Below are 126,744 nucleotides of genomic sequence, written 5' to 3' on the forward strand. Positions count from 1 at the left end.
GGTGGGACTGGATGGGTTTGAGGTCCCTTCCAAGCCAAACCATTCTATGGTTCTATGAGAAGTGTCTCATTCCCATTTTCTGCCCATAACCAATTTATTCCCTTCTAAATTTAAACCATTTCAAGGAAACCGATCTCCTTTGGGTAAAGTGCTTTCCTTCAGCAGAGCTTCGCTTCTCTGCTGGTGGCTGATAAGGCCGGGCAGTGCCTGCTCCGTCCAGGAGCCTCGTGCTTGTCTCCATCCCTACAAGCCGATTCCCCAGCTCTGCTCCCTCAAAGGATGATTTGCCAGTGTTGCTGCCTGGGAGCCAACCCCTGGATTCAGAGGAAAGCACCAGCCTGGCAGCAGCACCTTCCCTGGAGCAGGATGAAGCTCCTGGGAGCTCCTTGGACCAGAGGTGACAGAGAAAGCGGCTGGATGGGGAGCACAGACCCCAGTCCCACGCACGGAGCTTCCCCAGGAGGAGCTTCCCCCCCTCCCCAACTCCATCCTTTCCCTGCACAGGAGCTGCTCCCGCAGGAACACTCCCAGACCCCTCAGCCCGGCTGCGGTCCCGGAGTGGGGATGCTCGGGAAGGCGATGGGCTGCATGGCCCTGCTGCTGCTACCGCACTGGCTGCCAGGCAATACAGGGGGGGGAAAAAGGTGAAAAATAAGAAAACTGACATTTAGAGCACCCAGGAGGTGCCTGTAACGCAAGAAGCTCCCTCACCCGACTGGAACAACTTGGCCCAGATTCCGTGCTTGGCACCAGCCAAATGCTGAGATGGAGTTTTCCGTCCTTGCCCAGCAGCAGCTGGTGCCTGCAGGGCTCCTGCGGGCAGGGGAAGGCAGGAATCCATACCTGGGCGCTGCTCGCCCTGCACCAGGGCACCACTCACCTTGCTTCCCACTGGCACTGCCGGAGAGCAGCCTGAGCCAGGGGACTACGTCACACGCCGTGCGTGGAGCAGCCGGCATCTCCTCGCTGTGAAACTGCAGCAAACCTGGTGCTTCTGCCAGCGCTGCTGCCCTCGGCTCTGCCAGCGCTGCACGGAGCCACTAAACCTCTCCCGGATGGGGCGCCGACGCTGTCAGATCGCTCGATGTTGGAGGCACAAAGGTTCTTGGTTACAAACCCCGCATCCTTCTTTTAGCCAAGACTTAAACCTGGCCCAATGTCGTGTGTTCGGTTAAATCTGATCTCCAGAGCTCACTCAAACCTGCCCCAGCCTCCTCCCTGCTCCTTCAGGACACCGAGGGCGCAGGGTGAGGTGATGCAGCTCCGGAATCTGCTCCGTGGGAGCGATCACTGCCCGGCATCTGCACAGAGACCCCTTGGTGGGCCAGCATCCCTGCATTTCCATCTCACCACTCGTGTCACTCCAACCCACGTCCAACCCCCTCTCTGAACCCTCTCCACCCTCAAACCCCATGGCCGGTTTCACTGCTGCAGGTGGGATATTATGCAGGGATTCAGGATGCTTGGCAGGATGAGCCTGGGCCCTGGATCTCAAAGAAAGCACAAACACTATCTTACAAAGGAGATTTATTTAATTTTATGAAGCCTATATTACATGCATCAACTGAAGGCGGTACAAAAGCAAACAGCAGGGCTGGGGTTTGTCCAGACTGCCCTTGGTGTTTCTGGGAGAAACCAGAACAAATCAAAGACTCCATTGCCCTTAGAAATCACAGTCATCGTACAAGGAATGTTTTTTTGTTTTCCCTTTAATTACTCCTCCCCTACTCCCTGCCCTCGAGCTGCGCGGAGCCAGTGCTCCGGCTTACCAAAAAAGGAGGCAGGAGAGGAAAACCTAACACACACACACACACTCCCCCCAGACACCCCTAATAAAGCACTGAGAGGAGAGGACTGGACCTAGCTCTACGCAGGGAAAAAGTACAAGCAGAATACCAGGAGTAAAGCTCGTCAAACAAATCAGGTGCAGGACCCTTTAATGATTTTACTAGATAAAAATGTTTTACACGTTGCTCAACGAGAAGCTACAATGTCCTTTTGATTTAGCTCCCTCTCAGTTTTATGGGTCTGAACGAGCAGCTGAATAGACTGAGATATTGGTTTCTAAAAATACAAATATTGCATTCTTGTCAGCGTCTGTTGGGTGTTCGCTCATACCCACCTGAGGAAGGCGTAGAGCGCACCAGAGGCCGCAGCTGACTGCAGGCTGGGTATCAGCACAGCGAGGCAGAAGCAGATGGATTGACCAGATCGGGCTGGTTCGGCAGGCGTCAGGCTGGTTTGCGTTCGTCTCCCTGCGGAGAGAGGGCCGGCTGCAGCGCTCACGCTCAGTCCCCGGCCACCTGCGCGGCCTGCCCGTCTGAGGTTTGGTTGGAGGACTGAATGAACATGGGTTGGGTGATGTCCTGGCCTGCAGGCATGGTCACTTGCTGGATCTGGTAGAGTTGCTGGCAGAGACGGAAGCAGGAGAAAGGAAACGGCTGTCAGTGCGTGTCTCACTCAGCCCCAGCTCCCTTGAAACACCGCGCTGTGCACTATAACCCTACCGGCAACTCTCAATCTGTCCCAAACCAGACCACGCGCTGCCACTAGACACTTGTTGCTAAACCATAACTAAAGAATTCTGTGAATTTCTGCTGCCCAAATCAAGCACAGGCTACCTACACATCAGGCACTAGCTAGATGTTGAGATCTTTATTCCTAAATTGGTTTGGACTAGAGTGCACCCCACCTAGAGCGCAAAGGACTGGATTCATTTGGAGTGAGCACAGCAGAACACAAGGAATTCACCTGAATTAAAAGCAGCACAACATCTGCTTATCCCGCTCCTGTGAGGGCTTGGTAGCAGCAGCTGTGTTTTATCAGGAGGAGCGGATCTCCTAGAACACGCAGGCTTTAGGAGGGTCTTTGCAGCCCTTGACTTCAAAGGGATCAAGGCCTTACCTGTCCATCTGTGAACTGGCTGAACTGCTGCTGTCCTTGCTGGACCTCTGTCTGCGTTATCTGCAAGGATAAGAGAAGGATGATCACCGACAGCACTTCAGAGAGGGTTAGCACCCCACTAACAAGATCCTGCTGCTGCCTTTCCAGAGCTTTTAGACTCTTTCACAGTTCATCACCCCACCACGTGGCAAGATCTGGCTGACGCTGCCAGCCTGCAGCATGCTGGTGCTAACCACGAGTCAGGAACAAAGGACGTGGGATTCAGCCACTCCAAACCAAACACAAGCACGTCCTCCCCGACTTCCACCAGGGGAACATGGTCTCCAGGATGACGGAAAAGCAGCAGCCTTCCCATCTTCTGAAGGCAGAGAAGAATCCCTTAGCGACCAGCCTCAACGAGAACATGAGACAACCTGCTGGCAGCAACGCTGGTCCTGATGCTTCTTCCCAAGAGGCTGCACGGCTGCTCCTCCCTCACCCCGCCAGAAGGAGCAGAAGTAAAGAGAAGGTTGATGAACTGAAGTTTTACCTGCAAGCAGCTCAGAAGCAGCATGAGCTTTATACAGCAAGACACACGCACGCACACACACATATACACGCATGCACCCTTCACGTACAGGGAAAGGAGAGTCCCGCTCTGCTCCTTGCTTTATTATTGCGATGAAAGGAACAGGAAGAAAAGAAACGCAGGAACCCTAGCCCAAGAGTTGGTAAATTTGACTGGAGTTTGCAGTTTCAGAGCTAGGGAACAACACTTTACCAGTCAATGTGAGCCCTGCTGGGTGAAGAGCGTACCTGCTGCGCATTGGTTGCAAGCGTCTGGATCTGCCCCTGGACTACCTGGGTGCCTGACACGGGTTGGGCTAAGCGGATATACTGCAGCTGGCCAGCATTCAACTGAACCTGGAGACAAGCGGAGGGGGCAGGGAAAGAGAATTAAACAAGGAACTCTGCAACCTCAAACACACAAATTTGCCTTCTCGTTTCCACAACAGAAGCCAGAGCAATAGATGGCACCGGGAAGCTCCAGCCGATCCCCGGTGGAGATGAGCAACTACCACAGACCCTGCCAAAGCAAGGATGAAATCCATGGACTCCTGCTGGATCCTGAAGCACAACCCCATCACTTCTTCCTCCAGAAGGGGAATGGTCAGTTAGTGGCTAAAGCACATTAACTGCTGAATCTCGAGGAGCTTTGGGAACAGGTAATTTTTCTTTGTGGTTCTGAGAATGGAGTCGCTCCTGTGATGCACCATGTCACAGGAGGACCGTTACGAGCCAGCTGCACATGGTGACACCGCTGTCATCTCCTGCCACAAATACTGAAGAATGTACGGGGATTTCCACAGAGACAGCAGTGACAACAAACCCCAGGAATACTGCCAGGTGATGCTGGGAAGCTTTTAAGGCACCTCTCTGCCGATCCGTGTCAGCACCCACCCAGCCAAGGCTGAGGCGCTCCGTGTCAATATTTTGTGTGCAACATTCAAATTCAGATCCTACAGCCCTGATCATGCAAGGCAAGGAGGGAGCAGGACATGAAGACGATGCCATCACGGTAACCTCAACTCTCACTTTGCATTTTCTGCAGTATCAACAGCTGATGCTGCGACCACAAACCTGAGGGGCAATAACACGGTCATGGTACGATCGATACGGCTGCTGAATGTTTCATTCAGTGTTATTTAACAGTAGAACATTGAGATTTGCAGCCTTAAGGTTAAATTATATAAAAACAATGTTTTGAGGTTGTTTCCTTTTTAAAAAGGGGAAAGAAGTACACATAAAATACTTGAAAACTGCTCACAGACCAAGGTTCAAGTGCCCAGAACACTGATTTGGCATTTACACAAACACTGCTGGCTACACCAGCTGTACCTAAAAGCTCCAACGTTATTTCAAGAGCAAATCTGCTCCACAGGAACATAAACCTCTCAGTAAAGAATTTGTTTCTGCACCCAGATGTGCCTGGAGATCCTGTTTTCCACCCTGCAGAAATTTTAACGACACAGCCCACTGATCGGGTGAAAGGGTTTTACAAAGAGCATTCTTCCAGAAACGAGAGTAAGCTCTGAAGAACCTGTCCAGTGACGTCTGGCTGAGACACAGATTAAGTTTAACAGAGAAGTAATGCAGATAAACAAATTATTACCATTTAATTGATACAACCCCTGTTTTTTTCCTCAGTTTTAAAAAATAACAGCCACCTTTCCACAGGTGACCCGTGGTCCTGGAGTAACCAGAAAATCACAGCAGAGGAGAGCACAGAGGATCAAGAGCACATGGAAAAATCACTAAAGAAAATGAGTAAGGCTCTCCCAACACCCCTGCAGTCACCAGAGACACTGCTGGTTTTACCAGTGTTTCAAACTATCGTACCTGCATTACAAAAGATGCTTTGCTGAACCTGAGCAGATACCAGAGTGAGAAGGTGCTGACAGAAGATAGCACTGACTATGCTGAGAGTAAGGAAACTCAAGGGGAAAACAAGACAAGCACAGTAGGATGAGAGCAGAAGGCAAGCTGCACCGCAGAGACCAAGGACTAGCTCTGTGAATCCAAACAAAAAGTGCTTTCCAGGTTAGGGCACTAAAAAGCTCTTGGAGCGAGCGCTTGGCTCCCTGTTCCATTTTACTCCACTTGCTGGAAGCGAGCAATGGGAAAGATGCTTCCTTCAGCACAAACCGTGACTCTTCAACATGCCGTGATTAAGAATCCTCCTCTTAATTACAGCCAAACCAGCATCTCTGCTAGGTAGAGAAGCACCAATCGTGACTGCTTCATTAAACCTCTGCTCCTAAGCTGCTCTGTTTGCAGACTTACAGCTGTTAGAGACCCAGGTGCTCCCGAAGACTAAAGACTCCTCACTCTGGCACTCGGCAATTTCTGTCTCACCTCTGCAGCACGAGAAGCTTGAGGCCCAGTCACAGCTCCCTGTCCTTCCAGGCTCCCAGGCAAGAGGAAGGTAGCAGCCAAGGCTTGGTCAAAACTAGACACCAAATTAAAACCCTCCAGTCTCACACTCCTAAAACAAGGGACCATCTGCAACAGGATCCTCCTACAAGGAGAAGAGTGCCTCCTGCAGAAGCTTATGGCCCCCTCATGGCTACTTTATAAAGAATTCCTTCTCCTAGAAGATCTCCAAGCTCCCTCCTCATAGGGAACTGTTCTTTTCTTGCTGAGCAAAAGGAGGACGCTGCAGCATTCAGCACTGTCGTAGTGGATTCACTGAGGCTGGAGGTGGAGATCTCCTCCCAAAAAGAACACAGATCTTGGAGAGTTTCATAAGGGAATGAAGAAAGAAAAAAAAAGAAAGTGGAAGAAAGGTAGTGGGGAGTGCAGAGAAGAAAAACGGTTGTTTGTAGTAAAATGCCATATTTGCCAAGCATTTCCCTTCTGCCTGACACCTGAAGCCAAGCAGTAGGAATCAGCTGAAGACTTGAGAGATGAAAAGAATTTGGAAGGGAATTGGAAGAATCTGGCAACGCCCACCATCTAAATGTTCTTCAAAATGCTGTGTTTAAGCCTGAACTTTTGCCAAAGGTACAGAGAGAAGCCTCGTGAGTCTCCAAGAGCAAAACTTGTGTGAAAGATCAGTTCTGCCACAGCTGTGGGCACAATTCTTGGTAACAGAGCTCAAAGTGCAACACGTCCCGGTCCCTGGGTGTGACTTTTCCACTGCAGGTTAAGTACACGGGACCAGATATGTTTCTTTTAAGAAGTGTGAAATCTTCCAGGTGGGAACCGAAAGCCCTGGCTTTGCTGTGAAGTTACAGAGAAAGGGGAAAACGTAACTTCTTTTGCCCCACGTGTTTACCTAGTACACATGCCAGAATGTTCCTGCTGATGCTGTAACTCCAAATCCCTTTCCAAGGCCACGTCAGGTCTGTATTGACGTGAAAGTGAGCAGAGATTTTCTGGTTCTGCAAAGCCATCCCTCCAACCAGTTCAAAGGATGATATGAAATATTTCTTATAATGTAAAAGTTTATTAATAACTCGCAGATGGCACCTTTCCCACTCAGCCTGCCAGGTCAGGACTTCAGAACCAATTAAAGGCAAAAGAAGTTCATTATGCTTTACTGAAACCGCGCCGGAGTAAAGACTGAGGTTTATCCAGCAAATATGCTATTTATTGCTTCCTAATGGTAACGATTTTCACTCAGGGGAAAGTGTTGTGGGTGTGCACTGAGTCTGTCCTAGACCAGTCAGATTTATTGCCCCCTTCACGTCCCCACCTGGTTAGTTTTCCTCTCTAAGCATAGGAAACACCACTCAATCCAAACTGCCCCTTCCAGTTAAAAAAAAAGCGTACATGTATGGTCTCATGCCAGAACTCCAGCAGCCAGTTTGCTCACAGACTGTTACACGTTTCTAGGGGCAAAGCCTTACCGGTATCTGCTGGATCTCTCCGGTGTTGGTGATGATCTGCTGCATGACCTGCATGGTCTGCCCAGTCCCACCCTGTGCCTGCTGGGTCTGTCCTTGCGGCTGGGCCTGCACTATCTGTACCTGCTGGCCTTCTCCGACCTGCATCGTCACGGGGGTGGTCTGCAGTCAAACGGGGACAAGGACCAAGCACGGACTCAACATGGGGGAAACAGCCACAAGATACAAAGACAGACAGACGGCTTCCTAGACCCGCTGTTACTTGTCGATGCTTACAAAGGGAACCCAGGACCAAGATCACCCTTGTTACTGAGGTGTCTGAGCACCTGGTACGACCAGAAAACGCGTTTCTGTGTTGTTATTGACTGTTCTGAGCTGTCACAGAACAGGGAACTGCGATACGCTACAGAGCGGCGAGTCGAGGGCTTCGCCGGCATCACTGACCCGCCAAGCGCGGCTGGTGGCTCACCTGCCCCTGCTGCGGCTGCGCGATGATGATCTGCCCCGGCTGGATCGTCGTCGTGGATGTGGTGGTTTGCTGGCCCTGCTGCTGCCCCTGGACCTGCACGGCCGCGGGCTGCTGGGCGAGCGTGAAATAGTACTGGACCGGCTCGGCTGGGGTCACAGCCTGACGCACCTCCTCCTGCGGCACCAAGAAACAACAGGTAAACCGGGAGGGAACGGATCAACACCCAAACACCCCAACATCCCCCCCATAAGCATGGTCCTGGGAAAGTATCTTCAATGCCTTGTTTGTGACAGATTCACTAAGTAAATCTGAAGTGGTAAATCAAAACAGGTTTCTGTATTTATTCAGCTGTGCGGAAATCAAAACCATTTCCATTACCCTACCCATAGCAATGCAGTCACCGATTTCATTACAACAAGCAAATACGTAAAATTACCACAGTTGAACACCACACAACTCATCAGTAAATTCCATCGTTGCCTGTTATCTTAACACAGACCAAACCGCAAGTGCACCAGGAAGACTCACGAAGCCCCAGCTGTCAGCAACCCCCTCTCCTTACCCTACGTGCCCAAGATAAATGTCAATCTAGCCCTGATGTTAAACCCCTGGGAATAAAACTCACAGACTTGATGTATACTGTTGTGCCTTTATTTATTGATTTAAACCCAGCTTTTCCCAAATTATAACAATTTCACCTGGTACTGCGGCTCAAATGCTTGATTCTGCTGGTAGCACAAATATCTTGGAGTGAAGAAACAAGAGGTTCTGCTCTAGCTCACCGTCAGCAGCACAGACTGCAATGCTGCTCTCGTTTGTTTTCTCTACACTTGTCTTTAGGAGAGAAAAGCCCCTTATTAACAGTATTTTAGGCAAAGCAGCAGCTTCTCAGAAATCAAGTGGCGAGTGTTTAACACTCCAGAACCAGAATTCTTAAACTCCCCACAGGAGCAGTCGGATCTTGCACCTTAGGGAAGACAGCTCACCAGACGTTCACTCCATGGCAGAAGGCGTAAACAATCCTCTCCCAGCCACCTCGAGTTCACAGCTGAGAGTGTAGGATGTTTACACGCGCTACAGCATGGCAGATTCCCACTTACACGCGGATGCTTGACTCCCCTGCACTGAATGAGGATGCTCATGGGCTGCTCAGCACCTCCAGCTGAACGGGAGAAGAAAAAAATCACATTAAACATGACCAGTGGATGTTGTCTCGATGGGCAAGAGAGCCCTTTCGCTCAGATGCCAGTCCCTCAGAGGGACAGCAACCAAGGAAATGACTTAGTACGGGACGTTTCTCAACAGCCGACTGCAAAAAAGAGGTGAAGCTGTGAACAAGAAGTGAGTCTAAGCCTGGCTCTGGGAGCAAACATGAGCACCATCCCACCACACCTCAAACCACTGCGTCAAACACTTACAAGGCTTTCTGCACACGGTAGGCCACTGATTATTCCTACTTGCCTCATCAAATCCTTTGGGAAGGGATTAATAACACATTTAAAATCTATATTCAACAGGACAGATCTTCAGTTAACCATAACTGTGGGCACTGAGCAGCCTGGACTAGTGGGAGGTGTCCTGCACATCGTGGGGGTTGGAACCAGGTGATCTTTAAGGTCTCTTCCAACCCAAACCATTCTACAATTCTATGATGCAATAAAAATCGCGTGCAGCTGTTTCTGTAAAGACCAGACCTTAGATAAGTTATTCCTAAAGCACTCCAATCCTGATTTCCTAGCTGGATCCTGAAACATTTGAGGCAACCGAGTACTTCTGCAAGTTGCCTTTGCTACAGGCAATAATGGCTTTAAACCCAAACCTGCTGGAACGAGGTTATTTCACAACTTCTGCCATCTTCTATTTTCAAGCCACAGCTTTAGTTACCAGAGCAACGTAACAGTCGTGGTTCCATTCCCAGCTCTTCCATGTAACGAATGCTGACTTGTCAAACAGCCTTTTCCACGGCAGAGAAAACAGATTGCACCCCCAGCCAAAAAGCACGGGCTGTCAGCTCACAAGCAGCCGCTTCCCAGCACCCTGGGATCAGAGGGATATTTTCCACCACAACCTCCTAACCAACATTCTTACCGGGCAGCTACTGCTCCATTAAACTCCTCTTGCCATGAGAAGTATTCCTAGTGATTCTGCAGTGCCAACACGGATGGATCTGCGAGAGATGGCTCTCTAAAGCCTATTTCAACCCCAAAACTGACAGTTTCATTGCAGATGCTGGTCAATCCAAGAGACACGGCTCTGGTGTGATGTATCATCATATTCACCTGGCAGTCTGCATGCACTATTAAATCCTCCAGGCGTTCATCTGATTTTAGAACTTGACTGTCCTGTAATCTCAGCATTCTGGTGTGGATCAAAAGGCTCCAGCAAGGAAAAGGTATGGGGAATGTTCTCCCTCCCAAACATGGAGCACTTCTAAAAATAGCACTGAGAAGCAGAATAACTGCATGAGGCACCTAAAGGATAAAGAAGGGAATTTGTGATGCCAGAATTAACCTGGGTTACTTCAGGCTGCAGCCAACTCTCTCCAGCTCATCAAGCTAAACAGATCAAAACGTGCGCTCTCCTTGCCCCGGTGAAACAAAACAGCGAGAGCAGCCGGGCATGCTGTGCTGTCTTTTTATTTAACACTGAACTAATGATCTTTGGATAAATCATCTCTGCTGCAGGGATAAAACGGGGAACGCGGTGAAGGGATGGAAGGAGCTGTGCCATGTTCCCATGTGTGATGTATGGAATGCAGAGCTTCCAGCACACCTGCAGGGAAGGCCTGGGGATGCTGCTCATTTTAACCACAGCTGGCAGCATCCTGGGACACGGAAAGGTATCGTTGTTTACTAGAGACTCGTGCTGCTTCTGGAAATCAGTAAGAGGTCAAACTCTACCCAGGACATCACCAGAAGGGATGAAGTGTGGATTTCCTCCCTGTGGCCACTGCTTCAGCAGCACCACAAAGGCTTCAAGACAGCAAGCAGAAGAGCAACCCCCCAAATCCAGGTCCCTGACGGAGCCGCCAGTCTCTACACTCGGAGCAGGCATCTTCGTGGGTGTTACCGGGATTTATATTGGAACACAAAAAAAAGCATCAAAGAAAAAACACCAAGTAAAACACTTGCCAGAAGGATGTTTCACAGTATCCCCACCTCTCTAGCAGCACTCACTAGGGAAGCTATTTTAAGGACCACCGTGGATCTTTCCAAAGGGTAGCATGCTGCAAACCTTCAAAAGTATCAGGAAACGGTTGAAGAAATTGTTATAGAACTATTGAAATTTACTGTTCAGAGCAGAAATCAGTCAGTTGAGCCCTGGGCAAGGATTCTAGAAGCCGCTGAAGAAGGCGCAGCACTGTCCAGACACAGTTCCCCAGAGGAGGTGTGCGCAGCCCAGCCAGTTTATCTCCTCAGCAACTTGTAACGGAGAGAGATGAGCAATCACTGAACTGGAAAACTTAGCAGCAGAACACGAAGCTTTTAGGTGAAGGAGATAAGTTCGTCTACATCTGTCTCTCTGTGCATTTGAAGCAGCAAGACTGAGCTTCCACCCCATCTCATTGCATTTTCAGCAGTCTCAAACACAGAGGGAAATGCAACCCTGTTGGGTTTCAGGCTTTGGCGCTTAGCTGCCCGCAGCAGCCTGCGGCTGTAAACATCCGACTGAAAGCTCCCTCTAACACCTCACAGCTTCCAGTCAAGGATGTTTACAGCAGCAACAACTGCCCCAACACATGCGGGATGTGGTACTTGTCAGCAAAGAAGTCTACAAGTCCAAGAATGTAGACCCAGCACGCTTTTTAAAGTTTTTTAAAGGCAACGTTTTGTTTCAGAGCTATTCAACAGGCTTTGTCACTTCAGTAAATGCCTAAGTCAGGCTCCTTAAAAATCTCCACTCAAGCTCTACTTCCATTAAAAAAATTCAGAACCTGAAATACACTGCAGATAAACACTTAAAAGCGTGGGGCACAAACCTCATGTTTAAATCTGATTCTGTATTGCTCTATCAACTCTCTCTTAATTAGAAGCTGAAATCACACCAAGGGAAGGGCAGACAACAAGGGAATTTCTGTGTCTCACCTGCCGCTTCGGAGGCTTCAGCTCGTCTCTCGGAACAATATCTATCAGAAAGTCAAACTGATCAAACTTTGTAATTGCCATGGCGATGTCATTCCTCTGCAACAACAAAAAGGGAAAACCACTCTTCAGCTTTATTTATCCACTGACAAACCAGACTTCTAAAATCAGAGCTTTCTCATGGTGTCAAAGTAGAGCGTGCTCTCCAGATCCCACATTAAGAAACAAGCATTTCAGTGGCACGGTTACACAGGGCCCTGTGTTTTGTACACAGGTTTCTAGTGACCAACACAGGTACTGAAGTTACTGTCTACAAAACACGTCTCATGTTATGGAAACAAAGAGCTGGAAGCGGTTCGTGAAGCAGCTGAAGGCTGGGTCAGAGCAGCCCCATTACCTGCAGAGTCCTGCGCTTGTTATCCTCCGTGTGTATCCACGCTCGCAGAGTCAATTCTGTTATGAATATCTGAGCTGCCTTGGCAAACAACACGGGAGCTTCTGCGCTGATCATCTGCAATTGAATGTACAATTTAAACATTATTTTTGTTAGGTTTGCCAGCAGTGTTCTCACTCAGAGCAACTGCATTGTGTCAGCTGAATCCGAGCAGCTGCATTAACAGGGAATTTCCACAGAAGATCTTGGCTTGGAGAGCCCGAAGAGTTAAACACAGCATGAAGAACATTGGGCGTCTAAAACTCATCTCAAATCCAGTTTCCTCCATGACAAGTCAAACATCAACTCCAGATCATGGCAGGCCAGTAAATGGCATCAGTGCACACTCACCGAGGGACTCAATCAGCAGCTTCTCCTAGTGGTGCTTTGGCACATGTGAGAACGATTCAGAAACTGAAGGGGATGGGCTGAGGGCTTGTTTTAAAACCTGGCCCTTACTTTATAGCTGTAACATTTGTATAATTCGAAACGAATGCTGAAATTGCACAGGAGGTTTGGAAGCCAGAGCAAAGGCTCTGCCTCACCAAATTCCTTTTCCTTAAAAAGTCTCCAGCTCAGTTTTACTCAAATTAAGTGCTTTTGTTATTAGCTGGCTAGCATTAACACTTACTCCCTAGTACAGCCTTCTTGTTAAAGAATCTGCCCCTCCATCCCTGCTCCGCCCTAAAACCTCATCCTGCCCTCAATCAGTGAAAATGCGACAATTTACTGAGTCTGGACACTGAACAGGGATCTTGGGGGCCTGGGTTTGTTCCCTGGATGGGCTGAGTGAAAATCTGCTTTGTCCAGAAGACACCACTCACCTTTGTCAGGGTTTCAGTTAACTGTTAAAGGCTGTCTGAACAGAATGATGGTGTCGTAGTGAGAAAAACAAGAAGGAAGCACAAACCATTCCCTTTTGTCTTAGGAGGTTCAGGGTCTGATAGCTTTCCACCTTAAAAACCAGGGAGGACTTGATTCATGTATTATCAGCTACACGTCAAAGGTTCAGCTCAAATACTGCATCGAATCCCTGTTATCCATCTAAATTATTGCTTATTTTCTCCATAAAGCTCCAAACAGCTCAGCACACGTTTCAGTGCCATCACTCCTTATACTGAACACCTCAGAGCTTTGTGAAAGGAAGAGTCAAGAGAAACAAGGAGGAACCCTGAAAAGAGACAGTTAAACTCTACAAAAACCAGGAGATACACAGAATTATACAACAGACTGGTATTCAGCAGAAGGAAGCAGAGCTGCAAAAGCCTTCAGCAAAGACCTCAAGTGACTTTGCTTTCCCAGCTCAGTTTAATTCTAGGAGGCAGGTAACGTTGCATTCAAGGCAGCTGTTAAGGCATGCTTTTAAAATAATAATAAATAATAAGTAGTAACGAATTGCAAGGAATTATAGCTACAATATCGACCAAAAGGATCATAAATCCTTAAGGAGAAACCCTACAAGCATACCTTCACATCTTCATCCAGCTTCATTATCTTCTTGATACGAGCCAGAGGGAGTTCTTGAACCCTGAAGTCTTTCTGCAGAGAGATCACATTTGAGAGAGTTTTTACTGACACTTAACTGGAAACAGAGGTAAGATAAGAAACGTTAAAGCAAGTCGTGCTGTCTGGAGCTAAACTGGCTAAAACCAGACTTACAAAAATAACATTTTCTTTGAGGTATGGCAGCCTCTCCTCTGGCCTCGGGATTCTCATCCGCTTCTCTGGATTTCATACTGATATAGTTCAACAGAACTCTCTGTCAGACACTTGTATCTGCCATCCCACCTCAACGCTGAAGTTGTTCTGCAGAAGAGAACGTCTCTAAAGTCACACATTTCTGCATCTATTTATATTTGAAGCGACTAATTTGATTAGGTGTCTCGGGACTCAGAAACCATTGGAATTTACAAAAAGAGTCACCAGAGAAAATGAAGGCAAACGAGAGCTCCGTGGGGCACAGGACAAACTCTCCTTTGCTTTATTTGTATGTCCCTGATGCTAGACACCAATTTTGGTGATAAAAAACCTTCCAAGAACCTTGTTAAAAAAACTCCTCTCTTCTATTCCTGCTTTTTTTGATGGAAAATAGGAAGAAATCCATCAAAGAGCACTGCTGGGATGCACCCGTCGGTAACAGCGGCAGAGACACCACCAAGGAGGCCCTGGGAGAGCTCATGGGTCAGAGAACCGCTGAGCTTTGCTACAGACACCAGGCTCCCCTCTCTGAAGGTAGAAAGGGGGATAATAAAACAATATTCCAGGAGCATCTTAAAAAGCATGCAAAGCTGGGGCTACATCCCGTGGCACTGGGAACGTAGAATCCCTACCCACAAAGGGCTTTGGAGAAAACATCTTCCCATTTTAAGAAAAATGCCGTAGAAAATATAAGGAAGATCATTTCTCCGGGGAAGAAAGCGCTGCAAGGCGCATTAGAGAAACAAAAGAGGGGAAGAATTGCTGAAAATGCTGTTTTCCAGGGAAGTAAAAAACCATGGAAGCTGCGTGGGGCCTAGCCACATGCCAGCAGGGGGCATAGCATGTGATTGATGCAGTAAAAATTCATGTATATATACATTATTTTACATGCACATATACATTAAAAAAGCATTCTGTGCCTTCATCCCAGAGAGAAATCTGAGTGACAGGTAACACACTGCAAATCCAAACTACGTTGTGGGGTGGGGGTGCTGAGGGCTGCTGCATTCCATGGTGAACACGGTGTTTTGGAAGGATTTGGGGACATGAGAAGTGGAAAACCAGGGCTGTGACCTGTGCTTGAACACACAGGGTGCTCGGAGGAGGCATTTTCAATCAGGAATCACCACATAATCACGTTAAGGGTGTGCTAGGGCTTGGAAAAAGATCCCAAAGTGGGTTTTTTGAGGGATTGTGTTGTTGGGTTTTCATTTTTATTAAAAACCTCTGTCTTTTTGAAGAGCCTCTGAGAGAAAGATGAGGACAGGATTTGTAATTTGTGAAGCTCCTACCAGTCTGAAGTACACTAACTTCTACCAACAGCAGAGCTGCAAGTAGGCAGGCACAGGTACAACGCTACTAAAGCCCATCCAGAAGGGATAAAACAGAGAAAAACCAAAGCTCCTTAAAGCTTTGCTTTAAGGCAGACAGGCAAATGTCACATAAATCAAAATGAATAGGCAAGCGCCCCGGTGAAGGGAAGCGTGACCAGCGCTGGCTCCCGCCCAGCAGAAAAACTTCAGGCACCAATTCTTCATCTTTTCTTTTTTCCAAATTAGGTCTCAACGTTTCACCGCCTCTTCTGACCCATTGTGGTGCCGAAATGAGAGTTCCAGCCTAGCCCCATTTCTTATTTCTCCAAGACCAGGCTACAGACCCTTCTGTAACCTCAGAGAGAGAAGAGGGATAGAGCAGGTCCCTTGATTTGACCCCTGAATTTTAGCTCCTGGTGGCTCGTTGCAAAGACACAGAAGCAAGCAGAGAGGCCCTGAGAGGAAGGCACCAAAGCTGCTCTGCCCTCTGCAGCAGCTTGAGGTTCACTCACATCCACAGGAACATTTTCCGTAAGGTGCACACTACACCTCAGGATCTGATTACGCAGGGAACAACTGCACAGGAATGTTTCACAGTTATTCCTTTTCCTCTCCAACTCCCCTTTTTCTGTCCTCAGTTCCATTTTCAATGACTTACAAGCTTGCAATCCAATAAATAGATTCACCCGACAGTTAAAAATTAAGCTGCCCATACTTGATAAGCTGTAGAATAAACCCCTTTCATGTGGAGATGAAGACAAACTACAGCTCTGGAACACGAGAATTTGCTGTGCTGAAAGAGGAAAGTAATTAATTCTGGTTATGCATACAAATTTCTACATCTGTTTCTTTAATCAGCGATCTGCACGCAGGCTGAAAAAAAGCAGCTTATCTTCAGGCTGCTGCATTGGGGGTTTCACTCTGAACAGCCCATCTTCAACCAAGTTCTTTTGTTTTCAGCTACATTAAATGCACAGGAGCGTGTTTGCAGCACCACTGTATCACATCTCTCTTGAAAAGTCATTTTTACCATACGCCCTTGTTCTCAGGCACATCTCTTTTGGGGATGGAAAAGAAATAGAAGCTTCTCATTCAGTCCATTTTTATTCTCGGCCTATACAGGATTTCTTTTAATCAAATATCTTTAGATTAATAAAGTGTGTGATAACACCCTTGGCAATCAAATGATTTTCAGAACTTGATGCTTGTCAAAGGAGCCCATTCTGAAGGCTCTGCACAGCAGCCTAAACCCAAAATCCATTCACAAAGTGCCTGCCAGTAGCCAGGGGCTGGAATTTATGAAGGAGGGGAAAGACTAAGGGTTGTATTCCAAACGGCAGCACCTTCCCAGTGTACTGGAGGGGCTCATCCTTCGGTGTGGGTAAGGGCTCCCTTTCACATTACAGAAGGCAAACAGCAGTTAAACAACCCACATAGTACAGCACGAGGTCATATCCCTCAGCCTTCTGTGAGCTGCAACACCTTACAGCAGCTACATGTACACCTGTAGCTATTTTAAATCACTTCTCCTTCCCGCCCTAGAGAAGATAATTCATTCAGCCTGCTAAAAGAACCTTTGAATCAATGCTGCCTTCTGGTTTAGTCCAGAAAGAGCTGAATGTCTGACGATGACATCTCGTTACACTATCAATCAGCTGCATTCTATTCCTATCTCGAGTTTTGGCAGCGGAGCAAACAGTCAAAACCCTGGCTGAATGATTGTTTATCCGCTCGTAAGGCCACCTTGCAGTGAGCAACCAGCTCTACTGGATCCCAGAAGCAGCAGGAATACGTTAGGCTGAGGTTTCTCCTGCTGCCACGCGCTTCCCACTGCGAGTTCTTCAGGAACAGCACAACTGGGTTGTGGGGTGTTTAGCCTGGAGAAGAGGAGGTTGAGGGGAGACCTCATTGCTCTCTACAACTCCCTGAGAGGAGGTTGTGGAGAGGAGGGAGCCGGGCTCTTCTCCCAAGTGACAGGGGACAGGACGAGAGGGAATGGCCTCAAGCTCTGCCAGGGGAGGTTCAGGCTGAACATTAGGAAAAAAATTTTTCACAGAAAGGGCAGTGGCAGAGGCTGCCCAGGGAGGGGGTTGAGTCCCCTTCCCTGGAGGGGTTTAAGGGACGGGTGGACGAGGCACTGAGGGACATGGTTTAGTGATTGATGGGAATGGTTGGACTCAATGATCCGGTGGGTCTCTTCCAACCTGGTATGATTCTATGACTCTAACTGCCGAGGCCACTCACCACTGTGAGGTTGCGGATCTCCTCCATGACTCGTGGCCAGAAGGACTGGAGGCTTTGCTGGGCATCGCTGTTGCCGGCTGTGCCGAAGCCCGCGTCTGTGGACATCCTGGGAGCTGGGAGAAACGTACAGAAGCATTAGTGATGACAGAGAGAGGCAGGAGCCAAGAGATCCCCTCCAAGCCCCAGAAATACTGGATGGGGCCAGCCTGGACAAATGCTCTGGAAAACTGGCAAAATAAGGTATGCCAGCCCAGGTACAACAACAACACAGAGACGCAGCCTCTAGAAGAGGGCTTTAACAATTTTATTTCTTTTTCCAAAGACAGAAGCAGTCTGGAAAATGCAGAATGCCTGGCTGTTATTTAAATCTACGCTGGACGCTGCCCACGCTTCCATCAAGCCTGGTGTCTCTGCAAACAGCTTTATTTACTGTAAGCAGCCTCCAGAAGTTACTAGGAGGGAACAACAGCGCAATACCTGTGTTCCAACTCTCCCTTAGAGCCAGGCGGTGCTGCGGGGAGGATGGGGAAGCGGTCAGGGCCCTCAGCACTGACCAACCTCACCCCTCATGGACCAAGACAGAACCAGCCTGTGGGGCACTATGTGCGCACATCTTGATTTCCAGCTGACACAATTCCTTTCCCCCATAAACTCTGAGATCAAGTCCTGCCTTTCTGACAAGGAACTCCTACGACAACTCTAGTTAATACTGAATGGGAGTAGCTGCACAACTTGGGGAATCCCTCGGAACACCAAGACCAGCCTTGCTGGCGTCCCACGTGTGACAGAAGCGTGTGGCTCCAGCAGGATTCCCAACTGGATCACAGCCTGGAAGGACCGGGCAGTCATGCCAAAACGCACATGCACATGTAGGATCTGCCGAGACACCAAGTCCTGTCCCACTGGGTTGTCCTTCCCATGCACTGGATGAATCCCAGTGGATGCTGGAGCCGTCACCGTTCACTTCTTGGGCAAGCAGAGCAAAGGAAGCCATTGAGTTAGATATTAAACACTCACGAGGGCACAAATACAGCTCCAAACTTTCCATGAATGACACACACACCCCCCATGTGAAAACAATGAGTCTCTGTGTCTCCCAGAACTCTCAGCAAGACAGAAATGGTGACGCGTTTTCTAGTGACAGACCTCAGGATACACAGATATTTGTGAATCTCCATATGATGGAGAAAGACACGTGAACAGATTTAGCTCTGACACAGACAGGCACAATCCCTGCTTCCCCTTCATCCAGAGGTTTATTGCAGCCCCTCCCCAAGTCAAAGGGAGGGACAGCAACCCTGTACAAGACACACACACTGGCAGGAGGCAGTCACCAATCACCAGTGCTCTCCAAATCTACTGTTCCAAAGCAACGACGATCCATAAAATCTTATTAACAGATCAAAGAGATGAACGCCAGACGATTAGTTCACTCCCTCCTGCAGCCCACGCTTGCCAGGGCAGACTCTGAGCAGTTGTATTTTCCTTTCATCAACCCGAGAGGAGGGCACGGGCAGCGTGGGAAGAGCTGAAGGCGATCTTGACAAGGACAGAAGATCCTATCTGCAGCCTCAAAGCAAAAGCTCAAGACCGGAGGAACTCCAGGTGTAGAACCTATGGAAATGAGTGACTGACAAGCTACCTGGTGACTCTTCAACAGCTATTTACATGATAATCCCATCCACCCACAAACTGAGATATTTCAAGTATTTATAAGAAAACAGAGAGATAAATATTCCAATGAGAGCGCTAAATTGGTATTTGATTCTTCCTGCTCCCCGATCTGCATTGTCAAACGTAGACAAAGAAATAGTTTAGGCACATAAATAAAAGTTAATCCTTGAAATCTGCTCGGTGCCAGCAATATTTCAACACCAAGACTAGACAGGGTCTTTTCTGCAACTGGAGACACAATTCATCTCAAAGATTAGCCAAATTGCTTTGTAAGACTTTATTGCCAAATAAAACCGAGTTGATACTCAACCTACTTAAACGCTGCGCTGGAACGTAATGCTCAGCATACTCCTACAGGTTAAAAAAGAGAGAAAAAAAGGTCATGAGACAAAGAGGAAGAAAATCCCACCGCCATTGAGGCTTTTACGTGCAGCTAGGGGTAAAGCAAATTTCTTCCATTCAATACCTGTCTCTGTGTTATCCATCCAGGTTTCAGGAAGAGCTAGGAATGGTTTACTCCAGGCATCTAGTGTTTAAAAAGTCCTGTCGATGAATACAAAAAGATTCCTGGCTTTAATGCAAACACAGGGCTGATTTTGGAATGCAAAATGAGCAGCCTGATGCTCAACCCATGGACAGTTGCCGCTTCATCTGACTTCAGAATAATTGGTAGGAAACTGAGCAAAAGTAGAAACAAGAGTCAGCAACAGGCTGATTTTCTGAAGAACCTATAGAATCCAATCACTATAAATGCTGAAATAAAAGCCAAAGTAGGTTAAAACTGCTCAGAATGTGACTGCAGTAATTACTTCCCGTTAAAATATGGATACACAAGTGGCACTGGAAGCGCCTACAAACAATAAAGGTGGATGATTAGGGAAAGAGAAATCCAAACTGCTCCACAACAGCCAATCCAGCCCACCCAGCCTGGACTACGCTCCACGAAGGCAAACAGTTTGCTTCCAGACGAAGGGAAAAAGAAACAGCAGGCCAAAAAGCTGGTCTACTGCCCCGAGGTGATTGCGGAGCAGATCAGCAAGCACATCTCGAGAACTACGCCATCAACACTTGGCAATTAAGAGTTTTGTGCTCGCAGGAGCAGAACACCTTTCACAAACACTGAACTTCCCAAACCCCGTGGCAGCTGACAAAGCCTTAAGAGCTTTACTTCACAGGAGCACAAAGCAAGCACAAAGACAACTTCAGCATCTGTGCTTGGGGATTTTTGTTGCCTGTTTGGTTTTTTTTCCTACACAGATGCCAGATTGTGCTCTGGCTTTAACGCCGTGGGAAGGCGGAAGCAGTCAGATGGAGCCGTCTCACCCTGGATGCCTACGATCTGCACGCTTGAGCAAGAACCTGCTACTGAAAACACAAGCTATGGTATAATCACACACAAAACGAAGATCTCCGATCTCGCAATCCCACCCAGAGCTCTTGAGCTGGAACCCCAAGAGCAAGGAAGAGCCCACCTGACTGAGGTCCCACCACAGCCACAGGACATTCCCAGGCATCCCCGGTGCCGCTCGCCAAGGCAGCCTGGGAACAGGAATCAGAGAACAACTTCCCCAGCCAGCAAGAGTCACAGCTCAGCTTCGGACGTGCCTGCTTTGAAGTTCCTGGCCTCGACTAAGAAGTCAACCAAACAAAACGAGCTGGGTGGAGAGCAGATCTAAATGACATTTATCCAAATATCCGAAGGGATATGCAAACAGCGAGTATCAGAGGGAAGCCTTGAGGCTCTCGATGAAGGAGGCAATAACTTAGCAACATCATCAAGTACTACAGGGCCTGGCGATAGCAGAAATGTTGGGTTCTTTGCATACGGCGCAGTCACATTCTCATGACTTGGGTTATGGGAAAAAGCCTCTTTTACACAGCGTTGTATGACGTGACAGAAGTATATTCCAGCCAAACATCCTCAGAAGGGAGATGAAGGCTAAAAAGAAATCAGACAGAAGCTCAGGCAAACGTTTTTCCTAAATAGTTTCCTGTGAGGGTGCAGAGGCCCTGGCCCAGGTTGCCCAGAGCAGGGGTGGCTGCCCCATCCCTGGAGGGGTTCAAGGCCAGGTTGGATGGGGCTTGGAGCCCCTGATCCAGTGGGAGGTGACCCTGCCCATGGCAGGGGTGGAACTGGATGGGCTTTAAGGTCCCTCCCAACCCAAACCATTCCAGGATTCTCTAATAAAACGATGAGATGTTGCCACAGCGCGGCGCAAAGCGCTACAGCAGGGAGCAGAACCGCTGTGATTTGTGGCCAGTCCTGCTGAAACAAAAGGGAAGACAAGTCAGAGTATGCAAGGCTGTGAGGTTATGACAGATGAGCCTTTGCTTCTTGACATTTTGAATGATTCCACAGGAAAAAAAAAAAAAAAATCAGTGAACACACAGCCTGGGAGTGGGGCTCAGAGAGCACCGGGCTGGCATGTGCTGCCACGGCTCGCGGGCCAAACACCTGCTGAAGGAGTCACCCCAACACACACATCCAGACGAGACTCATTCCCAGCTCCGATGTCAACACGATAGCACAAACAAGGCTTTGCCTATAAAACATCACCCAGCCGAGCGCCGGGGAGGAGAGCAGCACTGCATTAAAGGAGATTTATACAGTGGTTTCTTGGACCTGAGATCAGCTTTGAACAAAGCCCAACACTCCACATCAGAATAAAAAGGAAGGAGGAACACTTTAAAAATGCAACATAATTGACTGTACAATGCAGAGAGTTAAGCAGACAGCACAATTACTTCAGCCCACCACGGCAGCAGTGATGCTGTTATTAGTAAAGCATAAGAACCTCTGTATGAGTAAAGTTACAGCCAGACCATGAGCCAAAATCAGAAGTCTTAGACTCTAACACTAGATTTATTTATCTAATATATAAATCCGTAAGGCAGCTATAAATTTACAGCAGCCCTCTGGTCAGCGCAAAAAAGGCGATAACCACAAACTTGGAGAAGCCTGAAGCACTGCCCTTGCTGAAAACAGAACCTTTCAACTTCTTATAAGCAGTTTCAGGAGGGTTTCAGTAAAATGAAGATAATTCAAAACACAAGCACTTCCTTCCAATGCACCATTATAAGAAACTCTTGAAATTCCTCAGTTTTCTTTCTTTTATTGAGGTATTGCACACAGAGCCCTCCAAGCACTGAGCTGGCACCACGAGGGGCTGATTGCAGCCGACAGGAGAATCGGTCCAGGCTGGGTGTTTGCAGATTACTCTCGTTCAATACAATTAAAACTAAGCACAATGACCAGGCTCGTTAAGCGCTGCACAAAATCACCTTCGGAGGATATTGAGTACTTATAGCTAAAGGTTTTTAAGAGCAGATTGCAAAACCGTGTTGGAGTTGAGTTGAACTTGCCTTAGGGCAGAAAAAATAAACACGATGCTCTCCCTCTTCAGGTACCTTCTCACTATTTTTTTCTATGAATATTTAGCAGCAGATTATTCTCTTTTCAAAGCACTGCTGGAGCATCAGCTCCCTAATACCCCTAATGCATCCCTTCTGTTTGCACTCACGCGAGGTACAGCCTTTGATTTAAGCCCGAATCAGTTGCAAAGTCAGATCAAGGGATCGGGATTACCGCTTCCAACAACAGACAGCTCGTTAAACCAGGCAGGTTTGGCTCCAGCAGCCAGCGGGGCCAAGCCTGCTCCGCACCGCTCCCGGTGCCAACCCACGGCGAACAGCACTGCGGCTGGATCACACGCTCAGCCCTGCCTCCTGCTCTCCCTCTCTCCACACAGCACCTAGAGCAGGAATTCCTCTCCTCCCTTCTCTCGCAGACACTCGGCAGCTGGGGTAAAAGCTGCCTCTCCACTCAGCAGGGAGAGAGAGCAGCAGAGCTGACCCCGGCTCCTCTCGAGGGGAGGTGGCAGGGCCAGAGTAACCACCTCGGATTCATTCATGCAAAGCAGAAATTGGCCAGATAACCTTCGTGATACCGCGTTCATTATGCAATTACAGCCCTGGATCGTCATCCAATTGCAGGCAGCAGTATCCTTCGCTGGGATCTGAGCTGGGAATGGCACGTGCTCCACAGCCGGCACAAATGAGAACAGAAGCTCCAAAGCTGCTTTGGCTGCACAGGAGAAGGGAATATCCGACAGCACAAACAACGCACAGCAAAGGCGCTCACTGCATGGACACAGAAACCGTACAGAGTTCCACACCTCAGCACAGGCAGCAGCCAGTGCGGACAGTCCCACGCTGCAGCCCAGGCACGCGACTCCCTGCTGGCTTCACTCCTTGGGGAGGAAAAACATCAGGAATAACATCTCATACAGAAGCATCAAATCTCTTTTTGCAAGGTGCTAAGTACCTATAGTGCTGCCACAAGTCCTGTGTCCAGCAGCCCACACTGACTTGTGGCCAGGAGGACTGGAGGGACAGAAAGATCATGTTTAATGTCAGGCAGGGTTTGGGAGTGCACACGAATACATAGAAATTCAGCTCTGGAATCCCACCAGAAGCATAGAACCAGAAACCATCCTATAGAAGCGACCTCCCACAGCGCAGCACAGAGTCAAAAATGAGGCCACAAATATTGGAACGCCACAAAAACTAGCCCAGGCCTTGTTTTTTTTAAAAGGGAAAGCAAACACAATAATCTGAATTGCTGTTTGTTCGGGTTATTTTCCTTTCCTTTCTTCTTCGAATCAAAGAGCACAAGGGTCACACTCGATATTGGGCGTTTCAACAGTTAAACTTTACTGAACAGCAGCTCTTTGCAGTGCAAGTTTGGCAGGCGAGCAGGCATGGTAAGGAGCAGAAGAATAAACTTCCCAGACAAACAAGGACGAGTGTCTGAGATGAAACGCGCTGCCTCTCCAGCTCCTAAATTAAACACCCAGCAGAAAGGGAAAAACTCTTTCAAGTAAAGCATGGTCAAGTTAGTCAAGTCTCCTCCAGACGACAAAGCAGCTGGCACACTGCGGCAGTGCCTATCGTGTACTTCACCCTGTAAACTTTAATCTCAGCCAACTTAGCATAAAATCGACATTGTGTGCTGCAGCTTTCTGAATTTAAAAGAACTCAACAAGCTACGCGCCTCACAACGCATTTCCCAGTCCCACCATAGGCACGTTTCACTCACTTCCCTTCAACAGCGACCTCAGAGAGGACAACGAGAAGAAACGCGATGCCAAATTCACCTTCACAAAGTACTTGGCCTTGATCCTGAACGGTTGTGGGCTCTCACCTCTATAGCAAAAAAAAATCTAGCACAAAACATCAAGGCAGTGCCTGATGCCCAAAGCAGGAGGGTTCTCGACCAGAAGGGAACGGATTTCACAACTGCAGCAACATCAGGGACTCACAAAACCAAAGTCCTTGTCACCGACCCTGAATATATTCAATGTACACGGCACATGGCTTATTACTAAGTTGAAACCTGACAAAAAATAACCCCATTTCCAGGACCAGAGGTGCTATTTCGGCATCAGCTGCGCCACCTGAGCGCTGGGCTCTGTCTATTCAGAAAGTGCTTCCAATATTTCCAAACCCCACAGCAGTTTCCAGCTGCGGCAGCACTGGCTTGGAAACCCTCGGCACCCAGGCATCCGTGGCAGAGAGCACCCCAGCTGCTCCCAAAAGCCGGAGTGCTCCAAGCACCATTCCAGCTGGTTTGCCCATTTCTCTCATTGTGTGTTTTAGGCAGCAGAAGTTTTGATCATGCAACACCCACATTTACTGCTCTGGAGTACAAGCACAAGCAGAAATCCTGTTAAAACAGCACAGATTAAACACATTCAGCCCAGAGACTGTTTTTGAATTTGGTATTTTTGAATTATTTATAAATTATTCAGCATTAAATTCACAGTTTCTATATGAAAAGTCCTACAAGTGCTCCCTCATTTTCCCACCCTCCCAACAGCCACACAATTTCACTGCCTGAAAAAGCTGAACTGGGTGCTTTCTGCTAACCTCGTGGCGACACCGGCTCCCAGGCAGCAGCCGGAGCAGCCAGGACAGCCCTGAGGATCCTGCCACACGCTCAGGGCACAGTTACGCTTTGATTTGTACGTAGCCTTAAGTGTTTCGTGTTTCCTTGCTCTTCTGCTGCACTTTTAGGCTCAGTCACCACCGCGCTGCTAGAGAGGGAAGAGGGAAAGGCAAGAAGAATGATTCAAACCAGAGTAGACACAACCCAGAAAAGGCTGAACATGAAGCAGGAGTTACTGACAAGCCCTTGTGACTGTTTTGTCTTCTGAGAACGTGGGTACTCAGGGCAGAAAAGTGAAATAGAATTCCTTCTTTTGGGGGGCTGCAGGGTTTTCTATAGGGATTATTCCCAGATTCCACCTCCCTATTGCTTTCTTTGCTCACGTTTCTGAGTTACATCACCCCGTGGCACCTTGCAAAACTTAAATAGCATTATTGTCACACAAAAAAACACGAGCCCTTTGCCTCCCAAGATCAGCAGCCCTTGCTCAAATGAAGCACCACCTGCATTGCTCAGAAGCCAGCAGGCTCACCAGGCCTCCCTCCCTTTTCTAAACCAGCCGGTGTCACAAACATGCAAATCTCCACTGCTCTGGGTCACCTTCATTGACTGACAAAGAGACAAAAATCAAAACGGGTGGCTTTCGGTTATCAGGAAGTGACCTAACAGCAAGTTATAAACAGACAACGGAAGAAAACCCCCTCCAGGAGCAATCAGCACATATAAAAAACCCCAAAGTTTTAACAAACAAACCAAAACCCTTTCCTGTAGCTCCTGGGAAGCTTCAGCAGGCATTCGGAGGTTTGATCCTATTGACAATGTGTCTCGTAACACATTTTGTCCCTCCGAAACATAAGATAAACTGTAATCTTTATCAAAACACAATAATTAACGACTTTAAGTTAGCAACCATACAGATTCAATTCACTCACAACGCGGGCAGATCGCTAAGCCATGAAATTAAGAAAAGGCTTCCTGTGCCCACGCTATTAAAATACAGATGTCACGCCACGTTATATAAAAGCAAGATTCTAGTCCGATTAGAAAAAATAAACCCAACGAAACCCAAATCGGTGGGAAAGGTGACCTCCAGCATCCACCTCCCCTTCCCTGCAGACACCGAGGAGCCCAGCAACAGCAACTTCCCACCACAAACTGGTTCTTTAAACCCCCTCTCCTTGTGCTGCCAGTTACGTTCAGAGAAGAAACAAGTGTGGAAAAGTCCTGAAACCACAAAGACACCTTTTCTGCACCTCCATTTTCAACAACCAGGAAAGCCCAGGGCACCTTTGGGGCAAAAAGGACAAAACCACTTCCCCTGCACAGGCCAAACGGGGCGTGAGGACCTTCCTTTCCCTTGCGGCACCGCAAGAAGAGGTCAGGAACTGCTATAATTTGTTAATAAATCCCCTTACGGCGCTACCAAAAGCTTTCGGTTTCTCCTGCTGCTCTTGACCTAGAAAGGCTGAGCAGCACCTCTGCTCACACCACCACCTCTCATAACGAACTATGACGAGCACTGAGCATAATGAAGACTCCTTGGCCTCCTGCCCCACCTCAGGGGCACACAGAAGCTGAAAGCGCCCCCATTTCAAGGCAAAAAGTACTAAAATGCCTCATTTTTTGCTTACAGATGCTGCGGATGACCTTTGCGTGCCCAGCCAATCGCCTGATGCTGGCCGAGAGCCCGTTACAGAGGTCACTGCTGTTCCACTAATGAACCGGAGCGCCCACCATCGTTAACACACGGCGTACAGGGACGGTTCTTATTCTGCCCCTTCTCAGATTCGAACCCGTGTGACACGCCAGACGCTACAGAGAGGTGAATAAGCTTTGCCACCAGCCTTAAATTAAAATATTAAAGCAATATTTAGACGCTGTACCGATTCTGAGACTCCTCAGGCTGATGGCTGCTGTCCTTCCTCAGCCACTGGCACCGATGTATGGAGACCTCATTCTCTCCAACTACCTGAAAGGAGGTTGTGGACAGGAGGAGGGAGCTGGGCTCTTCTCCCAAGTGACAGGGGACAGGACGAGAGGGAATGGCCTCAAGCTCCACCAGGAGAGGTTTAGGCTGGACATTAGGAAAAAAAAATTTCATGGAAAGGGCCATTGGTCCCTGGCAGAGGCTGCCCAGGGAGGGGGTTGAGTCCCCTTCCCTGGAGGGGTTTAAGGGACGGGTGGACGAGGTGCTGAGGGACATGGGTTAGTGATTGATGGGAATGGTTGGACTCGATGATCCCGTGGGTCTCTTCCAACCTGGTGATTCTATGACTGGGTTCGGGTGCCAGGACCCGCTTTCTAACGTCCCTATAAAAATAAGTTGCGCGCTGTAATTACCTCTAATTCTCAACGCGGTACTTTTAAGGTCAACAATTAGCAATCAGGGGAAAATTAAAGAATAAGAGCAGGCCTGCGAGCAGCGGAGCTGGGTCACCCAGTTCACCCTGAGGAGGCAAGGGCAGCGGCATCGAGCATCTCCCGGCAGGAGCGGAGAAGAAGGAATGTCTGCAATGTGTCTCGACTCCTTGACGAAAACTAACTTTAATTCTAACCTACACCCTCTCCTCGGTGTCCCCGATGCCCTCGGCCGTGGGGAGCCGCTTCCTTTTTCCACTGCGATTCTTTTTTTTTTCCTGCGCAAAGTGCCGTAAACAAACTTTGTCCTTCATTCCCGAAACTCGGAGCAGCGGTATTTCAAGGTCACTGGTGCTGGCGGAGGGAGGCCTAGCTCCAGCACCCCCGGCTGCCGCCCCGCTGGGCCCCAGCCGCCCCGGTGCTCGGTTTCTCACCGGGAACACCGAGAGAATCCTCGATGCTGGAAAACTTCTCTCCTAAGCCGCTCTCTCCGGTCCCTCCGCCTGTCACCGCCGGTCTGGGGGGCTCCGATGACCTTCAGTGCTTGGTTGCAAAGGAAAAAAAGGGGAAACAAAGCGCTGCTTGGGGCTGCCCGGGGCTGGTGGGCGAAGGGCACCGGGGCTGGGGGCGCCGCGACCCCCCGAGCCCCCCCCCTCCCCGGCTCCCGCACCGCCCGCTCGGCCCCGCCAAGGGCAGTTGGGGGAGACCCCCCCGGCTGGGCGGCAGCGCCGGGGAGCGGGGTTAGGGATGTTGTTTTCCGCCCCTCTCGCTCAACACCCCCCACCCTCCCGGTTACCGGCCCCGGGGCGGCGCCCCCCACCCCCGGGGGGGCCCCGCGAAGCCCCCCGCCAGCCCCGGGGGGAGGAAAGGCCGCGGCCCCGAGCCACGACGGCTCCCCCCTCCCTGTTGCAGGAGCGGGCCGGGCCCCCCCAGGCCCTGCGGGCAGCCCCCGCCGCCAGGCCGCGTCCCCCGCGCCGTTCCCGGGTCGCCCCCCCCGAGGCCCCACCGGCCCCCAGCTTACCGGGGCGCCGCGGGCCGTGCCCGTGGGGCGGGGAGCGGCCCCGGGGGCGTCCGGCGGCGCTGGGGGGGGCCCGCCATGGCCTTTGTCTTTGAGCTGACCCCTGCCCGCCGGGACTCCGCGTCCCCGCCGCACCGGGCGCCGGCGCCTTTAACGGCGGCCGCTCAGCCGGCCCCGTGCGCGCGCCCGGCCCGCCCCGCGCCGCCCCATTGGCTGCGAAACGAGGAGGGGGGAGAGCGTCCTCGCACTCCCATTGGCTCAGCCGGGCGCGGAGGCGAACCCCGCGCTCCTATTGGCTGAGAGCGCGCAGGGGAGCGGATACAGCGCGCCCATTGGCTGCGTGATGCTGGGGGGGGGGGAGGGGGCGAATCCTGCACGCCCATTGGCTGCGCGGAGCGGGGAGCGCGAATCCCCGCGCGCCCATTGGCTGAACGGAGCGCGGAGAGCCAATCCCCGCGCGCCCATTGGCTGCGCGGACCCCGCCGTCCACTTCCGGTTTCGCGGTTACCTTGAGCGGCGCCGCAGGGGTCAGCGCGGCCGCCCCGGGACCCGCCGCGGAGCGGGCACCGAGCGGGGCTCCCCCGGCCCGAACCCCCCGGGAACGACCCCGGGACCGGGCACCGAATCGCGGAACGCCCGGTCGGAGGGGTCCGTGACACAAGAAGCGGTTGCTGTTGCAAAAAGTGCAGTATTTTTCGATTTAAAGACAAATATTTTTTATTTAAGCTAAATATCTTTTGATTCAAGCTAAATATCTTTTGATTCAAGCTATATACCTTCTGATTCAAGCCAAATATTTTTATTTAAGCCAAATAACTTACGATTCAAGCCAAATATCTTTTGATTCAGGGTAAAGATTTTTGATTCAAGCTCAATACCTTTTGATTCAAGCTAAATACCTTCTGATTCAAGTTATATATCTTCTGATTTAAGCCAAAGAGTTTTGATTTAAGCCAAATAACTTCTGATTTAAGCCAAACGTTTTTGATTTAAGCCAAATATCTCTTGATTCAGGCTAAAGATTTTTGATTCAAGCTCAACACCTTTTGATTCAAGCTCAAAACCTTTTAATTCAAACTAAATACCTTCTGATTCAAGCCAAATGTTTTTGATTTAAGCCAAATGTTTTTGATTCAAGCTATATATCTTTTGATTCAAGCTAAGTATCTTTTATTTCAAGCTGAATATTTTGATTTAAACTAAATATCTCTAATCTAAGCTAAAGCAGAATTAAGTTTCACCTAAGCAATTGTGTTTCTTTTGGGAAATTAGGCAGAATGTCCCTCTGAGAGCGCGTTATTCTTTCAGGCAGAGCTTTTCCAGACCCTGCTTGTTCTTTTGGAGGCGATAACGCCTCCTGCTCAGCCTGCTCAGAGCTGAACAGAGGGGTCTCCTCCAGCCACCTCTTTGCAGTCTCTCCCTGTTCCAAACGCAAGGTCAGACAGAGCGGGAGCCACAGCTCCAAATTAGCTGAGATTTGGCTGTCATGAAGTCCTTGGGATGTAATAGAATATGCATAAGATTTCTGGAAAAAAATTATAAACATACAAGTGGGAAATCTCTTCTGTCCCCAGCTCTGGCCTCGCCGCACGCGACCCACGCTCCAGGCTGGGGGAAGAGCTGCCTGGGGGGAAAGGACGTGGGGGTGCCGGTTGATGCTTTGGCCCAGGGGGCCAAAAAGGCCACCAGCACCTGGCTGGGATCAGCCACGGGGTGGCCAGGAGCAGGGGAGGGTTTGTCCCCCCGGACGAGGTGCTCGGAGGTGGGTTAGTAGTGGACAGGTACGGTTGGACTCAATGACCTCAAAGGTCTTTTCCAACCAAGCATTTCTATGATTCCCACCAGCTTCCCCTCCCTCTGGGTCTCGGAGCCTCCAAGAAGCTCTGGTGACGCCGAGATGGGACTGGAAGCTGGGAGCGGAGTGTTTGCGAAGCACGGGTATTTTAACCTCTGCAGACACACATCTTCGTCCAGTTCCCGACACCACCCAGACGGATTACAAGCTGCATTCCAAGACAGAATTTACTGCTTGGATCTCAGGCGCCTGCAGGATTCTGCACCGAGCAGCAACGGGAAGAACACCACGAAGCGCAGGCAACACTTTACTAGGGCTCAGATTAAATTAGTTCCAATCAGACAGCGAGGAGAGATTTATTTAGAGATAGATCTTCCTGATGATTTATTAAATATAATGGGTTAAAGTGTGTTTTAAAACCACCACTTTGTGGTGCTTTGTTCTCTCCCCGTGCCATTCCTCAGATAAGGCTGCGGCACGCTTGCTATGCGAGGCACTTGAGGTTGGAACGCGAACAGCCCCACACAGCCCAGCAGCCTCCCAGGTGTTTGGGGCTGGAATAAATACACAAGCGCATCCCCCTGTCATCCACAGACCCCCTGTCACCTGAGTGCACGATCCCACACGGCCACGGCACAACCACAGCTCTCCCAACCCTCGATAATTCCTCATGATAGGGAAAAAAAAACCCCTTGATTTTGGGAAGCCCTGCAGTAAAGGGTTTATTTTGATCATTGACACTGTTCCTGCTCTGAAATCAGGTGAGGCAGTTGAGCTAACACTCAGGAACTGCCAAAATCCCACTTGAAAAGATTTAACTGCAAAGCTCCAGGGAAGACCTAAGGAGAAAGGAGTGCTCTTACCCAGGAACCATCCTGTCGCTGTGGCCTGCAGGTTGTGCGCTCGTGAGGAAGCGTCCCTGCTCTTTATTCACAGCTAGTGTGAGAACGTGCACCAGGATGACTCGTCTTTACAAAGCACCAAACAGCGGGAGGGAAGGGGCTGGCTGTGCAGGAGAAACAGGCACCTCGAGGTCACCCCACGACCACAGCAACTGAGCACAGGTGGGAAGGACACGGACCTGCTGGAATGGGTCCAGAGACCATGGAGATAATCCGAGGGCTGGAGCATCTCCCATACCAGGACAGGCTGAGAGAGTTGGGAATGTTCAGCCTGGAGAAGAGAAGCTCCAGGGAGAACTTCGAGCAGCTTCCAGGGCTGAAAGGGGCTTCAGGAGAGCTGGGGAGGGGCTCTGGATCAGGGAGGGCAGGGACAGGACTAGAGGGAGAGGTTTGAGCCGAAAGAGGGGAGATTGAGATGAGATCTTACAACGAAATGTTTTGCTGTGAGGGTGGGGAGGCCCTGGCCCAGGTTGCCCAGAGCAGGGGTGGCTGCCCCATCCCTGGAGGGGTTCAAGGCCAGGCTGGATGGGGCTTGGAGCCCCTGATCCAGTGGGGGGTGTCCCTGCACATGGCAGAGGTGGGATTTGGTGGGCTTGGAGGTCCCTTCTGACCTAAAGGATTTTACAATCCTATGCTCTAACAGTACTGGGTGCAGTTCTTCCTCAGGAAAAAACCCGAATCTAGGGAGACCGTGTTTACGTGCAGGTGCTTTCAGAGCTCAGAGCGCCCTTGGCTTCCGAGCAGAGACCAACCAACCCCTCAGCGACCCACAGCTCATCCCCGACGGCGCCCCGGCTCCTTTCTGCTCCCGAGCAGGCCCCGGAGCCACCCCCTTTCGGTTTGTACAGCGAAAAAAAATCCCCAGAGACCGGTAAAACACGGCAACGCCTGAAACCGACCCCGGAGCGACGCGACCCCCCACCCCGGCTCCATCCCCTCCGCGCGGAGAAACGGCTCAGTCCACAGTCCTCACCGCGGTCCGCTCCCTTCCCGCCGGCGCGAGCCAATCAGCGGGCGAGCGGCTCAGCCAATCGGAGCGAAGCGAAGGGAACAACCCTCTCCGGCTCCCCCCCCTCCCTCCAGCCGCGCCGCGCGGGGAAACGGTTGGGGCTCCCTGTCCTCACTCCGGTCCGCTCCTCGCCAGCCAATCAGCGCGCGGCCGCTCGCGCCCGCCTCCCCGGCGAGAGCCAATCAGCGAGAGCGCGGCGAGCGGCTCCGCCAATCCGAGCGCGCCGGGGGAACAGCCCCGCCCCCTCGCCTCCCCTCCGGCCACCCCCGCCCCGCGCCCCCGCCCTCCTTTCCCCCCCACCTTCCCGCTCCCCCGCTCACTCACCGGCCCGGCCGGCGCCGCGACCTCCGCCTCCGTCACCCGGCGAACGCGCAGCTTCCGAGCCGACCCGTCGGGGAAGCGGGGAGGAAGGGGAAGGGGCGGTCGGAGCAGAGCGGAGCGCCCAGCGGACGAGAAACAAGATGGCGGCGGGCCCGTGAGGCGGCGGCGCGGAGGCCACGCCCCTTTCCCCTAAGCGGCCGCACGGAGCGCGCGCGTGACCCGCGGAGATCTCGCGAGACTTGGGCGGGGCCCCGGGGGGTGGTGGCCGGAAGTGGCGGGGCCGGCCGGAAGTGGCGGGGTCGGGTCAGGCCGCTGCCTCGAGGGGAGCAGCGGGGCCTGAGGCTGCGGGGCTGGGAGAGCTGGGGCTGCTCAGCCTGGGGAGGGGAGGGCTCCAGGCAGGCCTTAGAGCAGCTTCCAGCGCTGAAAGAGGCTCCAGGAAAGCTGGGGAGGGGCTCTTGGTCACGGGGTGGAAGGATAGGATGAGAGGGAATGGTTCTGAGCTGCAAGAGGGGAGGTTGAGGTGAGATCTTGGGGAGAAACGTTCTCCTGGGAGGGTGGGGAAGGCCCTGGCCCAGGCAGCCTAGAGCAGGGGGGGCTGCCCCATCCCTGGAGACGTTCAAGGCTAGGGTGGGCGGGCCCCTGAACAACCTGATCCAGTGGGAGGTGTCCCTGCCCATAGCAGGAGGTGGAACTGGACAGGCTTTGAGGTCCCTTTGTCCCACCACATTCCATGATTCCGTGACCCCCAGTAGCTGCAGGACTCAATGATCTTAAAGGTCTTTCCCAAACGAGTGATTCTAGGATTCTGCTCTGAAGTTTTGTACCACTGGTACGAATCAGTGGAGATTTGGCTGCTGTGAAGCTCATAATAATATTATAATTAATTCTGGAAAGTAATAGAATAGGCATGAGGTTTCTGGGCAATGTTATACACACACGTATATGGGAAATAGATTCTGTCCCCAGCTCTCATCTCGTTACACACGATTGGTGGAATTCTGCGCTGTGCATCCAGCACTGTAATAAAGAACGTTTGCTTTCCAAAACTCAAAAGTGAGTTCCAACTCAGGACATTCTATAACGCTTCCCACAGGCCTCTGATCCGTCATCGCAGGGTCTCTGCCTGCTACTACCCTGCCCGAGCTGGAGCCGGTTCAAGCAAAAGTCTGTGCCCCAGTTCAGCCAGTTATCTCCTTTCCCAGGCAGCGCTTCTCTGGCCCGGGGACACGTTGCACTGATGCGTGACACATGCTGCTCCAGTATTTTCCCATGAAAAAGGGCATCCTGAACAGCGACTCCATCTTTGCCTCCTCACAGTCTTTCTGGTGCCCAAACCCTTTGCATCCAGTTTACAACTGGAAAGAGGATTGGCCTCTTGCGCTTTAAAAGTCATTTTGAGACAGGACACTCGGGTCATGGGTGGCCGCTGCGCTCTCCTCGCCCTTTCCCTCAAGCTCCCAAAGTGGGTGACTGGTGAGGTTTCTGGATCGCAGGTTTCTCCCCATGCTGGAGAGGAGAAAATGTATCCTGTGAACACCCAGAGTTCGTATCTGTGGTTTCTGTTCCCTGACATTCACTCAAATGTAGGAAAAGGGACAATTTCTTCGCCCGCTCTGGTTTCAGAGCTCAGCTGCCCCGAAGGCTGCACGTTGGCACCAAAATGGGGGAGATCTCGCAGCGAATTCCTCCAGTTTTACTGAAAGTCTCGCAACTTCGTGATCTCAGGGCGCTTGCACGGCAGCCAAGAGAAATAAAAGTCGCGCTAGTTGGGTTTGCTTTTTAATTCTCACCATTTCTAAGCTCTCTTCCTCTTGCTGTAACGTCCAGGCTAATCCGTGATGCAGATCAAAATGACTCGTTTCTAAATCAATTAGCCGGCACTACTGATGACTTTGCTGCCAGGCTCAGCTGTCAACCCCCCGCAACTGCTTTTCCTGCCAGGGACCCGGCCCCGCTCGAGGGGTTTCTGCACAATCTCCAGCTCCTTTTCCAGCTGAATCCCTTTGTCTGCCACTGCGCTGCGCCTGGGATGCTCCGTTTCCTCCCCACCTGCTCTCCCAGCAGCAATGGATTCATTGTCTGGAGCTGCTTCCCTTCCCAAGAAGGATCGCAGCCATCTGCAAACACGGAGCTCGGTGTCAGCTGGCCTGAAACGCCGAGGAGCCAAGAAAAACAAGAAAAAAATAATAAATAAACCACCCAAGAAAGCGCTTTTCCTCTCTTTGCTTGCACAAGGCTGCTCGAGGCTTGCTGATTTTGCACTCACCCAGCATCTGGTACCTGCTCAGCCGAGTCCCTCCTGCTCCGGCACCGGGAGCCCGAGGAGCTGACGGCGCCCAGGAACACGGCTGGAAGGGTTGAAGTTGTTTGATACTTTGGAAAATCGGTTCTTGGAGCAGAGGGGACGTGCCTGGCCACCTCCTCGGCACAGCCCCCGCTGGGCTCACCCCGAGGAAGCTGCTTCTTTAGGGCAATCGTCCCCAGGTAAAGCGTAGAAAAGACAAACCTAAGTGTAAGCGATGGGTGTGGACAAGCTGCCTTAGATCTGAGAGAAAAAAGAGGCTATTTACTGCCAGATTTGGGGGTGCATTAGTCCTGCAGGGTCCCCTTTGTGTCCCAGCAGGGTTCACACCTGATGCCAGGCTCAAACCCGGCTTCTGACCCAGCTACACCTACATAATATTTAAGTATATTTAATTTAAGAGTATATATCAACACACCCGCAAATATACACACGTTTCACGTGGCAGGGGGTTGGAACTGGATGATCTTTAAGGTCCCTTCCAACCCTAACTGTTCTATGATTCCGAAGACCCCGTGGATCCGGATTGAGAGGAAACCCCAGAGAGATAATTTGACCCAGGAGAGGTGATGGTTTGGGTGCTGCCAAAGGATTCCACGGGAGACCAAGAGACCTGCGGGTCACTCTCGTGTCAGCCCCTGCTGAGCTGCAGCGCTGTGGGTCACCAGCAGCTTTTGGGGTGGAAATGGGTGGGCTTTAAGGTCCCTTCCCACTCAAACCATTCAACCATTCTGTGATTTCCACCCCCTCCTTTGTGTTTCCCACTGCCTGTTACATCCTCCTCTTGCTGGGATGAGCAGCAGCCGCACCAGGGGCAGGTCTCTGCCCTGCAGAGGAAGGGAAAAGGCATCCACGGGGTCTGTGGAATTGTGGGGTCACCCTCTTCCATGCTTTCCCACGGCCATCCCACGTTCCCCTGCACCTCACGCTGCCACAGCCCCTGCGGCACCGTAAAGCCGAGCCCCACGAATCCTCTTATGTGGGTTTTACCGGAGTAATCGCATTAAACCACCCCCTTGCACCGGCACAAACCCAAACCGTGAAGGAGAAGGTGGTGAGGAGCCGACAAACCGGAGAGCTGAGCTCCTTAACGCATTAAGAGGCATCAGAGATGGGAGAGCTCCGCGGGGATCCCAGCGCAAGACCCAGTCGAGGATTTTCACCTGTCCCACTCCGCAGAAACGCTTCCCAGGGATGGGCTGTGGGGCTGTTGGTGCCGCACACCCCGAGCACGCAGGGATCCTGGAGAGACCTGCCAAGGGAAGTAGAAAACCAGAGTAATTTGGAAAGTTTCCTACCAATCTAATCAAAACCTTTGCCGTTATTACTTTATCGTTGCCCTGGAACTTCATGTTTTATCACCAGAACGTGGCAGCTGAAAAACAACGCTAGCAGGAGAGGCTTTTCGTGGCCGAGGTACATGTTTCCACTCTCTCTTCCCTCGGAACGATGCGTTCCCAGGACTGATGCTGTCCCCACAAAGCTGGACGTTTGCTTTGATGAAAATCCCTTCCCTACCGAGATATTTTCAGCTAGTTTTTTCTAAATATTACTCATAAAGGCCCCCCCCAGACAACCTCTCTCCCTCCCCGAGTTTGTTTATATGCTTTGAATTCTGTTCGGAAACCATCTCCCTACTTCAGCGACGTTTTATCCAAGTTTCCATATTTAGTTCTTTCAGCTGTTCCTGCTCTGTTACCCATTTTCCCGTGCACAACGCCGGGACCCACCGCCCCCCGGCTCTCCCCGCTGGCCCCTTCTCCTCCAGCAGCCTCTCCAGGGGGATTTTCCCACCCTCCCTGCGGGATCGGGTGCCCTTTCCCCTCCCTGCTCGCCCTCCCGCTCCGGGAACGCGACCCCAAATCACCCCAAGGCCCTCATCCCGATGTAGGGAACGCGGCGAAGGCTTCGCCCGCGAGTACCAAGTGGTTCCCGCGGCGCGGATCCCGGCACGGCGAGGATGGGGACCCCGTCCAGCGGGAATTCCAAGCCTGGCATTATTTTAGGGAGAGACAGAGTTAAAGTTGGCAAAGGAGGGTTTGCTCGTGGCACGTGGTTCCATGTCAGCCGCGGTGCGCAGCCTGCAGAGGCAACGCAGGGAAAGCGCTGGAGGAATTCACCATGAGGGAAAAGAGTCGCTGCTCACGGAGAAATTAGAGTTAGCGTGCGGGGAGCCAAGGTGAGTCCAAGGGCAGCGCGGGAACTGGGGCTGCTGCTTCCTTCAAACTTTCTCCTTTGCAAGAAACCATGAGAGGTGTCCCCTTGGTCCCCCGTTGAGGGCCACACTCGCGCTCCAGCAGCAGCCGAAAGGGATCGGAGCTGGAATGGTTGTGTTCCCAAAAACACCGCGGCCACCGGGGCTGAACGGGGACCGGCTGGAGGCTCCTGATGGTCCGTGGGGCTGGTTGGGGGATGTGGGGTTCGGGTGGCATCTCCTGGGGTCCAGGTGGTGGGAGAAGGGTCAGGTTGGGAGCTCTCGGAGTCCTGCTGATGGTCGTAGGGTTTGGCTGGCGATTCTTGGTGTTTGGCTGGCAGGTGCAGGGTCCTTGAGGACTGGTTGATGGGTGAAGGGTCCAGCTGGTGGTTCTTGGGGTCCAGATGATGGGAGAACGATCAGGTTGGCAGCTCTTGGAGCCCCACTGATGGATGCAGGGTCCAGTTCATGGGTGTAGGGTCCCACTGGTGACTCTTAATGTCTGGCTGGAGGCTCTTGGGGTCCAGGTGGTGGGAGAGGGGTCAGGTTGGCAGCTCTTGGAGTCCCACTGATGGATGCAGGGTCCAGATGGTGAATCTTGGAGCCCACCTGATGGGTGCAGGGTCTAGCTGAAGACTTATAGGAGCTGGCTGATGGGTGTAGGGTGCAGCTGGAGGCTCTTGGGGTCTGATTGATGGGTGTAGGGTGCAGCTGGAGGCTCTGGGGTCCGGTTGATGGGTGCAGGGTCCGGTCGATGGGTGCAGCTGGAGGCTCTAGGGGTCCACGGGATGGGTGCAGGGTCCAGCTGGAGGCTCTCGGGGTGCAGGCGATGGGTGCAGGGTGCAGCTGGATGCTCACAGGGGTCCGGTCGATGGGTGCAGGACGCTCCCGTTGGGGTTCGGGATGCAGGCGGCAGCTGTCGGGGGGGCACCGGGCAGCATCTCCCCGTTCTCGGCGGTGGCCCCGGCCCCGGGGCTGCCCCCCCCCTGCTCCCAGCAGCCCGCCGGGGCCGGGGGGAGGAGCGGGACCGGGCGGCGGCGGCGGTGAGTGCGGGAGCATCCCCGGCCGGGAGGGATGCGGATGCTCGGGATGGGGAGGAGCGGGCTGGGCAGCCCCGGGAGGGGGGAGAATGGCGAGAGGGGAGGGGGAAGAAAGAGGGGAGGATGGGGAGGGGGAGAGGGGGATGTCCCGACCCCCGGTGCTCCCCCCGCGGCTGCCGCTGAGGAGCACCCGGCACCCCTAAAACCAACCCCGAGCTCTGAGCATCACTGTGAGCACCCCAAAAGCATCGCTCTGAGCACCCCAAAAGCATCTCTGCACCTAAAGCGTGGGGGATGCGGCCGTGGCCCCCATCCCGAGGGGTCCCCAGCCCCAGGTCCCGTTCACTGGGATCCCTTTGGCTTGGGATGGCGAGCAGCGTTTCCCAGCCAGCGTCTCGGGAACGGGAGCGCTTTCCCGTGCCATCCATCATCCCCGCTGAAAGCCCGTTGACGTCAACCCCGTCCCATGCACGCTTGGTCCCCAGCGCCGGGGAAATGGAACGGGGACCAGCGAACGCGCGGGTCCCACCTGGGGAGGGGTCGCCCTGCGGTGCCAACCGGGCACCGAGCAGCCCACAGACACCAGATCTCAGCGCTCTCCTGGCTTCCCAGCATCTCCAGCTTGGGCTTCCCATGTTGGTTTGGCTCTGCTGGATCCGGAGAGGGATCCGGGGGATTTGGAGCAGGTGCTGTGGCTGCTTCTGTACAGAAAACCTTTGGGAACTGGGGAGGCGAGAAACGATGCCCTGGGATGGGCAGGGGAACCCGAGCTGCTCCTTGCTCACAAACTGGGGTCGCAGAAAGTGGGGTGAAACCTGAGGGCATCGCTTATCCCCACAGTGGGGAAGCACCTGAACGGGCCTTTGGCTTGGCCGCTGCATCCATGGAGCTGCTCTGCACCCCAAAAGGGTCCCCAGAGCCAGGGCCACCACGAGGGTGCTTGCTCTGAGCTGCAGTGTTGTCCTCGCAGGAGGTGGTGGCCGTGCTGGGCTCTGCGACGGCTGCTGCCTGCCCCCGGGGGTCTGGGAAGCGCAGCGAGGGGATCTCTGGAGGCTGAGCAATTGCATCGCTCGGTGCGTGGGGAGCGTTGCGTGGGGGCTGGTTATTTCATTGGAGAGCAGGAGCCTGCGCATCCCCTCGGTCCCGCGGCGCAGAGGTGGGTTTCGCTTGCAGCGGCTTTGCCGCTCGGGATTGTCCCTCGGCCACAGGACCAGGCGCTGGCTGCCCAAACCAGCCCTGGCACGGCCGGCTGCATCGCTCGGCTCCTTCCCGGAGCCGTCAGGCGGCTGCTCCCGTGCTCTCACCTCCAGCCCTGGTTTAGACACGTGCCTGTTTATTCCTACATCAACACCTCTTGAAAACCCAGCCCTGATGCTGCACTTACGCGTCTCTCCCGAAGAGCGAGGTACCTGCTCCGGTATCTCTTTGCGAGGGCGAACTCCTGCCACCTCCCAGCGCTCCCGGGCTCTCGCTCCATCCCCATCCTCGCAGCACCGGTTGCCTTTGAGAGACCTGGATAGAGGAGGAGATGGTGGCATCTTAGTCTGCCCCTCACACCCCAAATTGGGAGTCAAATCCCACTGGTTCCCCTTGTCCCCCCAAATCTCCTGCTGCCCCAGGAGCTCAGCTGAGCTCCTTTTTGGGCTCACGCCTGCTCCTGCTGCGCCACAGCCCTGTGGGAATCATCGCAGCGATGCAAGGGGCATCAACAGCTGCGAAAACGCATGATTTCCCTGCTTATTAAAACCCAAGCCGCGTGGCACCATCTCCTCGCATCCATTTCAATGCTCTGCAAATGTTTTGCTACAGCGTCTCAAATAGCAGAGAAAAAGGCTCGTTTAGTGATTATTGTGGAGCGATTTAGTGTGGGATTGACAGCGCTGCTCGCACACCGCGCTTCGTGGGCCCCGTCTGCCCCGGGATGCTCTGGGGGGATCGTGGTGGGAGCCTCCTCGGGCTCCTCACCCTCCGTGCAGACAAAGCGGCTCCCGGAGCTGGAGGTCTCTCTGCCTGCAAAGAGCAAATAGCAGCTCTTTCCATTGTTGAGTGGTGGGATGATGCAAGACTGGCCTTCTCGTGCTCTCTGGAGAGCAGCATCTTCCTGGGAGCAGCTGCTCCAGGGTCCCACCAGCCCGTCCTCCGAGTCTGCTGGGCTTGTGGATCCCAGGAGAGCTGCCCAGGCTCCTCTTGTCACTCGGCACGGAGCGAGGGGTGTTTGTGTGGGCACTGCCAGCATCCCGCAGTCTCTTGGCATCGCTCCGGCTCACAGAAGTCTTCCTACGGCAATCAAGTTTTCTGCTGATCTCTTAAGAAGCTTTGCTATAATAGTGCAGTCTTAGCATTTAAAAAGCTACTTTTTTTTTTTTTTTTTCCTGCAAACAGCCTGTCCTCCCCCCTGGCTCCCGCTGGGGTCTGGAGCGAGCTGGGACCTGTGGGCTGGATGCAGATTGGACCCAGTCAGGTGTCAGGGGGCCAGGTTCACCGTCCTGCTGCTGGACACGGAGCCACAGCGAGGGTGGGTGGGTTTGGCTGCCCATCCTGGAGCTGCGGAATCGGTGGTTTGGTCCTGGGGAAGCCCCACGTGGAGCTGAAGCGTTGGGCACCTCTGCTGCGGGCAGGGTTAAGCATCCAGTGCAGAACACGGTCAGTGCTTTGGTTTGAACCCACAGGGACTTCAGAACTCACGGTCCACGCAGGGTGCGAGGCCCCCGAAAGGCAAAATGATGTTTGGTAATGCAGAAAGGAGAGGGAAAGCGGGACTGTTGGGCGCTGGCTGCTGGTGGAAGGAAATCAGATGTTCTCTGCAAGAGGAGGAGTGCTGGTAGGAGCAGCAGAAAGCCAGAGCTGATAACAGCCCTTCCCCTGGAGGAAGCGGCTCCATGAAATATTGATGGGATTCGCACACAGCAGATGAGTGGTGTGGGCTGCATTGCAGAGCTCGGAGCCTGCAGCCGGGAAGGCAGCGGCTGCTGGGTAACGGGAACAGCTCCTTCCCAGAGCCGGCGGAGACGGGGAACCAGCGAGCCCTCGGTGCCCGAGCACCAGGTGAAGGGTTGAGGTCGGAGCCCAGGGAACCTCGTCCCCATCCATCCAGGGGACACCAGAGGCCCTGGGCTGGTTCCCAGCGTCTCCGCTGCCTCCCCATGGAAGTGGCCGAGTTTCAGGGCTGCGTGGCTGCAGCATCGCGGTCCCCAAGGCTGTCGGTGGCCATGTGCCTGCTCAAGCGTGTCCCCAGCGAGGTCCTGCTCCCTCTGAGCTGCCCAGCACGGCCAAAACCCGCATCGTGGTGCACCGGGGTCTGCAGGATGAGCCTGGACCATCGGGGATGCTCCAGTGCCACCAGCTCTGGTCCACTGGGTCACTAACCACTAACTGGGTTCAGCGGGACCCGGCCAGTCCCCAGCCACAGCCCTGCTGGGTGGCTTTTACTCCTCCGATTCTTTAATGTTGCCTAGGAAACAACAGGATTCAACATAGATCTGATTTAACCGAGTGGCAGACGTCATGCAGGGACGTGGGGGAAAGGGGTGGCACTGTCAGGGCTCTGGCCTGGAGCTTCTGGCATCTCGGAAGGGGCTTTGCTCCAAGATGTGGCCACCAGGCAGGGGCAGGGATGTGTCCCCCCCACCCAGTGGCTGCAAGGTAGGTGTGGGAAGATGCTGTGTCCTGCTTGTCCCTCTGGAGACGGTTCCCCTGGTGCTCCTGGATGGATCCTGTCTGCCAGGAGCATCACTTCTGCTAGAGCTGTGGCCAGAGAGGGGCACGTGCTTTGCTGGAGGGGGTGGCGAGGACACCACCGTGGCTGGATACAGCAGGGACCAAGGAAGATGCACGTTCTAGCATGGGACACTCAGTCTCATGTGTCAGTGCTGTGGCTCTGGTGGTTACTCGCTCCCAGTCCATCCCAGCAGCAGCAGGGAGGAGATCACTCACAGCAGAAAGGCTGCTCAGACCCAACCTGCTCCCAGGCCTGAGGAAACTGCTTATCCCAGGAGGGATGTGATGCATCACTTGGGTCACGGTCTCCGTGAAGCCATCTCTCGGTGCATCAGGATGTCCCTAGGACACAGCGCTGGCCGCTGTCACCAGGGCTGCGTGAGCTGCTCGGGCTGCTTCCTAACCTGCCCGAGCACAGGGACGTGTAACCCCAGCAGCTGGAGTTACCTGCAAGTTCTCAGCTTGTGTGCACTGAATCACACCCCTTGCTGGGCAGTTAAATTGATATGAGCCTATCAGACCTGGAGCAATTCATTAGAATTAAGCACTTCTAGGGAAAATAAGCCCTTGCCTTACTTCCCAATAGAAGGAGGAGCATGTGTTTGCGAGCTGGGCTACTGCAGCTGCCCCAGCGTCTCGTGCCCTGCTCAGAACTGCCAGGGGCCTCGTAGCCACAGCTCCAGCAAGTTTTCTTTCCCCCAAAATGCTGATTTTAGGGCCTACCTGCTCCAGACATCAGCAGAGCTTCGGTGCTTTCCCTGCAGGCTGGAGGCAGCCTGGGGTTGAGAGGATCCACAGCCCCACTGCCAGGGCTTTCCAACCCCATCTCTCCCCAGTCACCCACCCTGGAGGGCGTCGGGGGAGCAGGCAGCCTCCAAAATCCTCCCTGCCCTCTTCCCCAATTTTCTCCATCAATATTTTGCCCCCCATTTCTATTTCAGTGGGATTTGGGGCCAGGGCTCCCTCGCAGCCCCTGGCACCCTCCGCACACTGGGATGCGGTGGGGCCGTACAGCTCTGTTGGCTCCCTGGGGTCACCTGCAGCCCCCCAGCTTTGCTCCCCGCTTTTCCCAGCTCCGGCATCCCCTGGCAGGGCGGTGACGCTTGTCTTGGGGGATCCAGGGGCTCGTTGGCGCATCCCACCCCGCTGGACCGCGCTGCCCCTGCTTGGGGCTGGGAGGAGAACTGGGTCAGCGATGTAACCATGGAGATGCTGAAGGAGATGCTGAAGCAGCGCCGGCACAGCCCCGCTCTCCAGAACCCTTTAAAGATTAACCAGACCCGTCACCCTCGTCTCCGGCCGGGGATGGGGCTGGGGGGCTGAGCAGAAGCTGCCCACTCCTCCTCCACCTGCGCAGGGCGGTAAGATGCCTCCATCTCCTCTTCTCCTTTGGGTCGCGAGTGCGGGGAGGGCTCAGCGAGGGCGATGGAAACGCAACGGGGAAGGCGTTATCATGCTCTCCGGCACGTTGTGCATCGGTGCTGGGCGCTGGCTGCGCCTCGGCCGAGCCGCGGAGCCGCCGGAGGGATGTTCCAGCCATGACACCTCCAGCCAACGCTCGGGGGCTCCGTGCAGCCCGCAAATCCTTGCTGGCTCCCTGGAAAACTTGCAGGTGCTTGCGGTGGTCGCTCCCCGCAGGGACGGTGCGCGTGGCGGTAAGGGGGTTGTGGTCGTGCAGGGGAGGAGGGGGCTCGCGTGCGACCCGTGGTTTGCTCCGCAAACCACGGGTCGCACGCGAGCCCCCTCCTCCCCTGCACGACCACAACCCCCTTACCGCCACCGCGCACCAGTCCCTGCGGGGAGCGCCCACCGCAAGACCTGCAGTTTTCCAGGGAGCCAGCCAAGGATTTGCGGCTGGGCACCGGGCACCTCCCCACCTGGCACCGGCTCCCTGCAGAGCCTGGAACCCGATCGTGAAAAGCAAGAAGGGGTAAAATTATGGGTAGGGTAAAGCAAACCCTTCCTCTGGGCTGAGGAGCGTGCGCGCCTCTTCTTTGCGGTGGATTATCCCGATGTGTGTTGCATTGGAAATGATCCCATTAGCGCTCTGCTCTCCTGATCTAATTTGCTTCCACCAGAGCCCCCTGCTTTCCCGGCAGCTGAAAAGCCGAGCGGGGAAAACAGCAGCAGGAGCCTTTTGTGTTTTCCTGAGCGTAGAAATAACGGGGCTCGGCGGTGGCACAGCTTTTCCTGCCTGTGACGCTGCGTGGAGAGGCCTGAGCTGCACCCGCCGAGCCCTCGCGCGAGGGGACCCATGTTTGTTTTGGCACAGCCTAACCTCAGTGGGGAAACTGAGGCACGGGGAAGGGATCGGTGCGTGATGGAGGCTGCGGTTGGGATCCATTCCTTTCAGTAGGTGCTTCCTAAGAGGAACGCCAGCCTTGGCAAGCGGTCACAGCGGGTTTGGAGCCTGGAGAGGGGTGGGTGGTGGTGGAAAATGCCCATCGTGTTGGTCCCAGGCTCAGCTCTGACCCTCTTGAGCAGACACCAAGCGTAGGGAGAGCGCTGCTGGCTGCTCTTGCGCATCCTGGTTGTGTCGGGGCGCCTCCAGAATGGATGCTTACCCCACACCCATGGCTTGATCGCGCTCAAGCCCTCGTGAAAGTGTTGTTCAGCAGCCAAGGCAGAAAATCCCACGTGTACACGAGGGGCAGGTTGTGCCGTGTGCCCGGCGCACCCCAAATCCTGCACAAAGCGGGTGCCGTGCCGGGGTCCCGCTCAGCACCGCTGGGTGCGAGGAGCCGGGGGACACCGCGGGTCACGGCCACGCCGAAAACACCAGCCAGAAGGGAAACACGGGGCAGCGGCTGCACCCTGGGAGCTCAGTAATGATATTAGTGACTAATCGCCCACTTGCCTCTGTTTGCATCCCTCCTGTAATTGATAAATCCATGATCGCAGCCGCGCCGGGGCCGAGCCCGCGGCTCCTACCAGGTCCCAGCCCAGCCGTGCCCCTGCGAAGCCGGCAGCGCCCATCTCTCTCTCTCTCTCTGGAAAGAGAAACATTTTTCCAGGCGCTGCCTCCATCCATTATCATAAAGTGGCTTCACTTGGCCCGGAGTTAATAACTCACCTTTCCCGGGAAGATGGATGCTCCCAGCCCACTGGAGTTTAAATATTCATGGGGAAGGGAAGGCAGCAAGCGCTGCCTGGCAGCCCTGGCACAGGCTCCGCTGCCGGTGAGCGGCCAGCTCCCCAGCACCCCGAGGACATCCCTGGGGACCCTCCGGGCACCGGCTGTGCCAGGGCTGCCCGGTGCATCCCAGCACGGCGTGGTTTGCTTGGCCAGGGCTGGATCCATCTCGTGGTGCAGCAGAGCACACAGGGATGCTGCAGCCGCCGTTTGGAGAAGGTGACGTGCGGGAGGAACGGTGCTGGCTGCAGTTTTGGACCCATCAGCGGGGCTGGATGGGGCTGGCCCCAAGTCTCAGAGTCCCCTCGTGCCCCGAGACCAGGCAGGGTGGTGACACCGAGCTCTGGTCGGTCCCTCCTGGACCTTTTCTCAGAAAGGGTCGCTGGGCACTGGCAGAGGCTGCCCAGGGAGGGGGTTGAGTCCCCTTCCCTGGAGGGGTTTAAGGGACGGGTGGATGAGGTGCTGAGGGACATGGGTTAGTGAATGATGGGAATGGTTGGACTCGATGATCCAGTGGGTCTCTTCCAACCTGGTGATTCCATGATTCTCTGAGGGGCTGCCTGGGTCCCTTGGGGCAGGGCTGGTGGTTCAATGCTTGTGGACCCTTCCCTGCGCCAGCCCCGGCCCCTGGGATTGGGGAAAAACAGTCCTGCTGGGATTTTATGGCTTTGCCAGCGCCTCAGGGTCCCCGTGGGGCGGCTCTGGTGGGGCCAGTGGTGCCACCACCCCGCGTTGCTGACCTTGACGTCTCCCCCGCAGCTGATCCCAGCCAGCAGCGCCGGGGCCGGCGAGCGCTGACCATGTTCAACGGCGATGCCGGCTCCTCGTCGGCCAGGAATGTCGTGCGCAGCTCCAGCATCAGCGGCGAGATGTACAACATCGAGAAGAGCGCGCGGGGCAGCGCCGACTCCGTCAGCATCACCGCCAGCAAGAAGAGACGCTCCAGCCTGGGCGCGAAGATGGTGGCCATCGTGGGGCTGTCCCAGTGGAGCAAGAGCACCCTGCAGCTCAACCAGAGCGGTGAGGCGCCCGCTGTCCGTCTTCGAGGAAGACACCTAAAAAACCCCTTGTAAATCCCCCCTCCTGGCACCTCTCCAGCTGCCAAAACCCGCGCTGGGGACGTTGCTGGAGCTCCTCAGTCCCGGCTGCAGGCAGGGAGGGAGCTTGGAGAGGGGACTTGTCAAACACTCTGGCTCTGGGGAATATTTAAATGCTTAAAATAACTTTTTGAAGGGCGGGGGAAGCAAAAAAGCTCATTTTAGTGCAGGCTTTTTTTCTCTAGCTATTGCTTTTTCGTTCTGGTTCTCGTTGGCATGGCGTGATTCAGGAGATGCTCCACAAGGAGAGGAGCTAATCGGGAGCCCTCCAGCCCTGCCCAGTCCAGGTGTTTCTGAAAGGGTAGGATTATCCCCAGAAGCCAAGGAAAAAGGTGCTGGAGCCGGGCAGGGCAGCGTTTGGGGGTGGCAGGACTGGGAGTGCCTGCTCCAGGGGGGCTGCCAGGATGGGGCAAACGCTTCCACGGGGACAACCCTGGCTTAGCAGGACAAACCCGACTCGCCAGGAGCAGCCGCGGCTCAGTGCCCACACGGCAGGAGCTGGGCTGCCGGCGGTGCCAGGGCTGGATGCTCGGGCCACGCTCCTCCTTCTGCCACCTGCCACCGCCTGGGACGGGGCAACCGCACCGAGAAAACGAGACCCTGCTGGTCAGTCTGTGTTGAGGCTCTTCAGCCTAGGGAAGAGAAGGCTGTGGGGAGACCTTGGAGCAGCTTCCAGCGCTGAAAGGGGCTCCAGGAAAGCTCGGGAGGGGCTCTGGATCAGGGAGCGCAGGGATGGGATGAAGGGGAATGGGTTTCAACTGAAAGAGGGGAGATTGAGATGAGATCTTAGGGAGAAATGTTTTGCACTGGCCCAGGCTGCCCAGAGCAGGGGTGGCTGCCCCATCCCTGGAGGGGTTCAAGGCCAGGTTGGATGGGGCTTGGAGCCCTTGATCCAGTGGGAGGTGTCCCTGCCCATGGCAGGGGTGCAAAGGTGCAAATCCTTCCAACCCAAACCATTCTACTATTCTATGACTCTCCCCCCTGGTTTGGTGCCCGTCCCGCAGGAGGGTCTGGGGGCAGCGGGTGCTTCTTGGACTCACCCCTGTCTCGGCTTCCAGAGGGCGGCCCCAAAAAGCTGCGCAGCAACATTCGGAGGAGCACGGAGACGGGCATCGCGGTGGAGATGAGGACCAGGGTCACCCGGCAGGGCAGCCGGGAGTCCACGGACGGCAGCACCAACAGCAACAGCTCCGACGGGACGTAAGGCAGCGCGGGGCGGCATGGGGGGCAGGGGCTGAGCACCCTCCCTGGGGGGACGCAGCATCCCGATGCTCCACAGAGAAGCCCTTTTGCTCTCCCTGCTGCAGGTTCATCTTCCCCACGACCCGGTTGGGCGCCGAGAGCCAGTTCAGCGATTTCCTCGACGGGCTGGGGCCGGGGCAGCTGGTGGGGCGGCAGACGCTGGCCACCCCGCCGATGGGTGAGTGCGGGGTCCCTGCCCGGGGAGCGGGGAGACATCCCCACCCTGCAGAGCATCGATGCTCGAGCGAGAGGGAAGGGGCTTCAAGGGGGGAAAGTGGCCGCGTGCTCCTCCCCAGGGCACCTGGCAGCATCCCTGGGTGCTCAGCATGTGCCGGGGGGTGCATGGCTTGCAGATGATGCTCTGGCTTGCAGATGATGCTCTGGCTCCCCAGCCGCTCCCCCTGCCAGCGTGGCCCTCGCGGGGCTCAGGGCAGGACATCTGCAGGACAAAGCAGCAGCTCTAGCTTTTCCTAAGGCTTCTTCCGCCCCTCCACTCTGCATCAGCTCCTCCGAGCATCCTGCTACAGAGGGGACTGACAAAAAAGTTTCTTCCCCTCCATTTTAACTTTTTAAATCCAAAATAGTTCGAGAAAGTGGTGTCTCGGGGTGTGAATTCCCATCCCTGGTGTTCCCAGGGGACACCAAGGTGCCTGCCCCGTGTCCTGCGGAGGGAGCGGAGCTGCTGGGAATAGGGGGGGCACAGTAACCAGGGGTCCCACCCTGCCCCCCCAAGTCCTCACAGCAAAGGGACCTGGTCCTGCTGGTCTCGCATAAACCCCCAGTGCGAGGGGAGGGTTGGAAGGGGCAGCTGGACCCCTCTGGGTTTGTCCACCCTCCCTTGGAGTGGATCCGGCTTCCCTTGGGGTGAAATCCCACAGCGCCCATCGCCCGCTGAATCCCTCCGGCTGCCACCGTTCCCATGCCGCGGGAGCAGCCGGTTCCTCGCGCAGCCCCCGGCGCTGGCCCTGACTCGCTGATGAAATGCCAAGTGTGTTTTGAGAACATCCAGGTTCCTCTCGCTCCTAATAAACCCCGACGGGACGTCAGCTCGCCCCTTCCCCATCCCTGCCTCCCCCCGCGGCCACAAGGCAGCCAGCGATGGGACAGCCAAGGGACATACGTACGTACGAGCGGGACGGCGTAAGTGGGAGAACAACTTCACAGCGAGCTTCAGAGGTGCCTGGTCATGGTTTTCCCTGCAGCTGCCCCTCCGCAGGGAGCGGGGAAGGACCCCAGCCAAGCGTCCTGGGAGCTGGGAAGTGGTGGGATGCTCAGCCGCCCACCACAGCCCCTGCCCAAGGCACAGCCTGGGTAATCCCAGCCCCGCTTCCCATCACGAGGGGATAAATCTCCCTCCGAAGCTGCCGTGGGATGCAGCCGGTAAGGAGAGAGGGGAGGAGGAGGAAGCTCTCACCCGATTCTCTTCGCTGCTCAAATCCAAGCATCGTCACATCAGCTCAGCTTTATCCTTCCTCTAAATTCACGCTCGCTCAGGCACCCGGAGGTGGGATGCTTGGTGGGCGCGGGCGCTGGGGATGGGGAGTAGATGCTGGCGTGGGGCTGCAGCCCTGGGGGTCACATCTCCCACGGCTTCTCGGTGGCACCGAAAGGGAGAGCTGGTGGGGAGCAGCCCTGGGAGGAGGTGGCCAGCGAGGAGGGCGCTGAGTGCGTCTCATCCCTCCGCTCAGGTGATGTCCACGTCGGTATGGCTGACCGCAACGGGCAGCTGGAGGTGGAGGTGATCCAGGCGCGGGGACTCATCCCGAAGATGGGCTCCAAGTGCATCCCTGGTAGGTGGCTGGGGAGATGAGGAGCGATGGGGATGAGACGCTGTGCTGGGAGCCTGCTCTGAGTTGATGTTCCTCGTCTGTTTTCCAACACAGCCACCTACGTGAAAGTTTACCTGCTGGAGAACGGCGTCTGCCTGGCCAAGAAGAAGACCAAGGTGGTGAAGAAAACCTGCGACCCATCGTACCAGCAGCCCCTGCTCTTCGAGGAGAGCCCCCAGGGCAAAGTCCTGCAGGTGATGTACTCCCTGTGCAGATCCTCGGGGACAGGGAGGGACCAGGGGAGCAAGGACAGGGCAGAGACCTCCAGCGTCCTCGCCGCAGCCTCCCGTCCCGATCACAGCGGGTCCTTCCCAGCCAGGGTTTGCTGAGTTCTCCCCCAAACTCCCACCTGGCACTCACCTGACGCCTCCTCTGCCCCGCAGGTGATCGTCTGGGGAGATTACGGGCGCATGGACCACAAGTGCTTCATGGGGATGGCCCAGATCGTCTTGGAAGAGCTCGATCTCTCCACTGCGGTCATGGGCTGGTACAAACTCTTCCCCACCTCCTCGCTGGCCGATTCCAGCATCGGACCTCTGACACGCCGCCTCTCCCAGTCCTCCCTGGAGAGCTCCACCAGCCCCTCCTGCCCGTAGGGAGCAGGCTGGGAGGGGAAAGGAGACATCCTGACCTACCAAAACTGTTAGTGGATGCCTGTACATACCCTCTCCTTTTTTTTTTTTCTTTTTTTTTTTTCTCTCCTTTTTGTTTTCTTTTTTACAACCTCCTTCCTCAACGCCCCCTGCTCTCCACACGCTCCTCCCTGAGCAGGCGTCCCGGTGCGCAGAGGGGGACGCTGGAGAGGGAGCGAGGGCCGTGTGTTTTGAGGCAGGGGAAGGAGAAGCAAAAAAAAAAACCACCCACCCCTCCATGAGGCAGACAGGGCCCACGACTGCCGAGCGACCCCGAGACTGTTACCCACGCCTCGTCCTGGTGGGAAGGACCCACGGCGCCGCGTCTCTCCTGCTCAGGAGAGCGTCTCGGTCCGATTCGTTCAGCGCCGCCGCGAGCAGCACGTCCATGAGGTTTCTTTTCCTTGGGTTTTGTTTCCTTGCCTCTGAGAAAAAGGGAGCTTCGCAAAGAGAAAAAACCTCAGAAAAACTGTCCAACTCAGCACTATTTTCTTTTCCAAGGAATGTAGCATCTTCTCTTATGTAGCTTGCCATGTGCGAACACCACTCACTCTGCAATATCGAAGAGACTCCGGATTGACCAGAAACATCTGCCAGTCCCGTCCCGTTTGTTCGTGTCCCGACACCAATCCCGCCACACTGAGCAAGCACTTCTGGTGGCCGTTTCTCTTTTTTTATTTACTGTTTTTTTTGTGTCGGTAGCATGTAGCCTGCGACCAGTGACATTGCCAAAGTGCGAGAGGGCAGGAAAACGTGCACTCACCTCACCCCAGCAGACGCTGGGCTTATCCTCGTGTTTCACCGCCGACTGTGGTCTTGTATGGCCAAAGCAAGACCCAAAAAGATAAACTCTGTGATGCCTCACGTTAAAATTCAAGTCAGGAGAAGGTGACCTGATGGAGCAGGAGGGCCATGATGCTGGCTGATCATCTGGCTCCCTCCCCTTTCTCCAGCAAGGGCCGGGATGCTCTTCTTGGGTCCGGGATGCTCTGCTTGGGTCTGGGATGCTCTTCTGGGGTCCAGGATGCTCCTCCCAGGTCTGGGATGTTCTGCCTGTGTCCAGGATGCTCTCCTCAACACCCAAATCCCCAGCAGGAGCAGAGGGTTTGCCAGACCCCATGGCAGGACGCACCTTTCTCTGACTCTCGACTTGGTACGCTACAGGGGAACATCTCAACAGCATCTTCTGCTGATCTGGAATTAGGGTGACTGAGAGGTTTCGAACAAAGGACTAGATGCTTTGAATTTATTATCAGGATGAGTGTTTTGGGTTTTTTTTGTTTGTATGTTTTGTTTGTTCATTTTTAAAGCAGCATTTTGGTTCCCCCCCGAGGGACCAGTTCTTGTAGCAAAACCGAGAATTACGGAAGCTTTTTTTGAAGGTGCCTAATGAAATTTGCTGAAAATACTCAGGGGAGACACCACTAGAAACTCTGGTTTCTTCGTAAAATATACTGAACACAATGACTGTCCTGAAGGATCAGTTCCTAAAAGAGTTAAAAAAACCCAACACACCAAAAGCTGAGCAGTCTGGAGGATGGAAGAGGACAAAAGGTAACCAGAAATTCTTACTGACCAGCTGGCTCTGACCTTCAGCCTTTAACACAAACCCACCTGCAGCACAGTTGGGGTTTTTTACAGTTCTTTATCGGCCAAGCAGAGAATTCCATACTGCACAGAGCACAACAAACCCAGCCTGTGACATCCTTGTGACACCAGGAACTGTGAGCCAGCTCCAACCTGTTGTCCCGATGGAACAAAAGCAAACCTGAAGGTAAAGACTGTTGTGACGAAGCTGTCCCCTCCACCAACCCCAAACCCAGGAGGCTGCAAAACTCCACAGCGGGACGGCTGCTACACCCGACATTGTGACTTTAGCAACATCGGGTCAAGGAATTCCAGCTGCTATCATGGACTTAACAACTCCACATCACTGCAAACCTCCAAGAAGAGGGGTGCCTGGATGCTGCTGGCCAGGGGTGGAGAGGGATCTACTTCTAGACCCCAGTGCCCACCTCGTAAAGCATTAAATCCTCATCTGCTGGAGCAGTAAGGGCTCGTTTGAGCGACGTACAGGGGATGCACAAACAGCCTGAAGTGGTTTGAGGAAGCAAACTCGGTGCCCTGACTACTGAGACAGGAATAAACAATGGCTCGAACATGACGTTCCTTCCCGAGCACGAAGCAGCTACGTGAGGTCAGTGATGCCTGGATGAGGCTAAACATTCTCTGTCCTGGATTTTTGGATGTATGTAAGGGAAAGCATCTCAAGGGGAAAAGCTTTCTGCTCCTGGCAGCTAACAAGATTTGCTTTTGCTTTAGCGACTCTGTTTCAATGGAAACATGAAAAAGCTCCCTGTGGTTGGACAATAACCACGTCCACAGGGAACGGAGAGGGCAGAGCGGACAGGGCAGGGAGCTCCGCGGGTATTTGCTGCTCGCTGGTGTGGATGCAGCATCCCATCTCCCGCCCCTTCCCACACAGAGTTTGCTGGCTGTAACCTTGTCCAGCGAGTCGCAGAGCTTTGCTGCTCCCCCTCTCCCCTTTTCTCGCAATAGAGAACAGCAGTGGATGAAGAGCAGAAGGAACACTGGGACAGGTGGGCACACATCCACGGCAGCAGATGCCTGAGCAAAAGGCTCCCTGATTCTGTGCCAGCTGGAAAACCTGCCCTGGCACATGGGAAATCCAGAGAAAAGGACTATTGCCTGGAAGGCACACCTGGGTACCCCAGGGAACATGGAAAACCCAAATACTTTGGCTTATTTTTTATCATCCGTAGACTGAGGATGCATTGGAGGATAACAGCATAGCCCACGGCAGACCACACAGCACCACGGTTCATAGAATCATGGAATGGTTTGGGTCAGAAGGGACCTCAAAGCTCATCCAGTTCCACCCCGTCCCACTGGATCTGGTTGCTCCAAGCCCCATCCAACCTGGCCTTGAACACCTCCAGGGATGGAGCAGTCACCACTGCTCTGGGCAACCTGGCCTTTCTGAGTGATGCCTGCACATTTGCTGCAATGTGATGGGTTTGTGGGAGCGATTCCTCCTGCTCTCTGAGAGCATGGCAAGGTGGTGCCACCACACCAGGGACTTCACGTGATGGTTGCTCACCGGACAAACCGAAACCCATCAAAGCCTCTTCACCCTCGGCACAACGCGCCCGGTCTCCCCAGGGAGCTGGTCCTCACTTCTCTGGGGAAGCATCAGGACCCACCTTATACTTCTGTGGAAGAACTAAAGCAGGAGAAGAGACGGCAGCCACGCTCACCCTGCAGTGCCAGCTCCTTCTCGTTTCTGAATGCATCATACCATGTGCCAGATGTTTTCCCTCCTCAAACTACAAAAGCAAAACAGCCAAGACACCCAGTTGCTTTCCGCACGCGACACGCCGGAGAAACCAAAAGCTTCTGGACTCCAGGTTTCTTTCCAGGGGAATGTTTTATTGCAAAGGGCATTTTTTTTTTTTAATGTACTCTGTGATTTGCAAAAGGTGACTGCACTGCCTAGGTATTTCGCGTTAGATTAGTTCCTCCCTTTCCTCCACCTTCCATTAGGAAAGGGTATTCAAACCATTTGACTACTTTCCAGATATTTTCCCTTAGAAAGAAGGATTAATATTAAATGAAATCCGCTTTGCAGCCCGTTCCATACCCAGCACTCGCAGCAGCGAGTGAGCAGCACGTAGCACCCACCTGAGACACAGATGACCTTACTATTGCACAGCAGATGCTGCTGGTGGAATCCAGGCACCCTACTTAAATGACAAGGATGGATTTTGCCAAAATAGCCTTGAAATGATACTTAAACATCCCAAAACTCTAGTTAGAAAAGTCAGGGCCACACAGCAAAGCACAGAAACCACTCTATGATCTCCTGCCCAGGTCTAAGTGACCCCTGGGTTTTCTACGAGCCTGGAATGGGCTTTGTTTGCCAAAGCTAAGTGAACATTTTCTAGGGCACCAGAAGGCAGAGCAGGCTTCTGGGCTCAGTCAGAAAGCACCTCCTGTTCATCATCATCACAGCATGCTGAGAGCCTGGGGAGAGGAGGCTTAGACGTAGTTTTCCTGAAATCAAGTGAGAGACACAACCAAGCCACTGGCCAGAATCAGAAGACAAAACCTATTCAGTGGCTTTGGAAAATGCCACAGAGCAACTGAGATGGAGGGAAGCATTCCCTCAACGGCCACCTTTCCCTGCTCTTAAAGCCTTTTCTCCAGCAGCAGTTACAGACATAGCTGACGACTGCAAATACAAGACCCAAAATTCCTATAGGAGTGGGATCAGGATTCCCCTCGCTGACAGGGAATCGCTTTGTGTTCCCTGTCTTACACGAGGTGAGACTTGAAAAGCCAAGGCTGTATTAGCCCACGTCAGTGCAGGTAAGAGGAGTTAATGCATTTCAATACCTTTGCTTGTTGAAGTGAGCTTGCAGACGCTCAGCAGCAGCGCGTAGTCGCAGGGTCTCTGCTGATCGAAGGCTCTGTATAAAATCAGCACCGGTGATGTTTTTTCAGGCACAAAGAGCCTATTTTCTTCCAGTTGATTCAGACGCTTCTTCCCAGATTGATATGAAACGCTTGGACAATGCACATCTCTAAACTTCCTTACGGGTGCGCATTCGGTTACTGATTTGGAAAATAACTGCATTTTAAAAGGTCAAGGAACAGTGTTCAGGCACCGTTCTCCTCGATGGCTGGATTCAAAGTCTAAATGCGTTTTGCATCACAGATGGGAAAAGATATTAAGAGCTCTCTCTGCTTTCCTTTGGGTTTTCATGCCTCGAGTCAGAGTTCTAAAATTACCTTCAGTAAAAGCAAGGTTTGCAGCCCGTGATGTGCCAAAGGCATGACTGCCCTGCCAATGCTTCTCTAGCAAAGCTGTTTCAACTGGAAGTCTTCCTTCTACTACACATTCACAAGCATAGAAACACCCCGACCCCTGGCTGGTTGTTAGAGGGGCAAGAGTTGTGTTGATGAGCTAACAAGAAGGTTGAAAGGCTGCAGAAAGGAATTCCTATGTGGGAAAAAAGGGTCTGCAATAAGCCTGGTTGGACTCGGTGGGATAAAGACGTGCTGCGTGCGACCCAGCTGCAGTAAAGACACAACAGACTTGGTGACCAGAGGTGACAATGCTCACCTTAACTGAGCTGGTCCGTGTTTAGGGAAGAGTTAGGTTTTAAGAGCAGACAGAATAATGTACAGTAAAGGGCCTACATGTTTGTCTTGCTGTCTGAATAACCGCCACACTGTTTAACCCCCTCATCTGCCTTGGGCACAGACCCCAGGACGCAGCACAGGAGCATCCAGGAGAAGGCAGTTGGCTTTGGCAGCTGCCCCAAGAGCTGGGGTGCCCACTGTGCCTGGCTGCAGCTCCGATTATTTGTATACCTCATTTTTTTTGGTCCCCACCACCTCCTTTTTATTTTATTTTATTTTATTTTTTTTAAAGAACCAGAGCTTAGTGCACTCTATCACGTTCAGGTTATTTTTTTTCTAACTGTGCAATGAAGAGCAATTACCTGGGGCGTGCGTTTCCCACCTGCTCCCACGCCGGCTCCTCTGCTTCATTTAGCACTTGCACTACTGATTGCTGAGCTAAAGGGCAAGGGAGGCCAGAGCGCTTCTCTGGAGGGAGGGATGGTTTGGTTGGACAGGAGGTACCCCTCTTCCATCTCTCCTCTTAAAAAGCATGTGGATAAAGAGCACTCCAGAGGCTGCCCTCGTTTGCAGCTCTGCTCCCCTGACACCCCTCCCTGGCAAGGAGACAAGCATCTCGGATGCAACGAGCTGAAGACAGCACTGCTGCTCTCAGAGGAGCAGAAAACCCTCATTAAAGCTTTTGTCTGGATTGTGGAAGGCCTGAGGGAGCCTCCAAAGCAGGCAGAAAGGGCGTCCCTCCGGCTGGAATGTTGATCCAGTTTCCTAGCAGGATCTCTGTCTGTATATACCTGCTAGATCCCAGCACTCACTAAACAAAGGGAACTTTGCCCTAATGCTTGCAGCGAGAACCGTGAAGCAATGCTTGATGCCAGAGAGCCTCTGGAAGGAGCTGCACCCCCTCCCTGTACCCAGCCGGCCAGGGACCCTGGCAGCGGATGCCTCGGAATGTTAGCACTTTGAAGTTGGTGGCCTTGTTGTCTTAAAAGGGCTTGATCTTTTCATGCAGTTTAAACTAAATAAATAATCTTCCCCATCATGTTGTCCTACTCCCCACCTCAAAATTAAGCGATGAACAAGCACCTGGACCACTTAAGATATCGTCCAGGACTCAAGAATCTGTCATTAATCTCAGTTTATACCTCAAATATAAAAATATCTAAATATGTCTTAATAACAATGCTCAGCAAAGTAGCAGCCCCAAGTCTGAACTGAACTTTGTCCTTGAATTTGATTACTAATGGCACCAAGAAAAACCAAACCCACATAAACACAGAGAAAAGCACCAAGGAATATTTTAGAAGCACCCAAACTGAAGCATTTGTCCTATCAAAAAAGGCAGAATTTCTATTCCTGTACCTTACAAATCTTCAAACACAGCCTATGCTTTTTAAGCTGTATTAGCTCCCCCTAAAAGTACATGGGGGCAGAATACAAATACGCAAAGAAAACTGACACAGAAGGATCCAAGATGGTTACAGATCTGAGGCAGCGAGAGATGCACCCAGAGGGACTCGGCCAGGCTCTAACTCCAGCCTTGGTCCCCTAGCTGCTGCTTCAGGCAGCCAAGAGGAGTATCTGGACAGGGATGCATCTCACAAGAGTGACAGAGCCACCCAAGGGCACAAATCCACGCTACGTCACCTCTTCCACCCTAAAGTCCCCAGCAAGCTGCATTGTGAACGATGTAAACAAGAGAATCCCATTAGACTGGGACATTGTCACAACTTCATTACCCACCAGTTAATTGCTATGAGAAGCTTAGCCTTCAGTCTCTAACAAAACAAGACATCTCACTGTTTGTGTGGCACACGTCAGCCTTAGGTCTTTCTGTGTGTCTGTTCCCTATGGGGAAAAGGAGAGTTAGGTGCAGGACTCGTGCAGGACGCACTCACCCTGGGTAGCTTTGCACTTTTGGAAGCCGGGATATAATTATATTAGAGAAGAAATTCGGCTGCCTTCACTAGTCCACTCGTATTTTGTGATAAACTTTGCTTTGATGACAGATTCGTTAAGTTTAACAACTCCACCTTAAAATCAATGCCCCAGAGGGGTGAACTGGGGGTCCTCTAAACCCCGGTTCATGTTCACGACAAGGGGATAGGCTTGTGATGGATACTTGAGAAAGGTAATAGATTTAAAAAAAAAGCAAACGGTGATTTTCTACCTGTGTTATGTACTGTTTTATATGTGCGTGGTCTTTCTTAATGTAAAACTCTTGTATTTTTGTGGTTTCTATGCAGCAGGACTGATGGCTGTGAGGCTGCACGCTATTTTGTAAAATATTCTTAGCCAGTTTTCCCAAGGAGGGAAAAAAACACCCTGACGTATTCACATTTTCATTGGCTTGTACCTGCATGTACAGTATTGGGGCAGCAAGTGAAGATGATTAAAGCCAGCTTGAAAACTATTCTTTGCTTGAGTTGAGCTTCTCCAAGCATCCAGCCCAAAACCACATGTGCAGCTTAAAGAAGCAGCCAACCTTTCCTTCCCCCTGCCCCCAACAGGCTGGGGAGGAGGGGAAGAAGAAATCCTCTCTTTTTTCTAAAAAGAGCAGGTTTTGACTTGAGGAAAGAAGTACTAGAATATGTAAAGCAGAGTACCATCAACCCAAGGCTCCCAAAGTTCGCTGAGCTCCCCCCTGCGCTGCACAAGCCTAAGGAAAACTGGCCTTTGTTTAGGTGACTCCCAAAGCCCCCCAGCCTGTCGTATTCTCAGTTACCACTTTTTGTAAAAGCTTTACATTCACCTTTCAAATAGACCTGGGTCAGGTTTTGTTGAACGTTCATGTAAAGCCACCGTCCTTAGAACTGCAGTTCTCCCTGCAGCCACAGCTGCTGGAATGCTGCGATCACCCACGCCCCTGAGCTGCGAGTCTCTTGTATATAAAAGTGTCAACTGACCTGATTCTGCCTCTGCCGAGCCGGTTCTTTGCACGCCGAGAGTCCTTAGCAAACACCGTTCTGCACCTGATATTTGGGACACGGCCCTGCTACGAAGCAGATGGAGTCGGTCTGATTTGGATGAAAGGCTCCAAGCCCCAGCACCTGAAGTGAACAACTCGCAGGGTGACAGCAGTGCTTAACGCAATCTGTTCTGCTGTTTAAAAAACAAGAGAAAGCAGTTGAGGTTTCACCGCAATGTTTTATTGGGGAATTTCCATATACACAGGGTAAAGCAGACCGCAGAAATCTGAATTCTTGCTCACGCTGATGACTTGAAGCAGTTGTGTTCTACTGAAGATGAGAAAAGAAATCTGACCCACCCACTTCTTAGGCCTAGATTAAAATGTCAAAAGCGAGCTGGTAAGGGGTACTGGGATTACACAGGAACAAAAACATATGAAAAAAGTATAAATTAGGATGTCATAGTCGTTTTAAAAGTGTAAGAAAACTTGCAGTGGGCTCTCAGCCCTTGATAAGTTAACTCTCAGTTAGATTGTTAAAAGTTAAATACATCAATACCACATATTAGACAGAAAAGCCACTCTGAAGTGCAAGTTTCACATTCTTAACAGCTTGCCCCCACACTGTGCGAGAATCCTGCTTGCTCACGGGGGGAGGGAGAGGGGTCTTCAAAATGACTTTGGTTCCAATGAGGGTTGGCGAGCCAAGCACAGCAAGGCCTCAGCTCCGGAGAACTCCACTCAAGGGAAGAGGTAGCAAGGCTTGCTTGCCCCTGGGCTTGGGTTAAAATCCAGTTCCTCAGCACCAAACAAGGTTTCCACCCCTCTGCTAACCAAAACCCCTCCTAATACTGGAGTTTAAGTGACTCTTAAAAGGCCTGACTTTACAGGCACTGTTGAGTACAGATTCCCACGTTCCTCAGTCCCACCTCTGCTCAGATGCCCAGCAGGACGTTAAGTGCTACCCAGAAGCATTAGTGGAGGTTTGTGCAAGGAGGGGGTCCACCCCAGAAGTGTGCATTGACTGTGCTAAATACAAGGGGAGCTCATGTTCTGGTCACTGAGGTTTCACCGTGTCTGACAGTGAAAAGGCAGAGGTGGGTCTCAGTTATGGAAAGAGGCTCAAGGCTGGGCAGCCAGCCGGAAAGAAAAACCCTGAATGTCTCATGGAGCAGTTTTGAAGAACAGAACAGAAGGCAAAAATGGTCACAACGCAAGGGATCATTTCCACATCTGAGTGCTGAGGGACTGATTGCTTCCCTGGGCACCTCCACTACCCATTGACTGTCCATATCCCATCATGCCATTAGCTCCATAGAAGTTCATCCCAGCCATCTGCTGGGTCATCTGCAAAGGGAAGAGGAGAGAAGTCAAGGCTCTGTCAAGGAGATTGCCAGCCCAAAGCAGTCACGGGTAAAAATCTTGCTCGTTAAGATCTTACAGGCTAGTGCAAGTTCTAAAGAGTTACAGTGAACAGAAGTCACGGGTTTCGCAGGCATACACCCATCTAGCAAGCTAAGGAAGTTCTAATTTTAGCTGATGTTGCACTGATTTTTGTTCTCCACCACCAAGACCTCTGAAGAAGTTACTCCTCCACGACCCCTCTCTTTGCCTGCAGTCCCAGAAGACCAACTCCAACCCAACTCCAGGAGCCAGGCTACATGAAAGTCTCCAGGTCACAGGCTAGGTTTAATTCCATGTGCCTCCCTTGCCCTCCCTCCACCTCTAGGGCAGCAGCAGATCACCCCTCACCTGAGCAATGTTCCACTGCAGCTGCTGCGCCGGCTGCACACCATAGACGGGCTGGGGAACCGCTGCCATGCCAGCTACGTAGCCAGCCTGCTGCGCAGCCATCATGCCGTTGGGGACACCGATGACAGCCGCCTGCACATTCCCCATGTATCCGGCTGGTATGGCCATGGGAGCCACCATCCCCGCAGCTCCAGGCTGGGCCATCATTCCCACCGACGGGGCCATCATGCCTCCCATCATGCTGCTGGAGGGGGCCACTCCTGGAAAGCCTGTATAGGCTGCTGCAGGATACGCCATCTGCGCCGGGGCCATGAACATCGCTCCTAGGAAAAGGCAGAGAAGTGATGAAGGGAAGAACTGCTGCGTTCATTGTCAGGGGCTGAAATGCTGACCTTCAAATCAGAGACTATCGCAGCGCTCACTTGGCTATAACATCCAGACTAAGCTCATTATGCTACTCACCAGTTCTCAAGAAGGACCGCCTACATTCCCACATCCTTGCTTGTCAGCTATCAGGACACCCCACCCACTCAGAATTAGTGTGCTGCGTTCGACAGCTCTATTCTGAGATCTGTTACCTTGCGCAGGCAGCTGAGGTGTTTGAGAGCCGTACAAGGAGAGGATAGAGTCTTTAGAGAGCTGCTTCTTCCCCACTTCCTCCCCTTTGCTTCCTGGCTCAGGGAAGAGATTCAGGTTTTCAGGAACAGAACCAGCACTTCCAGAGGTTGGCATAGAGCCAGCGACCTGAGACGGAGACAGCACAAGAGCAATAGCTGCATTCAGCACCAGGGCAGGACACAGACCACCCCAGCCAGGCACCCAACTGGGCTTTGTCAAGCATCGATGTTCCCTGCATACCTTCCTGGAGTCTGAGTTTGATCCTACCGACGCAAAAAGATCTAGATCCTTCTCTAAGCTGCTTGGCCTGCCGTTTGTAACTGCGGTTGTCACAGGAACATCTAGGAGAGACAGAGCTGTGAGGGATGTTCACACCGACAGCCTCAGGCCGAGGGGCAGCAGTTTGCACATATGCTGCTCAACCCAGTGACTGACCCGTTGGCTTCAGCCAACCCACACTGCCAGCTCTTTGCTCATCCTTCTGGTGTTGAGAAGGAACTGGCTCAGGCCCAAGGAAGTGCCCTGTGCCATCTCTGTCCTGTTAACCTCAAAGCAGCCAGGAACCACATGGTACCCGGACACCACTATAGCTGCTCCCATAACACTACGAGCACCACCACTGCACCAGCAAAAAGAAAACTGTTTCTGCTGCAGTGCTGAACACTGGGCTTACATTGTGCTGTAGCAGTTTAAGTAAAACCCTCCAGTGTTCCTATCAGCTACTGTTCACCTGATGTAGAAAATAAGTACTACAAGCTCATTGAATACGAGCTGATCGAATTCACAGGATCAAAGCTGGTGTGCAGGGCGCTGTAACAAGTGCAATAAGGCTGGAAAGGCTCTTACCGAGTCCTAGCAAGTCCATTACTGGCTCAGTAGATTTAGGAGAACTTTTTCTAGACTGCTGTGTTTCTTCTTTCTTTTGAGGCTAGGGAGAAAACACCAAAAGTTGTGTTTAAATTTGGTTTTACTCTGATACATTAGAGGCTTTAATGAGAGATTAACCCTTAACATCCTTTTCCAGTGGACATAAGTGCTTTGAAAATGATCAGAATTTCAGAGCAAGTATTGCCTAGCTGTTCTGTTGTCCCATCGTGCTGGAATCAAATTGAAGCATGCTCCCGCTGCTCAAGCTGGAAAGCTAAGCGAAGAGTAGCTGGATTCCAACCCGCTCCGCACTGCGAGGTGGAACGTGTCTGCTTAGTATCTGGATGAGCAGTGGCAAACAAGCTACTACCATTAGCGTGACTCAGTGCATCCACTGCTATGACTGTGGCCCAAAAAAATGCTTCCATATCAAGCTGCATTACCTCTGTTCTGCTCGAGATCTTTACAACCGATCCACAACCATGCCTTCTGGTCTTACCATTTTCACCTTCTCAAAGACGATAGGTTCCAGTTTTCTTTCCGATACTGGCTCATTACTCCTTTTCCATTTGTCATCCTTTTCTTTCTGCAAGGGAAAAAACCGCACTGACATGAGGGTCAGAACTCACATCGTAACAAGAGAAAGTTCAGACAGCTTTACATGATGTTGCTAGTCATCTAAAAAGCCACAAAAATACAGCTAAAGGCCTGTATTTCATAGGATCACAGAAGCTCTCAGCCTGTCTTCATAGTAGAGGTGCTCCAGCCCTTGGATCATCTCCGTGGGCTCCTCTGGACCCTATCTGAGGCCAGTGCTGCTCTACGCAAGGAGGTAGACAAGACAGCCTTCGAAGGTCCCCACCAATTTAAGCTCCTTCTACAAAATGACTGAAGGCAATCAACCTCGCGGAGATTAGTCACCAATACAGGAAGCATTTAAACTGCTTATTTTCATAGTCACTGCTTACTCATGAGACAGACACATGCATATCTTCACATGCATTCTGTAGAAGTGATTAGAAACTAACCCTGAATGCACTGATGTCAATACTTCGGTCCATGTATTTCTTCTTTTCATATTTATCCCGAATGAAGCTCTCCACAGCTCTGCAAGCAGCTTGTTAAAGACAAATGACTCAAGAATAGAAGACTTATGTGGTATTATTTGACGCGTGGATACAAGGTACAGGCTGTAACTAAACTAATGCCTGTTTAAATTACATTTCCAGCAGTAACTTTCTTAAAATAATTTAGTGTTGGATCCAACTATTTTAGCTACTCCATTGTTGCCTGTGGGCTATTCCAAGCATGATGGTGCTATAAAAGGTACATTATATCAGGGCTGAAATTCCTAGGGTATTTTCTTGACTGATGTATATTTACTTCAGCCATTGCTTAAGAGCACACACATCACTAGCTCAAATCACACAGTGGTCAGAGAAATGCATACAAAATAACTTCAGCTGCCAGTTTAAGACAAAAGAAGTGATGTTGGAGAGGTGCTCCTATAGCTGCACATCCCTACACCCCTGTCACGCTAGGCATCTAGAAACCCTCCTGAAAGCTAAAAGGTACAGATGAATTTTTCAGAAGCGTTAAATCATTTTATCCATCTCCACTGAGACTTTAAAAACGCTCAGCACTTTTAAAGTCAATCCTATTTGCCACAGATTCTAAAGTGCATCTCATGCAGTGGCTTCAGGCAAGAACTTCTGTGTACGACTTCTCCACCCTTTTAGCTCTCCTCTGCTTCACTCTAAGCCAGCAGCCTGTGGGTGAAGCAGCGCTCGGAGGGTGCCTAGCTCGGAACTCCTTCCCACAGCTGACGCCCAGGCACATGAAATTAAACCTCCCATGCAGTGCAGCTACTCAGCGATAACTTGAAAAGACTCCATGTTTCCTCAGCAGCAAAGAGGAAAGGATGCTGATCTGTTTGAGGTCGCCTGAAGTTCTCTGGCAGGTAGGCTTCATAAAGACGATTCGCTTTTCCATTTCCCATCTCTTGCATGCACTGCAATTCAAAAGAATTCTTGAACCATTTGTTTCACAGGTATTAAAGCTCTTACACACACCAGCATGCCAAGCTACCAGAAGGAGTCTAAGGCAGTTAGCTAGAAGGCAAGCGTAGACTTCTGAAGTCTGTTCTGTACCCAAAAGCCCCTCTCCCCTCCTTGCTGGGATCCCTGATGGAGCTGCTAAGACGTGTCTTGTACAATTAACCAATCCTAAGCACCACTGTACAATATTTATTCAAAGATAAGATAAATATCATATTAGCAACCTACAGTCACTTTGGAAGCCCAGGATTTGCCTTCTGGAAGCCTCAAGGTTTCACAGAAAGTCCGTTGTTTGTCTTTGCCCTCCACTAAGCCTGAAGCCAGGATATTTCTCCTCCCAATCCAACCTATCTTGATATCTTCCTTCCCAATTCACTTCCCACATCTCTGGCCTGTTCAGACTTTATTTCCAAGCTCACCAAGCCCCATCAACAGAACCACACTGCACGTTTCCCTCACATTACCTGTATCTGTTCCTGTGTCCACTGGTCGAGATTGACAGATTTCACCCTCGATATGTGAACTCCTAAGTTCCTGTGGATGCCGGCACAACGGATACAGATGAATACACCGATATTCCAGGACGCCCATCGTGGCCCTGCAAAGAGACACAAGCGTTTCACACCACCAAGCCAACCAGCAGGTGCCTCGAGCAACTGAGAAACTGTACCAAGTGAACTGGGACTGAGGCATTTACATTTGCATCCAGATCAGAAGTTGGAATCCGACACCAGCAGGATGTTTCAAGGCCGTCTCCCCATCGTTATACTTCGAGCTAGTATTTTATTGCCTCCCTCTTCCATTTTGAGAGCTCTATGCAAGACAGATGACTCTTAAGAGGAGGAGGGAAGAAACTAGGCAATCAGACCACCCAAGACACCATAAACCCCTGATTTCATCTTCCTTAAACTGATGTAACAGTCGTGTCAATATAAGCCTGCGTTCCTGCTGGGGAGAAACTCTCAGACTATTGAAGGGAACTGGTTCCAGAACGTTCACTACTGGCCTAGGAAAACAGCATGAGACACCCAGCATTTGAGATACAGACTGCAGCGTCGAAGCTCCTGTGGTCTCAGGCAGGAAGCGACAGCCAAGTAAGGGGAGCAGCACAGGCACAGCCCGGGACTCCGGCCCCCAGAAGCAGAGCTGGGGGCAGAAACCCCATCTGCAATCCTGGCACAGGGCTGATGGTCAGTTCACTCCACAGTTTCTACAGCTCTAATCGGATTCACAGTTTGCATGCGGCTTTCAGGCAGGCAGGAGAGCTCCGAGGTGTAGAAGGGAGATCATGCCAGGGAAAATCCACAAGGGTAAGATGAACAAGCTCAGTTTTACTCACTGCACACGCTCCTGCAAAGGCAATCTGGTGATGCCTTCCCCAGGGGATGGCAGAGGTCCATGGGCACTCCCATCCCCACAGGCGCCCCCCCAACATCGCACCCCTCTGTCCCACAGCAGGAAGAGTGGCTTTGGAAGGAGCCCTCTGCACTGCAAGACCAGCGGGACTCACAACTAAACCACCTCGTGAGAGCTGCCAGCCAGCTGCACAGTTCTCGTGGCCAGCTCCCACCACGGGTTGGACATCATTCTCTACAGGTCATGGGCCAAGAAGCCCCAGCAAAGCCACGTCCTGAATAAGAGACCCGATCGCCTCCACTAAACTGCACTGAGCCCTTTTTATAGGGACTACGGGCATTACTGCAGCTGAAAAGCTATTCTGTCTCCCCTCGCCACAGTTAAAATAGCAAGCTGCAAACTAATGAGGCTGAGGTGGGAGGGGAGAAGGGGGAAGCGCAATTTCAAAGTGCTAAAAAAGCAGTGCTGTACTTGACTCTGAGATACGCTAGAAGATTGTTAACAGTTTAATCCCTGTTTACTGGGAAACTCTAGAGTATCCCAAGGGATTCAGAGCTGCTAATGCAATCTGCAGCTCACGATCCCTTCCAGGGCAAAGGCAGGCAGCCTCTGACGTCCATCCAGCACCCATTCCAGCTAACTCAAGGTATAGTTTTTAAAAAGCTTTTATTAAGTTTGGCCTGCCATTGCTTTCGCACTAGAAGAGCTGCCCTTGAGAATGACACTAATTTAACAAAGTTGATCAAAGCCACTTCCCAGCTTAGGAACAGCCCCTGGCGAAGACCTTAACAGGAGGAGACTCCTGCCTATGTCCCAGTTCCTTTATTACACTCACCAAAACCCAGGGCTGAATGCATCAAAACAGGGGCTCACACGTTTAGCTGCACCTAAGTTTGCCAGTTCCAAAGCAAGGCATGGGAACACCAGGCTTTTTTGGCATTACACCAAGGCAAAGCCAGGAACCCTGATCCTTCATTTGATTTATTCGTAGAGTTCTCTCCCAGAGATGCTCTGAAAGCCATAACGTGAGACCGCTGGCAGGATTAAGCGTGAGATTCAAGGTTACATTTAAATTCTAGATATATTTAGCCTTTATAGGACTAAAAGGATTACCAGACAGCTAGATACTACATCAGGGCTGTAGTAATCAGCTCACTGCCTCGTCACATGTGCTGCCTCAAGCCGCTGCAACCTCCTACCCGCGATGCCACCGAGGACAGTGACTCCAGGGGACAGCGTCGCACCCACCCTGCTGCAGCGTTCACTCCATTGGTGACACAGGGTCTGAAACAGCAAGGGCTGAGAGCAGGAATAACACCCGGCAGACCCCAGCACCAGAGCAGCTTCCTCGTGCCACCGAATGTTAGAAAAATTAATACGTAGACTTTCAAAAATCCTCCTGGCAGCCAGCGTTTGGTTTAGTGATAAGCACACATGACACAGCCAAGGGCAGCTCTCCTCACTGATGCTTATCCCTTGCAGGGCCAGTGAGTGCCCTAAGAAAGGCTTCGGAGCCACAGATGACAGGAAACGCCACAAGTTTAGGGGTGAGGGGCCTGCTTTGCCCAGAGCCAGGAGGAAGACAGCGATCCCAAAAGTTCAGCAGCCTGCACTGACACAGCGGTGACTCCAGGGCCACACAAGCAGGGCACTCGGACAGTTCTCCAAGACGCTGCCTGAGGCCTGTAGCCAGCTCTGCTGTTCTACAAGGCACATGAATTTGAAATCTTTGTCTCGACACATCGTGCTTTTGGCTATAACTAGTGATTTCTTTAGCCTAGTTACACAGCCCTGTATTCTACCAACACTGGGATAAAAAAAGAGGAACAAGCTACACTCCTAGAGGGTGAGAAGGGACTTGAGCAGCTGCACACGCAAACCACTCGCCTCAATAGCAGTGAAGGGCTGGCACAGCAGGGCTCAAGCCAACAGGGAAAGAGATGCTGCTTGAATAATCCACGCTGAGCAGAAGAGAAGCCTGTCAGCTGCAGTGTGAGGCAAACGAGGGCAGTGAGGAACATCACAGGGTTTCTTTTGCCAAAAAGCAAGGGTATCCCAAGCAAGACAGCCCATCCTAACCAGGCTGCCACCAAAGCCCAGATGTCCTGGCTCAGCTGGGCCAGACGCAACACGCAGAGGCACTGGCCCAACACAGACTCTTACTAGACCCCCAGCTTTGCTGGGATCTAATGCCCCCAACCACTACACTAAACCAACATTTTTACCATTTCATGTCTTCTAAAGCACTTCATTTTGTAGGCAGGGCTGTGTGGGTTTCGTGCGGATGTAAACAAGCCACCCACTTCCCTCTTCTGAGGAGCTCACACCCAAAATCACAGGAGGAAATGCCCAGTGCAGATCTGTCTGGGGAGAGCTCTGTGCAGTCATTTCCCCAGTTTCACATGCCATTCGCAAGGTGACTGCCTTGCAGAAAGCCCCAGATGGTATTTGCAGACCACGTGGTGCAGCATTCAACTTCCCAAAAATGAAGCCAAGCTGAAGACTCTACAGAAACTGAGCACTGACAGAAGAGGCAAAAGACCTTTGGAGAAGCTAAGGGCATAACTTTTTCAGTGGAAAGTGGTTTTATATCAATAAGACCTTTCAGAGACCCACACAGCAGCATTTATCAGCAGTGCCAGAGCTGCCGTGGAACGCTATCTCCCCTCGCAGCCTTTGCGCACGCCCTGACACAGCGAGCACATTGCCCTCTGCTCAGAGAGTCATGGGCACTTCACCCCTTACACGCAGAAGGGTTTAGAAGGCTAACAAACATTTAGCTTCTTAAACCACCAGAAAGAAAGCTGAAAGAAATTGGTCCTCACATGAATGCTCCCGCTGTTGTTACGAAAACAGTTCCCTTGGGGCTGGCATCCTCACAGCCAGAGAGAGCTTTGGGCTGAAATGAAAACTCACTTCCCACCTGCAAAACTGGGAGTGTGCTGCAACGACAACCAGTATGAACCATCTGCCTGATGCTGCAGTCCATTTTGTTTCAGTTCTAGGGCTACTTTTAACACCCACAGTAAGCAAGTGACTCGGCACTAACCTGAGCTGGGCAGAGCTTGCTCTGTTCCAATTAAGCATCTCGTGCCCCTGGACCTCACCTCATATGTGCACAAATCCTTCCTCGAGGATGTCAGCCCTCTGCAGGTAAGCAGGAGATTAAAGAGAATGACAGTTTTGAGGAAGAATTGAACCAGATTGAAGAGTCCAACTATACCCTCAGTTCTGGCACAACATGCAGGCCAGCTCAGACCACCCTGGAATATATTCCCAGCCTGGCAGTGGTGGCAGGGAGATCACGAGCTTAAAAGCATCTCTGGCTCAGTCAGTTTTCATTTTAGAAAGCTGCACTGAATTCTTAGTGCATTCCTAAGCAAGGATGCACCACCAGCCAGCAGAGAGCAGAATGCCGGGTGCAAGAAACTCAGCTGCCCAGGCAGCGCTTCCAGGAGACAGATTCACAGCCTGTTTTATATCCCAGCCTGTCAAAATAAACACTGCATACCAAGCTGGTCACACCAGCTTCAGTGAGCATCGAAGCCAGAATCATTAAGGACTGCAAGGACCACCTGAATGATCGGCCCTTCCCGAAAAGGCTCCCAATTCCCTTTAAACCCCAGCACAGCCTGACTTGTTCGCTTCACATCTTAGTCACTTGTTGAAAGTTCACACCCTTGACTGTTCTTAATCAAGGGATCCCCAGGGGATTCACTCCTCACCCTTTATTCAGGCACTAGATTTTGGCTTCAGCTACCCGTGCGAGTTTCTTGGGTAATAGCTCTCCAGAAGGCATTTAAAAATAAAACAGAAGTTGGCTGCAAAGCCACTGCTCTTTTGAGATGAGAGGTCAGGAAAAAATAGATGCTTTCATAGGCAGGAAGGAGAGTGCATCGCTATTCAAAGCCTAATGAAATATTCTCGGTGCAAACAGCCAGTTGCCTGCAAGCGCTCCTGCAAAGCCCAGCTGCAGGAGGGAGATGTGCCTGCGCAGCCCATTGATCCCGAACACTGCTGCATGTGTTGGACCACAGCATCGTACAGCACACACAGGGGAAGTGGATGTGAGAAATCCTCCTTGGAGCAGGATAATCCCTACGAGATGACATTCACATCCTCTCGCCCAAGCCACCGCTTGGAAATGTCTCAGAGTCAAAGCTGAAAAGCCCCGATTTTTGCAGAGCCAAATGAGGAAATCACCAAGTATCCAAGACCGTCCTTTGTCTTGTGGTTTCCTTATTCTGGAAAGAGATTGCTTAATGACTTGCTGAAATTCATTCCGCTCATAGAAAAGCTATGACAAAGGCTGTCTTACAAAACAGCTTCCTCCGCTCTTTGCTCCAGGGGTCTGTTCTACAGTCAAGTGTGGGAAAACAAGGTGAACTCTGCTAGGGAGTAAAAGCCCGGTTAAACTCAACTTCACAACCTCTAAATTATGCTCTTTCATTATTAACCCAAACCAGTTACTGCCCTGAGCATGGAGCCCGATGCAGGGTCCATGGACCCATCGGAGGTTTGTGAAGCGCTAATATCTGCTGCACACAGACTGGGTACCAGAGGAAGTTCTGTGTAGTTCTCAGGAAGCCGGTGGAACCCAGTGAAACAGGGATGCTAAAGCCAAAAAGCTCTAACTAAGGGAATTTGATGGGGATATATACCCAATTAAGTAGTTCAGTGGTTCAAACTCAGCTTTTTGCCACCCTTTGAAAGAGGAAAGGGCTGGTTTGGGGGCTTTGTCTTGCTTTTTGTTGAGTAAAAGACTGCTGCAGTAATTACACACTTTAACCACTCTGCAGGAAAAAGGAAGAGCCAGAGGCATCTATGGGGGTTGAGAATATTGCTTTCAACAACAGCTTGGAGCTTTGCCTTAAAAATTTTCTTGGCTGTGTTAGCAGCAGCGTGTCCTCCCCTTCCCCAAGCCATCAAAATCCCTACAGGTGCCTTACTGGCCAACTCAGACCAAGCTGCCTGGTGCTGGCTCTGTCTCCTGTCAGGAAAAGACTTTAAATCTTCTCTCGTTTACCAGAAACAGAGAACATCTGAGTGCCTGGTGGCCTCGGAAGGCAGCTCCACAACAATGTTTGACCTAACTTTGAGTAGTGGTGAGCTTGCAGAAGCAGCCCTCAATGCAGGTCTTATCATTACATCTTGTTCTTGGAAAAGGTGCTGCGACAGTGAAAATGCAGATGCAGCAAGGTGGAGGGAATTAAAAGAGATGCTGTGAACAGCAGCATAGGTCCTCCGTGCTGTTTAAAAAGGTGATGGTTAATACTTCAGTAAATAAAGTGTGAAAGCAACAATTTCAAGAAGATGCCCTAACAAGAATAGGACTGGTTAATGTGACCAATGCTAGTGACCACAAGGCCTAAGAATATATAAAAATCAGCCAAGTTCCCCAGTCCACGTGCTTCCAGTGAAGGTCGGCATAGTGAGAGTGCCAGCATATAGATGGTCAATACCAGAGATCAGGATTTCAGTGTTCCAGAGACCAACAGACATATCTGATCATTACAGACAGGTCAGTGTGAGGATTTGCCAGGGTTAAGGCAGCAGATCGAGGCCTGAACTGCCACGAAATGCACAGACCCTTAGGTAAGAGGTGAAGACCATCCCTGTACCCACATCTGCACGTGAAGAGAGCAGCAGGATGGAAACTCAAGTCATTACTGTTTGACGCCATTAAAATTCAGCTTGGAATTTCTCCACCATCAAACCCCTTGCAAGACATCTGCTCACACAGCTTTAATGCTACAATGCAGTTTAAAAACATTTAGACATGACCTTCCAGTCTCAACTGAGTTGTGGAGATACGAGGAAGCTGCTAAGTCCTTGAAATAGCTCCTAGCAGAGGAAGGAGTCAGCTCATGGCCACTTTTTGCTTGATTGAGACTCTCTTCAATACGTGGAGCTAGACAGGAACTGGTTTTCACCATCAAAGTCACAAAAAAGGACAGGAAAGGGCACAAAGTGGCTGGTAAGGAATGGCATGTTTTGCCAAAAACAGAGGTAAGCAGTTCAAGAAGGTGCTGAAGGTCCAACCACAGCACAGGTAAATCCAGCTTCACACTCAGAGGAAGCTTTGCTCCAAGACAGTTTCTCCTAAAAGCTCAAACTTTCTGCCCTACATTTCCTGGGACACATGAAGGAATTGCTATTCTGGATCAACCTGAAGGAGACCAAAGCTATTCTCAATTCTCTAGCTGGTTTTGATAACCTACTTGCATTCTGAACGACGAATTACCTTTAATTTGCAGAGGCAGTGTCTGAAGAGGCTGGCACACGAGTTCTGAGTGCGTTTGATACCTTATGTAATCCCTCCGGCAGTTACTATAGGAACAAACTTCTCCTAAAGTTGCAGCAATGCTCAGAGAATCACATGGCACTTCTGGACCCTTAATTTATAGCCGCTGCTAGGCAGTCACTCCCCATTTCCCAGGCAGGTCAATGCCCTGGTACAGTCGAGCGCTGCTGTTAAAGCTGACGTGGTTTGCTGAGATGCCCTCCAATTGCAGGATTACCTTCGTTATCTATTTCTGGCAGATGCAGAGATGCATCCTGTATGTGACTCAGAGCTCTGCATCTCTCTTAAAGCATATCTTCCTACAACTCTCCTGAGCATAAACCAATTCCAGAATAAGACCCCACTGATGCTTTTTCCCCGTCACTTTGTGGCTTGAATGGGAAGTTAAAAGTTACGTGAAGCGGGCGAGTGTAGAGCCAGCACCACTCAGGTTCTCAGACGAAAATCGCTGAGGGATAATGCCAGTCTCACAGGCAAAGTTAATACTTGAACATTTACACTCTCTTGACATTAACGCTGCTTTATACACAAGACTGCTCCTTCCAAACCTGACTTGAGAAGAGCAGAACAGTTCAAAAGCAGAAGAGAAAATGCAGCGCTGGTGGAGATAACCACAGAATATCATGACTGCAAAATTAAAACGAGTATACAAGCACAAGCTTCCATTTCACAGGAGTGAGCTTTCTCCCAAGACAAGATTTTCTAAGCTGAGAAGCTTCAGTGCCGCCGCTTTGGTTTCTGAAGCCCACTGCAGGCAAGCAGCACCCATCGCTGCCCACTGCTCAGCGCTCCCACAGTGATCATTCCTCCATCACATGCAGTTCTAAGCAGCTATTTAAAAAGTTGCTTCTCTTATCGCTTTTACCAAAAAGGAAATTCCGCTGCGATTCAATCGTCTGCTGATGGAGGAGTTGAGTCACAACAGATTTTTGCTGAATATTAGCAACCTGTTTAATATTAATACTAGTTTAGCTGGACTAAGCCAACTGTAATAAGCTAACCCCTTTATCCCACTGGAATTCATCCTTCCTCAACTGCACCTACTCCAGCCTCAAGCTGTTAATCCTGCTCTTCCTGCTTCCCCTCCACTATTTAACCACCTCTTAACAGGTATTTTCAAAACTCTAACCCTGTTTCAGAAAAAAATGCTTGAAAAAATAGATGTGGGTTTGTGTTGTGTTCAGTAATAGTTTCCCACGCAACCACCACAGGCGGAAGAAGGGGTTGATTCCGGCTTGGAACCCACAGCTCTCACAAGACATGAGGGATGAAGGGAAGAGTCAGACAAACCAGGAGGAGCACAGGGCAACCTTAACTGATGGACAGACAAGAGCAGTCCTCGCTGGTGCGCCCTTGGAGGAACCTGCCATTCCGATGTCAACGAGACTGGATCCAAGGAGCCTGTTGGATAGATAGGACTGGGAGAGCAGAGGGGAAGAGTTTGGGAGAAGGAGAGAATCAAACAGAATTAGCTGTATATTACACAAGGTCAGCACAGAGCTTTAGAGTAAAAAAAGCAGAGAAGAATCCAGTTAACGTAAGCTTTACTCAACATTTTCTATTTACTGGAAAACATCTGAACTTTTAGGTCAAGTTCAGCTTGCACCCACTACACCACATCCCTCCAGCTATGTCGCAGTTTCAGCCCCCAGACTCATTCTGATGTTCAGCAGCACATCTTCCAACAGACACTCAGCACAGACTGTTTGACAGCCACACTCTTAGACACATGAAATCCCACCAGCAACACAACTGCCCTCAGGAGCCCCCTTGCCACGAGAAATGCACTGGTAGAAAAGATTCCACTCTCACTCATCACGAGCTTCTTTAAGGTGTTTTAAGTGATTCGCACAGCAAAGGCCTTCAAAAAGAGGGTTATGATAATTTACCACTCCAGCTGTTAGCAGAGACAGCACCGTACCACCTGAGCCACGTAGGGCAGTGCTGAGGGAGAGCTGCGTCGCTGGAGGTGTCACTGCTGCTGGGACTCTACGCCAGATCACTGTGTTTCATCAGCAATACCAACATCGTGCTAGCATCCACAGCTGGAGGTGAAAACCACCAAGACGAGTAAACTTTGGGAGCGCTTGCAAGGGGAAATCAGTGGTTCTGTTTGTGCCTAACACGGCTGGGCTATGTCCTGAGAGGCTGCACTGAGCTCCCAAGGCCTCAAGTTCTGGTCAAGCAATGAAGACCCCTCTCATACACACAAGTTTTCCCTTTGCAGCTCCACCAGAAAGCCAACTGGCCTTGCTCTGCTTTGCAGAAGATGCACTACTCACTACCCGCGCTTTTCAGCCAAGGCCCCAGCTCACCCACAGTTACTCTGGACAGAAAGTTTGCAAAGCAAAGAGGAAGAGGGCGGCGAGAGATCTCACTCAACTTCCTCCAAAAAAACAGAGGGTCTAACTCCTGTAGTGTTTGTTGCTGCTGAGGCAAAAACCACCCTGAGCTTGTTTTCCCACTTTCCTTGTCCTTTTTTCCCTCCTCCAACTTAGTCCCAAACGTCAACAGCTGTCCAGGGAAGGCAGAGGGTAGGCATCAGGTGTGTGCCTCTGCTGTTCTCCTTTCAGGCTCAGCTGGGTCACTCTTAGAGTAAAATTATGCAGTGAAAGCATGTGAAGCCATTGCAGTTGCCAGCAGCTGATCAAAACGAACACCTTTGGAAGAGCAACGGGCCCCACAGAAGTTACTTGAATCCCAGACAGATGATGCAAGGAGAATAGATTGGAAAAATAAGTTTTCCCCTCTTATCATAGTTAGAGATGCAAGCTAGACTAGGAATCACTTGTAGGCACTACCTGATGGAAAGCAAGTAAAGACAAGAACAGATGACCATCTTCTCTCAGCGATTGCTTTAAGGGTGGGAGAGATGGGAGAAACCCAACTGTTCACCCACTGGGCAGAGCCAACATGAGCGTGTTTGCTCTGCTGGCCCCAGAGCACAGGGCCTGACCAGCAGCCAACATCAAAGCTGATGTTCCTGAAAACTGGACTTTTACCCCAACACTGAACTGCTGTAGAGAATGAAATCGAGCGGGTTCATACCAGCACTGCAGGTCATGTTAACAGGTAGCGTAATCTCCTTCAGTTCTCTATAGAGAAGTGGAAAAAAGGCAGTCATGAAACCCAGCAAGTAGTTTGGTTTTGGGAACAGGCATAATGGAAGTGTGGGTGGCATCTGAACAGTCTCTGCCGATGTGTCATGCTGGCTTTGAAACACTCCGATCAAGCAGCGAACCACTACAAAACTCAGTAACTTCAGCATAAAAGCAGATGGTCAGAAGCCAGCACTTCATTGTAAAAGTGTCTTGATAGGCGCTGGAGGAGCTGCAAGGTTCCTACTCTGCCTTCAACTCTGACTCATGCAAAAATCTTTATCTTGAATGTGAACTGAGAAAGGAAAGAGGTGGCACAAGGTGACCATCTGCACCACCAAGCAACCCCAGCATCATCTATTGAGCGACCAAGTTCCAGCTCTGGCCTCAGCACACTCTTATCACAGAACCGTACACAAGGACATTCTTCGTGTACCTCAACCAGCACCACTAGTGCTGCGATCAAGTAAAAACAGAGCTGCAGTCAGGGGTACGGAAAAGCAGCTGCTCTTCCAGGTAGCCCTAGAAACGTTGGGGTAAGGCACCTGGAGCTGGTAAACACCACGCAGCCTCTCACTAGTGCAGACCTGCAAAGTTTTAGTTATTAAGGAGCCAAATATCAAATAAAACTTACTCTTTACTCTGCACAAGCACACGTGGGCCACACTTCCATATGCAAAGCAGAGCATTACGGTTACTTTCAGCAGCAGTAAGGACATCGGGCCTTTCTGGTCACTGCTGCAAACCACGTGCCTTGCAAGGAGACCACCCTGCTAAGCCACAGGAACCAAAATGCAGCCCAAGATGACGCTTTGACTGGCCCAGGCTACCAGCCAGACACCCAGGCAGAGAGCCTGCTGCACACACACCTCCTGCAGCCACAAACTCTGTGTTGCCCTCAAGAATCAGATTTCTCATCTCCACGAATCTCATTAGTGGATAATTATTTTACCAGATAACTCAGCAGCACAGCAGCTTACTCTTCGTGACTGATGCAGCCTACCTACCTTCCCAGCCACAAGCAGCTCCCAGCTTTAACCTGTAACCATGATGAGAACCGCTTTCCATATTGTGTACATTCCTGTCTCACAAGACAAGATAAAAGTTATTTTCGCCCTTGGTGCTGGCATTAAGGGCCCAGAGATAAGGGAATTGCCAGCACGAGGAACATTCTGCTCTCTGCCAGCACCACCACGTTCAGCCTACGTGGTCTCCCAAAGCCCAGAGTGAGCCACGACTCAAACTTCACCACCTCTAACATCAGCTTGGTTGTTATAATAGAGTTACTGTGGTTTCATGTTTTTTTCAGAGCAGGGCTTAAAGCAAACCTCAATATCCCCATTTCTAGTGCTGTTTAGTGGCGCTTTCTGCAGTTTTTCGAGGTCACACTGAGGTGACCAATTCTTCCATTTACAAATGGACACGGAAAGGCAGCCCTGCTCTGAGCTCCTTTAGTGCAATTACTGGGAAACAAGCCTCACGTTCAGATCTCCAAATCATTATCATTATCAGGTCATTAAAATATGATTTTAGGTGGGCATGGGCATAACCTTAACCCTGTGTCTACAGGAAAGCAAGGCATTCTGGAGGAGCAAGCTACAGGAAGGATCTGCATGACCACAGAACAAGTATTTGTATTTATGTTTTGTCTTCTAGAAGTTGGACACTTCCACCCAGCCTCCTCTCTACCCGACTCCAGCTCCTTTCTGGATCACAACTTGCAGTATTAAGTGGAAAAGGAAGCATGGGACAAAACCTGGAATTCTTCAGTAGTACCTGGTGCCAGGGCCAGGTTACAATTCCTTCCTTTTCCTTACACACTGCATCTCCTACTACGGATGCTCTAGAGATGATCTGCTGCTCAGCCTACAGCTGTGATTCACAGGATGTTACTCCTCAGCCGGAATGCCCTCCAAAATTACGCAACGCCGGCTTTCCAGGTTCCTCTAACACGAGCCTCCTCTAGCAGAGCAGTCCCCGCTCGGATTAGGTGTTGTCACGCTGACAGCCGAGGTCAGGCCCCGCGCAGCCAGAAAGCCGATGGGCGCCCGTAAGCGGATCTCACGCAGTTTTCCTCTCGCCTCTCGTCCCACACGAGCAGGAGCTGCGGATACGGGCTCAGGGAGACATCAGGAGCTGCTTCTCCAACTGTGCTTGCAGCCCCCCACTAGATTAAACCTCAAGTCTGGGTTGGGTTTTCCCAACACTAACCTCCTGTTCAGACACAGGGGAAGAGACTCACGGTGTCAGGGACCCCCAAAACTCCCTGTGCCCAGCAGGCAGCACCGGTGCCCCTGCTCCCCCCCTTCCCGCTATTCCTCAGGAGGGCAACTTCCCCTCAGCTCCAGCTCCCTCGGGGGATACCGGGGCACGCAGCTGCCACCCCCAGGGCCAACCCAGGTCCCCGGGGGACACCGGAGGGACCCCAGACAGCGGAGCCGGGTCTCCAGTGTTGGGGGAGAGGGGGAAGTGATACCCGAGAGACCCCGGACAGCGGGGCTGAGCCCCCAGGGAAGGCGGAGGGTGGACACAGACAGGCCCCCAAGTGCCAGAGCCGGAGAGGGGGGACTCTGGAAGGGCCCCGGGCGGCGGACCGGTCCCTAGGGAAGAGGTGGGGGGCACCGGAGGGGGCCCGGACACCGGGGCCGGTCTCCGGAAGGTCCCTGGAAGGTCCCCAGGAAGGAAAAGCGGGACACCTGAGGGACCCCAGAACCCACCGAGGGAGCGACAACCGCGGCGACCCGGCCCCACCGGTGCCCCCAGGCCCCGCCGCACGGGGGGAGGCCCCGCCGGTACCTTTGGCCTGGCAGTCGGCGCAGAACTTGTTCTCCTCCTCCACCAGCAGGCCGGCCAGCACCGCCTGGTAGCGGTCCACGTCGCGGACAGACTTGCCCGTCATGGCTCGGCCGCCGCCGCCCGCCCGCGGGTCACGGCGCCGCCGTCCCGGGCACCCGGCGCTTCCGGCTTCCGGCCGCCGCGCGGAGGGGGGGGGAAGGCGGGGCGTCCGCGGGGAGGAGCCAATAAGAGGCGGTGCTCGCACTTTAGCCCCGCCCACTCCCCGCCGCTGATTGGCTGCGGGCGCGGCGGCCCCCGCGGGAGCCAATGGGAGGGAGGCGGGGCGGAGGCGGGGGAGGCATGAATGGGCAGGGTCACGTGACGGCCTGAGGGGTGGGGGGGGTTGGGGGTGCGGGGGAGTGGGGGGGCTGGGGGGGTGCAATGGGAATAGGGGGAATTGGGGGGTGCAGGGGGGAATTGGGGGCTGTGGTGGGGTGCAGGGGGGATTAGGGGGTGCAGGGGGAATTGGGGGTACAGGGGGAGTTGGGGGGCTGGGGTGGGGTGCAGGGGGGATTAGGGGGTGCAGGGGGGATTGGGGGTGCAGGGGAAGTTGGGGGGCTGGGGTGGGGTGCAGGGGGGATTGAGGGGTGCAGGGGGGAATTGGGGGTTAGGGGGTGCAGGGGGGATTGAGGGGTGCAGGGGGGAATTGGGGGGCTGGGAGATGCACGAGGGATTGAGGGGTGCAGGGGAGTGGGGGGCTGAGGGACACGGGGAATTGGGGGTGCAGGGGAGTGGGGGGACTGGGGGTGCAGGGGGGTTTAGGGTGCTGGAGAGGGGTGCAGGGTGGGTTGTGGGGGTTCAGGGAGGGATTGGGGGGTGCAGGGGAGTGGGGGACTGGAGAGGGGTGCTGGGGTGCAGGGAGGTGTGCAAGGGGAGTGGGGGACTGGAGAAGGGTGCTGGGGGAATTGGGGGTGCTGAGGGGAATTGGGGAGGTTGGGGGTGTAGGGGGGTTGGGGGAGATAGGGGGGCTAGAGGGGGATGCTGGAGAGGTTGGGGGACTGGGGGCTTTAGTGATAAACAGGCTTCCATTAGGGGGCTGGGGATGGGGGGCTGGAGGTTGCAGGGGTGCTGAGGGGGATTGGGGGACTAGAGAGGGGTGCAGCGGGGTGGGGGGCTGAGGAGGGTTATTGGGGGGAATGGAGAGGGGTGCAAGGGGGATTGGGGAGCTAGGGAGGGGTGCAAAGAGGGATTGAGGGTCTGGCTGGGGGCCTTGGCGGGGGGGGTGGGAGGTCTGGACATCCTGGTTGGGGGAGAAGAGATGCTGACTGGGGGTGCAGGGGTGCTGGCTGGGGGATGGAGAGGGATCTGTGGGGTGTGGGGAGATGGCAGGGGGGGCTCGGTGGTCTGGAGGAGCTGGCTGGCATTGGAGGGATGCAGTCCCTGTTGTCCCTTCCCTGCTCACTGGTGGCTCGATGTGAGGAGCAGAAACAGCCTTGATGCTGTGCAGGGGCTGCTCAGCGATAGTAAAAACATCCCTGGGTTATCAACTCTGTTCCCAGCCCAAATCCAAAACACAGCCAGCCCATCCCAGATACTGTGGAGAAAAATAACCCCAAACCAGCACAGGGCAGAAAAATCCTGGGAGGACGGAGATCGTAAACCAAACCCTGGGTGGAGGGGCTGGGGGCAGAACCTGAGCAATGGCCGTAGGTGACAAGCTGCAACCAAATGAGTGATGGCATCAAAAGGAGAGAAAAATATGTCATTATGGAGTAATTGGAGAAACACTTGAAATTACCTAATTTTCCCAAAGCACCCCTGGTATCCTAGAAAGGATCCGGGCTCGGTAGCGGCACTGGGGCACGAGTAGGAACATCCCAGTGGCTCCATGAATGGCGAGGATCCCAATCAAGATGCTCTGCAGACAAGGTGCTCTCACCCGAGAACCAAAAGGATTTTTGTCCCAAAACATCAGGCTTTGAAACCAGCACTTCAAAGCTCGGAGTGGCTCTTGCTGCCGTCGGAGGAGCAGGGAGGGCAGGAGCCCAGCGGGGTCCCCCGTGCCAGGTTGGGATGTGGGGAGGAAGAACCCAAGAGTGATGTGGTCCCTGAGCAGAGCATCCCCATCCCAACTGGTCCATGTGCTGGGACGCACTGATGGACCCGTTTGCAGTGGCTGTCGCGGAGCCTTCCAGCCCTGCATCAGGAGGAGGAAGAAATCGCCAAGATGAATCATCCCCACGCTCCCCGGGAGCTGGGGGGCGGCTGCCAGGGAAGGCAGGAGATGGTGAGGAGGTGGGCATGGGGGGGAGCAGCTGATGACCCCTGGCATGGGTCCCCTTCCCATGTCCATGGGGACGTTTTCCAGTGGGGTGGATGCCCTAGGGGCTCATGGGGCAGCAATGGGGGCAGAGATGTGAGGAATCCCCCCTTCCCAGGGTGGCAACGACTGGTTCCCAGTACCAACCCCATGGTCTCACCATGCAGCCCCCCAGCTCATCCCCCTCCCCTCCCAGCCCCTTGTCTGCTCTAGAGCCCCTTGGTGCCACTTGTGCCGAATCCTCCACCACCGTCGCGCCAAACCCTCGGCACCGTCCAGCCCCAAATAACCACCTGAGCGGGGCGGGGGGCCGGGGCTCCATATTAATGAGCCCCCTCCTCCTCCTTGCCCTCCTCCTCCGGTGTCCAGCTGTGCAGTCCGGGCTGTGGCCATACCTGAGCGCAGCATCGCTCGGTGCCCTCGCCATGGCCGGCTGCTCCCCAAGTCTCCAGCTCTGGCTCTTGCTCCAAGCCTCCTGCCTCTGCTTGGCCCAGATCGTAAGTTCTCTGCTCGGTCCCGCTCGGTGCTGGGGTGGGATGGGGGCTGGAGAGGGGACAGAGCGGGGACAGTCCCCATTCCCCCCTTGCAGACACTCGCTCATGGTGCTGAGCACCCTTAGGACTTGTTGCTTATTTCCCCAGCTCCTTTTGCTCCCTTTTCCCAGGAAAATGGGGAAAGAGGTGGGGGTGGGAGCCGCCCCAAACCGGGACCCCCGTCCAAACCCACTGGGGACCTCTCGGTGCCAAAAGCTGCCTCCAGCCCCGTGGGACAGGGACAGGGCTGGGCTGCACCACTTGAAATTTGAGGTGCTTTTGCTCAACAAGTTTAATTTTATTTTCCCCTTGGGGCAGCACTGGGGGACTCTCCGTTGCCCTCCCGTTTCCTTCCCCAGCAGCCACCAGGTCTCCTGCCTCCCAGCACCTGGGAAAACTTTTATTTCCTTCTACTTCACTGGGACACCCTGTGGAGAAGGGCTGAGGGGGGCTGAGAAGGGCTGAGGGGGGCTCTGACCCTCCCAAGGCTGCCCTGGGGCTCGCCAAGGAGCTCTGGGGAGGGATGCCAGCAGCAGAGGAGCAGGAGCCGGGGGTCCCGGAGGGCTCTCCAGAGTCACCCTGGACAAAAGGATCAGGAAGGTGTCCCTCTGCTTGCTGTGAGCAGGGCAGGCTGTGCTCTCCCTGCGCTGCAACCACAAAAGTTGGATTTTTATAACAGAATAGAGAAAAATCTTCCCGAGCTGCCTGCCAGCGTGGACATCCTGGGTGCCGAGAGCTGGGGGGCTGCTGTCTCCCTAAACCAGCCCCCCGGGATAACCATGGGCTTGTGGTGGGGGGGTCCGGCTGGGGGAGCGGGCTCTGTGCGGAGCAAGGGGGATGTGGGAGCTCTTGGAACAAGGAACCATTTGGAAATCATCTGGGCAGGACAAAGGTGCCATTCAGGCTGCTCCAGGGTTCTCGCTCCCTCCTCAACTGCCGGATTCACTTCCAAGGCCAAGCCAGGGCTCCCCTGGTTCCGTGAGCAAACCAGCATCACCTCTCATCCTTATGCACTCACTTTAAAATAAATACACTTACTTTAGCATAAATAAACCTGGAAGGGCAGGGAGCCCCAGTGCCAGCCCCAGGCAGCCTGTCTGGTTTGCATTTCCAGGAACACCAGGGGTTCAATGTCCAGGACCGGAGTCTCTTTCCCCCAGACACTCCGTTAGGATAACAGAGATTTCTTTGCAAAGTTGCTCCTGTGCAAACCTCAGAGCCAGGGCCAGGCTGCTCCAGGAGCTCCCCCGCTGCCGGCTGAATGCGGCTTTTGTGCCATGCGGAGCGGTGCTGCGGGCAGCGAGCCAGCCTGGCGCAGCGGGGAGCGCGCCCATGGAGGGGCTCAGGGTCCCCGCTTCACACCAGGGCTTCAGGCACCTAAATCCTGCTGGTGCCTTTGGAAATCGTAGGGCTGGGCTTGCACCCCGAGCTGAGAGGGGCTCCTGCAAGCGCTGCCATCACCCCTCGAGACCCCGGTCCGGCTGGGCAGGGGTCCTGTGAGCAGCAGGGCAGGAGAGGGCAGTGATGGGGTACAAAGCAGGAAGGGGACGGGAAAATGGTCGTGCCAGTGTGGTGGGAGATTTCCTGGGTTTCTCCATCCATGCTTTTTGTGGGGGGCACAGGGGCGAGGGACAGAGCTCCAACGCCTTGGAGTTCTTGTTCCATCCCAGTTCTCCGGCAAGCGCTGCACCTTAGGCTCCCTCTGACACGCAGCATCTCTTGGGGTGCGGCTGCTCCTTTCTGATGTGGGTTCCATCCCTTCTTCCCCCCAGCGAGGGCCGCCGGGAGAGCCTGGTCCACGAGGGCCCCCCGGTCCCCCAGGAGTGCCAGGAGCCGATGGCGTTGACGTGAGTGCAGTGTGGCTGGGAACCTGTGCGGCTGGAGGGAGGGAGGGAAGGGGGGAACCTGCAGCACAAAGAGGGACATTGTGTTGGGGCAGTGGCTGGGTGGAAAGCAGGGGCTGCGGATGCTCTGTGGTTCCCGCGCCGTGCTGCTCCCAAGCTGGTGGAGATGGAGCATCCCTGGCTTTGCCAGTGGCCCCGGGCAGCAGTGACGGTGTCGGGGAGCTCAGATCCTGCACCACAGCTCCATCCCAGGATCCTCCTGACCACCTTGGGAACATGCTCTGAAATGCCTTTTGGGGAGCACAGGGAGGTTTGGGTGCAGGAGGCTTGGGGGACCCTGTCCGGGCAGCAGAGGTTGCTCAGGAGGGTTGGGTGCAGGGATCAGCCCAGAGATGCCCAGTGAGGAGGTGGAGCGAGACGTGTGTCCGAGGGCTGTGGGAGGCGGCTGGGGCTCCCTGAACAGAGGGGAGATCTGTGAGCCAGCAGAAAGAACCCTTTCTCCCAGCCTTGCCCCACTCCCCCATCCCCAGAGTGTTATTTTAGTGCTATTTATACCCAGCCCAGCCACAGCCCTCCCTCCTCTGTGCTGGCCCCATCCTGACCTGGCTGCTGTGTCCAGCCAGCATCTCATTCTGGCTTGGTGAGAGGGATGGGAGACACAGGTCCTGACCCCCTGTGCTGCTGGGCCTGGCTCAGGGGGGTGACAAACTCCTTTTTACCACCTTTTCCCCTTTCCCCAGGGTGAAAAAGGCCCTGCTGGAGCCCCCGGGTCCCCGGTGAGTACCCATGTCCCCATGCAGCTCGCTGATGGTCTTGCCCCTCCTCGAGAAGATACTTTAAACCTGCCTTCGTGCTTCTTCTCTTTTAAAGGGTGTCAAGGGGGAGCCCGGAGCCCCCGGTCCAGACGGGCCCCCAGGGAAGCCGGGCATCGATGTGAGTACCAACCTCCTGTCCCCATCCCTGGCTGTGGCCTCTGGCTCCCAGCAGGGTCTCAGAAAACTCCTCTTCTCCTCCTTTGGAGCCACTGCCCTGGCTCCAAAAGTACATTCCCCTCCCCCCCACACTGTGCTGGGAAAGCTGGGGTGCAGCATCATCACCCCTGAACGTGAAAAGGCTGCTGTCCCGAGCCCTGGGTCAGCTCTCATCTCCTCCAGAATCAATCTGGAGCAGCATCCTATAGCCACCCATCCATGTACAGGCATCGGTGACTCCCCCACTGTCTCCTCCCAGCAGAAGCCCGAAGGTGGGGGGCAGAAAGGGGCTGGAGATGCTTCCTTGCCCTGCCTTGATGTTGTGATGCTTGCTGGCCGGCTCCGAGCCCCACGCTCCCCCCTGGAGCAGCTGGGGTGTGTGGTGGGCAGGCAGGGAGGTTTGGGTAAGGATGAGGATGGCACGTTTAGTCGTTCATCAGAAGGAAACCCCAAATAGCAGGGTCCTCTTCTGTGTCTCTGTACGGCACTTCATGAAATTTTTTTGCGTTTTAGTTATTCATCAATAATGAATAGAATAGAATAGAATAGAATAGAATAGAATAGAATAGAATAGAATAGAATAGAATAGAAATGGAAAAATAAAATACCAGAAAAAAAACAGGAATAGAATAGAATAGAATAGAATAGAATAGAATAGAATAGAATAGAATAGAATAGAATAGAATAGAATAGAATAGAATACTGTCATTATAAGGGTGCATTATTCATCCAGACTAACCTGCCTGCAGAGGGGTTGGGCTCCTTGCAATATGCCCGTGAGCGGAGCCGTGCTGAGCGAGGGGCTCTGCACCCACGCCTGGCAGCATCCAGGAATGAGTCTGGGGGTGAAGCCCAAGCCGTCAGCTGCAGGGATCTGAGCCCTGGCACACACGCAGCCCTCGCCTGCGCCAGAGCTGGGGACAGGGAGAGCCGAGGACCGACCTGAAGTTGACTTAACAGGGATCAGGGATGAGCTGAGCTCCTCCTGTGCCTCTGCCAGGGCAGCTGTGCTGGATGTGCCTGCCAGTGCGAGGGTCCCTGGTGAGCCTGCTGTGGGGTCCTGGCTCTCGGGGGGCTGCAGAGCATCGCTGCGGGGCTCTCTGTGCCTCCAGGGCTTGGATCCAGGTGCAGCTGCATCTCCAGGTTTGCTGCGTGATGCACACCAGCAGGGACAAGCACAGTTGCCCCACTAACAACCCTCAGCCCCTCGTGATGGGAAAACCCTCAGCAAAAATACCTCTGGCTGGAGCAGGAGGGCTGGAAATAACATCCCACTGCCTCTCCTCTTGCAGGGTCTGATGGGAGCGAAAGGGGAGCCGGGACCCATCGGTGGGCCAGGACTTAAAGTGAGTGAGGGGCTGCTCTGGGGCTCCCACCATCCATCCTGGGACCAGCCCCATCGCTGCGGGAGGGATGCAGGAACTGGGGGTTGGAGTATTTGGCAACAAGGGGACACTGAGGCTGGGAGCAAGGAGGGATGAATTTTAGCAGCTGACAGCTTAAGGGGAGCATGCCCCCCCATTTTGGCTCCTGACGCTGTCTCTTCTGTCCTGGCAGGGCCAGCCTGGACTCCCAGGGCCACCAGGGCTCCCCGTGAGTATCTCCCTCTTCTGCAGATGCCTTTGATGCACCCACTCCCCAAACCGGGTGGGAGCAGAGCAGGGTCCCAGCCCCCTCGCTGCATCCCTGGCGGTGGCGTGGGCATCACCCTGCTTGCGGCAGGGATTCTGCTGCTTTGAGGGGGTTGGAGAATTCAGACCAACTGTGTCTTTCTTCTCGTTGTAGGGTCCTTCGCTGCCAGGACCACCTGTACGTGCCACGCTCACGGGGCTGTTGGGCGGCCGGGGACCCCGCTTGGGGTTGTACTGGGAGAGCTGAAATCTCAGCACCCTCAAAGAGGGGGTGGGGGGCTGGGGTGTGATCTCTGTCTCAGTGAATGTGTCTTCTCCTTAAGGGGCTTCCAGGCCAGGTTGGGCTTCCTGGAGAGATTGGAGCACTGGGACCCAAGGTGAGGGGTCAGGAGTGGATGCAGGAAAATCTCTGCTCCTTACACAAGCATCTGCTTCTCCACACTTTGGGGCTCCTGGGGTAAACAAGGACGACCCTATAACATGGGCAAGTGGGGTCCTACAGTGGGAATGGAGGGGTGAGGGACTCTGTGCCTCAGCCAGGTCCCCCAGCATCTTCCATCCCCTCCCAGCTCTGGGTCAGGGGATGCCCCGGCTGCTGCTGTGACAGCCTGGGTTCTGGTGCTTGATCCTCCCTCTCTCCACCAGCACCTGCTGCCTCCCCACCTCTAAATCTCCTTTCCTGGGGTTGATCTTTCCTAGGGCGACCCTGGACCTGATGGCCCGCGGGGTCCTCCAGGCCCTCCAGGGAAACCAGTGAGTATCCTGACGCGCAGAAACCCACATCCAGCCCACCTCCCCACTCACCAGCAGTTTCTGGAGAGGGGAAGAAGTCCCCCCAGCTCCTCAGTCCAGGGTGTGGGGCTGGGACTCGGGCTGTGGCACCCACCTCCTGCCCCGAGCCCTGCTCCCCTCCCTCCCCAAGGTGTCCCATTCACCTCTCCAAAATAGGGCTGGTATCAAACCGCAGATGCTGATGGTCTCCTCTTCTCCAGGGCCCCCCAGGACACATCCAAGGAGTGGAAGGCAGTGCTGATTTCTTGGTGAGCGCTGCCATTCCCTTGTCCCTCGGGCAGGGCTGCTGGAAGAGCACGTGCTGCCCTGCCCTGACATACAGCCCCAAGTGACAATTGGGGACTGGGGGCCAGGAGGAGCTGGGTTCCCAACCAAAACCACGCTGTGAGCAGTGGATTCTGTGTCACCACACACCTCGCCTTTGCTGTGTGGTGTAGGAGCCCGTCTTCCCCAGCGCGGCTCCTCCTCAGCCTCCGCGTCCTTTCCCAACTCAACCTGTGCTGCTTCTTCCCCACCAGTGCCCCACCAGCTGCCCGCCAGGTCCCAAGGGGCCCCAGGGACTGCAGGGACTGAAGGTAAGAGAGCCCTGGAGCTGCCAGGAACAAGAGGGACCATCACCTCCAGCACTTGGTGCTCGAGGAAAGGAGCATTCCCTGGTCTGGAGGCGCAGGGAGCTCAGGAGCATCCCTGGGTGCACAGGGCTGTGCGCACACAGAGAGCTCTGGGGGCAAAGGCGCTGGGGGAGATATCTCCTGTGGGTCCTCCTGCCAGCCCCTTCCTGGGGACGAGACCCCGTGCTGAAGCCCCAGACTCACTGCTGCTCACCCAGCTCCTCTGCTGCAAAACCCAGAGGGGGCTGAACCCCACTGCACACCCCTGGGCTGAGGGATGCTGAGCTCACGTCACCATCGAGCATCCCGAGGGGGTGTCCTGGGCAGGGTGGCTGTGGGGATGCTGCTCTATCCAGGGATACTCACCGTCTCTCTCCATCCTTAGGGACACAGAGGCCGTCCCGGTGCCCTCGGGGAGCCCGGCAAGCAGGGCAGGCAGGTGAGTGACATCTCTGGCAGCTTCCCAGCCAGAACCAGGAGTGTCTGCACCTTGGGGAGCTTGGGCTGGACCAGAGGGCTCTGGAGAGAGAAAGGGAGAAGCAAGAAGAGAGGTGGGAGAGGGAGGAGGGAGATTTGGGGCTAGGAGATGGAGTATGGGCAGGGTGGTCTTCCCACAGTAGCTCCCTGGGTGGGGGAGCTTGTCCCCATCCCCTGCTGCATCCCAGGTGAGGGGTCTTGGGTGCCCAGGGTGGTTTGTAATGCTCACTTGGCTCCTCTCCATCCTTCCCCAGGGCCCTAAGGGCGATGTTGGCGCCTCCGGAGAACAGGGAGTCCCAGGCCCTCCGGTAAGATATTTCTTTCTTTGCTGCTGTGCCCTCTGGGTGCCCAGGGGCTGGGGGTGGCTTGTTTACACTTGGCTGCAGCACCAGAGATGTGACACGTGTGTGTCCCTGCTCCTGGGCACTCACCACTGGGACAAGAGCAGAGCCTTCATTCCACCATTCTCCATCCTCCCAGCGGTGGAGCTGCTGCCGGGAAGGGTGGCAAAGCCACATCCCAGTGGAGATCTTCGTGTCCCAGTGGAGATCTTCCTCTCCATCCCCATCAGCTCGGGCACCTCGGTTGTTAGAACACAATAACATGCACAACTCACCCACCAGGGACAAATTGCTCATGAACCCTGAGCCCCCCTCACCCCACCTGAACCCCCAGCTCACCACGGGGATGTGGGGATTAGAGCTGTTTGAGCTCGCCGAGCGCTTTGAAGACGAAAAGCAATTAACCGGCCAAGTCCCTCAGTCCCAGAAAAGGGCAAAACCGCTTTGAAGCCACGAGCTTTTTGGTGGGGGCGGCAGCACCGGTTTGGGCTTGTTGCTGTTATTGAACCGACAGCTGGAAAGGCACCTGGCAGGGGGGCTGCAGAATTAGGACCGAAATACCTTGCGTTTGGCTAAACCGGCTGAGTTCCAGTACCGGTTTTTGCTTTAATTGCGGCTTCCCTCTGGGCTGCTCCTGGGGCCATTCCCAGCTAAGCCGGCTGTTGTTTCCTTCCCCGCAGGGACCGCAGGGCCTGAGGGGTTACCCGGGGATGGCAGGACCCAAGGGCGAGACGGTAAGCACCGCTGGGATGTGGGGCAGCGGGATGGTGATGCTTCCAGGAGCATCACTAACGCAGCTGCTTGGCCACCTCAGAGAACTGGATGCCGCCTCTTGCTGGTGGGATCAGACCTGGCTGGGGGCTGAGTTTGGGATGGGAGGAACTGACCCCCCCATGCTCTCTTTGCAGGGTCCTGCTGGTTACAAGGGGATGGTTGGCACCATCGGAGCAGCTGGGCGGCCAGTGAGTGCCCTCCCTCATCCCCAGGTGCTGCAGGGCAGGCAGAGGACCCTGCTCTTCGCTGCCCAGCCCCTGTCTTTCTCCCCTCCAGGGCAAGGAAGGTCCCAGAGGACCACCCGGGGTCCCTGGTGAGAAGGGAGATCTGGTAAGTAAACCACCTCGTTGCCCTTAACAGGCACCTCCCTCCCCAACTCCATCCCCTGCACCAAGAGGGCGGCTGAAATAACGCTTGTTCTCTCCTGCTCTAGGGTGGCCGTGGCATCAGGGGCCCCCAAGGAGACATTGGCCCCAAGGGGGAGAACGTAAGTCCAGCCAGCGGCACCCATGCCCGCGTCTAGGGCCAAGACCCTTGCAAGGAGAACATTTCTCTGCTCTTTTCGGGGCCATCCTGCACCCGTGCACCCTGGCTCAGCACAAGGCTGGAGCTTTCCTTTCCCTTCCCAGCTTTTTGTTGCCCCCACCAGGGGCCTTTCTGTCTCTCTCCGAGGTGTCAGATGGAGGGACTCTTCCCTCTTTTGCAGGGTCTCCCGGGCATCGATGGCAAAGATGGTACCCCGGGCATCCCCGGCGTGAAGGTGAGCTGCTGCGGGGAGGGCTGCCTGTACCAGCAGAGGGGAGAGGACACAATTCCTTGTACCAGTGCCTGCTGGAAAGAATTGGGGTGGCCAGAGGCGTAAGATCCTGGCCCGTGACGTGGCATCTCCTGGTGGAACGTGGCTGTCCCCAAGGGATCGTGGACAATGTTCCCTTTTGACTAGAAGTCCCTCGCTCCACCCCACATCTGGACCTTTCTCCACGGTGCAGTAACCTCCTCTCCATCCCTCGCAGGGCAGCGTGGGACAGGCTGGCCGCCCCGGGACGCCGGGACACCGGGGTCAAGCTGTGAGTACGAGAGGGTGGGAGCCACCCCCTGCCCTCCCCTAGCGGGTACCCAGCACCCCTGGGCTGTGATGGGATGCAGGGATGCTGCCTTCATGCTCGGAGCATGGGACGGGGTCGCTGCCTCCGGTGCCGTGCAGGGGTTTGATCCCAGCTTTGTTTCTGCAGGGCTTGCCGGGCCAGCCGGGAAGCAAAGGAGGCCCAGGAGAGAAGGTAGGTCTGGGGCAGCAGGGACTGGGTAGCCACCTCTGAGCATTCTCCCTGCACTCACCTGTCCTTCACGCTCCATCCCTGAGCCCACAGCCACGTCCCCACGTTCCCGTTGTCCTTGAACCGTCTCCGTCTCCTGTTTGCAGGGTGAAGCAGGGGCTCGGGGCCAGACTGGTGTCACCGGTGCCCCGGGGCAGATCGTAAGTATGGAGGCATCACCATGTTCCTCCTGGGCACAGCACGAGGGTTGTGCTTGCTCTCTTGTCTTTTTTCACCTTTCCTGTCAAACAGAAAGTAGAATTGGGCACTTTGTCTCCTCAGCACCCCCTTCCCTCTGCCCTGGCTGCACCTTCCTCACAGGGAAGACCCTGGAGACCCTTCTCCAACCCTGCATCCTCCTTGGCCACCAGATGCAGTGGCAGCAGGGAACAAGGAGAGGGTCACGCATCCCTCAGGGAAGGATGAGAGGCAAATAACAGCATGTGGATGTGAGAGAGGCAGCTGGCCTGGGGCTTTTTCTTCTCTTTTAGGGTGAACCAGGACCTCGGGGTGAGCAGGGACCGCAGGGTGTCCCTGGGATGAAGGTGAGTCCGGGCACTGCGGGGTTTGTGGTGCTGCCAGGAGCTGCCTTCTGACTCTGCTCTCTCTTGCTGGGTCTCTGCAGGGTGACCGGGGCGAGCGTGGCGCCGTGGGTCCCGCGGGCGAGCAGGGGAAGGCGGTGAGTCCACCCACAGCCGGGCTGGGGAGCGGGCATCGCATGGGCACAGCTCGGGGATGCTCAGCCGGGGGGTCTGGCTGGGGATGGAGGGGAGGGGGCAGCAGGGCTGCCCGCGTGCACCTCTCACTTTGATCGTAGCCGAGGTCTTTCCCGTGCCCCATCCCACTGTGCCTGGTGCCGGGGGGGGATGGATAAGCCATCGGGGCAAATAGTGCAGGGACTAATGATCCCAGGGCCATGCTGGGTTTGCAGCCCCAGCAGGACAGGAATCTCCTCCCAGCCTGGTGAGAGCAGGGAAGCTTCCTGGCCCCTATCAGAGGCTTTTCTGGGGTTGAAGATGCCTGTCAGAGACCCCCTTCCTCAGCGCAGCTCCAGGGGAGGCTCCTCTATCACTTTCTGCCCTGTTCCCCCGCAGAGGCTGGATTCAGGGCAGGCTGGGATGCCCCCCGAGCGGCTGGAGGGGATGGGGAGCTGCCCACACATCTCTGCCTCAGGGAGGATGCTCTGATAAGAGGCTGGGGGATCTTCCCACCACCTCTTCTCACTCACTTTTCTCTTATTCCTATGTTGCCCTGATTCCCAGGGACCAAAAGGGGAGCAGGGTCCACCGGGGATCCCAGGACCCCAAGGCTTGCCGGGAGTCAAAGGAGACAAGGTGACTGCTCCTGGTGGGCTGCGATGGGATCCAGGGAAACTGCGCTGAGCTGGGCTGAACCCCCTTTCCTTTCTGCAGGGCTCCCCAGGGAAAACCGGCCCCAAGGGCAACACTGTGAGTACATCACCCTCCTGCCCTGGCTGGGGAATCGCTGCCACCCGTGTTTAACCAGGCTGGCACCCACCGACACCGGGAACCTTCTCCATAAACACCCGTCCGAGTGCAGCGGGTGGAACGGGAGGGCAAACGGCTGCGGAGGAGGTGGGTGCTGGCAGTGAAGGGTCACGATTCTCATTGCTTTTCCTCCAGGGAGACCCAGGCGTTCATGGCCTCGCGGGGCTGAAGGGAGAGAAGGTGGGTCCATGCAGTTGGGTCCTGGGGGAGGCTGAGGGATGTGGGTCCCTGCCCCTGCTGGGGTCTCCTGCTCCTAATCCATCCTGCCCTCCCATCACATTTCTTGTGTCCTCTGTCCCCAGGGAGAATCGGGCGAGCCAGGACCAAAGGGACAGGTGAGCAAATGGGGGTTTGGGAGCAAGGGGCTCCCCGCACCCTCATTCTGCAGGATCCTCCTGACCGTGGAGGTGGTCCACGGAGCTGGTGCATGCTGCACACCGGCTGCCTGGGAAAGCATTTTCTCTGGAGATGGGATGCAGTGACCTCGTTCAGCCCCGGATTCAGGTTCAGACCCTGTTTAGGGTCAGATCCTGGCTGCAGTAGTCAAGACAGGAAGCCCTTGGGGTCTCGGGGAGCAGCCCTGAGAGCTCCCCAGTCCTGACGCCGCTCTCCATCCCCACCGCAGCAAGGCATCCAGGGTGACCTCGGCTTCCCCGGCCCCTCGGGAGATGCGGGCGCACCTGGCGTGCGAGGATACCCAGGACCCCCCGGCCCACGGGGACTCGTTGGGGAGCGTGGCGTGCCGGGGATGCCCGGCCAGCGGGGCGTACCGGTGAGTACCCAGTGCCCCCCAGCCCCTCCTCACCTCCTGCACCCATAGGTGCTGATCCGGGCACTGATGCCGGCAGCTCATTCAGCTTTACGGGTGAATCGCCTCCAGTCTTTTCTTAGTAACCAGCTCCTCTGGGAAACAGCCGCTGTTCGGCTCACGAGCTGCTGGTGCTCCCCCACGAGCTCTCCAGGAGGGCTGAGCTGGAATCCCATCTTTCTAGAAAAGAGGAGTTCTTTATTTCTCACTGTTATAGCACCAGCAGCAGGTTTAGCTCCAACACGTGCCTTTGCATCCTGTGCAGGGGATGGAGCTTTTCCATATAAACCTCATTATATAGTTGCAAAACGAGGCTGCAGAAAGGTAACACAGTGAGCAGGTTGCAGCACGAACCAAGGCTGGAGCTCTTGTACCAAGACTGGATGGGAACCAAAGAAGGGTGGGAAGGTGCCATCAGGTGCAGGGAGGTGCTGTGGACCTGGGGATGGGACCAGCTCTGGTGGTGCAGATGGGGCTGGAAGGAGCACTCTCCCTTTACTGCATGTCCCTCTTCTCACCGCTGGCAGGGCCGGGATGCTGGGGACCAGCACATCATCGACGTGGTCGTGAAGATGCTGCAAGGTGAGAGGGTGAGCAGGGCGCTGCCAGCCGGGCAGCTGCCTCCGCATCCCATCCCACACCGGCCTCTCTCTGCCCTACAGAGCAGCTGGCGGAGGTTGCCGTCAGTGCCAAGAGAGCTGCCCTGGGTGGAGTTGGTGCCATGGGACCCCCGGGACCCCCCGGTCCTCCAGGGCCACCCGGTGAGCAGGGCCCACACGGACCTATGGGACCTCGAGGCGTGCCTGGAATCCTGGGTGCTGCGGGGCAGGTCGGCAACGTAGGACCCAAAGGTAGGTGGTTGGGTGGCCGTACCCCGCACCGCAGCGGGGAGAACCCCTCCTGGGCTAGATCTGCCTCCTCCTGCCATGCTCGACCCCCAGCTCCATCCCTGAGCAGGGGCAGCCCCCTCTCCTCCTCTCAGCCCCCCGTTTCCCACTCCAGATCCAGAGTCCTTCCCCTATTTCTTCCCCTGCAGGAAAGCGCGGAGAGAAGGGCGAGCGAGGAGAAACTGGCCACGGCCACCCGGGCATGCCAGGTCCCCCCGGGATCCCAGGTAAGCGGGTGCACAGTGGCGGGTCCCCGTGTCCCTTGATGTGCCCAGCAGTGGCTCAGGACCTTCTAGCCCATCCCTGCAAAACCTGCACAGGTTCATCCCACCTATCTCCATCTCCCAGCACGCTCTGTTGCCTCCTCTCTGCCTGCTGCTTTCTTGGCCTCTCGGATCTGCTCACTCGCCCCATCCGCTAACGCATCCCCATCCTCCCCAGCAGCGTTTCCCATCCCTGGTCCCTTCTCTGCTCCAGCAAAGGCTGAGCTCAGCACCCACTGATGGCCTCGCTTCCCTCGCAGGTCTCCCTGGCATCCCTGGCCACGCGCTGGACGGCAAGGCTGGGGAGCGGGGGTTGCCAGGCTCTCCTGGCGAGGCCGGCCGCCCGGGTTTGCCGGGTCCCGCTGGCTTGCCAGGATTTTGCGAGCCGGCCGCCTGCCTGGGAGCCTCGGCGTACGCTGCCGCACGCCTGACGGAGCCAGGAGCCGTCAAGGGACCCGTGTACTGAGGAGGCACCGCAAACCCTCACGGGGCTGGCAGCAACGAGACCAGAAAACTGCAAATCCATAGGGAGCGACCTCTGCTCGTCGCGGGTGTGGAGGGCGCTGGGCTTGGGGCACCCACGGGAGGGGAATCGCCGCCTTGGGAATTTAATTTGGTGTAGGTATCACCCCCAATCCCACAGCCCAGGGGACGGTGGAGAACACAGAGAGGTCACCCCGAGTCCTGTCGTCGTTACTGGGGTTCATTCCCTGCCCCCTCTGTCCACGCCCAGCTCCCTGTGCCCTTCCCAAAGAAATAAATTGTCTTTTCTACAAACACTCTCACTCTGTTATGTTCTGCTTGGTGTGAAGTGGCTCATTGCCGATTCTCTTTTTGTCCCCCCTCCCTTATTTTAAGAACAAAAATTGTGGTTCGATTATTTAAGAGACTCGCCAAACGCAGCCTCCCCCACTGCTGGGCACTCCGAGCTGTAAATCTTTGTAAAATAGGATTATTTTATAACTATGAGCAGAAAAACCACCACTTTTTTTTTTCAAAAAAAAGGGACAATAAAAATGAGATGGATTGTTAATTAAATGAAATGATGTGTTGATTTCTTTGAATCAAACCAGGGCTGCACTCGCAGGGATTTATGATTTGAGGGCTGAAGTTCATTTTTCTGTTATTTCAAGCCCCTTATTGAGTGTCTCAATCACTCGTTCCCATCCCTGGGAACAATTTCAGACTCTCAGTAAGTTCCTTAAGCAAAAACTCCTTTTTCTCCTCTTGCATCACTGCAAACACAGAGGAATTTGCCACCCTCGAGCCACCCGTGACAGAGACTCAGAAAATTCACCGGCAGCGCTTCGGGCACCTTCAAACGAGGCTGATTCCAGCCGAGTCCCCTCAAAAGCAAGTGGGCCAGAAAACTATTAGCAGCATTGCAAAGGGTATTGATCTCTTTAATAGTTAAAAGGGAAGCCCAGGGCTCTAACCAGATCCGCAGGTGTCTCTCTCATTATTACATCGACAGCAGAAAGGATTAAAGCTGGGCAGCAGGAGCGGTGGCGCTTCGCTTTGTAAGATAAATAAAAATCAATTTTTGTTTATTAGCAGAGCATGTTCGGCTTGGCAGGGGAGCAAATCCCAGGGAGAGGAGCAGGGAAAAGGCTGGCTGGGTCCCTCCTGCGGCTCCGAGCATCCCTGGCAGCAGCGGGGCTGTGGTGGGACAGGGCTCAGCCCCAGCTGCTCCTTCTCCATCCGGAGGGACCAATCCTGCCAAATCCAAGCCTGGGTAGCTCCAGCACCACATGCTCTTCCACATCCCATATGGATCCTTATCCCTGAGCTCTCCAGAAGAGCCTTGCCCTCGCTCTCATCTAAATTACCTCCTCGGTGCCCTTTGCCAATCCCTGCCCTGTCACTTAATCAGCTCCCTTTAAGAGGGCTGCCTTTTATTTTTAAAGAAAAAAATAATTTAGAAGTGAATTGCAAATGGTTTATTTGCAAGTTGGAATTTAATCAAGGAATTAAGGAGGATGCATATTAATTAGGGGCCAGGCTCCGGTTGCTCCCAACGAGTGGCAAACCCGCTCCGAACCTGCCTCTTCATCAGAGCCCTCATAAATATTCATCCAATAAATAGCAGATTGGAGGCTATTACAGAGACAAGAGGGATTGAAACCCAAGTATCTGTGGAAATGAAACAGCTGGAAAGGGTCCAATCCCTGCCCCAAATAATAACAACTCATTATTAGGAGAGATGGAGGAATAGCCTGGCTGAGCGCTTCTCTCCATCCCCGGACAAAGGGGGAGACGCATCCCGATTCTTTTCGGGGGGGAATTGGGGTTATCAGACCCCTCCGAGGCTGGACTCGCCCCGGGCTCCAGCTGTGCAGCACATCTGGGGCTGCCTCCCCGCTGCACAGCCCGGAGCATCCCTGTCCCCACGAGAGGGAGCTGCCTGCCCGCTGAATCCTCCTTCCCGGGGACCAAGCGTGGAAAACGGGGGTTGTGGGGAGCGGCTGAGGGAGCTGGGGCTGCTCAGCCGGGAGAAGAGGAGGCTGAGGGGAGACCTCATCGCTCTCTGCAGCTCCCTGAGAGGGGGTTGTGGAGAGGAGGGTGCTGGGCTCTTCTCCCAAGTAACAGGTAGTAGGAGAAGAGGAAACAACCCCAAGTTGCACCAGGGGAGGTTTAAGTTGGAGATTAGGAAAAAATTCTTCACCAAAAGGGTTCTTAAGCCCTGGCAGAGGCTGCCCAGGGAGGTGGTGGAGTCCTCATCCCTGGAGGGGTTTGAGAGCCAGGCAGATGAGGTGCTCATAGAATAATTTGGTTTGGAAGCGACCTTAAAATCCATCCAATTCCACCCCTGCCATGGGCAGGGACACCTCCCACTGGATCAGGAGCTCCAAGCCCCATCCAACCTGGCGTTGAACACCTCCAGGATGGGGGATGGATGGCAACCTGTTCCAGGGCCTCCCCACTCCCATGGGGAAGAAATTCCTCCTTATGTCCAGCCTAAATCTGCCCCTCTTCAGTTTATACCCGTTCCCTCTCGTCCTATCACCACAAACCTTTGTAAACAGTCTCTCCCCAGCTTTCTTGTAGCCTCTTCAGGTACTGAAAGGTCACTATAAGTTCTCCTTGGAGCCTTCTCTTCTCCAGCCTGAACAACCCCAACTCTCCAGCCTGTCCTCCTGCAGGAGGTTCTCCAGCCCTCGCATCATCCCTGTAGCCTCCTCTGGACCCGCTCCAACAGCTCCATCTCCTTCTTACATTAAGGATTCCAGAACTAGACACAATCCTCATCCTCACGTCCCAGCCTGTTGACACTTTGGGGCGCAGGGGCTGCCGCGCGTGAGGGGCAGCATCACTGCATGAATAATTCAAGGTGATGAGATAAAAGTTTCCTTGAGCAAGCTAATGCATTGATTAGACCAAATTGCCTCCCTCACCCTCGAGGAGGTAAAAAATGAGCTAATCACCGTTTGTTCTCTCTCGATAGATGATTAACCGCAAATTAGAATATTAAACAGAGGACTTTGGGTACGTAAATTAACAGCTGAGAACTAAGTTAATTATTGGAGGAGCCATAAAACTGCTTATTTTTATTCTTGGTGTATTGTTTGATGGTTTTGCCTCTTAAAAAGGAGGAGTTATTTTTAAAATGGCTTGTTCTGCTGCTTGGGGCCAGAAGAGCCATCAGGAGCTCCACCAGCCCAGTCGTTCGGGGTAAATGAATCCCGTGTTCCATCAGCAGAACACAGGAGAAGCGAATCTCCTCTCTGCTGCAGAAAACAGAGCTGCTCGCTCCATCTGGGACCCAAAAGCAGGATGCCCAAGCTGGAACAGGCAGGGGCTCCAAGGGCAGGAGGAGCCGAGCCTGCTTCTCCAAGGGAGAGGCTAAATTTGGATACTGGCTCTACCCAAAAACCAGTGACAAAGTTCCTCCAGACCCAGGACACGGCAATCCAGTGTCGCAGGGAATTAACTCTGTTAATAGCCCATTCATTTAAATGTAAATGGTGAGCCTGGCTGCTATAATGAGGCTGGGAAATCTTATTACAGACCAAATTAAAGGTTTGTGGGTGAGTGCGTGCAGGAGCGGGCTTGAATGCGAGATAGGGGCTTCCAGGGGAAGAAACGTGCCGGGGGCATGGGCTGGTACCCAGGCAGAAAGCAAACAAGCTCGACTGTGAAACGTGGCAGGGGAAGATGGATTGGGGTTAGAAGGATGATGGAAGCAAGAGGCGAGGGGCTAATTCCTGCCCCTCCTGCTGCCTCCTGGCCGATGCCTGCAGCAGCCCCCCAGGAGGATGGGGAAGGATGGGGACATGGGCACTCAGAGGCACAGCCTGGCACATACCCTCACCAGCCCGCGGATGCTCTCGAGCAAAGCAGAGCAAGGTCCCTGCCCTCAGAAGGGTGCACGCTCCCCAAAATCACACTGAGAGGGATTTGGGGCTGCCAAGAGCCCCCCAGTCCTGTTGCTGCAGGGATGCTTGCAAGCATCCCTGTTCCTCCTCGATTTAGCAAGAGCTCCTAGGGGTGCACGTTCCTCCTTCGGAGGGTCCTGCCACCCCGCTCCCACACCCGGCAAAGGGGGAAGGGACGTGCTGACAAAACCCTGATTTAATTACTAGAATTGTTCTGATTACAGCCTGCAAACACTGTTATCTTGTAATTATTGCCAAGAACATGCCATTAGTACATGATTAAACACAACGTCTTGTGGGCTGCTAGCTGATTTTCTGATGCCTTATGAACTTAATTACTTCATGCTGATAGAAAGCAACTGGAAGGATGGAGCAGGACAGTCGGCGCTGCAGAGGGGAGCTGGGGCTAGGGATTTGTTGGGCACCCTGCAGCCAAGGGGCCCTCAGCTCCCTTCCCAGATGCTTGGCCCACATCCACAGGCATGTTTGCTCCCTCAGCCCCTTCACAGCCTCTCCAACCCCAGCCAAGACATGAGCAGGGTCAGGATTAACGCCGGGGTTCTTTCTTTGCCATTAGATGCCACCTATCCCATATTTAAACTCATCCTCCTGACAGCAGCCTACAAACAGCAGGCACCGGTTTTCTCTCTAGGTCTCCTGAGGTTCCAGAGCCTCCATTTAGCACAGAAAAAAAACAAGAATCGGTGTGGTACCTGAGGATGAGAAGGTAGCATTGGGCATATCGGGAAATTCACTCAGTTTGGGGGTTGTGGGACAGTCTGAGCCACTGGCTGAGCACACAGAGAGATGCGGGATGCTAATCTTTACCCAGGCATTGTCATCTCAGGTTGCTGGGCTCTAAGTCACAACAGGCAAAGCGAGAGGAGATCCTGCTACTGGTGGGTGAAGGTCCTACCTGCAGCCCTCAAGGACGAGCTCAGCAGCTCTTTGCAGCCCATGACAGCGCTGGCTGTGAGCAGCTTGGTTTCCTTCCATGAAAAATCGAGTAGCCACCTGCCTCAGGGACCCTTCAGCACCTCTCACACGCTGTCACCCTGCCCTGGTGACAAGGACATACAAACTAATCCTGACATCTCATTAGCAGGATTAATTCTCAACCACGTTCCCCTCTTGGCTGAGAAACCAGCACTTCCACTTGCCGCTCCCCTGGCCGCAGCCGCAGCCAATCTGCCCGGGCTCTAGCTGAGCAAACAGTAGTGACAAGGAAAACACACTTCTCTCCTGCTTTTTGTCTCCCCCGGCCCTGGCACCAGCATCCCTCACCTCCCTTTCTGCTCCCACGCTGCGTTACCTGCTTGCAGAGGAGAGTCTTCACCTCCCCAGAGGAATTGCATCCCTTTGGATGAGAGCCCAGGGGTGCAGGGATGAGGATGCCTGCACATCCCTGTGCCCCTGCTCACTCTATGTTGATGCTGCTGGGATGAGGGCTCATCCAGCACTGGGAAGGGTCCTCAGAGACAGGGCTGCGGTGCTGGGATGGGGAATACTGTGCCTGTTCAGGTCCATATCCCAGAGCAGGGACTCACCCCGTGTCGCTGCAGAGCTGGGGCTGATGCTGCTGCCTCCCCCAGCTCCTGCTGGATCCTTCCAGCGTAACTCAGGGCAGAATCTGCCCCCCTCCCCAGACTCAGAGGCAAGATAAAAGGAGAAAAGAATTGAAACAGCCCCATCTGGGCTGGGATGCTGGGTCTCGGGACGTGGGGGGCTGTGGGTGGTGCTGAGCCCCTCACAGCTGTAGCTGCTGAGTGGTGCGTGTGTTCTCTTCAAAGCTGATTTCTATTGCAGTAACTTTGCTCCCATCAGGCGGCAGCCTGGTGTCAGATCCTTTTTTATGGCCCGCTGCAAATGCCTTTTCCATGCCTGCTCCTTGCCATCCGTTCTCTTTCCTGTCTTGCAGGAGAAGGAGAGAAAATCCCCAGCAGATTTGCTGTTTATAGAGTCATGTTCAACACGAGCGAATCAATACAACAAACTGTAGAGGGTGATTCTGGCCCTTGAATAAACAAGGTCCCAGGCAATTTAGCCAGGTGCCTGTCATGTTCAGGAACCCTTCAGATCGCAGCTGGAGATGAACCCAAAATGTCTCTTTGCAGGAGCTAATTACAGCTCTAAATTTCTCTTCTCCCTTCTTGCCAGCTCTGTATCGCGTAGCTTTGGGTCACGGGGGATTTCAGCCGGGCTGGAGGAGTTATCCTGCATCTTGTGTTCCCAGGCGGTGAATTTGGGTGAGGAGAGTGGGGACACAGAGGCGAGGACAGGGGGAAGAGAGCAGGACTGAGCCTGGGTGCGCTCTGGAGATGCTTTTGGGGAGCAAGGCTGCCTGGCCAGGAGCGACCTGGGGTGCAGGGCTGGGTGCTGCCACTGAGCTGCGTTATCCTTTGAGCCCAAATCTCTAGGCACGTGGTGAGCAAGGGATCTCTGTGCTCCCTGAGCACTTTGAGACCCGGGGTGATGGAAGCTGGGCTGGGATTTGGTGCGGGGCTGCTACTGTCCATCACATCCCTAACTTTATGGTTGAACCTGAGCTTGATAAGGGCACTTGGCAGAGTCAGACTTCACTGCTTCGAAGTCAGTCCCCATCAAAAGCTTCTGCAGATGTTGCTGGAGGTGTCCTGCTTGCAGAGGACTCGAGGCCGCACGCAGACCTCGCTCCAGCCGTGCGTGTGTACCAGCCAGCAATCAATGCAATGGACGCAGCACTGAATTACCCCAACAAAGGGGGATTTTCATTAAAAGGGAACAATTCTCAGCAGTCACCAGCTTATAACAGACGAAAAGAGCTCTTAAGTGCCTCTTGGCTTGGTCTCCAGCAGGAGTGGTGTCTGTGGGAACAGAGCTGTGGCTTCACTGCTGCCCCTTTCACCAACACCCTTAGGGACATTGTGACCACGAGCGCCCATTCGTTCGTGTTTCCAAAGCACTTTGAGATCCACCAATGGAAGCAAAGTGTTATTAAACCCATGGACAAGCCATCAATCATCAGGTCTGACTGTTGTAATATCAGATTTCTCATTGATGGAATTAGCAATGCCCAGCTCCCAGCCTGATCAATAGCCTTCATAATTCCATCAAGGTCGTGTCAGCTTTCATTTCCCTCGGCGTGTTTTTCGAAAGAAACTCACTTCTAAGCCCAAGAAGAGAACATCTTACCCAGCTCCTGCTCCACAGTGAGGCTGGGGGCAATACGGGGCGGTGGGACCCACGGCAGCCTTCGTGCTCCATGATTCTATGATTCTAATGACTGCACAGTTAGTACAACATCCTTTCAACGTCCCTCACTGCTGGACAGCCCCTGTTGCCCTTCAGAACGTATTTCCACCCCAACTCACCCAGATTTCCACATTCTCCTCTCCAGTTTCTCACACCGTCCTTGTGATGGGGAAGGACAAGCTCTTCTCCAGCTGCAGGGCAGCTCCTGGCCCTCTGCATCCCTCAGACTGGCATGTTCTTCAGCCTTAAGTGGTGCTGGAACCTCGGGACCATCACCATGCTGTGACTTTTCCCTGGGGAAGGAGACAGCACGGGCAGAGAGTAGCAATCAGCAGAGACGGTATTAGGGAAAGGCAGAACCATCAGATGAAACGGTCATTACATTTCAAAGCTCCAAGGAGCAGCTGCAAGCAGCTCGAGCCCCAGAGGTCTGATGCCTCAAAGGATCCCCGTATTTACCAGTCACACTTTGAATCGCTGCCTGAACTAAAGGATTTGATTGCAGTTTAAAAAATGGAATTACTGTCTGTTAAGAGCGTGTTGGGAAGTTATTAGAGACCTGTTTACCGGGGGTTTGGAAATATCTTGCTCTGAAAATCTCTCCGCAGGAGCTTTGCAGGTGTCAGCCGTGGGATTTCTGCAGGGGCTAGAGGAGGTGGTCAGTAAGAGGGTTGCAATAATAATAACTGGTTTGCAATGGGAGATGCACACAGGCAGCCCTGGAGGAAAAACAGCTGGATGCTGTGGACCAGAACATCTCCCAGCAGAGCCTCAGCCTCCCCGGGCTCCTTGCAAAAGGCAAACTGCTGCCCCCAGGATTCCCTGCACAATGATGGGATTAAAGAGGAGAATAAGCAGCTCGGCCCTTAAGCAGCGGCTTTGCCTCTCGTTCTGCTGGAAGGATTCGGGGCGGCAGGAGTCCTCTTAAAGGCTGTTCTGTGCTCTGCTGACAAACCTAATCCTCCCTCGCATCAGGGCCCTGCCTTTGTCTGGGCTTCACCCGGCCCCGAATCAGCACTCGAATCTTTTCGTGTGTCTTATTAATCCTGTGCCTCCATTCCTGCAGAGATGGATTTAATGAGGGTAATTATGACTTGCAAGAGAAAAACTGCTCAAGCTGCAAATAGTGCCAGCGTTTTCCCTTTTTCTCCCTCTGCAACAGCAACTCTCCGAGCACCAAGAAGCCGCATGTCCCTGGTTTATGTCAGAAACAAGGTTCTACAGCTTTGCACCTGCGAGGAGGCTCCTGTTGCTGCCTGCTAAAGCTGCTGCCCTGCTCTCTGCTGGGAGAAACGCTCCCCGTTAAGCTCTCAAAGCCAGCTGCAGTGGTAGCACCTGCTGACGGGATGGGAGCAGCTCCAGGGAGCCAGCACCCTGCTGTGGATACACCCAGGGACTGCTTCAGCCCAGCAAAACCCCAAATCCACCCTGGAAATATCATTGGAAGCAACAAATTCCTAAGCTGGACCCCACCTGCCCCAGCCTGGTGCTTGCCAGCATCCCACCAGCTGCCGAGAAAGGACCAGAGGCACCTAGTCATGGCATGGTCTGGGGTGGAAGGGACCTCAAAGCCACCAGTTCCACCCCTGCCATGGGCAGGGACACCTCCCACTGGATCAGGGGCTCCCAGCCCCATCCAACCTGGCCTGGAACCCCTCCAGGGATGGGGCAGCCACCCCTGCTCTGGGCAGCCTGGGCAGAGTGGATCCTGCCCTGCAGCATCTCAGGGCTCGGTCCTGCTTGCAGCCTTTTTGGCTGCTCTGGAGATCGTGGGTTGTTGGAAGCTCCTGTAGATTCTTCCATTAAAGAAAGAAGCCTCAGCCTTGTTTTTGCTGATGGATCAGTTCTGTATGAAGGGTCTGAATTCTCCCAGGAGTTTCAATCATATCTAGTTTTCTCATTTCTTCCTTCTCACTGCCTGCATGCCCCGGGGCACTTCGAAACCCCAGGGTCTGCTGGAGGCTGCGCTGGGAGAAATGGGTTTGTGCGCTGGCAGAGGGAGCAGGGACATTGCAAAAAGTTTGATTTCAGTGGTCAAACTTACAGGCACAAAACGTCAGGGAGGTCCAAACAAACATTTGCCTCTCCTTGTTTCCTCTTCTCTGCCTGCTGAAGGCAGCTCATCACTCCATCAGCCTGTTTCTCCATCACCTCTGGGTGACCAGGGCACCCCTGCAGGTTGCTGAACTTCCATTGCAAAGAGAGCATCTTCAGACACCAAATCACCTCTGCCCACTGTTCATTTCCAAGCCCAACTCTCTCTCTTGCTCATTTCAAGTCAGTATTTTTCCCTTTGTAGCATGAGAAACACTAATGTTTCACATGAACTCCCATTCCCTCTGACTTATTTATTTATTTACTGCCCCCACTACATTAAATCTTGGATGTATCAGCTGCAAAGCCCATTATTTCAGACACACAATGGCCAAAGGTGCTTGGGGGGAGTCTGGGACATGTAAGAGTAATTTTTTTTCTGAAGCTTTGGCTCAAGACAGGGATGGATTTTCACGGCTTGCCTCAATATGAAGGGATTTGCATGTACATAAATACTGGAGCAAACCCAGGGCTTGTAGTGCCTGTGTCTGTCCCGCTGCGCTTTGGCACGGGTGAGGCAAGCCCGAATCAAACCAAACTGTGACAAGAGCATTATAAGAAAGGAGAAATAGAATACTTCCCATAAAAATACATCTTCCCATAAAGATGGATTCAAAGATGCTGTTCTCATCCCGGGACGAACTCCCTCCCTATCTCCAGGGAGCAGGCACAGGGTTTCATGGCACCGTAAATCCAGCTGCGGGGCTTCCAGCTGCAGATAAAAAGCCTCTGTGGCTGCGTGACAGAGCACACTGAGCCAGTGTAAATTCACCCTGCCAGTTCATATTTGCTCGGGCAGCGGTGAGAGGCTGTGTCTGTGTGACAGGTATAAGCCAGAGCAGGTATCACCCTCCTTGCTACAAGCTGCAGAAAACTGGACTGCATTTCCTCATCTGCTCCAGGCAGCTCAGCGTGTGCAGCCGCCTCTCAGCCATCCAGCTTTGCCACCCTGGGTTGCACATCACGGGTACGAGGGGCTGTACCAGAGATGCAGGATGCTCCCCTACCAGCCCCCTCAAGAGCTGAGCAGGGTTGTGACTATTTAGGGAGGGGAACAAGGTATTTCCAGTTTGTAAGAACTTTCCAGCTTGCTTGCTTGCTTGCTTTTCCTCTTCCTCAGGCACAGAAGAAGCAACCCTCGAGGCTGGAGCCTGGAGCATCCTTGCTCAACACTAGGTGGGGGCAGAGCCCCAAGGATCAGGGGGCTGAGCCCCCACTTTCCCTGCACCCAGGGTTAACCAAACGACCTCTGCTCTCTTCACCTCCTCCTGCTCCCAGCCAGGGCTCCAAAAGCACTTTTATTCATCTCCTTTGTATTTTATTTTGTTTTTCTTGCTGTGCAGACAAGCCCAGAGATGCTGTCTGGGTGCCTTCAGAGCAGCTTCGCTCTTCCCTCAGTCAGCTCTTACAATCCTCCCTGATGTGATTCCTTGTGATTTCTACCCTGTCCCACACGGGGATGGGGAACAGCAGCTCCTTCGAGTGGGTGCAGTGGCCCCTTTGGTCTCCTGCCTCTCGTCTTTCAGCTAAATATCCCTTGTGCCCCCCAGAATCACAGAATAACTAAGGTTGGAAAAGACCTCTCTGCTCATCCCATCCAACCATCATCCCAACACCACCACGTGTGCTAAACCACATCCCAAAGTGCCACATCTAAAGGCACCCCAACTCCCATATGGCTTCCTGCATGCATTTAGTACCCATCCACTTATATATCCATTGATGCACGAAGAGAAAGGAGTACGGATTAGCATCTGCAGGCTGTGCCTTATCACGTGGCAAGGATGAGCGCTGTGTTTTGGATGCTGTTTCTGCAGGGGTTGTTAAAAACACAGAACAAGAGAGGGACTGGAAGATGCTCGATGCGCAGGGAAACACGACAGCTGCTTTACACGATGGTTCCTGAGCTCAGCAGACTGGGGTCTGTGTGCACCATGCTTTTTGAACCCCTCCCCAGGACAGGCTTGTTTGAAAAGGCATCAAAGAGCAGCAGTTTGGCACCAGCAGCATCACGCAGCGCGAGGCTGATGCCGGCTACGTGTGTGCACGTGCGGATCTACCACCAGGCATGGGGGCTGTGGGGGTGGTCGCCCCCTTCCTGCACTGGGAATGCCCCATGGAGCAGGGTCTGTGCCTCCTGGCAAGGAAAACGCAGCATTCCCAGAAATATCACAACTATACTCAGCCCCCAAACTTATGTGTGCACGTTAATGCTAAGCGTATCCTAAAATAAACGCATCCCTAGCATCTATCTCTGCACATACTTCACACTCCCACGTCTGCTGCGATTCAGGACCCAGGTCTGCTCAGCCATAAAGAGCTGTGAGGTGTTCTAAACTATTTCCTTCTCTTTACAATTCCTCCTCCTATTTTCTAATACACTGAACTATGAAATTAGGAGCCTGCGTGGCAGGCACGCGAGCCCTTGTCATCAGGATCTTTCCCAAGTGATGGGAGATGTCTGGCAAACTTCAGAACCATAAGAACACTCAAAACTGCGTTTTTTAACTTATTAAACACAGATTGTCAGCTTCTTCCTGAAATCACTGTATTTTCATGTTTGCTCTCCAACCAAGCTGTGCATCCCCTGCCCGCGGACTTTTATGAACTAAGGATGAGGCTTGAGCATCAAGCTCTTCAGAACATCATCACCCGGCCCTGGGAAAGGAAAATCAGCAATTGGAGGGCAAACACTGTTTGCTGAGACCACGATCTGGAGGTTGGGGTGAAGACCATTGTGTTTGCAGTGTTTTGGGACTCCTTTCTGTCCTGGCTTATGCACTGCAGCTTAAATGATGTTCTTTGGGACCCAGGAGAGTGGTCCAGAACCCCATGGGCTCCCTCAGAGCACCAATTCCTCTCTCAGCTCTCCTCTCCCGACTGCCCCGCTTGAGCTTTGTGCTTTCGACAGAAACCAGCTCAGAGTGGACAAAAGGATGCCCCTGGAACTCTTAAAAGGAGCCAAAATAAATGAATCTATAAATATCTTTGTCCCTAACTATTCATGTCGTTGCTGCAGATGTTCTCTGGCATTAGAAATCCCCTTGGCTCTTCTCAGCTTGTCCATATTTAATGGGAAATTAGCTCTTAAATCCTCCGTCTCCTCGCTGGCTGCGGGAGCCCTCGCCGAGGTTGGGCAAAGGTTTGGTGCAAAGCCAAGCGTGGGATGAGGACTCAGCGTTTCTTGTGGCCAATCTGAGCGTTGGCACCATCCTCTGGGAATCCTGGCTCTGATTTTTACCCACTCTTGCCATAACCAGAGGCTGTAGAGAGCCGGTGCTGGGTACCAGGGCAGGGAGGAGCGAGCATCACCACCTCCGCTCAACTTCGCTGCTTCACCAGCCCTGAACCTCAGCCTCACCTCGGCAGGAGGATGCTGCTGCTCAGATTTCCCATTCTTCCCTCCTCTTTTCCAGCTTTAGGACCTGGAGAGCAGCTGCCCGGCTGGATTCATTGACTTATTCAGAGCCGAGTGGAACTGGAGTCCAGCAGAAGTATTTTAGTGGTGCTAATTCCAGCAGCCCCGTCAGCAGCCAGGGTCTGCACCTACAGCACAGGCACTTTCTCCTCCTTGTGTGCAAATAGGAATTAAATGTGAGGGACCCAGAGCAGGCATTAAAACACAACCTAAACTGGAGGCAATGTGTGACTTGCAGGGAATTAAGGTGCACGCAGGGAATCAGCTCCCTGAGCGTATTTTTGTGATGCTCTATGATGTTAAGGGATGTCCCAGTTGATGTCCACAGCCCAGAGGGTCTCTCCTGGGTCTCCAGGCCACCCTACTGCCCCCTCCCCGGCACGTGCCTCCATAAACCTGTTCTATAAGGAGAGATATCTCTGCCTTGGTGTTTATTACAGGTCAGGCTTCCCCAGCCGCCAGCTCATGGCTCAAAGGGCCCTGAATTAACATGTGATTTATGGAGCTGAGTGGGAAAGGGAGGAGTTTCCTGGCTCACTTTTTTAGCTCAGTTCAGGAAACCCTGTGCCGGTTCAGCTCCTAAATTGAGGAATAAACCAGACTCCTCTGTGACCCTACCTGATTTTTGCAGGATCCTCGATCCTGGCACTGGGATGAGCTCAGCACGGGAGGAAAGGCAGAAGCTGGAGCATCTCTGAGCCCAGCAATGGGATCTCTTAGCCCTCCCACCTCAGCTGGCAGCTGCACAGCCCTTCTGCAGGAACATCCCCAGGTGTTCCCTGTGTGAAATGTCCCTATGGGGAGCAAACCCCCAGAGCAGAAAGGAGAGGAGAGGTGAGCAACTGGAAACCAGTGGAAAGCAGACTCCAGCCCTTCTCCCTGAGCCCTCAAGGTGAGGCTGAGCAGACATTACCTGCTGCTGATGAGAAGAAAACGTGGACCATGGATGCCAGCAGCGGCTCCTCTCTTGGCTGCAGCTCTGCCATAGAATCATAAAACGGTTTGGGCTGGAAGGGACCTCAGACCCCATCCAGTTGCCATGAGCATGGACACCTCCCACTGGATCAGGTTGCTCCAAGCCCCATCCAACCTGTCAGAGCAAGCTTTTCCCCATTGCTGAGGTGACCCTCAACACACCTCCAGAGGAAAAAGCAGCAGGATCACCTCCCTCCCCAAGCTGGAAACTATCTCCCTTTAAAGCATCGCTAACGAACATTGATTGAGCTCAGCTCCCTCCCTACCTGCCCAGCACAGCTGCCAAAGGGCTGTGGGAAGATTGATCAGTGGTGTTTGCTTGCGCTGCTCCCCAGAGCCCTCCTCTGTCTCTTTTCCTTGAAAAAGAAGAAGGTTTCTTTAGCAGCTGACAGGGAGGGAGCAGCAGGACGTTCATCAGTGCCGCAAGCCCGGGATACGGATGGATCCTGCCCCAGCTGTGAAACGAGGGCTGAGAGCCTGGATCTGCTGCCAAGGAGTGGAAGGACCTCTCCCTCCTCTGAACCCCAGTGCCTGGACTGGGATGCTGCAAAAGGCTAATGAACAAAGAAGCTTCTTTTTAAAAAGACAGTAGTCTAAGAAATACAGAATTGGAATTGTTTGGGTTGGAAAAGGCTTTTGAGTTTATTGAGCTCAACCAAAACCCTCACACTGCCAACTCCACCACTCAACCATGTCCCTAAGCACCACATCCACACGGCTTTTAAACCGCTCCAGGGATGGAGACTCCACCACTGCCCCGGGCAGCCTCCGCCAGGGCTTGACAACCCTTTCTGTGAAGCAATTTTTGCTAATATTCAATCTAAACCTCCCCTGGCACAACTTGAGGCCATTACCTCTCGTCCTGTCGCTAGAAGTGTTTAAAAATCAAGGTTTGTGCACGGATGAGGGAGGGGGAAAGCTCTTTTCCATCTCTCCCGCTTGCGTGGGAAGGAGGCAGCTCCCAGCACTCCTCAATTTACTTTCTCCTCCAGGCAAAGTAACTGTGCTCGTAGCTCTGCCCCAGTTCCATCTCACCGTGCGGAGGTGTCACAAACCCCTAAGCGTACAAGGAGCTATTTTGCAACCAGTTTGTCCCCATCAGCATCCCGGCTGCAGATGTTTCCCAGAGCAGCGCCCAGGGGTGCAACCACAGCTCCGGGAAGGGATTCCAGCCACAGCGCTGCAGGCTCGGCTCATTTTTAAGGCTGGCTTATTTGCTGCAAATTCCCAGCAGTAAACAGCATCAAGGAATGAATTGATTCTGTGCAATCTCCGCGTTAGATGCAATTATATCTTATGATCTGGTAAAAGCCAGGATTTATCTCCTGCTTTGATAGGCAGCCCTTTCCTTCCTCGAGTGTTTTAGCCATAAATCTCTCCCCCTCTCATTATACTTTATCACCATGCAAATGGGTTGGGGAGGAAGATACTTTAAATGCTGAATTAACATACAAATGTAAGGAAAAAAGAATAACTACCAGAACCCATGGCCTGCAAGAGCAGCATAAATATGGAGAGAAATAATTGTGCATTAATGCTAATTGAAACAGCAAGGGCCCCACTTACACCGCTCTGATTATGCATCATCAGAAAAAAGAATGAAAGGAACTTACTTAAAAAAAAACCAACAGGAGAGCCCCTGTTCCTTTTTCGCCATTAATATTGCTGAAATGTTTTACATTCTGAGAATAATTGTGTTTGCGAGTGGGAATCAACCTGTGATTCATCAGATCATGGAATGGTTTGGGTTGGAAGGGACCTCAAAGCCATCCAGTTCCACCCCTGCCCTGGGCAGGGACACCTCCCACTGGATCAGGGGCTCCCAGCCCCATCCAACCTGGCACCTGCACGGGCACCTTTCTCCTTCCTAAACCACCAGCATCTTCCTTGGGGTGGCCTCTGCTCACCCATTAGTGTTTGTGTCCCAGGGACCGAGGTGGCCGGAGCCATTCCGGGCATTGCTCCATTTCCATGGGTGACCCCAAGGTCTCAGCATTCAATTAAAATCACAGTATAAATTACTGCGGATGCTGACGGCAGTGGAATGAGTCCAGCGTAAAACCGGAGCCACTGAAGGCATCGACAGCAGAGTTCAAACAGCCTCACTTCAAGGAACGAGCCACCAGCCAGGCTCAGGATTTAGGTGATAATTAAGATTTAAAGGAGAGTACCTTTTGAGGGGGAAAAACCAGTGGGATTTAAAGAATAATGAGTGATGCATGAATAAACTATGAATGATTAGGAAGGAAGTTGGTTATTACTTTGTAAAGGGCTCTAATTTAATTAAGGTGAGCAGAGGCTGAGCCATTCCCGGGTCAGCAATTCCCCACCAGCTCCATCCGTCCCATCCAGAGCAGCGTGGCCAGCAGGACGAGGGATTCTGCCCCTCTGCTCCTCTCTTGTGAGACCTTGTCTGGAATATTGTGTCCAGTTCTGGAATCCTTAATGTAAGAAGGAGATGGAGCTATTGGAACAGGTCCAGAGGAGGCTACAAGGATGATGTGAGGGCTGGAGCACCTCCCGTACGAGGACAGGCTGAGAGAGTTGGGGTTGCTCAGCCTGGAGAAGAGAAGGCTCCGAGGAGACCTTATAGCAACCTTCCAGCACCTGAAAAGAGCTACAAGAAGTTGGGAGGGACTGTTCACAAAGGCTTGGAGTGATAGGATGAGGGGCAATGGGGATAAACTGGAGAGGGGCAGATTTAGACTGGACAGAAGGAGGAATTTCTTCACTAGGAGAGCGGGGAGGCTCTGAAACAGTTTTCCCAGAGCAGGGGTGGCTGCCTCGTCCCTGGAGGGGTTCAAGGCCAGGTTGGATGGGGCTTGGGCACCTGATCCAGTGGGAGGTGTCCCTGCCCATGGCAGGGGTGGGACTGGATGATCTTTAAAGTCCCTTCCAACCCAAACTATTCTATGATTCTCAAGTCTCCCCCTTCCCCATCCTCAATTTCTTGATTCTACAAGATATTTTTGCCTTGGAATCGTTCTTTGAGACATTCAAGTCCAACATCCTGCCTCTCTCTTGTGTTTCCTGCTGCAGGTGTGATTAAACCCTGCATCCCCGCTGCCCTCTGCGAACCTGGCTCTGCTGGAATCCCAACCGTTCCTCCTCGAGGCTTTGGAACCTGCTGGCAGCCCTGTAGCCGAGCTGGGAGCTCAGAGGCTGCGTTACCACTCACTACATCTTTAATACCTCGAGGCCAGACTGCATTTATGAGAATGTAACTAGGTTAGAGGAGAGAAAAAAAAAATAAAAGAGATCCTGAGGCTTGTGAATGTAGGCTAAGGAGGCCACGAGATTTAATCTTCAGGGAGATAAATGGGAAAGAGGCAGAAAAATTTGTCCTGTCCAATTTTCCCATGATATATATAATTTTTTTTCTATTTTCCTGAAAAGTCCCTATGTGAATCTGGCCAAGTGCATCAGGTAGGATGCAAAAATGAACTTTCTCAGGGTAGGCACTGATGCCAAAGCCTTTCAGCTAAGCTCGAGCAGCCCTTGCAATGCCAATGATGAAGGAAGAAGCAGCGTCCAGCACCCTAGATGCAACACCGGCATCTCCAGGGGCTGAGCTCCCACTTCCCACTTTCCCATCTGGCCTCTCCACCTCTTCCTCTCCTTTATCCAGCTGGTTTCTCACCAGCATGGCAGCATCCGACCCCTCGCCAGGGGTGCTGGGATGGGATTTCAAGGGCATCACCCACGCCATGGGCTCCTCCGTGCAGGTGCCGCAACCTGCGCGAGGCGCTGGGCCCCGCTCCGAGGGCACAGATGGTGTTTATCTGTTCGGAATAACCCGAGCTCGCTGCTGCCTGAGCTCCGGAATGCTAATCGTGGCACTGGCAAGCTGCCGGAGTCCCCCAGGCGGGATCCAAACTGCATCTTGCTTCTTTCTGGAAAGCATCCGCGGTGCGTTCCTGTCACTCTCATCCAGAGGGGCTCGTGGGTGCTGCCCCCAGGGCTGGGCTGTGGATCTTGGCTCCTGCCGCGTCCCTTGGCTCCGCGGTGCCTTGTGCCGAGCCTCCCGGCAGCACGTGCCACCAGCACTGCTCGCTCCCAGCTGGCTCCTGCAAGGCAGACAAGGAACAAGCTCCCAGGCCAGAAGAGCAAGCCAGGAGCCTGTTTTATGCAGCTCATTGCAAGGCTGTAATTGTCTTCAGGTGCCTCAAACCGGACCAACCACTGCAGGTGCTGGGTATAAACTGTATGATGAAGCCAATTTCTCTCTGCTGTAAGCACAGGGTATGGAAAATCAGGCATTGAGGAGGCTGGTGAAGCGTCCAGCTGAGCTGCAGTGTGACAACAATCAATTCCCTTCCTTTTCGGAGGCAAAATGCCACCCTCCAGCCACCTCCTCTGCATGTGTCACCTTCCCTGTCATCTGGGAGGTGCTGGCTTTCCAGAGGAGAGCGTTTGAGCAGCCAGAGCCTTCTCCAGCTGATCCCTGGTTGCAGGTCTTCCATACAGGCAGCTCCAAGGATGCTCGTAGCACTCCGCACCCAGCTGGCTCCATCCCTCTTGCAGCTGGGCTCAGTGCAGGGGATCTTTCCACCTCTGTGGGCAGCAGATCCCAAACCGAGGCAAAATCAGCCTCGATGCCAAGGTGTGCAAAGAAAACCAGGATCTTTACCCTCCTGGGGCATCTGTAACGTTCCCTGGAGAGTGATGGCAGGCTCATTCCTGATGTCCTTGCTGCTTGGCAGGCACCAGCGGCACGTGGGCTGGGGAGCTGCGGGAGCCGATGAGGTCTGTGACAGCTCTGAGACGCAGGACAAATCGCAGGAGACAGTGATGGATGGATGGATGGCTGCAGCTGCTGCTCTCTCAGCTCCACCAGGTCTGTCGAAGCTAACTCTGGGGCAGCCTCAGAGCAGGGTCAGTCACTTCTCTGACCCAGCTGCAAAAGGTGTTATCCATCTTCCCCAGGAAGCCAGTGCCCTCACCCTGGATGATCCTTACTCCAAGGGTCTCTCTAAACCATGCTATGGAGACATTTCTAAGGGCTAAAACCAGCCACCTTGAGAATGTACCTCCCCAATCTGGCCGGCGTGCTCCCACCGCACAGGTAGAGGTGCAGAAACAGGAAAACTCTCGGAGCTGCCTGACAGGTAGGAGCCTAACACAGCCCCACGACCCTGAGGTGACGTGGCAGACCCCGCTCCTTCCCGGCAGCCTCGAAAGGTGGGGGTGATGCATTTTAAAAATAGCTCTGGATGCCAAGAAGGGGACAGCTGTTTCCTGTTTCTAAATGAAATCATGTTGATTTGGCTTCCTAATGCCGGCTGCTGTACAGCTAATTAGCCACCAGACGCTAAGTCTCCACAGATGCTGGAAGGGTCCGATCCCAGCGAGGAGGATGTTGTGCCAGTGAGGGGGAGGGAAGGAGGGTCTGGGATGCTGTGCCCAGTGCTGAGGAGGCAGAAAGAATCATAGAATCATGGAATCATAGAATCACCAGGTTGGAACAGACCCACCGCATCATCGGGTCCAACCATTCCCATCAGTCACTAACCCATGTCCCTCAGCACCTCGTCCACCCGGCCCTTAAACCCCTCCAGGGAAGGGGACTCAACCCCCTCCCTGGGCAGCCTCTGCCAGGGACCAATCACCCTTTCTGTGAAAAATTTTTTCCTGATGTCCAGCCTGAACCTCCCCTGGTGGAGCTTGAGGCCATTCCCTCTCGTCCTGTCCCCTGTCCCTTGGGAGAAGAGCCCAGCTCCCTCCTCTCCACAACCTCCTTTCAGGGAGTTGGAGAGAGCAATGAGGTCTCCCCTCAGCCTCCTCTTCTCCAGGCTAAACACCCCCAGCTCTCTCAGCTGTTCCCGTTCGGCATCACACCGACGGCTCAGACTGGGGAGGGCGCGTGGTTTCGCTGTGAGGAATGACGTTTGTTGTGATCCCAGGGATTGTACTCGCTGCCCCTTGGCCTGGCTGGATTGTGTTAATTCTTGTTTAGAAACTAGGGGGAAAGAGATCATAGAATTATGGTATGGAAGGGTTGGAAGGGACCTCCAAGCCCATCCAGTTCCCCCCCTGCCATGGGCAGGGACACCTCCCACTGGATCAGGGGCTCCAAGCCCCATCCAACCTGGCCTTGAACCCCTCCAGGGATGGGGCAGCCACCCCTGCTCTGGGCAACCTGGGCCAGGGCCTCCCCACCCTCACAGAAAAACATTTCTTCCTAAAATCTCATCTCAGTCTCCCTTTTCAGCTGAAAACCATTCCCCCTCCTCCTCTCCCTGCCCTCCCCAATCCAGAGCCCCTCCCCAGCTTTCCTGCAGCCCCTTTCAGATGCTTCTTCATTCTTGAGCCGCCCAGCCCTGAACAGAGCGCAGTCCTGCCTCTGGCTGGTGGGCTCATTTGTGGGGTCTAACACAGATTTTCAACAGTTTCTTTCAAATATTTGAAAGATTTGCTGGTAGGACAACGAGGTTGCATGCAGGCAAAGTGTCTGCTGAGCTCCCACAATTACAAAGCTGCCCCAAAGTGACTATCATTTGCTACAGAAATGTTTTCGAGGCAGTCAAATAGCTGTAGAAGTAGGAAAAAAATCAATAGCTACAATCCCATTGGCTTGATTTTACCAATGAGCCATGCTCAAGCTTCTCTAACAGAAAATTACTTTATGTAGCAGAAGGTTTTCAGCTGGCCAGAAAAAATTCTGTGTGTGCACGGGGAGAGGCTCAACGTGAAAAAGCCCCGCTGAGCTTCTGAGGCTTTAAAAAGCAAATCCGGTCAAAACAATCTGATTAGATGTGTAGAGCTGCAAACGCCGTCTGCTTAAACCGGCTCCACTCACTTCTCAGCGGCAGCGCCGGGATGGAGTTATCAGCAGGGAGATTATGGGTGGTGAGAGCAGGAGATTTGTCAACTCGGAGGAAACTTTAGGAAAGCCTAAATCTTCATCAGAACCGCATAGACAGTGATGCCTCGTCCTTCACAGGGAAGGGATGTTTCGTGGGCTTGTCTGCCTGGGATGAGCAGGGCATCACCTCCTGCTCTACGCGAGGTGTAAAGGCAAGGAGCAAGGTAGGAAGACTCCCCAAGGCTCACGCTGACTCCTGGACATGGGCTTTGGATGCTAAACTAGCACTGGTGCTGGTTTAGGTTACTCTTTTTATTGCTCTGTGCCTCAGTTTCCCTTCTTGCTCTGTCTTGCCTGCTTAAAATGTGAATGCTCTGGAGAAGAGCAGCCCCTAGCTGGGTCTATGAGTTGTGGCTCCATCGCAACACCACGTACAAGCCAAACTGCCCCCTAGTAATAACCATGTAGTCAAGAAGCTGGGGGCTGAGGTACCCAAGAAGAGGAGGGGGCGTTTGATAATGCCGTGGGGCGAGGCAGGCAGGGCACCTCCACGTAGGCTCAGGCCGTTATTGAGTCTCTTTAGGGTCTAAACTAAAAGAGAGTTATTCTCTCACAGGTCAGGCTTTGGGGTGCTCAATCATTTCTACGCTGCAGTGCCCAGACACCGAGCCAGGGACGCAGTCCCAGCTCTTCCGAGGAGGCTCATCAATAACGCACGGGTAATTCAACCTTCAGCTGGTGCAGAGGCCGTCGGGGGGACCCATTCAACCCCCCGAGCACGTGTTCATCGGGAGCCTGGGCTTGGCTGTTGGAAAGACGACTTTCAGGGTATATTCAATGAGCCTCTCCTCACCTGCAGCCTCCCCGTTCTGCCTCCCTGTGCTCTCTTCCCTGCTGAGCTGGTGTTTCCCACGGACTCGATGATTCGATGGGTCTTTTCCAACCTGGTGATTCTATGATTCTATGACATGTGCAGGCATCCAGGCTGCAGGAGAGCCTGAAGGTTGCGGGGACTGGGGCAGGACCAGCCCAGGAGCTCATGATTTTCAGCTCCTGCCAATAAGGCAAGTGCCAAATACATCTGCTGGGGAGAAAAACCAACTCTGCTGCTCTTCCCGTCTTCCAGGCTGGTGGAGAGCTGATGGACCTGGTGATGCTGACAGCTATCAGCCCCAAGGATTTTTGTACCGGCAGCCTGGCACTGCTCCCCTCACCTCTGCAAAGGAGACGCAGGACGGGGAAAGCAAGCTCTGCGGCGGCAGAGGAACCGGAGCACGGTGACACAGCAGGGAGAGGAGGCAGAGATGGCTTTTAGGGAGAATAAATCACTGTCACAACATGTAAATGAAGCTCACTCAGTGCGGGTGGCTTCTCCCAGGCAGTGCAGAGAGTGTTACGGGATCAAGACCCAGGCATTTTAAAAATCAAAGGGATTTGACTCTTCTTTTAGTACCTGTCAGACACTCTGTGCTTGGAAGCCTGTCTCCGCTCAGGCTGAGCCCAGCAAACACCTCCTGCACGGCTGCAGCTGCGCGGGGAATGGATTGCATCGCCTTCCCTTCCCACAAAATCTATTCCCAATTCACTGCTGACTAATTTCCTGCCTGTTTCTTCTCTGCAGATGCGAAATGGCTGAGAATGACCTGGGAAGGCTGACTCGCCTTTCAGACGGAGACCTTGACTAACCAAGCTGGCGTCCTGGGGACAAATCTATTTAGAGCCCCTCGGTACCATCAGCTTCACAGCGGTGGGTAGAAAACTGCTGGTCAGGGGAAGCAGAGGCCAAAATACAGCTCGGATGCGCATTTGTGCACAGTCACAGCACGACTCCCAGGAGTGATAGTATCACAGAACGGTTTGGGTTGGAAGGGACCTTAAAGCCATGGGCAGGGACACCTCCCACTGGATCAGGGGCTCCAAGCCCCATCCAAGCTGGCCTTGAGCATCTCCAGGGATGGGGTAGCCACAGCTTCCCTGAGAAACCTGTTCCAGGGCCTCCCCACCCTCACAGCAGAACATTTCTCCCTAAAAATCTCATCTCAATCTCCCCTCTTGCAACTGAAAACCATTCCCCCTTGTCCTGTCCCTGCCCTCCCTGACCAAGAGCCCCTCCCCAGCTTTCCTGGAGCCCCTTTCAGCACTGGAAGCTGCTCTAAGGTCTCCCCGGAGCCTTCTCCAGGCTGAACAACCCCAACTCTCTGGATGCTGGTGTCGTAAATGCTGTCTGACCTCATGGTTTGGGGCATCTGCAAGGGATTGGGAGGAATATCAGCCCCCTCGTGAGACCCAGCGCCCAGCACACATTAAGAAATGATTATTGATACCAACCTGCCTCGGGGCTTGGGTCACTGGAATGACCTTCCCAAGTTTGTGAAGAGGTATTAATACCTTCTTTGTGGTATTGGAATAAAACACTCCTACCCGATGAAAGAATTAGCCTCACTAATACTGCAAAGCTGCTTAACGGCAGATCTGCCTCCTGCAGCACTCACAGCACAGAAAAAAACAGCTTGTCTCCTACACCAGCCCCACAGCAGCCGTGCCTGGGCTCGGAGCTCAGCACCACACGCCTGCAAGACACCGTCCTCCCTGTGAAAACACATGAGTATCTTGCTCCTGCACAGCCCAGCTCCTCTCACTGGGTTTTCTTACTGGTTTCACTCCTGTTTGGACGACTCCTCCGTCCCTCCAGGCTGGTTCCCCGCTGTGCATGGGGTGCCCGAGCCGGGCAGCGCTGCTGAGCAAGGTAATCTGCACTGTTTAAAATTTTCATGAGGGTGTTAGAGGAATGGAGCAGAGCCCATCCATCACCCAAATTACATTTCTTACCACGACGGTGCCATGCGTGACGGGAACCGAGGCGGCAGGAGAGAATAGGGAATGGGAATATTACGGGTGGGGTTTGTCACCGTCCCCTTCTCAAGAAAAAACTGCTGCAATGAGGAAAGCAGCAGGTTCCCCGGATCTACTGAGATGAGACTGCAGGACTTTCCTTTGCTGACAGAGTGGTGAAGCCCTGGCAGAGCCTGCCCAGGGCAGCGGGGGCGTCTCCATCCCTGGAGGGCTTCAAAAAATGTGGAGATGTGGCACTCCAGGACAAGGTGGAGTTGAGCCGACGGTTGGACTGGAGGAACCTAGAGGTCTTTTCCAACCTTAACGGTTCTATGACTCCTCAGCTCCTGGGATGGAGGGGACACGAGATTTTTTGGGACCTAAGAAACAGCAGACGATGCTTCTTGAGCTGTCCCAGAGAATGAAGCGCTGCCTCGAGCTGTGACCGGAGCACAGGGCTCACTTCTTATATCTTGTCGCCGCCTCTTCCACTCGACCTTATTTCCCTCTGAAAGGTGCAAACACGCCCCTCCAATTTTTGAGGCTAGATTAAATAACCCCGCTGATGCGCACTGAAATCCTTTAATGGGAGAGCGAGGCCAGGGATTGCGGCAGAGGTGAAGGACTTCTCCAAAGCCCCAGTGCTGGGCGCAGTAGCAAGATAAAATGACTATTTAAAAGGGCAAAGAGAGCAATATTTCCTGAGAGCCATTCGTGGGCACAGCATGCCCTGCCTCTACACATCCTTATCTCTCTGACTTAAGGCTGAAGGGCTAACATATAGTTATATTTAGTTTATAAAAAGAGTAGTCGTAAATCACAGCTGGGAGAAACCACAGCTTCAGGCTCTTGCTCTCCTGCTGGACTTTGCTGTTACGCGCAGGCATTACTCAGGGAGTTTCCCATGTCTGTTTTTAATGTAGCCTCTGTTATTTTAGGATGCCAGATGGTTGTTTCCTGAATAAGTTTTAGCGTTCGTGGAATTATTTTGAAATATCAGCATTCCAATTAAAAACACCTCGTGGGGTTTTGGGACAAGGCAGCTGCTGATGGCAGCGCGTGGATCTCCGTCACCGCAGGCAGCAGAGGCAGCTGGGGCTCCGCTCAAGTCACTGCAGCGACGTGGGAGCTGGAGGTCCCGTGTGATGCTCACAGGGAAGCCCTCACCTGTCCTTCACCTGGTTCCTAGAGCCCTTTAACCCACCGCTCCAACTCAAGAGAGTGTGAAAGAGCCTTTCTGGAGGCAGGGATGTTCTCAGAGCTCCTGCTGTGCACAGGCGGCACCCAGCCCTTGGGGAGCAGGGACACCTGGAGTCACCAACCAGGAGATAAAAGCACCAAGCTCTTGTCTACATCCTCCTCTGCTCTGCCTCCCGGTCCCACCTGCCCCCACCACTCTGCGTGGCCGGGGCTGGAGGCAGAGCAGGTTATGTTGGGCTGCACTGCTATATAATCACAAGAAGCCAGGCAAGAACCAGGACCATGTGGCACGTGCATTTCAAATGATCCTAAAAAAGACTTCGCTATAGACTTAATGAAGCGTTAGTACAGGAAAACCTCACATTAAAAAGCCAAACGGTGGAGGCTGTTGATGACTGGTTGGCCGGACTCTAAACTGAGACCAATTAGATATGCAAAGTTTTTCCAAAGATCTTTGCTTCTGCACCTGCCACTTTCCTCTCCTGGCTGTGTGAGCCTCTCTTGTCCCTTTTTTTTCCCTCAGAAGGCGCTGGGTTGCAGCGCTGAGGTTTGTGTCGCGGCTGCAGAAGGTGTTGGGCTGGGCTGATCCTTGCTTCACTGTTTTGGCTTCAGCCCTGGGAGCGAGACGGTGGGAATCTCTGTTCCCACAGGGGGAAAACCAGCACCCAGGGCTGCATCCTCTGGCTGCTGCTTGGTGATAGAATCGCTGGAGCTGGAAGAGGCCTCTAAGCTCATCCAAAATCAGCCAGTCCCCACCGTTCCTACTAAACCATGAATTATTTATGCAAACGTCCTTGCTATTTATAAGTATTCAACAGATAGCTCGGACAAGCAGCCTGCAGCTATATCGCAGCGATGCCCACTTCTTCTCCAGCGCTTGTCGTTTATAGATGATAAAGAGTCCTAGAGAGGAGAGCAGGCTCTGCAATCGCATGGCAGGAGCTGTCAAACTCTTGATTTCTGCCCTGTAGGCTGCATAGCCCTTACCACGTGTGAATTACTTCTATAAAGAGTGTGAACTATAGCTAAGAAAAGAAATATTATTGCTGATGAGCTGGCGTTTACTGTCCGAGAGCTGGCACCCCCATTACAATGAATAAAGGCTGAATCTCACCCTTGTGGACACGCACGGCTGTATAGATGCTGTTGTCTAACACTGACAGGCATGAATCTGAAGGTTTTTTTTTCTGATTTCCTGAATGAAACTTTAAAACCAGATATAGATCAAATAATGAGAAAACTGGCTGCAAGGTTGAAGACCTGGATGCGCCCTGGCTCTCCCTCAGGACACAGGGTCTCAGGAGAACGGCAAACACGCAGGGCATAGGAGCACAGCCTGGTGTCCCCTAAATGTCCCTGCCCTCCTGGAGCTCTCTGGGCAGGGCTGGGCATCACTCCAGCACCCTCTTCAGTCATCCAGCTCTTCCAGGCTTCCTTCTTTTGTTTTCTTAGAGAAGAAAAAAGATGCAGGCAATTTAATAGCCTTTTCTTTTCAGACTGCTTTCCCCCTTCTCTCGTTTTTAATTGCTCAGGCAGGTCTTTGTCTTGGTAGTGAGTGAATTTGCATAATGCCTGTTGTGTAGGAGATGCTTTGGTTTGAAAAGGATTATTTGGAGTGCAAGTCGGCACCTTCTGCTTCTCCGATGTGTCCTGCGAGAGTGCACAGACAGTGACTCGGTGTGTCCCACCGCAGCCTGTACCTTGGCAGAGCCAATATCCACAGCAGCGATGTGCTTGAGAACATCATTTACACAGTGCTAGGAGTCAAACTGGTTTTGGGGAGGTAGTGGTGGAGATCAGCTGCTGCTCACCGTGCCCTCAAGCCCCAGGGGAACACCAGGAAACGTTGCTCATAGCATCTGAGCGGTGATTTCTGTCTTCGCATCATTTCTTTGCAGTCACCTGCTGCTTCATCACCTGGGACTGTTGGGCTTTGTGTAAATAGAAATGAATCCTGGTGATGCTCATGCCCGGCAGCTGGCAAAGCATTTGGTGGGTTCAGGGACGGCATCGTGTGGCTGACACAGGAATGGGAAGCTAGAGATGGATCCCAGGGCTGGGAAATCTCAGATGGGTAAAAAAGGAGTTGGAGGATGACCCAGGCTTCCATTTGAAGTCCCATAGCAAAGCCCAATGAGCTGCAAAGCACTGAGGTGTTTTCAAAGGCCCCTACAGCCCCTCTTGGCCATTTCCTACCGCAACCAGGACCGCAGGTTTACACACTTCCAGAAATCCCAAGGGTTTTGCTTTCCAGATAACCATGCAGCGGAGGAGGCACCACACACTGCTTGCCAGGGTGAGAGTGAACTGGGGACCATCCAGGCTGGGAGCTGGGAAGAGAAAGGAATTAATTCACCGTTCCCCATGGCTGTTTTAGGTAAGACAAGCAGTCATCAGGTTAAACTGCAGCAAGGGAGACTTAGAGTAGATACGAGAGAAGATTTCTACCTTCAGATAGTCTAGACAAGCTCTTTAAATCCCTTCCTCTGCGTTTCAATAAATCATAGCATTTATCTGGTGAAGAACTTTAAGCACCTGTACTCCCAGTTTCTCCAGTGCTCTCTCCAGCAGAGCCTGATGCCCCCCAGCATCCGATAGTGCCGGGCTCAGCACACACAGACGCCTCCCGCAGCGTGGGTGTTAGCGCAAAACACTTCAGATTTTGACCCAAGTCCTTTCTGAAAAGGCAAAAACTTAGCCCAAGTTCTCTCTCAGGTTTGTGTTCTTTCATTCTGAAAAGAGGTGTCAGTGTGTGCCGAGCTCCCCCAAACTGCTTGTGTAACTGGCAGAGCCTCCTCGGTGCCCGTATCCCCGTCCTGTGACGATGCTGGTGAGTTGCCTTCACCCACAGGGGCTTTGGGCAAGGCAGATTTGGCTTGAAAACTCTGTGCTTTGTGAAGATGGAGCATAAAATGCACAGGCAGCCACTTTACTGCCAGCCAGGGACCGGTGATGCTCCATGCCTGAGTCTCGGTGCTGGCAGCACGGAAGGACCATCGCTGACAATAAATGTAATTTACACCCGTTTTAGAGCCCTCCACACATTCAGAGCAACGTACGACAGGCTCAGCAAATCTGTGGCTTGTGAAAGCACATAGGAGCGAAGCCTCCAAAGTGTTTCTTACCCTGGATTCAGTGAAATGCTTAAACAGAGGCAGCATCAGCCCAAGAGGTGCCAACGTCCCATCCCCTCTCTGCCTCCTCATCATTCCATAAGCAGGCTCTGCCTCCCATCCTCCTGGAAGGAAGGACTCCAAAGATACCCCTGATGAGGACACCTACACAAAAGGGATCCAGAAGCACCTTCCCTCTTCTCTGCCTGGTGTCCGTTTTTAAGGAAGTCAAAAAACCAAACGCAGAAACCCCAAACAAATCCAACAAAGCGAGGTAAACCCTCACTATTTCTTCTCTGCCAACGAAGTTTCTAGAGGAAAATTTTTGTGATGGGCATGTGGCTGTACCACTGTTGACAAGAAAACATTTCAATGGGTGAATTAAAACTGGCATCCTGTCAAACTTTCAATTTCTGAATGATTGTGCTTCCCTTAGAGGATGCACAGGAGCATTGCACTCGAAAATTACCGTTCTCCTCCACTGGAGAGCCAACAGGTCTAATTATCACCCCGATCTGCTGAGGCCGGGTGGCTTGTCAGCGTAATGCTACGGGATAATTAAAGTCCCAGCTTTCTCCAGCAGAATGAAGCAGCTTCTCATTAAAACAGGCTTTGTAGGTTTTTGATGCCTCCTCCAGACCAACCTGCCAGGTGTGCCTGCTGGTGGGGCTGGCCTGGGTGAGAAAACAAAATTAACCCCCCCCACACACTGAATATGCAACAAAAAAAAAAGCCCTGTTTGCAATCAGTTTTCCTGGCAGCAGCAGAGATGCCGCGTCCCGTGGGCACCGCTAGCAGCGTTCAATGTGAGTCAAAGGGAGAGGTGGAAAATCATAGAATCATAGAATCACCAGGCTGGAAGAGACCCACCGGATCATCAAGTCCAACCATTCCTATCAAACACTAAGGTAACATCCAGAAAAGCTGCTCGCTTTGTACCTCCAAGCAAGGTGAACGAGCAGGGCAAACAGGGATCCTTTGAGGTCCCTTCCAAGCCAAACCGTTCCATGATTCCATGATCTATATAAATAAAACGAAGCAGGCCAGCCCAGCACACAGCATCAGTGTTTGCAGCGAGCCTCAAACAGATTCCCTTGCAGAGACACCGTGAAAACTGGATTTTCAGCTGGGACCGATGGTGCCACTGCTCCTGCTGGTGCCGGAAGGTTCACTTGACTCGTGGCCAAAGTCTAATTGGGGTAATTACATTGTGCTGCCAGTTTAAAATGCCTCTATACATTCACAGGGAGAGACGCGTGTTTATCTAGTGTGCATGTGCACAGATAACAGTAAAAATAATTACATTAGCATTAGCTATTCAGGAGTGTTTAAACTTCCTTGTTACGTATTCAAGCAAGTAATGCATTCCTAACTGCTTTCCCCAACGCTGGAACATGTTTGTGTTGTGTTACAACAGTAAATTTGCTTTGGCTCCTGCAGTCGGCGGGTTGGAATCGCTCGTCCTCTCCCTTGCCCAGACACCGCAGCCATCGGATAACGCTGGAAACCAGGCAGCGCGGGGCTGGAACGGGATGAAACAGCCCGGGACTGCTGGCCATCACCATTCCAGCTCTGGTAATGAGTGGTTTCCAGCAGCCCTGCTTGGCAGGCAGCACCGCGGCAGCAGGGAATATGTTACCAATCAGGCTGATTCAGTAATTAATTTTTTTTTTTGGTGCTCTCAAGTCTGGAAATAGTGTTAAGAAAGTGAAAAAAAATACTTGAAAAATAAGAGAAAACTTATAGAGCTGGTGAGCATAAATTAAACAGTTTTTCAACCTCAAATTAATTATTTTGCCTCGGATGAAAGCGTTTTTCTGCAAGAACCAGGATGTACGAGAGAACGTTCCTAAGTGAATAAATACAGATCAAACTGAAAACTACAGTCAGACTTCAAAAATCTGACTGAAAATGTTTTGACACGTTCGAAATCTGTGTTTTGATTTGTTTTCTTTCGGCACAGCCGTTTGTGCAAGACGAGAGGCGTTGGCAGTGAGTGTGGGCAGCACCGAGCCCAGCGCGGGCACCATCGGGATTGAGGGAAGAGGAGGGGAGGGGACCCTGACTGGGTTGGACACCAGGAGCCAAACCTCAACAGCTGCAACCCCCGATTTCAGTACAGGGTGGGGATGATGTGATGGAGAGCTGCCCTGCGGAGAGGGACCTTGGGTGCTGGTTGATGAGAAGCTCGATAAGAGCTGGCAACGTGTCCACCAACCGTGTCCTGGGCGGCATCCAAAGCAGCGTGGCCAGTGGCAAGGGAGGGGATTCTGTCCTTCTGCTCCTCTCTTGTGAGATCTCATCTGGAGTACTGGGTCCCGTTCTGGAATCCTCATCATGAGAAGGAGATGGAGCTGCTGGAACGGGTCCAGAGGAGGCTACAAGGATGATCCGAGGGCTGGAGAACCTCCCGTGTGAGGACAGGCTGAGAGAGTTGGGTTTTTTCAGCCTGGAGAAGAGAAGGCTCCAAGGAGAACTTATAGTGACCTTTCAGTAACTGAAAGAAGCTACAAGAAAGCTGTGGAGGGACTGTTCACAAAGGCTTGGAGTGATAGGATGAGGGGCAATGGGGATAAACTGGAAAGGGGCAGATTTAGACTGGACATAAGGAGGAATTTCTTCACTAGGAGAGTGGTGAGACACTGGAACGGGTTTCCCAGAGCAGGGGTGGCTGCCCCATCCCTGGAGGGGTTCAAGGCCAGGTTGGATGGGGCTTGGAGCCCCTGATCCAGTGGGAGGTGTCCCTGCCCAACGCAGGGTTGGAACTGGATGATCTTTAAGGTCCCTTCCAACCCAAACTACTCTATGATTCTACTATAGCTGCAGATGCACAGAAATCAGGGCTCGGCCCATCAAGATTTAAATCAGAATAAACAGTTATCGATATGAAATATGCACATTGTTTTATGTGCTCTTACTGATGCTCTGATACAGGTCTGTGTTTTTCTAATCACAATCGATAAGGCAGGTGGGCAGCGTGCAGGGGGAACCCACCATCAGGGATCTAATTAGTTTTTATTACTGTAATAACTCAACGGGTGGACCTGATGCTATTAAAAATAATGAAAGCTTTATCTCTGCAATAATTATTTTCCCTTTGAAAGCCCGTATGGATGCGCGCCCGCACACACCTCCGAGCCGCAGATAAGAGGATGAGCTCGAGTGATTAACGCTGCGAACAGGAAATCGGGATTAATTTTGTAATTTCACTTTTAAGGCAAGAGCTGTGGGTGTCACCGCGTGCTTGAGCAGGAAAGGCACCTCTCCACTAGTCACCCTCTTCGATTCCCTGGGGTTCCCTTGTCCCCACTGCCTGCCCTCCAGCAGAGACCACATATAAATACATGCCCCGAGGCCAAGGTGATGGCCACAGAAAGGTGCCGTGTGCCCTGAGGCCAAGGTGATGGCCACAGAAAGGTGCCGCGTGCCCCGAGGCCAAGGTGATGGCCACAGAAAGGTGCTGCATGCCCCGAGGCCAAGGTGATGGCCACAGAAAGGTGCCGTGTGCCCTGAGGCCAAGGTGATGGCCACAGAAAGGTGCTGTGTGCCTTGAGGCCAAGGTGATGGCCACAGAAAGGTGCTGTGTGCCCTGAGGCCAAGGTGATGGCCACAGAAAGGTGCTGTGTGCCCCGAGGCCAAGGTGATGGCCACTAAAGGATGCGATGACAGGTGATGCCAGCGCAACCCAGCACACCCTGCTCCGTGCCCACCCTGCCCCATGACCATGGATGGATCATTCCACATCTCCATCCCCTCCAGCCCTTCCCCTGACTCCCCGTTCTGGGGACAGGGACCCCCCGGTGCTCAGCACCGAGCAGCCACGCTCTTGGCTGGGGCAGCTGGGATGAACCCAGTAAGGAATCATACTCGCTACCAAGTCCTTTGGCAGATGTAAAAGCAGAAAGCATTTGTCCTAATTACACTGCCGTGAAAGAGATGGGTTCAGGCATTTCTGGGATGCTCAGGGAACATAACAAGCATTAACGCGCGCAGCGGTGGGAGGCAGAGAGGAAATTAGAGCGCGATGGAGGCCAGTGGAGCACTAACGCATTCAGCTGCCTCTTTAACCCAGCTAAGAAGCGGCAGCTCCGGCATTCGCTGTGACAGCGCCCGCCCGGCGCTGGGTCGGGGACCGCGGCAGCGGTGACGGTGCCACCTCTGCCATCCACCGTGCCGAGGCGTGTGCCCGGGGAGGTCTCCCCGCTCCAGGAGCAGCTCCAGCTGCCGTGTCCCTGCTCGCTCCCCCTGCTCCACCTCCTTTCTTCCCCTGCAGCCAAAAGAAACCTTTGCTTGGCTCCATGCTGCCTCCCATGCCCCAGCAGTGACAAATCACTGGTGCGGGAGGTCATCGGTGCCATCAATAACCACCGACACCTCCCAACTGGAATGTGCGGCTGCTCCTGGAAACCCAACTCTGCTGGGCTGATGGTACAAACCTCTCCTTGGACACTGGCAGAGGCTGCCCAGGGAGGGGGATGAGTCCCCTTCCCTGGAGGGGTTTAAGGGACGGGTGGACGAGGTGCTGAGGGACATGGGTTAGTGATTGATGGGAATGGTTGGACTCGATGATCCGGTGGGTCTCTTCCAACCTGGTTATTCTATGATTCTATGATTCTCTCCAGGCACTGCTGTCCAGCAGAGAGACCCCGCGAGGCTGCCACCACCTTTGGGGACACAGTATCATTTATCTACAATGCTCTGGGTGAGAAGAGAGAAGGGAGAAGCTCCCTGACCCCCATCAGGCTCCAGTACCCATCACAGCAATTAATAACAAAAGTCGTTGCTGGCAGATCGCACAACCTGGGGGACAGTGACACGACAGAGCCACTTGCTCTGCTGTTGCAAAGCCAGCTCACACCACCATTTGCATGAGAATAAAAGGAGTAAAGTAAAAAAGAAATTAATTGGTATCACACTGTAACTCGTGGTGGGGAGCATGGGAACCGGGGTCACCTCAAGGGAAGGACTATAGCTGCTCTCCAGTTTGGAGAACACAGCTCTGCTCTTGACCATGGTTTGCTTTCACAGACAGAAAATGCAATTAAAATCACAGATTTCCAGAATCATAGTATGGGTTTGGATGGAAGGGACCTCAAAGCCCATCCAGTCCCACCCTGACATGCGCAGGGTCACCTCCCACTGGGCTCCAAGCCCCATCCAACCTGGCCTTGAACCCCTCCAGGGATGGGGCAGCCACCCCTGCTCTGGGCAACCTGGGCCAGGGCCTCCCCACCCTCAGAGAAAACATTTCTGCCCTCACTTTGGATGAAGCCAAGGGCAAAATTCTCATTGAATAACCCGAGTAGACGTAGGTGCTTTCATTTGCAAGAAACTTCTATTTCTCTGCTTCCTTTCGCACATTAACACACCTATCGCCGTATCTTTACCCTGCAAATAAGCGCAGCCATCCCTCACTTCTCCTCGTTAATTTTTAATAGAAGCCCAAAGCAACCTGCCAGGATGAAGCTGCCAGCGTGTGGGTTGTTCGCTTTGTCTGATTTATTACGTTATGCCCTGCCCAGCTTCAGATCCTCTGTATATCACGGTGTGATCCATAAATCTGCTAGCAATTGTGGTTATTTGGTGTGTCAAGCTTCTGCTCTTGCTTTTCTTGCAGGCTTTCAGGAGCTAGCATGCATGGGGTGTTGTTATTCCCCTATCCCTCCTTCTCAGCACTGCTGCAGCAGTTATTTATTGCTCAGGGTAATTGGCAGAAAATGAAGTTCTGCCTGTTTTTGCCAAAAGGAAGAAAGAATAAGGGATTTAGCAGAAAGCTCTGCGTGGTACAATAGCTGCCTCCTCCAGAAGTCCCGATCAGATAGCTGTCCAGGTAACAGAAAGCCTGCTCTCCTCTTACGATGCCTCTACGTGTTCCTGGTTAGAGCAGTAGCTCATTCACAACTCGATTTAAAAGAAACCTGAAGCTATTCTGGATTTCTGCTCCCTGTCCCCTCTCCAGATCATCGAGGGCTGCTTCAAAATGTATTGAAACATGGCACTTGGGGACATAGTTTAGTAGGCACGGTGGGGTTGGGCTGGACTGAGTGAGCGTGGAGGTCTTTTCCAACCTCAATGCTTCTGTGACTCTATTGAACACTGCCTTTCACCCCTACAGAAACCATTTCCCCCTCATCTCCTCTTTGAAACGAAAGCCGTACCCAAGGCAGAAACTCCTTCAAAGGTGCTCAGCTTTGCCCAAGATCCTGGATGTCTCCATCCTCCAGCATCCCTTGCCGTAAACCCCAGCAACTCTGCTGCTAAATCAGCTCCCTGGAAACCACTCCACAAACCTGAGGAGAAGCAGGGCTGCAGAATTTAAACCTTCTGGAGCTGCCCACTCTTGCCCAACGCAATAAATGCCTCCCAGAGCCAAGGGGCCAGACCCATGGCGATGGGGCGAGGGGATTGGAAACCTGGGGCTTTGCTCCTTCCAGCTCAACCAAGGCAGCTCCCAAGGGAGCAGCAAGGCAGGAGGAGGCTGGATGTGGAAGCACACCACTTAGTCTCCTGCTGATCTGTATCTTCCCTCCAGGTAATGTTTTTCTGACAAAAAAAAGTGGAGTTTCAGATGTTTGTGTCTCTATTTTGAGAGGTCGGGAGGGCGTGGATGTGGTTTGCATGAAGTTTTTCCCTCTTGGAAGTGTAGGGTTGGAAGTTTTGTTCTAAAGTACCAAGAATAAGTTAACAGAACAAAGAAATAGACAAGAAAATAAATCGCAGAAGCCCTTTCCCGTGGCACAGAAGGATCGGAGGAACCCAGGGTGGATGTGGACGGACACAAGCTGGATGTCAAGCTGCGGGGAGTGCTCCTCTGCAGCCACTCTTGGGCACCATGCTGCCTGGTGAGGAGCTACAAGTTCTTTGTACCCAGTCCTCCTCCCTGCCCCAGCACCCCAACACTCACCCTGGCCTCTGCATTTCAGCCCCAAGGGCTCTGAAGAACATTCGACTGTTAAAAGTTTGACCCTCCTGCTCCTGGTCCAGGTGC

General features: G+C 53.3%; 4 protein-coding genes across 8 annotated transcripts; 2 read left to right on the forward strand and 2 right to left on the reverse strand.

Moving 5' to 3' along the window:
- Nucleotides 1–1,514: 1,514 nt before the first annotated feature.
- On the reverse strand, nt 1,515–32,734 carry NFYC (nuclear transcription factor Y subunit gamma). Of its 5 annotated transcripts, none has more exons than XM_069875501.1 (10): nt 32,559–32,734; nt 17,532–17,644; nt 13,744–13,815; nt 12,241–12,354; nt 11,847–11,942; nt 7,762–7,935; nt 7,296–7,454; nt 3,700–3,807; nt 2,905–2,964; nt 1,515–2,408 (listed from the first exon to the last, which is right to left on the reverse strand). In XM_069875501.1, the coding sequence occupies exons 2-10, from the start codon at nt 17,634–17,636 to the stop codon at nt 2,289–2,291; spliced, it is 1,008 nt and encodes a 335-aa protein (XP_069731602.1). In that variant the 5' UTR covers nt 17,637–17,644; nt 32,559–32,734; the 3' UTR covers nt 1,515–2,288. The 5 variants fall into 5 exon arrangements, with proteins under 5 accessions (XP_069731602.1, XP_069731603.1, XP_069731604.1 ...); XM_069875502.1 differs by lacking the exon at nt 32,559–32,734 and adding an exon at nt 27,945–27,968; XM_069875503.1 differs by lacking the exon at nt 32,559–32,734 and adding an exon at nt 27,493–27,612.
- Nucleotides 32,735–45,741: 13,007 nt separating this feature from the next.
- On the forward strand, nt 45,742–50,436 carry RIMS3 (regulating synaptic membrane exocytosis 3). The gene is made up of 6 exons (XM_069875506.1): nt 45,742–45,961; nt 47,097–47,238; nt 47,346–47,458; nt 48,969–49,070; nt 49,164–49,303; nt 49,493–50,436. The coding sequence occupies exons 1-6, from the start codon at nt 45,742–45,744 to the stop codon at nt 49,703–49,705; spliced, it is 930 nt and encodes a 309-aa protein (XP_069731607.1). The 3' UTR covers nt 49,706–50,436.
- Nucleotides 50,437–58,031: 7,595 nt separating this feature from the next.
- Nucleotides 58,032–76,832, reverse strand: SMAP2 (small ArfGAP2). Its single transcript, XM_069875498.1, has 10 exons — nt 76,661–76,832; nt 63,571–63,704; nt 62,975–63,060; nt 62,078–62,156; nt 61,549–61,635; nt 61,029–61,110; nt 60,423–60,523; nt 60,143–60,308; nt 59,565–59,887; nt 58,032–59,159 (listed from the first exon to the last, which is right to left on the reverse strand). The coding sequence occupies exons 1-10, from the start codon at nt 76,761–76,763 to the stop codon at nt 59,034–59,036; spliced, it is 1,287 nt and encodes a 428-aa protein (XP_069731599.1). The 5' UTR covers nt 76,764–76,832; the 3' UTR covers nt 58,032–59,033.
- A 2,521-nt stretch (nt 76,833–79,353) lies between these two features.
- Nucleotides 79,354–92,723, forward strand: COL9A2 (collagen type IX alpha 2 chain). Its single transcript, XM_069875495.1, has 32 exons — nt 79,354–79,456; nt 81,265–81,339; nt 82,077–82,112; nt 82,207–82,269; nt 83,600–83,653; nt 83,865–83,900; nt 84,093–84,116; nt 84,262–84,315; nt 84,638–84,691; nt 84,931–84,978; nt 85,249–85,305; nt 85,727–85,780; nt 86,073–86,126; nt 86,840–86,893; nt 87,068–87,121; nt 87,210–87,263; nt 87,367–87,420; nt 87,640–87,693; nt 87,947–88,000; nt 88,166–88,210; nt 88,354–88,407; nt 88,738–88,791; nt 88,872–88,925; nt 89,509–89,580; nt 89,659–89,694; nt 89,890–89,934; nt 90,057–90,089; nt 90,380–90,526; nt 91,090–91,144; nt 91,225–91,413; nt 91,599–91,676; nt 91,973–92,723. The coding sequence occupies exons 1-32, from the start codon at nt 79,385–79,387 to the stop codon at nt 92,176–92,178; spliced, it is 2,073 nt and encodes a 690-aa protein (XP_069731596.1). The 5' UTR covers nt 79,354–79,384; the 3' UTR covers nt 92,179–92,723.
- The last annotated feature ends 34,021 nt before the right edge of the window (nt 92,724–126,744 follow it).

This window comes from Phaenicophaeus curvirostris, chromosome 23 (genome assembly GCF_032191515.1).
Source record: "Phaenicophaeus curvirostris isolate KB17595 chromosome 23, BPBGC_Pcur_1.0, whole genome shotgun sequence".
NCBI classification, from domain to species: Eukaryota; Metazoa; Chordata; class Aves; order Cuculiformes; family Cuculidae; genus Phaenicophaeus; species Phaenicophaeus curvirostris.

Excerpts from the sequence above, each read along its gene's own strand:
- COL9A2 (XM_069875495.1), top strand. The coding sequence starts at position 79,385 with ATGGCCGGCTGCTCCCCAAGTCTCCAGCTCTGGCTCTTGCTCCAAGCC. Across the intron at positions 85,781-86,072 it reads CCGGCAAGCAGGGCAGGCAG|GGCCCTAAGGGCGATGTTGG; the intron begins GTGAGTGACATC and ends ATCCTTCCCCAG. Across the intron at positions 89,581-89,658 it reads CGGGAGTCAAAGGAGACAAG|GGCTCCCCAGGGAAAACCGG; the intron begins GTGACTGCTCCT and ends TCCTTTCTGCAG.
- SMAP2 (XM_069875498.1), bottom strand. The coding sequence starts at position 76,763 with ATGACGGGCAAGTCTGTCCGCGACGTGGACCGCTACCAGGCGGTGCTG. Across the intron at positions 60,309-60,422 it reads CAAACTCAGACTCCAGGAAG|GTCGCTGGCTCTATGCCAAC; the intron begins GTATGCAGGGAA and ends TCTCCGTCTCAG. Across the intron at positions 59,160-59,564 it reads TGCAGTGGAACATTGCTCAG|ATGACCCAGCAGATGGCTGG; the intron begins GTGAGGGGTGAT and ends TTCCCTTTGCAG.
- NFYC (XM_069875501.1), bottom strand. The coding sequence starts at position 17,636 with ATGTCCACAGACGCGGGCTTCGGCACAGCCGGCAACAGCGATGCCCAG. Across the intron at positions 11,943-12,240 it reads ACAAGCGCAGGACTCTGCAG|AGGAATGACATCGCCATGGC; the intron begins GTAATGGGGCTG and ends TTGTTGTTGCAG. Across the intron at positions 3,808-7,295 it reads GAGAGATCCAGCAGATACCG|GTTCAGTTGAATGCTGGCCA; the intron begins GTAAGGCTTTGC and ends GCTTGTCTCCAG.
- RIMS3 (XM_069875506.1), top strand. The coding sequence starts at position 45,742 with ATGTTCAACGGCGATGCCGGCTCCTCGTCGGCCAGGAATGTCGTGCGC. Across the intron at positions 47,239-47,345 it reads AGCAACAGCTCCGACGGGAC|GTTCATCTTCCCCACGACCC; the intron begins GTAAGGCAGCGC and ends TCCCTGCTGCAG. Across the intron at positions 47,459-48,968 it reads GCTGGCCACCCCGCCGATGG|GTGATGTCCACGTCGGTATG; the intron begins GTGAGTGCGGGG and ends CCCTCCGCTCAG.